Source organism: Diplotaxodon limnothrissa, linkage group LG23, assembly GCF_057381915.1.
Source record: "Diplotaxodon limnothrissa isolate DT_005_m linkage group LG23, D_limnothrissa_male_GT1.1, whole genome shotgun sequence".
Taxonomy (NCBI): Eukaryota; Metazoa; Chordata; class Actinopteri; order Cichliformes; family Cichlidae; genus Diplotaxodon; species Diplotaxodon limnothrissa.
Window position 1 is genome coordinate 13627252 of NC_140617.1, and position 103990 is coordinate 13731241.

The 103990-nt window shown below is 42.4% G+C and overlaps 6 protein-coding genes and 2 non-coding genes across 8 annotated transcripts; 3 read left to right on the forward strand and 5 right to left on the reverse strand.

Annotated features, from left to right (window-relative positions):
- Nucleotides 1-1224: 1224 nt before the first annotated feature.
- Nucleotides 1225-5085, reverse strand: gpr17 (G protein-coupled receptor 17). Its single transcript, XM_085348416.1, has 2 exons — nt 4986-5085; nt 1225-2526 (listed from the first exon to the last, which is right to left on the reverse strand). Exon 2 carries the CDS (start codon nt 2516-2518, stop codon nt 1508-1510), a length of 1011 nt encoding a protein of 336 aa, XP_085204542.1. The 5' UTR covers nt 2519-2526; nt 4986-5085; the 3' UTR covers nt 1225-1507.
- A 5749-nt stretch (nt 5086-10834) lies between these two features.
- On the reverse strand, nt 10835-34415 carry myo7ba (myosin VIIBa). Its single transcript, XM_085348342.1, has 47 exons — nt 34398-34415; nt 34200-34301; nt 33924-34076; nt 33281-33465; nt 31106-31227; nt 30893-31035; nt 30688-30801; nt 30262-30415; nt 30100-30176; nt 29903-30022; nt 28791-28930; nt 28500-28710; nt 28285-28420; nt 28029-28201; nt 27798-27941; nt 27534-27692; nt 27284-27376; nt 26754-26848; nt 26564-26648; nt 26257-26475; nt 25598-25804; nt 25305-25514; nt 25048-25212; nt 23791-24090; nt 23552-23712; nt 23344-23470; nt 23150-23269; nt 22252-22425; nt 21150-21377; nt 20886-21053; nt 20672-20789; nt 20150-20276; nt 19577-19743; nt 19308-19489; nt 18827-18948; nt 18578-18732; nt 17307-17460; nt 16663-16818; nt 14287-14392; nt 14076-14189; nt 13894-13978; nt 13700-13800; nt 13295-13480; nt 11531-11647; nt 11241-11324; nt 11014-11133; nt 10835-10930 (listed from the first exon to the last, which is right to left on the reverse strand). The coding sequence occupies exons 1-47, from the start codon at nt 34413-34415 to the stop codon at nt 10835-10837; spliced, it is 6693 nt and encodes a 2230-aa protein (XP_085204468.1).
- Nucleotides 34416-36638: 2223 nt separating this feature from the next.
- Nucleotides 36639-48353, reverse strand: sap130a (Sin3A associated protein 130 a). The gene is made up of 21 exons (XM_085347642.1): nt 48290-48353; nt 46791-46918; nt 46439-46713; nt 45826-45993; nt 45645-45741; nt 45344-45456; nt 45116-45240; nt 44838-44985; nt 44664-44754; nt 44474-44578; nt 44124-44265; nt 43629-43744; nt 43226-43513; nt 42959-43133; nt 42382-42477; nt 41938-42299; nt 41608-41853; nt 41392-41517; nt 39219-39322; nt 38882-38995; nt 36639-37723 (listed from the first exon to the last, which is right to left on the reverse strand). Exons 2-21 carry the CDS (start codon nt 46900-46902, stop codon nt 37565-37567), a joined length of 3162 nt encoding a protein of 1053 aa, XP_085203768.1. The 5' UTR covers nt 46903-46918; nt 48290-48353; the 3' UTR covers nt 36639-37564.
- An 8603-nt stretch (nt 48354-56956) lies between these two features.
- On the reverse strand, nt 56957-64835 carry amotl2a (angiomotin like 2a). Its single transcript, XM_085347449.1, has 11 exons — nt 64644-64835; nt 62919-63734; nt 62654-62804; nt 62152-62296; nt 61980-62060; nt 60404-60699; nt 59957-60147; nt 59769-59870; nt 59519-59679; nt 59058-59237; nt 56957-58566 (listed from the first exon to the last, which is right to left on the reverse strand). Exons 2-11 carry the CDS (start codon nt 63644-63646, stop codon nt 58481-58483), a joined length of 2121 nt encoding a protein of 706 aa, XP_085203575.1. The 5' UTR covers nt 63647-63734; nt 64644-64835; the 3' UTR covers nt 56957-58480.
- A 17432-nt stretch (nt 64836-82267) lies between these two features.
- cep63 (centrosomal protein 63) lies at nt 82268-95134 on the reverse strand. Its single transcript, XM_085347881.1, has 14 exons — nt 94917-95134; nt 94651-94828; nt 93326-93421; nt 93112-93201; nt 92909-93022; nt 92680-92829; nt 92264-92397; nt 91525-91668; nt 90965-91067; nt 90660-90857; nt 83359-83445; nt 83019-83221; nt 82560-82872; nt 82268-82468 (listed from the first exon to the last, which is right to left on the reverse strand). The coding sequence occupies exons 1-14, from the start codon at nt 94955-94957 to the stop codon at nt 82268-82270; spliced, it is 2052 nt and encodes a 683-aa protein (XP_085204007.1). The 5' UTR covers nt 94958-95134.
- A 355-nt stretch (nt 95135-95489) lies between these two features.
- Nucleotides 95490-95561, forward strand: trnap-cgg (transfer RNA proline (anticodon CGG)). Its single transcript has one exon. It is a non-coding gene; the product is annotated as a tRNA-Pro (tRNA).
- Nucleotides 95562-96198: 637 nt separating this feature from the next.
- Nucleotides 96199-96270, forward strand: trnap-ugg (transfer RNA proline (anticodon UGG)). The gene has a single exon. It is a non-coding gene; the product is annotated as a tRNA-Pro (tRNA).
- An 810-nt stretch (nt 96271-97080) lies between these two features.
- On the forward strand, nt 97081-97924 carry LOC146607691 (uncharacterized). The gene is made up of 3 exons (XM_085348845.1): nt 97081-97424; nt 97674-97778; nt 97862-97924. The coding sequence occupies exons 1-3, from the start codon at nt 97081-97083 to the stop codon at nt 97905-97907; spliced, it is 495 nt and encodes a 164-aa protein (XP_085204971.1). The 3' UTR covers nt 97908-97924.
- The last annotated feature ends 6066 nt before the right edge of the window (nt 97925-103990 follow it).

Consider the following 103990-nt stretch of genomic DNA (forward strand, 5'->3'; position numbering starts at 1 on the left):
GCAGCAAACCAACTTAGCACTTCAACTTCACCTCACACAACAGCAGCCACAGTGCTAATGGTGAGTCTTCAAAATGTGGAGTCTAGAAGCTGGTGAGTGCCTTAGTGGGTATGTCCACCAGCATGCTAACATACAGTGCTAATATTTGAAAGGTATAATGCTTACCTTACCTGTAATACTTACCCTGTTTAACTTCCTGATTTGGTGCATTAGCATGCTAGCAATGCTAATTAGCATAAACATTTTCCAGATATTTGGCCTGAAACTAAAAATTCAAACAAATGAAAATTTAACTGGATGTTTGTACTTTAGGAGACAACACATGATCACACGAGTTTTTAAAATTCTCACATGGATCGCATCACATTTCACTTATAGTGTTAAACTATGTGCACGCACATTTGATTATCCACAAAGCAAGGACAACCTATGTCACCTTAGATGAAAAAAAAACAACAATATTATCAACTGTGACTGATGCATATTCATCACATTTGGCTTACAGTATAAAAAAACAATAGAAAATATACACTGAAAGTTTACTATGTAAATAATGAATTGCTGTTTTGGATTTCCAACAAGCAGTAGGCGGAACAATTAGTACTCAAGTTTAACCCCCATTAAGTATTATATATGACAGCAGAAGCAATTAAAAACTTTGCATCATTAGTTTTTTGCTTCATCTCCGGAACAAGTGAGTTGTTATGTTGCAACAAACCTTTTCTAAAGATTATTATTAAAACCGTCAGTTGTCAAAAATTATAGCCAAACAAATTCAAATAGCTTAGCTTTTGTACAGAGAGTCCCACATTAGCAGGTATTGGGCACAGTTCTGACTGGTTTGAGAGTTGGTTTCTAACATGGACCCAAAAAACTTTTAATGGAAACGACAAGAAGCTTAAACAGAACATCAAAGGCGTCACTAACCAGTACAAATTGTCTGTCTTATGAAACCAGATCTACTACAGTAAAAAACAGGGGATCTGCTGAGCTGAAAGCAAGCCAACAGTACATTTTGAAAACTCATCAAATGTCATATTTACTTCTAATTGCAGTAATTTTGCTTTTAAACATTCTCCATTGCGTTAAATTGTTAAAGAAGAATGAGATTTACTCGAGTCTTGTGTGTGTGGGAGTTATTTTGAAGCATTATCTTCATCAACTTTAATTCCAGTGGTCACCAAGATAAACAGTCTGTGCAGAATCAGAAGTTATAACTGATTTAAAAAAGTTTGCTGACTTTGCCCCAAATTTAGGTTTTAAAGATCTTTGTTCCTCTCCTGGAAGTTAAACTTCTACCACCGTCTTTGCTGCTGAATTCAGGATTCTTTGAGTGTCAAAGTGATGTCAGTTTAATTCTCTAAGGATTTGGTGGGAATGGTGTGGGGATGACACTAGAATTGGTTCTCAAACAGCCTTTGGAAACAGCATCAATCAAAGTATCATCAACCTGAAGCTGCTTGTGATGGAAAAGTTTGCACAGGTGTCTGAGTCTAGCTGCTTTTCCTCAGAACTCAGATTTGGCACTCACAGAGCTCTCATGTGTTCCCTTTAACTCTCCGCTGGTGGCCCCTGACATCCCGCCATTATCTTTACAAAACAATCGCCGCAGTGTGCCGCGGAATTTCTCCGCCCCAAACAGGTAGACCAGCGGGTCCATAGCACCATTCAGGCAGGTGAGGGAGGAGGTGAGGCGGTTGGCCAGGCTCAGGCCTCTGCGTGTCTGGCATGAGACGTCTGGGTGGCTGTAGCCCAGGATGAAGGTGGCCCTACTCATATGATAAGGCAGAAAACAGACCACGTAGATGAGCATAACCAGGCCAATGGTGCGCAGGGCCCTTAGCTTGAGCGCCGGCTCCAACCTGGAGCCGCGATGCAAGCTGTGAATGATGAGGAGGTAACAGGAAAGAGTGGCGAGGAAAGGCGGCATGAAGGCGACGGCCAGCGAGATCAGAGCGTTGCGTGAGGCCTTCTCCCTGTATAGCTGCAAACACACCGTCATGTTGTCCACCTGTGCAGTCTGATGGGTGACAAGCAGCGGTGCCATGGAGACAGTAACTAGGACCCAAAGAGAGAAGCTGATGATCTGAGCATAGCGAGCGCGACGAATCTTCAGTGACCTCACAGCGTGAACCACAGCCAAGTATCGATCCCCTGCTACACAGGCCAGGAAGTACAGGCTGGCATACATGTTGACATAAAACAAAAAACCCACCACCCGGCAGGGCACCTCGCCCAGGGGCCAGTGGCCTCCTGTAAAGTGGTAGGTGGCCCTGAGCGGGAGGATGATGACGTACGATAAGTCTGCCACAGCCAGATGAATCAGGAAGACGTTAGCTGGAGAAGAAACGCCACGCTGGTGAGAGAAAATCCAGAGAGCCAAACTGTTACCGCTCAGCGCCAGAACAAAAACCACGAGGTAGAACCATCCAAACAGCTGGTTCTCGATCGTGGTCTCCAACACTACACAGCTCTCTGATGACTGATTGGATGGCAGATGCATTGTAGCAGACTCCATTTTGGTGACTGTGGAGACAGAAAATATTATAATTATCATTACCTTTAAACCATTTCTGTAGTATAAGCAGAAGTGCATATATTCAGGACAGTTACGACGGGTCTAATTTTGCGCTGCAGGCTGCAGGGGTGGTCAGATTTCTGACCTGAATTTGAGTACTTTTGATTTTTTTTTTTAAGTTTATACACACACACACACACACACACACAAGACAGCAAAAACAGTCCCAGTAGACTGCATATTCTTTAGATCTTACAATCACCTCTTCCTTAGAAAACCCACCCACTGCTCCATCCAACCCCGCCAAGCTCCAACTGTTCACTCTTTGTATTTTTTGCTCTCTTTTCCCTGTTGCTTTAGCTCACTCTCTACACAGAAACATCACCGGGGCGTGAACAGCAAAGTCTGACTTTAATTAATTTAAGGCAAGGCTTCCTTCACTTTGGTATTTCTATTGGATCCAAAACCAACATTTCTACCGTGTTTAGCTGGGGCTGAACTGTCAACCCACACAAAAGATGTTTCTGTAGCTGATGGAAGGTTCCCAAATGCAAAAAACCCTCCTTAAATTCAGCAAGCCTGTTTGTGAGAGAGTTCACTTTAGAAGCTAAATACATGAAAGGAAGATTTGGAAAGTGAAACAGACTCTGTTTGGTACACCTGTTCAACTGCTCATTAATGCAGTTATCAAATCAACAAATCACATGGCAGGAGCTCAGTGCATTTAGACATGTAGACGTGGTGAAGACAGCCTGTTGAAGTTCAAACTCAGCATCAGAATGGAGGAAGAAAGGTCATTTAAGTGACTTTGATTGGTTGTTGGAGCCTGATGGGATAGACTGAGTATCTCAACTGGTGATCTACTGGGATTTTCCTTCACAAAGGGTTTACAGAGGATGGTCCGAAACACGGAAAATATCCAGTGAGGAGCGTGTTGATGTCAGAGGTCGACATCAACATACAGTTCATACAGACTCACTAAAATCAGACATTAGAAAATTGGAAAACTTTGCTTGGTCTTCCACGTATCAACGGTTCAGGCTGCTGCTGGTGCTGTAACATTGTGGGGAATATTTCCTTGACACACTTTGGGCCTCTTAGTCCCAACTGAGCATCATTTAACCACCACAGCCTGTCTGAGTATTGTTGCTGACCATGCCATACCTTTATGACCACAGTGTGCCATCTTCAGATGGGATAACACAATGTCACAAAGCTCACATCATCTCAAACTGGTTTCTTGAACATGACAGTGATCTCAGTCCAACAGTACAACTTTGGGATGTGATGGAATGGGAGATCATAGAGGCAACTGACAAATCTACAGCAACTGTTTGATGCTGTCATGTCAATATGAACTAAAATCTTTGAGGAGTTTCCAGCACCTTGTTGAATCTATGCCATGAAAAATGAAGGCACTTCTGGAGGCAAAGGGTAGACCTACCTGGTACCATCATGGTGTATCTAATAAAATGATTTCTGCACATGATAGCAAAGAATAAGATATACATTTAAAGATATATGTTTGTTTCCTATTACTTCAAAATAAGAACTTTCTAGACTTGTATATGGAAAAGATCCATATCCAAAGACTATCAATAACATTTCCTGATTGTTTCTGTGTTCTCTTTATGTTTTAGTGCTCATACAGTTATTTTTAGCTCAAAGATATTTTTTAAAAATAGCATAGAATAGAATAGAATTCAACTTTATTGTCATTGCACATGCACAGGTACAGGGCAACGAAATGCAGTTTGCATCCATCCAGAAGTGCTTTAGTGATATAGATATATTACAATATATATTAGCAATAATATAGATATGTGAGCTTATGTGCTTAAACAATGCAGAATAACCACAATGACTCACACACACAAAAAAAACCTGACTGGGCTAAATTTCACTCCCTGACTTTTGGCCCTTTAAGAAGCAGCGTGGCTCTTTTCAGTGGGTGTTGTGGGACCCACATGCCAGGGCATTTCTCAGCCAGGGCTCAGAGTCAGAGCTTTCAGTCCCCCTGAAGAAAGAGAACTGCAGTCCCAGCAGGGATAACAAACCAGAAACGGAGCAGCTGAATGGAAAATCTTCCATAAATGCAGATAATCCTGGAGAGAGACAAAGCTGAAATACGCCTTCATCACGGCGATCTGGATAAGCAGATCTGTGCAGTGAAGAGGAGACTGAGCATCCTGGTATTGGTCCTTTACACACAGCGCTTATGGAAAAGCTGCAGCAGCTGTAATGTGTGAAATCTTCCATTGTCTAATGTGAAACAGGATTAAATGAGCCCACTTCATAGTAAGCAATGATAGAAATTTGTTGAAACAGTGCAATCAGTAAAAGATTGAGCTGTTTGGGTTTGCATGAGCAAAGTGAGAAATTTACAGAAAGGTTTATTTAGTAAATCAACGGCAGAGGCAAGTATTTAGTTTAAGTTATAAAGGAACAAATAATAAAGAGGACTTACTGGACGGGCACTCCTAAAAAGAAAAGTTTTGCTGCTGGAAGACAAAGAGGAGATGATCAGTGCAGGAGCAGGGAGCTGTACGTGAAGACAGCTAGTTCGTCTGCCGCTGTGTGGAAAAACTGGCGCTCTGACATGAGGAATGCTGTCCTATAACCCCCCTATCTCTCTCTCAAGATGTTCTCGGGAATGAGACTGTAGCTCTTTTTGTGTCTCAACAAATTTGATAACAGAAAGGGAGTCCCAATGGGAGCCTTTCGTTTGAACCCTGACCCCACCCTTTCTTTCTCCATCCCCTTCTTTTCAGAGAGCCACTTGTGCGCTTCACAATAGGCTGAGTCAGAATGAGCGGCGCATTTCAGCAGCGGAAAGAAGAATGGCATGCCTCAGTCGCAATGAGTTTTGGGGGTATGGCTCCATGGTAACCAAGGCTAGTTGTGCATTAAGTGCCTTTACCATGAACTCCCAGCCTCCCACTGACAGATAGAAGATGGACTGTGTTGTTAATTGTGTTGTTAAAAGTTTATGACTGAAGTCTCCGAGATGATCTTTTGTACATGGCCTGCTCTGTTTTGGAGGGGGCCCCAAGCCCTCACTATAGGAGAGCCAGAGAAAAACAAGCCTTGAGAGGGGGGTGCTTGGAGGAAACAGAGGCCCTTGTTGCTGTCTTGCCTCCTGGGGGCATCTTGAATTGGAATGCCCAAAATAATCAGTCGCATAGCCATCGGACAGATGTGGAGAGGGGACCCACTGACCAAGGGGAGATAATATTTCTTTCATACATGAACTTCACAGCTGTGTTTCAGACACATTGGCCCTTCTTCTCCTCTATATCATCGATATGCAAATGGTATTCTGTAGACTTGAATGAAACCACTATCTGCAGACTGTGGAGAAGCTTTGACATCACTACTCTGTTAATCTACTGCCAATTGCTAATTGGGACAGCCCCCCGCTTTTGTTCGGCTTCTCCACTTTGTCTGTTATTCGTCTTGTTACCCCGAAGCAAAAACATCCCCTTGTGCAAGAGCACAGCATCATAAATTTATCATTCTTCTTACTGCTGGGAGGGTTTAGTCAATAAAACGTGCTTTTTTCTTGCTGATGAAAGAGTTTAATAAAAACAGAGATGCTTTCATTTTAAAGGATAATTCCGTCATTGTATGTAGCTGTGGACAGCCTCCCACAAGTAAACAAACATCTAAGTTTATCAGTTAGACATGACAAATGAAAACAGAAATACATTCAGGCCGATTTAAAACATTTTAAAAGCATCAGTACCAACTTTTTTCATTTGAAGTTAATCAACTCAAGAACAAAAGTAACCTCAAACTAGAAAAATTTGCATTTCCTGCGAAAATGCTGTGTGGATGCCTTAACGCGTAAGATGTCTGCTGAAAAAAGCTGAAAAAGTTGAAATTTAAAAAAAAAAAAAAACAACAACAACAAAACGTTGCCCTGAGCAGGATTTGAACCTGGCCCTTCTGGTCTCATGGCGGCAACTCATCTCACTGAGCCAAATTGATTCTCACAAAGAAGCAGTGGAGAGACTGACAATTGTGCTGAAATGAGCAGAAGCTGCTGAGAATTGTGCTGATAAGAGGTGAAAAGGCTGAAAATTTTTCAGAAGAGGTGAATAAGCAGGATTTTGGCAGAAAAGAGGTGAAAATTCTGCTGAAAAGAGTTCAATCAGCAGAATTTCTGCTGAAAAGAGTTTTTTCTGAAAACAGCAGAAAAAACTGAAAATTTTGCTGAAAAGAGTTCAATCAGCAGAATTCTGCTGAAAAGAGGTTTCTGCTGAAAACAGCTGAAAAAGCTGGTATTTGTGCTGAAAAGAGTTTAAAAAGTCTAACTGTTAACTGAAAGAAATGTTGACTGGATTTGAACCCGGGCCTCCCAGTCTGAGAACGGATGCTCATCTCACTGACCTAAAACACAGGTCAACCCGGCAATGAAAATCAGTGAGGCCACTGATAATATGGCAGAAATGGGCAAAAAATATTGCAAAAAAAATTCAATATCTCAAAAAGTATAGAAGTTATGAGCACCAAAAGTCATAGCACCCATTAGCAGAAAGAGCAGAATTTTTAAAGATTTGAACGGAGAAAATCGGCTGAAAACTGAGGGCATCCACACAATAATCGAATGTGTATTTGAACTAACTTTAAACCTATATTGAATTCAATTCAATTCAGTTTTATTTATACAACGCCAAATCACAACAACCGTCACCTCAGTGCACTTTATATTGTAAGGTAAAGACGCTGCAATAATACAGTGAACGTATTAGCTTTGCTATTCATCCATCCATTTGCTATTCATCCATCAAACATTTAGCTGCTCCTTTTTTTTTTTTACAGCTATCCAAAGTTCACCATTTGATCCTTTTCACCTTGCAATGGTTAGTTCCAAAATTTTGTTTGTAATGTTGAGTAACAGCTGAGCCTGTTGGTGATGTGTGTAGGAACTGCTGACAACAGACGGTATAAAAGATGGATGCAATTTCCACATCTGAAAAAGTGAAACCAACGTTGAAAGGTCTTAAACCTGGATTCTCCTTAATGACCACCAGGGGGCCAGATCTGTTGTTGCAAAACGCTTTGCAGTCCTATAGAAGTCGATGAAAAAATAGCTCTCTGCTCTGATCTCTTTAAATACCTCCCTGCTGGGTCTATGGTTTCGCTAACTCATTTTTGGTTAAGTTGGATAAAAACAAAAAGTCTATTGTGTAAATTTTGGTTATACTATAATAGAAAGGAAGATTATGTCTGGCTTCACAATTGTTCATCTCAAGGCTTCAGTATGGGCTCAAATTGTATGGCGTTATTTTTGTGCCACTATTCTGAAAAGCTAAATTTGAGTGAACAAAACTCATTGCTGCGTGCAAAAAATGTATTTCAGTGTTTGCTATGATCCATACACACACACAATAGCAGCCCCTCTTGCTCAGTTTTTGCATTTGCGCTCGCTCGCAATGTGTTGCTTGCGCTCTCAACATTTCCGCCCGTGCGCGTTCCACTGTTTCTATACACCGTTATATTTGTGCCACAAAACCAGCCAATCACAGACTTGGATGCAAAAAAATCTGATTGGCTGTTTTGGTCTCCAATCAGCTTGAAATGACGAAATGCACTATCCCAGAATCCATTTCGTCCAAAAAACGAGGCAGTGGCGGAGGAACACAGAGTGGCGGAGTTTGAAATATTACTCTTTCTGGGTCACAAAATAAACTTTTAAGATATTTTCATGCGAGAATGGTGCTGTGTAAACTTCAAATAGCTGCTCGATTTATCAAGACATTACATATTTGCACAAGTGCTCTAAACGTTTTCGGAGATGCCTGTTACCCACCAGCTGACCAGCTAGAATGGAAAAAGACACAAAGCTGGAGTTATTCTGTCTTTACACTGTCAACGTGCTGCTGTTGTTTAGCGCAGTTCAAAAAAGCACCCCTCTGACAGGCAAAGCCATCTGTTCTCTGATTGGATAGTTAAATTTGTGATTGACATGACATTGGCCAATCAGATGAAAGGAAGAAAAATAGGGTCAAAATTCGTACTTGTAACTTGAAACTTGAGTGCAGACTTTCTCACGTATTTTTTGGCTAAGTCCACACACAAATCTTTTTTACACACACACAAATCTTTTTTACGCACACACAAATTCTTTTTACACATACAAATCCTGATTTGCAAGTACAAAACTGATTTACAAGTACAAAATATTTATGACCACAATTTGAGCCCATACTTCAGAGCATGACTTCAGAAACCAGTGAGTGATGTCATGTAGTTGTGCATCTTTTAAAAGAAGTGGAAAATTGAGATTCATCAGGGACAATGCAGGGATTCAACATCTTGCCCAAGGATGCTTTGACATGGTGATTGGAGTATTTAGGAAATCGATCCACCAATCTTCTGATCGGTAGAGCTCCTCAATCTCCTAACCCACAGTTTTCCCAAAGAAAGCTCATATTAGTTGTCCCACGATGAGCTTTATTGTACGACAGTGGACAGTTAGAAATGATCACAGGGTTATAGTTAAAAACAAATCAATCATGATAATCACCTTTTAGGTAGTGTTAAGGTTCAAAAATATTGGGGATGGACACCAGAGGAAAAACCCACAATAACAACACTGGTCCGGTCGGGTTGAGTCAAACGATGATTTAATGATCACACACGTGGGAGATGGACACTGTATGCAGACAGTCTCAGATCTCATCTCAAAAAACACATCACCATAGTTTTATGAAATCAGGGTATTAGAACGCCCCCTCATGCGTAGTGACAGGTGTAATACAATCAATGTTGACAATTTTATTTAACACAAAGAATAACATTGTCTCCTTCGCGAGGGCAGACGCTGACTGCCCCCGTCTCCTGGAACCGTCTGTACCCTGCTAAGACACAACATGGCAGCTACAAGGACTCTTTCATTTGTTAAGACCATCAGTGTGTATTGCTCTAAATCAAGTATATAATATTAAATGAATATTTCTGGATCAGCTACTTCTACTTAAAACATATTAAAACATGACTAAGCACAAAATCACCAAGAATAACATCTTATAAGTGCTGTGTAAGCGCGTGCGGCCTTCCAAGCTCAAAGCCTTTGCCCTCCATAGATCAGCCAGACTCGCGCTGGCTGTAGCTTTTAACCTTTAATTACCTTGAGCACAACTCTAGAATAAGCAACAAACTGCAATGTGTATGGAATGATCATGGTTACATCTGCAATGGAAAATCATGTTATTATTCTGGTACCTGTAAGGAAAAAATCAAACTAAAGTTATCACCATCACTGTAATGCAAAGGATAATGTAAGGTCAAAACTTCAATTTATGTTTAATGCAAAGCTGGTTATATACTTCTGATGAACTAATAATGCCATATTAAAATAATGAATGATAATGAGAAAAACATCCCCTCCTTATTCTACAGTAGTTCAACTCGCCAAGACACATTAACTGGGGGGATGTTTTATTTCACAATTTTAACACAGAGTAAAAAATTTGCATCTGTAAAATTGACATAAAGGGAAAATCATTGTGGAGATTAACTTTCGATATACTTTTTGAAGATGGGCTAATTTAAAGGTTGCGTGTGCAACCTAAACACACAAATTGTGAAGTCGCTTTGACACTTGTCCAGCTTTCACTGTGATTTGAAGATTTTCCAGTGTGAGGAAAATTCAACTTTGTAACATTTTTTTGTTTTTTGAGAAACAAAACACTGAATAGAACTTTGCTTCCAAGAAAATCTTTAATGTTTTTACATCAGGTAAATTAATGTCTAATAATTGTCTGGAATTCAACTTTCTTTTAATCTAAAAAATTGAGTACACGTGCGAAACGATGCGTCCTGTGCACATAAATGACATCTGTGACATTTTGGTGAGCAGAAACAGGTCAAATATTTTGAGCTAAAAAAAAAAAAAATCCACAAATGTAATGAAACTGACATTTACACGAAGTTCAAGAACAAATCTTATTAGACCTAGGTCTTTAACTTTGACTCAGACTCATTCAAATTGGATTTATTTATTCATAATAACACGCTAGAATTATTTAACTTGAGACAGTTTTGGTTTTGTGTCCATCATTAAAAACACCAAAGAGACCAATAACTTCTGATTTTGTTACTCATACACAGACCAGAGCATACATGACTTTAAATAAAAACTGAGAAATCTGCAACTACTTCGTTTCATGTAATAATTCAATGTTTTTTTAAGGAAAGCACAAAAAAGTTGATTGCTAATCCAAAAACAGAGAACTACTGTGAGTACAAGTTTCAGTCTGCAGTTACAGACACACAGCATGCTTTCAGCGAGCTGTCATGCCACAGAGTTTAGATGTCAAAGCGGCGGTTCCTGGTTTGCACAGTCTTCCTGTCGCTGAGGTACATGTTAACGTAGGAGCTTATAAGATCGTCCATCTTGTAGCCCTTTTAACAGAAGAGAGTTATATAAAGAAAAGGAAATGTAGACGAAATATAAACCAAAACTTACAGAGTGTTTCACGTCTTACCAGTGACGTTTCACACAGGAACTTGCTGCCGTTGACTAAATTACCAATAGTCATGTGAAAGTAGGTGCTTCCACTGGACCAGTTAGCAATGCGGTTGAATGGATGAGTTGCCAGAGTTTCCTTCAAAGAAAAAAAAAAAACATGAATAAAAACATGAATAAAATGTTGATATGAGAGAAGGGCACTGAAATTTTTATTGCTCCATAGAGTTTTAGACTTTCTTTAACCTTGGTTTTTGGATGAATGATTGTGAGTCCTTGCTTGCTGATGGCAATTCGCACAATATCTGGAAATTTTTGCTCTGATGTTTGCTGAAAAGAAAGAAAGATAAGCAAATGAGGAAACTGTCAAGCTAGAGTCATGTTGCACTATTTGCAGAAACAGTGCTAAAGACCAGAGGCCCGACAAATAGTGACAGATATCAATAGCGATCAGATAAACACGCTGCCCACGCAGCCAATCTGATAGCTGATACCAAGATAACCATCGTGTGAGCTGCACTCGCTGGAGGCCTCACCTTCACATCAAAGAAAGCACAGCCAAATGTCGGCCAACGGTGAACCGCCTTCAGGAACGCCACCTTAGCTTCATCAGCTGTCATTCCAGTTTGTTTGTTAAATGAGGCGGTAATGTTCTGAAAATGAAAGTACAGATGTATCACAGAGTGAAACAACACCTTCAAGTGACCACTGCCTCTAATGAGGTTAATGGTTTTCTAGCATTAACACTGATGATTAAGAGGGAAGGAAAAAACCAAACCTACATGACCCTGTTTGTAAAAGCGAACCCTAAACCTAATAAGTGGTCGAGCCACCCTTAGCAGCAACAACTGCAACGAAGAGTTTGCGATAACTGGCAGTGAGTCTTTTGGTTCACTCATCTTTGCAGAATTGTTGTAATTCAGCCACATTGGAGGGTTTGCAAGCATGAACCACCTTTGTTTTTTCTTAAGAGACTCAGAGGTGGACTTGCTGGTGTGTTTTGGATCATTGTCCTGCTGCAGAACACAAGCATGCTTCAGTTTGAGTCACGAACAGATGGATGGACATTCTTCTTCAGGATTTTTCGGTAGACGGCAGAATTCATGGATCTGTTTATCACGGCAAGTCTTCCAGGTCCCAGCCCCAGACCGTCACACTACCACGCTACACCACAGAGTATTTTCCCAAAACTCTCAGGGATCATCAAGATGTTTTCTGGCAAAACTCAGACGAGCCTTTGTGTTCCTTTTGCTCAGCAGTGGTTTTGGTCTTGGAACTCAGTCTCTTTCATATGGTGTAGTTATGAACTCTGACATTAACCGAGGCAAATGAGGCCTGCAGTTCTTTGGATGTTGCTCTGGGGTCTTTTGTGGCCTGTTGGATGAGTTGTCAATGCGCTCTTGGAGTACTTTTGGTAGGCTGGTCATTCCTGTTTCAGGTTTTCTCCATGTGCGGATAACGGCTGTCATCGTGGTTCACTGGAGCCCCAAAGCCTCGGCTTTGTAACCCTTTCCAGACTGATAGATGTCAGCGACTTTGTTTCTCAGCTGTTTCGTTGGATTGTGACAGAATTTATGGATCCACGTTGTGCTGCTTTTGGAGATCTTATGTCTTATGTTTGAGATATTATGTTGCTTTTTTTCCCCTGTGTGTCTTGCTTCCAAATTTTATTGTGCAAGCAACTGTACATTGACAATAAAAGTTGTAAGTTCTAAGATCTTTTAGCCTGCTTCAGTTTGTCGCACAGGATCTATTTAAGTGACTAGTTGATTCAGCAGGTGTGGCATTAATAAGACCTGGGTGTGTTCAGTGTAAGTGAACTCAGCTTTGTAAAAAAAATGGTTTGGACATATGCAAAAAAGGGATAGTGGATATACTGGACGAAGATAACATGTCTTTTGTCCTGTTTTCCTTCTCTTGCCACAACCAGCCATAGCAGATGGCCCCGCCCCTCCCTGAGCCTGGTTCTGCCGGAGGTTTCTTCCAGTTGAAAGGGAGTTTTTCCTTCCCACTGTCACCAGAGTACTTGCTCACAGGGGGTCATATGATTGTTGGGTTTTTCTCTGTATGTATTATTGTAGGGCCTACCTTACAATATAAAGCACTTTGAGGCTACTTTTGTTGCGATTTGGCGCTGTAAAAATAAAATTTCATTGAACTGAAGAGAACGTTTAAGATGACGCTGGCTGCAGGAGTTAAAAAGGAAGACAACAGAGATTTATTGTGGATGTAGTAAAAGAGGAAATGCAGACAGAGAAGGATGCCCTGTGATAGGGTGAGATAGAAGCAAGCCGTCCTACCTTCTTCCACTCATTTTCAGACATAGCCTTCAGCTGGTCAGTGGGCACCAGCTCCTTCAGCAATTTGGGAATCATGACTAACTGGTTCTTATCATTGTTGACCTTTATGCAGAAGAGCAGAGCCGCAATTTTGAGCATTTCCTCTTTGGTGCACACATGATAGCCTCTTAGGTATTTGGGTAACTCCTGGAAATTAGAAAGACATTTCGTTAACTTATTTTTTAACAGGTCTTGGCCAAAGTTTCACTTTTTAACCGAGTATTCAAAACGTTTTTCAGTTGCAGGCAACTGTTACTAGATTTTAATCGCCAACTCCATCTTTGTGTGAGGAGGAATTGTGTTAATGGAAACATCTCGCTTCATATCAGCTGGAAAATTGGAAAATGAGACATCATTCAAATGTACCTGAGGGAAATGGAAGATAAGATCTGCTTTTGTGTCTCTGCCAGGGATCACGTTAAACCACAACTTCCTCATGAAGAACACAGTATAGTTGACCAGCCCACCTGCGGAACACACACGAGCACAGAGGTTTGTACAGGTGTATAGTAGACCATTTAAAGTCCCGCCGTCATTCTAATCAGAAGATGATTTATTACCATCAATCCTTTTCACACTCTTGGACCAGTCAGTGATTTGCCTCAGACTGTCAAAGAAGTAGTCTGTCTCATTCAAACTGAGAAACTGAAACAGAATAAAAAAACACAACAACAGGCTGGTTTTTGTTCATCAAAGATGCCAGACCGTCTATTGTATAAATGTATAAAAATACTGAATGAACCTTGTCATTTGTTTTGACAAAAATGCTGAAGCCATCTGCTGAAGACAGTTCGAGCTTCCTGGAAATGTTCAGAATCAGATCCTTGATCCTGGTGTTGGTGGCCACTTCAAATATCTGGAGAAGGATGAGATTAATCTCAGATAACACCAAAATGCAATCTCCACCCAGCAATGGCCTTTTCTGGTTTCATTAAAAGAGTTGGTGTTTTTACCTCATCTGTGTCATTAGGGAAGTGGATTTTGTGGCGGATCTGGGTGCTGTTTTGTTGGATGGCATCTAACTCCACATGGTGAGGTGGGAGCTTCCTGGGCTCCATCCTAGAGCAGAACAACAATTATTAGGTACCTGCCTTTTTGTTCTTTTTCCTAACAGATAAGTCCAAAGGTTCAGTGTTTCTAAAGCAACTGACTTTTCTTCTTAGTACCACCTCAATTTAGGTTAAATGCTAAATATACCACCTGCCTAACAGTCTGTTGGCCCCCCTTTTGCTGCCAAAACAGCCCTGATGCATTGAGGCATGGACTCCACTAAACCCCTGAAGGCCTGCTGTGGTATCTGCACCAAGACATTAGCAATAGATCCTTCAAGTCCTGTAAGCTCTGAGGTGTGGTCTCCATTGCCCATTGCTCTGTGGTTAAGTTCAGATGCTCATGTGCCCATTTTTGGTGCTTTCGGCGGTGGAGAGGAGTCACCATGGCTACCCTGACTGGTCTGTGGAAGCCCCATATGCAACAAACTGTGATGTACTGTGTATTCTTACATTTTTCTATCAGAACCAAATTGCCAACTTTTTTTTTTGGCAATTTGCGCTACAGTGGCTACAAGCTGGGATAGGCCAAGTGGATGGATGGATGGATGAGCCAGCCTTCAGTCTCATACATCAGTGAGCCTTGGCCAGCCATGACCTTGTCGCTGGTTCACCACTGCTCCTTCCTTGGACTTGGACACTTTTACAGATACTGACCACTGCAGACTGGGAACACCCCCAAAATGTTCTGATCCTCATGCCTGCCATTTTTCCTGCTTCTACATCTACTTTGAGGACAAAATGTTTACTTCCTCCGTGATATATCCCACACAGTAACAGGTGCCACGATGAGGAGATAATCTGTGGTATTCGTTTATGCCTGATTGGTGTATATAATTAATGAGCCAAAAATGTAATGTTACTCCAGTACCAAAAAGCATGTGGTCTTGGACTTCTTGGAATATGAGTGTGAGTATATGAGAATATGAGTAATTTAGAGATATGAACATATATTTTAAGGAGGCCACAGACTCAAGTGTACCCCATAATTCCAGTCAGTTGATCTCTTTACCACCTCACATTAGCTGTTCAGCTAATGCATTCAGGACATGCTATTTAAACTGCTTTAGTCTTTCTACAGTTACTTCTCCTTTTGCAATCCTTTTTGTAACCCACCTCCAGCGCAGCTCCTCCTTTTAATGCTTTTTCTGACCTTACCATTTATACCTATAGACGTTCACTTAGACCACACCTCACCTAATAAAGTTTGACACATGCTTGTTGGGAAGGTCACAGAACAAAGAGACAAACACTTCATGGAGCTTGTTGATATTCATCAGCATTGCCTCGAAGTCACATTGACCACACTTAACAGACCTACGTCTAACATTCAAATGATGTAAACAAAGTACTGGCTGCAACACTTTGCATTTCTCCACATTTCTGACCTAGTATCTCTGCTTTGTTGCAATAGGTGACTAAAGGGAGCCCAGTACGGGCATGATTATTCAAATTCACAACTCCATATTTTCATTTTTGGATTCTACTAGAGTAGCTTTACATGACTTTTATTTCCTTTACGCCACAGTTCTTCCGATTCACTGCCCCTTGTAAATAAGACTTGCAAAGCATGTGGGCAGGTCTTCCAAATGCCTGAGATTTCAGTAACATCGTAGAAAAAAACTGTGTGAAACTGAGCATTTAGCAGTCCCCTTGCTTCCTTGTATATACCACATTATGTGAAAAAGTTTAACATGAATGTCCACCACAGCAAAATGAGACATAAGACAGGAAATCGTGTAAATCATCATGGTTGTCTTTTAACTTCACTTTCTTCTTTTGTCCTAAGAAAAAGTAGAATTATTCCCCCCTTTGTTGTGACCAGTATGCTTGTGTTTGAATGATAAATGTTTTCTTTCTGTATTTTCTGATTACTAATAAAAGCTTTAATAACAAATGAGTCTCTGCAAGCCTGTTAGCATTATGGAGGAAAGCCTGGATGCAAATCAGATATATTTATAACTGAGGTCATGCAAATTCTGAATGTGGTCCTTTCACTGTGAAGATGATGCAACACATTTGTACGAAAAGGACTGTGTTCATCACCGCAAGCAGGTTCTGCACAACTTGATCTCAGTGAATCTATAAAAAGAAGTTAAATTATTTGACATTTCCTTTTCACACCTGAGGGAGGGTGATGCAACTTTCAGTCCTTTTTTACTCTTTAAACCAACTTTAAACGAGAAGCAGACTCTATCGACGCATTCTTCCTGTCGCACACTCAAAAGCGTCTCTGTGTTTATGTGTGATACATAATACAGGCCAGCGTGCGGTACAAACCTCAGAGAGCTCTGCATGCGCTGCAAACAGTCAGAGGCAAGTGGCTCTCTGCGTCGCGACTCCAGAAATCGCTGAGCATGTTTCAGAAGAGGCTGACTGGGAGGAAACAGGCCGCAGCTTAGCCACATCAGCTGCCAGCCATGCTCCATGCTTAACCTGGGTGAAGAATAGAAAAAATAATAAAGAAAATTTCTATCCCGGTCGCTCCTGCACTGAAACAAAGAAGGGCTACCTTCAAAACCTCCAATATTTTACCCTTCAAGTGTCTGAGAAGGCACATATATATTATATTTATTTATATCTTGTGATATTTTGAACAGTTTGTCCTTCCATGAGCATCTTATGCAACATCATGGAAAGTTGTGTGGAAATGTGTACATGTATTTTTTAACATTATAGGCTTATATACTGTTTAAATTTTCCACTTCTCACTGTTTTGGAGTGATCCATGACTAACAGACCAAGAAGACTGAGAGAGAACTTAATAACCGGAGCGTGCAGAGCAGACAGGCAGGCTGTGGACAGAAACTACTCTCAGTTCATTCTTGCAACTGTGACTGTGTGATTATCTGTCAGGTGAGTTTCTGCATGCATCGCGTCTTACAAATTTTTGGATGCATGTACACAGGAAATAACATGTTTACCGGTTGTTATTGTTGGTCATCTGCTTCATGATCTGGCAGTAAATCTCATCCCTCAGAGCATCGTGTTTAGTGGCGGGGCTGAAGATTTGGTCAGTGAGTTCGAGGGGATTCTGCTGCTGCTTGGTGGGGTAATCACCCATGTACTTCAGGATTGGTACACAGCAGTCAAGGATGGCTAACAATGGTGGATTTTGAACAGCTGAGGTTACAGAAATACCTTTCTGTAACATCCCATTAGTCAGTATCTGTTTTCCCCCCTCTTATATTTCAAGACCTTGCAGCTGTCTCGTGGTTTCAGTTCTTCTTCTGTGTACTACTTATTACTACTCTGGTTTCCAACTTTCCTTGCTTACTAGGTTCTGGGCTTAAAATAAACAAAAAGAGTTAGAAGAAATATGAATATGTCCAGAGAAAGAAGCAGGTAAATTTTATGACTTCATTTTGTTTCATGTTGAGGTGTTTAGCTAATATCTGTCCACTAAGGTTTACTGCAGGCTTTACGTGACTGAATGCAGGGCCAGATGCCACTGTGAAAATGGCAGCTGAATAGCAGAAGATGATTGCAAATGTTCTATTAGGTTAGCACCACCTAGTGTGTCTGCCTTTTAGTAGCATCGTCGTCATCAAGCGGCAACCTGTGAAACGGAAAAATGAAACCAAAGAGGAAGTGCCAAAAAAACTGCAGTTTCGTGAGGCTGGCGAGTCGCAGTCCCCACAGACCGCTGTGTTAAAATGTCCACTTTACAGCAGAAATGAACATGTTACAGCCTGCCGCTGTTTCAGACTCTGTGGATAGTTTCACCCTTCATAACAAATCTTTATAACTCCACCTGGACACTGGAGTTAGGAGTATGCCCACTTTGATTGACTGGTGTGCTGATGCTGATCGCTGTGTGCTAGGCCTCGCCTGTGACTGAGAAACCTTATGCTGTTAATGACTTGACATGCCCTAAAACACAACGCACTTTAAACTAACTTAAATTAGAATCATGTTCTATAAAATAAGACTTAAATCTAGTGATAGAGACCATAAACTCATAAGGAAAGTGTTTGCTGGGGTCATAAGTCGCGTATAAAGTAAGATCATGCGCTCATAGAGCTCTGCACAATTAGACTTGTTGCCCCCTGCTGGCCATTGCAAAGAATGCAGCTTTGTTTTCCACTTTTTAGACCCAGAGGCTTTGCCCAGCTTCTTTGTTAATGGTTTACCATGTAAAAAAAATTGGTGAAAATTTTTTTAATTATTGCATCTTCTAGTATCCAAAGGATATCAGTGAAAGCTAGACAGGCTTTGTGGGTGAACTCTGGGTGGCCTCCAAGCTTCTTGAGTAGTGGCTGTCTTATTGGCTCTCTGGAGTGGACCCACAACCTTTCGGGTGCAGCATTCCTAGCGATCACCTGACGGTTCACATCCTTAATGGGCTGCCTGGAAAGAGGACAAAGAGTGGTGCTGTCAGTACTGTTTCACTGATCTGCTGGTGAAAAAAGCCAGCAGAAGAATGGACGAAATTTTCAGATACCTGAAATACTCGACAGAGAAATCTTTCAGTGAATAAGGAGCAATTCTCCCCACTGTGCCTGTTTCTTTCATGGTGGCCTGTATGATGTCCTTCCTCTGGTTTGGTGAGAGGTTGATGAGGTTCTGAAAAAAAAGGAAACACCCACCGCATTTAGTCTTCATGCTAGCAAAAAGGTCTATAACTGAAAAAAATGGAGGCAGGTGCTGAACTGACAGCAAGACAGTAATGAAAGTGAAAACAATGAAAAGTTATATATATATATATATATATATATATATATATATATATAGATAGATAGATAGATAGATAGATAGATAGATAGATAGATAGATAGATAGATAGATAGATATGTCTTCATGTGTGTTGTGATATCATAAAAATGTTTCATATCACTAATTTCTCAGGCTTTTTTTTTTTTTCCAAAATTTGGTCAATTGTACGTTGATTCACGTTTATTCTGATTTGATTGGCTGCTCCGTACCATGACCTCGTTGGTGGGTTTGCTGAGCGTTGGCAGGATTGTGATGGCATCGATGGGGACGGCCCCGGTTTGTTTCGTGCGATCGTTTTGGCCCTTAACCCAGCCGTGGTCCTGAGAGAAATCATTGTCTTTAATGAGCATGATGAGCTCTCCTTTCTTGAAGCTGAGGAACGTGGCGTCTTCTGGAGAGGATTGAAAAACAACTGAGAAGTCAGTCAGTTAATAATCAGGAGAAATTAATTCAAAGGAAGAGGAAGTGGGGCACTGACCTTGCTTCTCGACTTCTTTCAGGGCCACGGCGTACTGCGAACGCTCCGTCAGCCCACTGACAAACATGGTAATCAGCTCGGCCATGTCCGCCGCTGAGGGGCCGCTCAGGGTGAAGTCTCCTTTCAGCGTCATCAGAGACACGGCCTGGCCAGATTTTTTAACATTCCTGAGAACCACCACCGAGCCAAAAACACGATTAAAGCATTCCTCTTTTAGCAAATTCAACAAGTTATTAAAAAAACAAATTGTTTATGGAACAATTTTCTGAAAATATCCAATATTTCCTTCACGATTACAGTTGCAAAAAGACAAAATTGTCTTGCCTTATAATAAATATTCAAGACTGTGATTTAAAGCTAAAAAGACTTTAAAATAGGTCAAATGTTTTTATTAAAGATTTGTCCTTTAAGGAGGACAGAAGAACAAAAACAAATCTTGTTTATCTTTTATCTTGTTCATAGTTTTTGGGAGCCAGAATTTCACAGATAGCGCATCCGTGTTAACAAGAGTATACCTTCAGGTAATCTTGTTTCCCTCTTGGATTCTCCTGAACAAAGCCTAAACAGGTTTACCTCACAGCGTTGACAGCCATTACTTCTGGGAAGGAGAGTTCTGCCAGCCTCTTCTCTCGCTCATCCAGGAATGTGATTCCTGTCCAGTTTATGGCCACAATAAACTTGCTCTTTGGCAGTGGAGGGCCTGGGAACATCATGGAGAAACTGATCATTTCCTGTTCCTGAGAGTTTAATCTAAGCTGTTTAAGATATTAAAATAATGCAGAAAATATGAAATATATCAGTGAAAAGCAGCAGTAGTGGCCGAGTTTAACGACAATAAGGGAACTGCAACAATGAGTCAGTTTGGTGCCATTTTAAAGCAGAAAGGCTGATTGTTGCTTGCTCACAAATTTGACAATTTGCTGCTGACAATCTGAACACTCGTAAGTGTTGAGCCTCAAACAGAGCATAAAAAAATTAAAATAAACAAGAATTAAATGATAACTACCCCCCCAGCCTCAAGCAACGGTTCTTTTTTACGGTTTGATTTTAACTTAAAGGTTTACACTTTTATGTACAAGGAACAAAGACGCCTACCTGAAAGTTTGGCAACCTCAAAGAACCTGGAGAAGAAGATGGGCCACTTCTGTCGAGCGTAATCGACTATCTCCGCCTTCAGCGAATCCGTCTTTTGTTTGGAACTCACATACGAGCCCTGTGACCGGATTACAAAGACAAAAGAAATGATTCTACCCACAACATTTTTTTAACCCTCTATGTGTTACAGCATGTGATCCAGGATGCGACTGACCTGAGCATAGGCAGTGCTGACCATCTGCACCCAGTTACTCTCTGTCTTGGTCTCCAGCAGAGAGTTACTGATGCAGTCCTGCACAACATCCTTCACGTTTTCTGGGCGGCTGTCCGATCCGTGTTGGATGTACAAATGTTTTGCAGCGAGGTCGACATAGTCGTCCTCCTGGGGAAGTGAAATGTGGGAAAAACTCACGTTAGAGGTGTACGGCAGGAATGCTTAGTTGAATCCTTGGTTACAATACAAGCAATAGGAGCGCACCTTTTGACACTGGTACTCTCCAGACTTCAAGCCATGGATGATCTGCTTGTAGATGAGGTCTGTGCTGAGCTTGTCGTCACTGCAGTTATGCCAGGGGGTGAAGATCTCTTTACGGAAGATGAGACGCCAGGGGGCGTGCTGCTCCTGGCCTCCCCTCCTCTTTGTGTCCTGCTCACACCGGGAGATGGCGTCCATCACGTGCTCCCGGCCGCTGCCCAGAGCCCACACCTTCAACGCAGCTTACCGTGTTAATATCTATCCATTTATTGACATACTTGTATTCATATTTAACTCGTACAATTATCAGGGAGGCATGTAACCAGTATGACCATCACTTGAAAATAACTACACTGCAAGCATCCCATCATGATTTTTTGTTTTTACTGTGTATTCTGGGTCACCTCTGTGCTTCTTTCCCTTAGAGCCTCTTTTTTTTTTGCACGTGCTTGTATTTTTTGTGACTTCCTGCTCGCATTAGTGTTTGCACAATACGGAAATAATCAGAGCTTGGTTGAATTCTCCAAATCTAAAGAAAGATGCTTCTTTTATTACCTCCTTTACCAGAGCATGCTCTGGAGCATTGTTTATGAAAGGAAGGTAGATAAGACTGGTCCCCAATTCAGAGCATTTACAAACAGGAATAATATAAATCAATAAAAAGCTGTTTAAGTCACACCGTAAGTCGGGTTTGACTGAGTGGAAAACTAGGAAGGTTTCAGATATTCCTTTCATGTAAAAAAAACCAAAACAACAAATTTTAACTGGCTTTATTTACATTTTTTCTGTTTTTCTTTTGCTTCTTCTCGTTCCTTTCTGCCACGGAAATCAAAGGCTTAGGTCTGAGCGTTCGGCTCTGTCAACAAGTTATTTCTGGTAATGAGCGTTTTTGCACTGCAAAGTGAAAAAAATCCTCACTCACTAACGCTTTTGGGCCCTGCATCTTCACAGCTCATAGGGTTTATATTTATGAGCTGTTTATAACAAATTGAGATGAGCGGCTGATAGATGTCTATTCTGGACGCTCTGATTGCCACAGGATGCTTTCCGCATATCAGCTTCCCATTTCAGATGAAAGAATTTGGATCCGTCTGTAAACATGTACCTTTGCATACAAGGCGACGTAGATGGAAAAGCCAAAGCTGTCTTTGAGGTTGATTTTGTTGGAGATAAGCTGGCAGATCTCTTTAGACGTAGATGCTGAGTCGACGGGGAGGTTAATGGAGCGGTTGTCCATAAGCATCACAGTCACAACTATGGGCTTTTTTGTCTTGGTGGCCTGTCACGGTGCAGGAAATAAACATGTTAGTTAAGTGGAAATCACAGTTTGTGCATATTTTCTGCACCTTAAGTTAGTAGCTTACTCAACTTACACAAAAACATTTTTCAACTGTAAAGGAATATATCTAGAAACATGTGCGGTTTAATTTTTCAATGAGATTTCAGATGCCGCATAATTCCAACTGAGCCCAAACCAACACTGTAAATGTGGACTGTGACGTCTCCTGGCAGCATTTTTTGAAATTCTTTTAAAAAGATGTGAGCATGTTACAGGATGTTTGTATAGCTAGTGTCAGCTGCTAATGTAGCATCTCATCAAATTTCAGCACAGAATTTCTTTTCTTTTATAACGATAATGACAGAGTCAGAGAAGTCTGCAGTCATATGCAGTTCTCTGAAAAAGTGCAGCCCTCTAACGTGATGTTTTCTGTGTGTCTTCCACGTGGTTGTGGAGTAATTTTAGCCCTTTAGCTGTTAGACAGATGGCCTCACATTTGACTTTAGAGTACTTTGGCCTAAAGAGGAGACAAAACGCTACGTCCAGATGAACAGAATCAACCTTTGGAGAGGTGCTGTGTATTATTTTTCTGGGAAGGCACCCATCAGGCTAAGGTGTAGATTTAATGCATAAAGTATTGTTGTCATTTAGAGTTACTGAGCATAGATTGAAGGAATTTTGAAAATGCTGCATTTTTCATATGAAGCTGTATAAATCTCAGCACCTGCAGCTCCAGATAGGAGGGAGGCTCCTCTCGTGTGCCGTTCATCACGGTGCGCCGCAGCCTGTCAGCGCAGTAGGACGAGTAGCCGCTCGGAGCCAAGCGGATGAAACTTTGGAGGTACTGCAAAGACAAGAGTAAAAGGTAAAACATCACAGCATTGAAATGCGCACAGCTGTTACGGCTGCTGTACTCACCTTTATAAATCGCTCACTGGGAGGAAAAACGCCCAAACAAAGCGACAGCAGGATCCAACCACGGAAGAAGCCCGTACGATTGTTGTTGTCATGAAGCTGTTTGCAGATCTGACAGTAAATCTCATCTCTGTTGCAGAAAACTGTGTATTAGCAGAAGCTCGGAAAGAGATATCAACAGCGGAGCTATGCGATTTCAAACTTCTGTAACCTGAGGTCAGGCCTGACGATGGCGTATCCAACGATGTAGTGAAGCTTTTCCAGAGAAGTCAGGGGTCTGTCCAGTGTGTCCGACTCTCCAGTCAAGACTTCGGGATCCTCCTTCACAGTCTGCAGAGTGGCAGGCTTGGAAACTTCCGTCTGATCATCTGACTGTTGGAGAAAAATGTAAATGTCCATTAGCTTGGTTAAAAAGTGAACGGCAACAAAATATTCTGGCTTCTGCCTCACCTCCTCCATGATGATCGAGGTTTTTCTGAAGTTTAAACCAGATTTGGGGATTCCATTTTCTTGAACATTTGATACTTTTCTGTTTTTGGACAGTAGGTCAGTGAATGTGGAGCCCTTTCGTCCTCGAGCGCTTGCATCTGGTACAGTGTACACCTTCTGGTTTTGAGGGGTCTGGTTGGGCACAGCAGAAGCCTTCCTGGTTCTTGTCAGGATGTCTATAAAGATGGAGCCCCTTTTGTTTTGTCCTGGTGGCTCAGGGACTGTAGAAGCTTCTGTTTCTTTTCTATTTCTCAGCACCCTCTAAAAAAATGAAAAAGTAAATGGTCAAACATCTCTGGAAACTGGCCCATGATTATCAAAATGAACACTGATTAAATTTGTCAAGTCTCTCCTGCAAGATCATCCTCTAGTGCCATTTTGGACTGCGTCTTGTGCAACAGTGTCTTAGTCCAGTTGGTTTGATGGTCTTACTTGTAATGCATTCTACCTCGCAGTTGTGTGTACTCTTTGATGATGAAAGATTCATGAGAGTGTGAGTGTGGTTAAAAAGAATTTCAAGCGAATCAAGTGTTATAATGTCACATTTAGCCAAAAAGTGCTTTGAGCAGAAAAGCATAAGTCAGACACACAGTGAAACTCACGGCCTTTCATTTATTCCTGCATGCACGCCAATATCCACGTGTAATAGAAGAACAAAAAGCCACAAATAACAGGCGAAAGATTAAGGAAAAGATTATCTACAAAAATGAGTCTACAGCAGTCTTTGAAACAAACCACAGATTAGCCGAGGAAGGCTATTGCAAAGTTTAGAAACTATAACCTCAAAAGCATGATCAGCTCTGATTTTTAATTAGGTGACTGGAACAATTAGGAGACCCTGATCAGGTGATCAGAGAGGCCGGCTGCAGCTATAAGGTATCAGTAGCAGTTTTTATGTGAAAGTTTATGTAAAGAGAAAGTTACAAGAATTGAGATGGGAGAAAATTTAAGTGCTGTCTAGTCATTCTGTACTATTATGTGTCAACGAAGGTTTTACTTTTTTGTTTTTTTTAATAAAAGAGAAAAGACTGAATGAGCTTTTAGATGTAAGACTCTGAATTCAGTTCTCAGTCAAAATAACAGCAAGACTCTTAGCAGTCTTAATTTGATGTTGCTGGGAATGACTGACCCCAGACTGAAAACGAGAACCTCCGTTTTGCCAGGATTAAGATGGAGCAAACTTAAAGACATTCCGTTTTTTGAGGTTTTGATTCCTACCTGATCCAGGCCCACCATGTTGCTGAGACGTCTGTCCTTTCTGGACATCAGCTCCTGTGGCATAAAGCGATCCTGTGAGGAGGGTACCCTAACCTGGGCCCGTTTCTTTGGCTCAGGGAGGTCTCCCATAAACCTCAGGATGATCCACCACACTGTGAGCGAAGCCTGGTGAAAGCACAAAAGAGACATGATTAAACTTTATTAAAAACAGACAGAAACACGTGGAATTATGATGTGTGGTGAACTAAGAGAAGCACCAGAACATCATCTTCATCCTCATGGTAGAGCAGGGGCTGATGAAGCCTCTGTCGGATATGGGTGTGGGTGGCTGCACCCTGGAAGTACATGGAGGCAAACTTGGCGAAGGAGTACTCATCCAGGTCATCATAGTCTTCGTTGGGAAGATCCTCCTCCATCTGGATTTCGTCAATGTCTATCTCTTCAATTATCCGTTTCCCACCAAAATTCTGCAAACACATACAAGCACGTGTGACTCATCGGCTTATATCTAAAAATCATTCAACACCTGCCAAAACATCTGGTTCCAAACCTCATATCCCATGGGTGCCTGCCCCTCCTGCCCTCCTACAGTGTTGGGCATTAAAGTAAGGAAGTCAAACATGTCATCCACCATCTCCTGGTCTGACTGCCGCTTGGCCTCCATCTCTCTCTTCTGTCTCAACACCTCCTCCAAGCGCCTCTGTTTCTCCAGAATGAGCCGCTGTTCCTCTTCTTTCTCTTTAGCAGAGAGGTACATCTGAAAGAGCAAAAACAGTGCTCTAAGCAGGGGGCATCTAACCTTGTTGCAAAAATAAGTCAGACTACATAGAAGCCTATCAGGAAATGAATCAACTGCTCATCCGTAAACACTAAGGTCACAGATCAACTAAAGTTTTGGTCTCAGTCATCAGTTTAAATTGTTCCCTACTACAGCTTGATGTGCATTGTGTAAATTCTGCCCTCACACTGAGTAAACAGATGATAAAGCAGGGTATGTGGCCACTCCTCGCTGGTGACAACAACAGACAAATTACCAAACTTCACAAAGCCATAAAGATAAATGCTTTTATGGATGGAGTAAACTAAAGCAAGGAATAAATACTTGAAATTATGCTCTAACATTATAAAATAAATGTGAAATAAAAACTAAAATAACTGATAGATAGCAGCACAGTGGAAATAAGATGAAACATCGGTGGTGGTACTTACGTCTCTCTTCATCTTTTCGAGAGCTTTTTTCGCCAGTATGCCCCTGGTGTGTGCCTGTAGCAGGATTACAGCCTTCCTCTTGCGCTTCCATTCCTTCCTGGCCAGGTGTCCTCGAACATGGGTCTGTAGCACGAGGGTCGCCTGCCTTCTCTTTTTATATTGGAAGTGGAGCTGGCGAGAGCGAACCTGTGCCTGCAGCCTTGCAAAGCCCAGCTGCACCTGGAATCGGAAGATGAGCGAAGGTTTAAAGCAAGCGACGCCTCCATTTTCACTCGAGTCAATGCTGATTTTTGAAAACGCGACTTGCCACTTTGTACAGCTTCCTGCCTTTGTGTCCTCGCCAGTATTTCTGAATCACGATCGCGGCTGACCTTTTCCTCAGGAATTCTTTCCTTTAGATGGCATGAATCATGCAAATTTGAAGCAGTAATTCACATGTAAGAATACTAAATAAATAAATAAATAAATAAAGCGTAATGCAGATCTAATCCTCCTACCTGTATTTGTAGCCTCTCAGGACTTTCTGGATCAAAAGGGCTTTCACATTTAGTTGTTTTATTCGCTCTACTTCAAGCATTGTGTCATGATGGTCCTGAAAGAAAACAGCAGAAATTACCATTTTATTTCCTTTTCATTTCCTGCGCTGGTTCTTGACTGCTGACGTTCAGACAGTAGTGAGATTCTTTTATGTACTTATGTATTTCTATGCTGGCAAAGCAGAGTGCTCCAATAGATTTTAGTTCTCCTCATCTGTATTGAATTTCTGCGGCACAGTTGATAAGAACAGGCCCTTCTCTGTAAAGGCCGCTTCCTATCAGCAGTGCATGTTTTCAGATTGCCGTACGTTTAAGAAAAATGTGTAGGCAACTGTGTATGTAGGGATAAATACAGACCGCAGAGGTGCACTATGAGACAACCTTGAAGGGCATGTTAGGTTTTTGGAAGTCTATGACTGCTTAGTGCACACATATTTCAGTATTTCAAACCATATACATTCAGCTAAGATTGTTCTTATAAGCTTCCAAACCTTTAGGAATATCTTTGTCTTTCCAGTCTTCCAGTCACCTTCTCCGGTAAGCAGGTTTTCACAAATACTTTCACAGCATTTCTCTTCGCTTTCCTGTTAAACCAGCATTTAAAAAAAAAAAGGAAAAAAAAAGACAACAACATAAATAACATTATATGGAAGACTTTCATTTGGATTTATGCTTACATATGAGTTGGTCATAGAAAGAATTTTGCTGATCAAAACACAGATTTTGTCAAAAACAACTCACGGTATTTGGATCACAGATGGAAGTTCTCAGAAGGACACGATATCGAGTTAGAAACTCATCAAATGTGTAGCGTACAGGATACCCAGCTTTCCGGATCCTGATGGTCTCCATCATACCGGAGTAACGGAGCTGCCGCATGCACAGCTCTCTGTCAAACAGCTGAGACAAAGAGGTACTAAATGAGATTTGAAGCAATTTCTTCTTTTTTTTCCAGTTTTCAAGCATGTTTTATTCTGTTTGAGAGGACCAAGACTGTCTCCTCACCATGGGCTTCTTGAAGTCATTGGGTTTGATGCAGCGGATGAAATACGGCTGGCATGCAGTCAACGTTTTCATCAGGGAATCCAGGGACTGGCGGAACTGACCGCTCAGTGTTGGCACACGCTTCTTGCCATCTGGTACTTGTTGCTAATACAAATAAAGTGCAAATATGTGTAAAAAATTCTATACAGTGATGGTGATGTGAATGGTCAAGTGATAAAAGGCTGCACTAACCCCGGTGTTTCCCTTGGCTGATGTTATGGTCATTTTGGCGTTGGCAATCTTGATGCTACCGGAGGTGGATTTGAGGTCATTACGAAACACCTGTTTCAGGAGTTTGTTGGTGGACTTTTCCAACATCTTAATGAGGTCTGAGCTCAGGGTGTCACGGTTTTTTTCAAGAAAACCTTAAACAAAAACAAAACATTGAGAACATCAGAGGAACATTACCAAAAGAGCAACAGGTTGGCTTTAAATGACTTAAGTGTACCTTGTGAGTCATAGAAGACCTTTCCAGCAAAATGCTCGATTCCAAACTGTGTTTCGTAGTTGTTCTTTGGGGGAAGATAGATGCCACCTTTCTCGTGATACTGGTTCATCTTTTGGAGCAGGGTGGCATCTGTGGCCTGAAAATTAAATTACACTTTTAAAACCCTTCCTTGCTTTGGTCCGTTAGAGAATTTAAAGTACGACGAGGACAAAGACCTTGGGGAAATTGCTTTCCTCGTCAATAAGCGACAGCAAGTTCATGGATTTGCTGGCCAGTACGTCCAGGGTTCGCTGGTTATCTTGGTAGTCAATGTGCTTCCAAACAATGTTTTCACGGGCGTACTCTTCCTGCTCAAGCTTGAAGACGTGCTTGACGAAGAACTGCTGCAGCTGCTCATTGGCGAAGTTGATGCACAGCTGCTCAAAGCTGCAGAAAAAGAAGAAACAAAGACAGAGGCTTAGTAAGAGTACCCACGCAGGCCTGGCCTGAGAACGGAGGACACCAACCTGTTTTTACTAAAGTTCTCAAAACCAAAGATGTCCAGAAGGCCGATGGATTGTTTGGCCTCGTTCTCCTCATCAGGCGGCTTGTAAATGGCACTGTTGATTTTCTCCACAATCCAAATGAAAAGTCTTCCGTATATACCCTGGAACAAATACACGGACACCAGCAATAAAGCTTTTTTTTAACGTGGAAACTGATCTGTGACCAGTTGCTACTGATGATGACTAAATTAACCTATCAGTATGCTGATGGCTAATCTGTAATCGTATCGGCTGGACTCTGTCTCAGAATGGAATTTCTGTGGTGAGAGGTGGCGGGCTGGGGTGGGTATTTTAGTATCCCCTCGGCTTGCTGCCTGTGCTTTAGAGTTTTCCTGGTGGACAAGAGGGTTTGTTCCCTGCACCTTTAGCCCATCGTCTGGGCTTATTCGGGAATGAGAATCTCCGAGTCTGAGGCCATGGTCCTCACCTTGGAAAAGGGTAACAACTCTGGGTCAGGGACGAGTTACTGTCCCAATTGGAGGAGTTTAAGTATCTTAAGCTCTTGTTCACGAGTGATGGGAAAGAGGAGTGGGAAATCGCTGGACTGATTGGTCCATTGCAGTGATGCTGCCACTGTACTGGTCTGTCTTGGTGAAGAAAGAGCTGAGTGTAAAAGTGAAGCTCTCGATTTACCGGTCGATCTACGTCCCTACCCTCACCTATGGTCACAAGCTTTGGTTAGTGACTGAAAGAATGAGATCACAGATTAAAAAGTGGTTGCTCCTCCACATCAAAATGAGCCGATTGAGGTGGTTCAGGCATCTCACAAGGATGCCTCGTAGGCACCTCCTAGATGAGGTGTTTCAGGCATGTCCCATCGGGAGGAGGCCCCAGGTCAGATCCCGGACATGCTGGAGAGATTATATCTCTCAGTGGATAGGGAGAGCGAGGTCTGGGATTCTCAGCTTAAGGTGCCCCCGCGACCTGGCCCAGATAAGCAGAAGAAAATGGACTGGTGGATGGATAAAATTACAATCTACACAGGAAAGTAGTATCTGATTACCTACTTTAAACCATCTAGGCCTATCTTCCTGACTGCTAAAATGAGCTGCAGCGTCACACATTCATTTTACTTTGACAAATGCGTCCCTGCCGTCCATGGCTTGAGCAGAGGTCAGACATTTGGTCACGTGTTCCCTGGCAGTCTGGAAGGAGCGCTGAGTCAGACCTTTCCCCAGTGCTTTGGGATCCACCTGAGGCAACAAGGTAGCACAATCAGACAAGATGATCTCTTAACTCTAGCTGTATCTTCAGAGAAAACGGCACATGCCTCCAAGAGCTCGCTCGCCATTTTGAAATTGGTCGACGTGTGGACGTTGCAGGCTTCCAGATTATCTACGATGGTGGCTGGAATTCCACAGGAAATCAATGTCAGTTACTTGAATGATTGCACCTGTTTCAAAATAATCTTCATTTTTAATGACTGCTTTACCCTCAAAGTCCACATTGCCCAGGTGAAGAATGGCTGCGAGCAGTTTGGAAATTTCCCACAAGTCATTTTCTGTGAATGTGAGAATCTTCAGAGCTGACTGGAAGTGAGCGTACTCCTTCACGTCGTCACGGCCCTCACAGCTGGTGCAGTTACCCTGGTGTGGTCACATGAGTTAAAACTGAATAAGCAGTGAGTTATCAGATCAAACATCCAGGGCACCAGTAATTGTTTCTGTTCAGTTTTGCTATTGAAACTATGACAAATCCCATGAAACTGATATACTGATATTATGGTTACAGAAACCATGACTATAAAGATTTTTAATTTGGTAAAATTAAAAATTAATTTGGTTGATTTTTCCCACCTGCTCCATGTATTTTCAGAAAACATAAATAAATCCAATCTTTAATCTAAACATCACAGTACCATGGTCAGATACTTGTACTCAGCGGCGTTTCCAAGGGAAAGAATCTTCTTCTTTTCTGCCGACATGCCCATCAGCATGTAGTAAAAGATGTGGTAGTTTCTTTCGTCTGGTGCCTGCACATTGATGCATGTGTTCTTTACTACAGGAAAGTTTGGCTTTAACACAATGCTGTTTCCGAAAAGTTCAGCAGACTGAAATTCCCACCTGACGACACACCCTGGACTTCTCCAGCAGGTACTGCTCAATGCGGGCACCTTCAATAGCCCCGCCCTTGGTGAAGCTGATGTCGATGTACTTCCCAAATCGACTGGAGTTGTCATTTCGAATGGTTTTGGCGTTACCGAAGGCTGAGAGGATAAGCTACAGTTAATAAAAGGCAAGTCAAATGACAAAAAGGTGCTGGATAAGACAGCGTACCCTCTAAGATGGGATTTGCTTCTAGGACCTGCTGCTCAATCCAGGAGCGCTGACCGCTCACTGCAGCCAGAAACTGCAGCATCAGCTTGGTGCTCTCGGTTTTCCCAGCTCCCGACTCTCCGCTGATAAAACACACGAGGGGGGTGTAGATGTGATGGATTTCCTGAATATTTTCATAAAGATCTCAAAAGGATTTGGCTCAAAATTAAACTTCAATACATTGATAAAGCAGTTCTGCTTGGATCAGTTCAGATCTTCTCTATTACTCAAGCAGCAAACTCAGGAATAAAATAACAAGGCATTCTAATAAGGAAGCGCATTTTATCTCCAGAAAGACCAGGACACTTAATGAGTCCTGGTCTTTCCTGTTAGAGCATACTTAAAGGATCTTTTTCATTTAGTCACCCAGACTGAATAACAAAGATTTCTGAACTGAAACTTTAGAGAAACTCCAAAACCGAATGCTAGTTTTGGTTATTTCCATTATAATAATAGAAACTGGGCCCTTTTTTGCTGTTTTAGTCTTATGTATATGATGTATTAACGCACCAGTGTCTTTTTTCTTTACATATAGTGCTTCATTTTTTTGAATTCCTAAAGCTTCCAGCATCGGGAAATATTTTCTTGTTAGGTGAATTAGACAAGGATCATGAACAGTCGGCTGAGTATAAAGGTAACAAAAGGCACCCACTATGTTCACTAATTAATATTCAATTAGGTGACAAATGTAAAGTCTGGAGAGACTGAGGACAAATTTTTAACTGGTTCTAGGTTGTAGTTTCTATTAACTGTAACAAGGTAACTGCCTGAAAGAACGCAAATTGTAGGTTATGTCCAAATATTAGTGAATATTTTTACCTTACCTTTAACCTTAGTGGTGATAATGGTGTTACCTTGTTAATACTTCACATTTATTACTTATTGGGCACTTAGGCGCTCCTGTAAAGGTAGCTCTCTCTTTTTCCCATAAACAAAAGCTCCAATTAATCATTTTACTCAGTCCAGCAATCATTTGTTATCTTTTAAAACAGACTTGATAGTAAAAAAAAAGAAAAGAAAAAAGAATGATGTGCAATAAGATGTAATAAATGTATATAATATTTGGAGTACTTAAAATTTCAGCACTAACATGATTTTTAAAGGATTTTATACCATCTCAAACAGATGCTCACTAAAGAAATTGTCAGAATTTAGCCCAGCTAGCTCACGCATGCACCACCTCCATAAAGATTGCAGTCTTAAATAATCTGAATATGTGACACAAATCTTTTCACCTTTAGCGCCTTTATCAAATACTTAGAGGTATTAATGTGAACAACACACAGATAAACACAGAAATATGTGCTGGGGCAACATTTCATAACTCCAATAAATGGGCGAAATTTAAATGCTGAGATGTTTCAATGATCAAAGGAGGAAATGTGGTGGACCTACTGGTGACCATATCCATATATTTGGTCATCTTCTGAAATTAGAGGAATTTGGGGGGGGGGGGAAGGGTTTAAGGTACTTAAACAGGTATTCTACCAAACTTTCATAGAAGAATATCAGAGGGCATTGATGGAAAAACTAAAGAACAGAATTCAATTTAAACCATTCTCCTGACATATAAACACCCCATCATATCTTATAGACCCCAGAGTACCATATCACCCCAACAGAGAACGGTGCTCTCAGACTGCAGGCTTACTGAGACATTTAAAAGTGTAGTCTCTGTTTTTTCCCTGTTTCCCTATAATTTTATATTCCTTGTTCCTATTAAGAAATTTCTACAGTGTATTTGGGATGATTTCACTTAAGCCAAATAGTCTTAAATAACATCCATCAAAACATAATATAATTTAAATCTAGATGTACACGTAGTATAAACCAGTTTTATATGTTTAAACAATCTTTTTATGTGAAGTGTATGTATCTATGTATGATCACAATCTAATAATAAAATTCCAATCAAATGCTTTGATAAAGAATAAACATATTAAAGTGAATACTCTGATTTAAAGTCATCCACTTTACCTTCTCATGCTTTTTTCCTTTGCTGCTGCTGTATCATTTTTTCCTAGTCTCTACATTTATTCATTATAATTCATATAGATGCAGCTTAAAATCGAAAAACCAAGAGTCTGAACTGCATCTGTGACTATATGAGTGGTAAAACTGACATAAAAACCCAACCTGATGACACAGCACTGGTTCTTTCGGTTGCGGCGCATGTTGAAAAAGCAGCTGTCTGCGATGGAGAAGACATGAGGCGGCATTTCACCCAGCCGCCGGTCTGTGTACATGTGCACATGCTCAATAGTGTAGATGGGCAGCAGCTGGTAAGGGTTCACTGCGACCAGAATGGAGCCCGTGTATGTCTTTAAAACAGAGAGCAGCGAGTAAACACGTCGTTATCATGGTGGAAACTCAGCATGTGATACATAACTCTCACAGATTAGTCACAGTAAAAAAAAAAGCAGAGATAAATGCTGAATGATTGCTCGATAAAATAACTGAGAAGTATAAGATAGAGGATATTACACTCAGTATAATTTGCCCCCAGCCTTTCACAGCAGTGTTTTTACACCACAAAAAAGGTCCAATTCATAATTAAACACACGCTCCGTTGAGTTTTGGCGTTGGGACTCATAAACACTGGGTTACTCTCTTTAAACAGAGGCTCATTGGTCTCTATGGAGACAAACAACACAGTGATAAACTGCAGGGCAAAGTCTGAGCCTGAAAGCTGTTCGCATCAAGTAAGCATTTCCATGGATGGTTATGGATGTCATAAAACTAGGCGGCTCTGCAGTGAATCCAGGGAACATAAACTTACATAGATGATTCCTTCCTTGTGTCGTACCAGGAGGTTCCTGAGCAGTCCGGCCTCGTTCAGGTCACCCAGCCTGATCATATCGTCTACGCCGTTCACAGAGGTCGGATGCATGGGCCGGATGCTTTTCTCATTTAACTTCTTGAGCTTGTGTTCCTGTGTGTTTGTTATTAAAGATCTCAAATTACACAGAAGGCAAATACAGCTCTTTTAAAGGCAGATTTCACATTATTGTAAAGAATCTGGCAGGAGCGCAGAGTATCGGTCGGGTTTTTGTACCTTTCCTTCGTCATCGAGCAGCTGAATCTGCCCGGTGTCTGTGACCTTAACCTCCGCCCCAATCGGCACCCCGGTGCCCGTGTCCACCCATACAAAATCTCCCTGTTTGGGTGAATTGGGAGTTATCATGAATAAAAAGGCCTTGTAATGATTTAGGATCATGAATCTTAATTATAGAAACAGAGAACTCATTCCTACCTTGCTCAGGTGCAGCATCGCTGAAATGTGAATTAAATCTGCAACGAAAACATTTTCTTTTCTACTTCTTATGAAGGAAAAGTTACAGCAATCGAACTTAAAACACAATCAATACAGATTTCCTTAGCCATGCTATAAAAATCAGTTTCCACAGTTTTGCACTTGCTCAAGGGTGTTTCAGCCACCCTCCTATTCCACCCCAAAATATTTTTTGTAACCAGTTTTCCAAACATGACAAGCATTATTGTTGATATAATGATCAGAAGTAACAGGAAAATACATCAGTATCCTTAAAACAAGCTAAAAGGCTCAACAGCCTTTACTGGACTTGGACTAATCATTCTTATCTGTGGCAGTTAACCCCTAAAGACCACCTCTCAGTCAGGACAAACCCTGACTGAGAGTTGGTTTCATATCACTGCTGGAGATTTATACAACAGCCACATATTTTAGATATGTTAAAAAGCAGTCTTCTGCTACATTTACACAAACTTTAAAGGCAACTAAAATAAAGCATGGGTTTCACTTTGAAGACACGTTTGTTCAAAAGTATACACTGAATTTTATAACCTTGCTACTAAAGACCAAAAAAATACACAAAAAACATATAAATATTTTAAAAATCCATCTTTTCTAGCTACATTTTTAGAGAAATCAGCGCTTACCTGAGAACAGGTATGTGTTGCGTGGAAGCCCCTGCTACTGATGAGGGACTAGTTTCTTGAGTGGCTCTAAACCAGGAAGTTTTCCTGGCAAAGCCCCACTTTATGGTACTTTGACTTTGCTCCTGCAAACGCAGAACCAAGAGAGTAACTATTATAATGCCACATCCCAAACATTTACTTAATAGAAGCGCAAAACCCCCCCCTAAATTTATTTGTTTTTAAACACCTACTGCTGCTATTTATAAAGTGTTATTTTCACATAGTAAAAGTCAGGTTTCATGGTGGTTGATAAGGTACACAGTAGCACACAAATAGTCATCATATTTTCATTTTTTTGGTCTTTCTGAACTTAAATGGTTCAAAAAACAAGTTAGAGTCCGAGTCAAAAGTGGAATGATGATTATATAAATGCCAGTGACAATAACTTTTCCTGATTGATAAACACGCTGTTGTCATGGGTCAAATACGTGCCAACACGTTGTGATGTATCACAGGCAATTATGTTGTAAAACAGCATGCAGTAAAAGGGAATGACTGGGCTCAGCCTGAAGATAAAAGAAGGCGAATAAAAACAGACAGGTCAGATTATTCCAGAAGCAAAAACCAAAATAAAGGAAGAAATTCAGCTGCATCAACATGTGGCCAAATTAAGTGACACGTGGGACTGAATCAGATTTTTCATGTAGTACTTGGTGACGGTGGGAAGAAAAACCCCCTGTTAACAGGAAGAAACCTCTGGCAGAAGCAGGCTCAGGGAGGGGCGGCCATCGGCTGTAATAGGCTGGGGGTGAGGTGAGGAAGGAGGTTAATAATAACTAATTACCACCTGATCCAGCCCCAACTATAAGCTTTATAAAAAAAAATATATATATATATATATATTTTTATATATATATATATATATATTTTTATGCCTAATGTTAAAAGTAAAGAGGGTGTCTGTCTCCCAAATCCAAACTGATAATCTGAAGGTTTATCAGGAAGTCTTTTAGGACAACCTGATAATATTGAATTACAGCATCCAGCCTACAAATAATAAATGGATGAACTAGTTTTTCAATAATATTCTGATGCAGGATGTTTCTAATTTTAGAGATTTGCAAAAATGCAAGAACATAGTCATACATATTTCTATAATGCTGCACTGAATGCTGAACATATGCTAATTAATTAATTGCATATGAATTAGTACAAGAAGTATCAGTTCCTGGTTTGTAGTACAGTTTGAAGCGCAACGTTCAAACACTGGCGTACAGGCAGGGAGGGTGAGTTTCAGTTACAAACTGAAACTACATCTGTTTTACACCCACTGCAAGTCTCACTGTGTAAAGAGATCAAAATGTTCTACCTGCTTAAAACCAGGTAGAACATTTTGCTACCAGGCTCATCCTCAACCTGTGACTCCATCTGAGTCAGAATAATTTCCTAATCCACTCATATTTATATAAAGCTGTGAAATGTTTTTATATACACGAACACAATTAGCAGGATGAAAACTCAAAAATAAGAGCAGAACTTGTATTGTTTTCAGTATCTTTACTATAATTACACAGACAAAAACAATGTACAAGGTCTGGATGTTTCAGGCTCACTTCAGCTCGTACACTCTGCAGCACAAAGCGGCACGTCACACAGCACACAAAACGTTTCATCAAGTACAAAACTGGAAAAGAACGAGGTCGATGGAAAAACAGAAGCACATTTACAGTGATTTACATGAATTCAGTCCGCTGTTCAAACGAGCACAGCCGCTCTCTTTATTCCAGATTAAGTGAAAGATTTGATGGCAGTTTGAAATATTTTCTCATATCCGGATTTTTAGATTACGCCTAAATTATGGCTGATAAAATATCTTTTTTTGTTTTCTCTTTAAACAAATTAAGCTGCTGGATTTTTTTTTTTTAAAAAGGAAGCAGTAGAAGTAACCTGAAACTTTTCTTTAAATGACATTTTAACAGCATCTGGAGAGCGTGTGGAGCAGCTCGGCCCGGTCCATCTCATGTACACTGACAAAATAAAGGCACAGACTGATGAAAAGAGCACGACTGAGATTAGTCCGTTTACAGTTTGCTAAAGGAGTCCTTTTGAATGATTCTGACCGGCTCCGTTGGATAACTCACCTTGCACCTCTTTTTAGAGCCGAATATCACAGATACACAATGTGCCAAAAGTCTTACAAGAGGCAGAAACTAAGTTAGTAACAAGGATCTTTCGGGGGGGGGGTTCATACATTAAAAGAAAGGGGAAGGGGGCAAAACAAAACACGGTGGCCATCAAGTGGCCACTCTAACAACCTACAATGTTCCTGTGTTTTGAACGAGAACCAGTTCCTGTTCCTCGAAGCCGTCCTGTTGCTCTTCTCTGTGCCCACAGATATGGAGGGTGCGTGTGATTGTATGCAGCAAATCATAGCACCAAAACTCTGAGCAGCTCCTTCACCCCTACACGGAGAGAGAGGCGGTGGGAACGGCAGCGGTTTCTTGGCAGATGGGGAGGTCGCTCTTACGCCCGTTCTTTGCGCTTCAGTTTGGAGGACTTCTTGACTGTGCCGTTCTTGTTGAGCAGCTTCAGGACCTTCTCCTTGTGGTCGAGCACTTTCATCATGGTGTCTCTGGCCTCGGTCACCTGGTCCATCACCAGTTTACAGCGCTGCATGTTACCCTGAGGAGAAATGTACTGATTGAGTTTGCTAAACTCATTACTAACATTACATGTACCTGAAAGAGAGAAGTTGTGGGCCTTTTTCCAGCCTGCCTAACAAGAACAAAAAGGAACTACATGAACAAACTACAGAAGAAGAAAAAAAGCAGCAGTTTACAAAACTCAGAAGCCCAATCTGTGTTAAAGAGGATCTGCTATACTCATTTCCAGCCAATACTTCTATTCTTGGACTCCAGAGCAGCTTTGCATGATTACAGCTAAAAATAATCCTTATTTATCTTACACTGGGCCTGGTCCCGCCCCTCAGTTCATCCTCTGTCTCCTCCCCCTTAAAGCGAAGCTTAATTTGATTGGCTGGCCATTGAACAGCTGTGTTACACATCACTAGGATCATAGAGAGCCAAGTCTGTGTTTATAATGAAGGTGTCAAACATAAGGCGCGGGGGCCAGAAATGGCCTGCCAAAAACTCCAGTTTGCCCCACTGTGTGATTTTAGAAGATGTCCAGGGTTTAAATTTTTGGACTTTGAAATCAATTTTACTTTAGTTTTAAACATGTTTTTGCTGCTGATGACACAGAGAGAAAAGCAGAGAGAACATTGGTTTGTTTTTAGTATAAACTTCATTTTTCAGATGCTTTACATTGTGGGTTCATAAGCTGTGCTGTTCGAAACTTTAAGGAGAAATTCAGACAAGTTGACAAAACCAAATCGCCTCTAAAAAGTGAACTGGATTCAGAGAGACACAATATTCTTCTATAACCAACTCAGCATCATCACTGGACCAGGGCAGGCGGACTCACCCAATAAGCAATAAAATTTGTATCCACATGGTTTATAACCAAATGAGTGTATTTTGGAGGGTGAAGCACTGAACTTTGCTTTGTCATTAACTTTGCTAATCACAGTGAGAGTCTGGCATTAAACACATCACAGGTATGCTGTTTTTATTCGCACCGTTCTTCATGTTTTCATTCCTGTTTAGTCTTTTTTTCTCCGCTGAGGTTTTAATTATCTATTTACTAAATATCTTAAAAGAAGTCCTGAAGTTCTTAACTCCGGCCCACCCCACATGTATAACTTAGGAAATACTGATTTTTTAAAATTTGCATAACCTGAGCAGTGAAACCTTTATTTTTAATGTGCAGCAACAACCTCACCTGTATTAGTTCGTTAATTCGGTGAAGGTCGTCATCTGCGCCGGCCCTCTTCTTTGGAATCAGACCCTCCTGAAGGGTGGAGAGGCGGCTGTACACATCATGCTCCAAACTCGACTGCAGAACAAGCGATAAAAATAAAAAAAATCTGCTTGTTAAAGAGCGTAAAAGTCTCTGAACTGAAATGCAAAGTCACACTGAAATATTGTAACAATTTTTTTAATTGATTACATTTCTTTTTAAAAACAGAAGCTCACTTTAAGCACTATTTCCCCCCAATTTAAAGACAAAACTATATTAACTGGGCCAATATAATAAAGGTCAGGAGGTCAGCACCCACCAGCTGCCTGAGCTGTGCCGCACACAGGTGAATCTTCCAGCCTTGTGCTCTGCATGCCACTCCTCTCTGATTGGCCATATCCTGCAAGGAGCCCTTCTTCTCTTCTGAAACATTAACAAAAAGCAGAATTAAACTGAGGAAAATGACAAAGAAGATTCAACATAAGCCTTTCAAACACTTCACTGATCGCTCCTCTCTGTTTTTTAATTTTAACCTCAATTACGGTTATAACATTTTATTTGAGTTTGGCTTTTTTTTTTAAATGATAAAATCAAGATTATAATACAAACAAAAGGAATTTGTTTACTCTTATTGCATATTTGGTATTATTGTAGGATCTGCCTTACAATATAAAGCGCCTTGAGGTGACTGTTGTTGTGATTTGGCGCAGTATAAATAAAACTGAATTGAACTGAATTGATTTTGTCTTGCATGATTCAGAAGCATAACAGTGCATTTTTGCTCAACCCCTCAAACTCTAAACTCACTCGATGTTTAGTTCAACTTGTGTCAAGATAAACAAATGGTTATGACTTACCTGCAATTTAAATCAGTGTCTTTTACGTGTAATGATTTATCTTTATTTATAACAGTGTTTTCACATTAATGAGCTTTTCAGGGTTTGCACGCATTTTTCAGGGTCAAATTCAAGCACTTTTTAAGCACTTTCAAGGTCAATTTTCAAGCTTTTCCAGCACATTACCAAAAAAAAAAAAAGGAAAAAAAATGCACGTTTCCCTTAGCATCACCTCTGTAAGGCCATGTAAAAAACATTTGTTAAAACATAGAAAAATGCCCCACAGACAAATACTGAAAAATGAAACTATATGCATGTTGCACAAACTCAAAAAATATATACATTTCTCTTACAAATTAAGATTTGCAAATGTGAACAAATCAACTTGTTAGAGATATTCATCTCCACTTGAAAAAAAAACACAACAACAACCCCACAAAACAAGAAAACTGCACCAAACACCACAATGATACACAGCAAGGCCAAACTAATAAGTCTTTTCATTAGATATTGATGCTTCTTTCCTATGTGACACAAAAAATAGGAGACAGATGTTTGTTTGTGTTTTTTAACTAGTTAAGCACCCAGCACCCCCAAATATGGGGGAAAAAGGGAGGAGATCACGTTTACTCAGTTACAACACGAGGTCAGAAATATAAGTGCCGACATGAGTGGTTTCCACAGAAACCTCTGAATCTCAGCTAAAATCTCATATAAACCATTTCTGGAAACACCAAACAAAGCAAAGACACCAAACAGTTAAAAGAGCAGTTACGTCACCATGAACCTGTGGACAGGTAATATCCATATTTTGATTTATGATTTTCTGGAGTTAAATGTGAACTGAAGCATATTTTCAAAGGTGTTATATGCTATAAAATACTTAGACGAGGGATATAAAAAAAATCAAATTTTTCTATGTTTGAGTCACAGCAACTTTGCCATAGTAACATCTGCAGTAATATTTACACGTCTGATGACATCTCACAAGTGTTAGCTTTATTTTGATACCAAGACTGTTTACACAGAGTTTGTAATTGCAGAGAAATACTCCATTTATTTTGGTCATTTCATTTTCGAGCAGAAAGCTCAGAAAACCCCTGGGGCCTAATAGCTTAAAGTTAATTTCCAATAAAACCAACTGTAAGTTGTTTAACTACATTGTTGTCTGTATTATTGTTAAAGTTGTTAAAATGCACAAGCATCTACCTAAAATCTATTTATTTAGTCTATCATCAGTGATTTTATTAAGTACAATTATAATGTATTGTTCATCTCTGGGTGGCCTTTAGGGTCAAAAACAGTCCCTGATCATGGCCTAACTCTCCACCGGGTGACTGTGTCACCCATCACCCTTACCTCTGTTTTTCTTTTTTTGGTTCTCATTTGAATTATAATAGTAATTAAAGTAAATACCTTTAATAGCCATGTTTTCAACTCTGTTTTTGAGTTCAGGATCTGCATGTTTGATGCATTAATGGATAATTAATTAATCATACAGCTGCACAAAAGTTTACAAAAATATCCATCAATATTTACCACACATATAGGAATCTACAGTGAAATTAAAAAGCAACCCCCCTTTGCAGTTACTGAAAAAGCTGCTGCTGGTATGAAATATTAAATATTTTTGTTTGCAGCCAGTAAGACACTCACCTTTGACCCGGATGTCGCTGTACCTCTGGAAATGGTGATAAGCAGCTTTCCAGGGGTTACGATAGTGCCGCAAAAGTGTAATAGGTGGGCGAGGCTTCACCGGCACGTAGCGCACTCCTTCTTCATCTTCAACATAGAAACAGGTGTTACAAAACTAATAGTGCAGACAGGAAACATCACCATCATCATCCGCACCGCCATGATCAGTTTACATACCGACATACTCCCTTGGTGGAGATTCCCGTCTCTCGGCCCTGCCGGTGATGGGCCTGCCTGGGGTCTTCTCCTCATCCGTGCTGTTAGTCTCGACCATCTCGCTCTCCTCTGTGGAAATGACATGCTGCTGCTTGCGGGGCTTCTTTCTCGGGGAGGCTCCAGGGATAAGATCGCCTGTGGCTGGGGTGCTCAGGGTGGACGTCTGTGTGGTGAGGGCTGGGGCCGCTGACATACTCGTGTTGGGATCTAAGGGGAAGCCTGCATGTTAGTTTTTATTTATATTTTCTATAAAGATGACTTTAACATTTGGAGCACAAACACGTTTGTCACCTGGCTGAGAGGTGTCCATCGCCTCCACTTCCTGCTTGATTTTCACATCTGGGCAGACAGAGCTCGCGGCACATGCTGGAGTGCTGCTGGCAGCCGGCTGGGTGGGGGAAGCCACAGTGTTGGCCATCGAGGCTGGGACAGGGGGAGTCACAGCCATGGCAGCCGGCAAGGAGGACAGGACAGTGGAGGGCTGTGAGGGAGGCACGGGGCCGGGTGTAGCCAGCATGGTGGGGATGGCTTGAGCGAGGTGCTGGGTGTTCGAGGACACCGCCTGCTGCTCTCCACCCTGAGAAGGCAATGCTTCTACTGTAGCTATGACAGGAGGGGCCACTGCCATGTGCACCTCAGCTTTGGGCTTCACTCTGATGGATGAACAAAACCCGTTACATCACTGACACAGAACAGGAAATGAACACGCATGTAACAAATGAGACACAAGCTCACCCAGCGGGTCGAGGCGATCCCGCTCCTCTCACGCCGCTGTCAATTCTCCCAGTACTGGCTTCAGACTGGGCGGGGATCAGGTTCTTACGAACACACCTGAGAAAGGGGAAGTGTAGAAAAGAAAACATTAAACTATTTTACTGGAATTGGAAGTTTGATATGGTTTGACATGGATATTTTGACACTGTGGATTCAGAGCTGTTGATCAGCGTGTGAAAGTAATCCTCCGTTTAGAGCGAGTACTGAAAATCTCCAACAACGATGCTTCTGTGTTTCTCCCTCACTCCTTTACTCTCACCATGTTTGGTTAAAGAGATTTTATATATAAGCTTGAAAATATTCAGTTCAGTGCTGTTTCAAACCTTTAGTTTGTTTACTCTGGTTAGAATAAGTTGGTGAGTTTACGACTTTTCCTGTTTTGGTTTCAAAACTAGCCATCTCTCTAGTAGGGAATCATCTGTGTATTCATCTCAGTTTTATTTCTACCCTGCAAAATGTCTCAGCATTCTCCATATTTATTTTAGAAAAACAAGATGTAAGGTTTACTGCAAAACCCTGCTTCATGTGTTATACTCACGTTTCATTGGCGGGCTTCTTGCGGAGAATACTCGGTCTTGGGGAGGAGACCAGTGTGGGAGCTCCTCCCACTCCTCCCCCCTGGGTGTGTGCCTGCACCATGGTGGCTACCGGCTGGGTCGTGCTGAAGGTGCTGCTAATGGGGCTTGCTACAAAGCCATCAGCCAAAACAACCCCTGAATTTAAAAAAACAAACAAACATTAATTACAAACAAATTTCAGTAAAAGACTCAGAGACCATGCTATTTGGTATGATCTAAGTAACTACCAGGCTTTGCTTCAGACTGCGGTTGCTGCTGCTGTTGAGTGACCGGCGCCTGCTGCATTCCCTGTGTGGTGATTGACGCAGACGTGTGCAAACCCTGAACGCCTATCGATGCAGGCTGAATGCCCTGCGCTGCGATCGGTGCTTGCTGGATCCCCTGGGTGCTGATCTGTGCAGACGGCAGACCGATGCGGTCCACTGCCATCAGCTGCATGCGGTTCAATTGCACAGTGGTCGCCACGCCCACTCCAGCTTGAGCTGGCAACGCTGAAGTCGGAGCTTGAGGAGTAACTTAGAGAGCACAAAAGGGTAAAAGATTTTTCAAATCCCAGGCTCTACATTACACTAAACTAGACTTAAGTCCTTCCAATAATGAGCAGACACTCGGACTATAGCAAGTGCTTACCGGGGTACGGGCGGATGGTGGACACAGAGCTGCTAATAGGGGTGTAGGTATGTGGCAGAGGGTATGACGAAGTGTAGGCAGGCAGGAAATACTGGAACTGCACTGGTACAGAAGGTCTTAACAAGAAAGAAACAAGAATTAAAACAAGATCGGATTGGTTGTCTTCATTGTCTGTGATGTTTTATACTTTAAACTCTTGTGATCTGGATCATTGCCACATGCTGGTCCAGACTTAAAGAGATATTTAATATATTTAATACTTTTGAATTGGAAGTTTTATGGAGGGAGAACAACAAAGAGGATATGCTGAAAGGTAAAATGGAAAACACAATGTGACAACTTGTTTTCTAATTGGACAAAAATTTCAACTGAAATTAAACTTGGATTAATTCCACAACTTTAGAGGAAATAAGAGGAAAGCGCACAGATTTTTGATACAACTGTGTAATACCCCATCATATGATCAGACTAAATTCCCCAGCACAGTGAGCTCACCTATTGTCGCTGCGGGCTTCCATGGTGACAGGGTTGGGAGAAGACCTGTGGCCAGGGATGGGGATGAGGTTGGCTCTCTCTCCTGGGTAGTCAGGCTGAACACGGGGTGAAGAATGGGCGATAGGCTGAGGGACCACTTTAGCTGTGAACAACACCCCAGAAGACTGTTAAGAAAAGCTACATGCTAATAATGAAAGGTGAGATAGCATATGTAGGGATGTGCATGCACTAGAAATAATATTTCATTACTTCCAAGTTGTAAAAACGCAGCTCGTTCTGTTCCATGTCATTTAAAAAGGCAGCAGCACAAAAATGAATGTTGCATGAACGAGGCCAAAGAGTCAACATACCAACAGGGATGGTGGAGGTGGTCACTGCTGTAGCATGAGAAGAGTGTGAGGCCATTGTCATGGTGACAATCGTGCTACTCGTCATTTGGGTGTGTGTCACAGCGCCTAAACAGAAATGAAACAAGATTTCAGCTTCTTCTTTAGTAACATTACAAAGATTTGACATGCTAATCAAGATAAAAGCTGATACCTATTGTAGTTGTTGATGGCACAGTGTTCGTGGCAACTATTGGTGCCACAGTTGCTGCAGCTACTGGTGTCACATTACTGAATATGGATTTCTGTATGGAAAAAAGGCAAGATTTTAGTTATTATGCAAAATAAATATTGCATATTTTTGCAGTGCATCATCAAGAGTAGTAACCTGTGTCATTGTGTGCGGAGGCTGGGACTTCTGAGCTCCGACTGCAGGGTGTGATGGCAAAGTGATCCGTGTGGCTGTGTCACGGGTCCCCTGAGGCCTCTGGATGCTGACAGCGGGTGGAGGGGGGTGAATGGTCATTGCTGGACGCCTGAAATAGTAAAATAAATAAATAGATAAATATGACCTCTTCAAAAATGCAAAGTAAACAAGTAGCACTAAACTGCAAACAAACTTGGCTAAGAACATACTGAACGATCTCAGACTTTATCTTTTCTTACCCATGTATCACCTCTGGAGAGTGTGAGACTGTCTGGCTGATAACTGGAGATTGAGTTCTAGTCACTGAGATGGGAGCCACCACGGTTGGGAGGACAGCTGTAGAGGTTGTTGCAGGAGATCGGGACTGTGGACAGTATGGAAAAACAAAAAACAGCAGCAGCCTTATACTCTGTGCTTCTACATAACTAACATGAATATTCTTATTTCTTTAAAGTTCTGCAGGGCACCTGAATCTGGTGAATGATGTGTGGCACTGTCGGCTGGGCAGTTCCTGCACTTGCTCCAGTGGCTGGCCGCAAGACAGTTTTGGAGCTGGACATAACAGCTGCTGCAGCAGCCCCTGCAGGACAGAAAATACAGCAATCCATCAAAATGCAAGCCTGACATACTGTCGACAACATTTAGGAGATGACTGTCCAAATCAGTTTGCATCTAACTTTTACTTTCTCTTTGACAGATCATTTACAAGTACTCGTTTCCCAAAGCTGCACTAAAGGTACTCCCACAGGAGTCTTCCTCGCTATATACCTCGAGGCAAGTGTGGTGGGAAGGACTGTTGAGGAACTGCAGCAGGGGTCCTGATGATCTGAAAGTTCGGCATCAGGTGCACGTTGCTTGAGTGACCCTTAAACACCAAGAAAGCAGTACAGGTCTTTAGTTGTCAGCAGGAAAAAGACAAACATTAAAAGCAAATGTAGAAAAGACTCACCTGCTGACCACTGATGGTTGCCACAGGGATAGACGGGGTGGTAGCGATGCTGCTCTCGATGGTGACTGTTATGTGACCAGGCACCTTGGGGGGTATGGGCATATGAGCCTGGTTGGAAGCTGGTGCTGGAGCAATAAGACGACTTGGCATTGGTGACTTCAAGACCGCCTGAAAAAGACATCAATTTAAAAAAATTAACATCTGTTTGTTTTAACAAATAATACAAGCTAGATGATCAGATTCAGACAGCCCAGGTGAAAGGTTCAAGCTCAAGTAAAAAAAGAAATATCCTATGATGAGATTCCTGTCTACAGCATTACATTTTCCCCCCACAGATCAGAGTTTTACTGAACCTTTTGGTACTTCAGAGCTAATTTTAACTTTAAGTTATTGTTGGGTAGCTTAGTCTACAATAACATACTTTTTAAAATATAAGGAAAATTGGCGTCTTATTATTTTCAGGAATTGCAAAAACTGAGACCAGGGGGGAAAATGTTACGTTGAACACTGTCTACACTCAGAAAACTTTGCCAATATAAGAGAGCAAATTATGTTCCTTTTACTTTGGAGATGGTTAAGTTTATAGAAACTCAAACAGAGACTTAAAGGTCACCTTCATCTGGCTTTCAGTAAGCACTGCAGGCTGGCCCTGTGGGAGCTGGACAGAGGGGGTCGGTAAGGTCGCAGGTGTGCCGGGCTGAATGGCCACATTTTGGGTGGCAGCTGGAGGCTGGCCGAGCTGCGTCTGTACTTGTGGGTATGGTCTGACCACCATGGTCTCTTGCTTTTCATCTCTGAAAGTTGAGGTTCCCCCGCCACCGGCAGGTGGATGATCATGCTGACCGTGGTCACCATCCCGACTGCTGTCTGCATCTCCACCACCTCCACCTGAGGAAAAACAACTTGATTAGACATCAACTACACACTTACATCTTCTCTGCCATTTTTGTGTGATTAAATGTTACCTGAAGCGCTTGACGGTTGATTGACAGGCACCAGGTTTCCAGGTGCTGGGATCTGAGGTGCTCCCCCACTGGAAGCAGGCAGCCCATGTCGGGGGAATTGCTGGGAGCTCATTTTAACTATTTATGATCTAAAACAGGATGCAAAGCAGATGCACACAGGATATGACAAAGTTAAAAACACCATCATAGGCATCATGGGAAACAGGGAGAAAAGGCTGAGGAATGCCAGATTTGCCAAATTACACAAGAAACTGACTGAGAATCTGTGACAACTGGTCTAATGGAGTTATTAATCCAAAAGTGAGATTTTTGGGGTGAAATTGTTGTGGATATAACGAGAGGTGAGGAAAGAGGTTCAAAAATGAGTTTCCACCGCCATCTGTAAAACACAATGGAGGCTCAATCATGGAGGATATTTTGAAAATTAATGTAAATATGAATACAAAACGTTACGAATGTAAGCTCGTTAGAACTGCACAAACTCCGTTTTGGCCTTATGTACTGTATTTCCATGTATGTTTGCATGTTTCAAATAATTTCTGCACCCATTTCCCAATGTGTCAAGACTTTTTGCACAGTACAGTTCAGTTTCTAATAGGCTTTTTTCCATACAGCCGCTGTATGCCTACTACGATTTAAAAATTAAATATATTTATGACACAAATATCTTTTACGGCATAACTGTTCATTATGGACGTGCTTTGCATAGTTATGGATACAGACTATCTTCACTCTTACTGAAAATACTAAAACATCCAATTATTAAAGTTAATTATTGTAGCTACGTACAGACAACGTGAGACTGTAAGCCCCGAATACCACACAGGGTTAGCTTAAGTATCCCGGGATGGGGTTAAATTCCCGACCTGAATAGAGATTATTTTCCACTGGTATAAATACAAGTGTGCCGTGAAATTTTAGCTCACCCTTTGGTCACAAAATATTTGAAAACCTCTGCTCTTGACGATCCAGTCCGAGGACCTCAACAACAACAAAAGCCATGTAGATTAACCCTTCACATGCAGCGCGGGAACGTAAAACGGACAGACGGAGGGCAGAGAACGTGTCCATGAAATTAAGAGCTGTTTAACATCACAGGAAAAAGCTGTATTTGAGTGTCTGAAAAGGATCGAACGTCTTCAGTACCTTTGTTTGACATTATGTAGTCGGTATCGTATGACAGGCAGCAAACTGAGTCGATGCGCACCAAATATGACGTTAACAAGCATGCACAGAAAAGGCCTTTCAACTAGAATCACACCCGTTTTCAGCTCAGTCAGATACTATCCACCGTGGTGGCTGTTTTAGCCTCTGTAACCCTAAAACCGAAAAGCTGCCTCATTAGGCAGCTATCCCACCTAGCAGCATGCTAACACTGGAAGCGCTAGCCCCGCTAACCTGCTTTTCATGCCAAATCCTGAACTTTATACAGAGTACAGCGGCACAAACTTCCTACAGCTAAAAGGACAAAAAGGCTGTTGTGTGTGCGCAGACTTTACCGTATCGATGAGTTGCTGGGCAATGCTCGTTTTGTGGATTACAATTTTTCCATTCGTCTTTTCTTTTTTTCACTCTCAAAATGCAAGCCGGAAGACCGCTGAGAAAGGACTGCACCTACTTTCTACATTCAACCAACCAGAGAAGGGACTGCTCGATCGCTAGCCAATAGAAATGTTTTTAGCGCCATAAAGCGGTACAACGGGCTGAAGGAGGTAGGCGGTTGTTAGGGGGACGCTAAGACACTCTAGTCACGTGATCGACGGACGCAATCGAGCTCACTTTGGAGCCAAGTGGGAACCTCCGAAAAAAGGAAGCCAAGGCGGAAGTGCAAAAAACTGCAGTTCCTCTAAAGGCCACTTGATGCTGCCTATGCTTCAACAGCAATGAAATATCCGCACAGAAAGTAATTAATTCAAAGAAATAAGCGACCAGACACACAATTCAAGAATTAAATGACAAAAAACACCCCAATATTTTTAAAGTAAAGGATTTCAGGCACCCCTCATAATGTACAATAGTCAAAAATCCCAGAGGTGTGGACTCGAGTCACATGACTTGGACTCGAGTCAGACTCGAGTCATTAATTTTATGACTTTAGACTTGACTTGAAAAAATGTTGTAAGACTTGTGACTTGACTTGGACTTTTACACCAATGACTTGGGACTTGAATTGGACTTGAACCGGTTTACTTGAAAAGACGTGATATTTTACCCCAAATATAAAATTTAACATGCATATTATATAGAGATTGAAAATGTGACGTCATTCACGGGTAGAACCGCAAAGGATTCTGGGAACTCGTGGCAAGAGGTACTAGCGCACGCAGGCTTTCAATTAAAATCAGTTACACAGCGATAAAAAGAAACACAAAAATGTCAAGAAGCTGTTGTATTATTAACTGCAATAGCCGGTCGCATGACAGCCACGGGAAGCCGACGGGTAAAGAGATCGGTTGTTATCGGATTACGTCGTTGAAGAGAAATTGTTCGAGCCATGTTTCCGAAGTGACAAAGACACGACGGGTGGCCTGGATTGCAGCCATTCAAAGATCAAATATAACGTCCCAGAACACTCCAGCTCACAGGTTAGTCTGCTCCAAGCATTTACACAAAGGTCAGTCTGCTGTTGTAGTTAACATAATTGGTGATATAGGTTACAAGCAAGTCTGGCGCTGAACAGAAATGGTCGCGCTATGCTCCTTTATTTATTGTGCATAAATAGTGAATTGTCCTGACACAATATTGCGTTTCGCTTCTGTTATTATGGTACACTGACAAAAACATATACTTTTATTCACAGGATAAAACAGGGTTTTTGTATCACTAATTGTCCAGTACGATTACAGCATACAGTATTATTGTCACTGCTACATTTCTGTGATGCTACCAGAAATTATTTCCACTACTAATTAATTACCGTTGAGCTCAAAGGTCCTATTAATAAACGGTTAAGGAATGTGTATTTATGACAACAATTTGTGAGACTCGTAAACTTATGAATCGTACGATGGTCTTTCGTTCTACACGGTGCATTTCAAGGTCCTGCACCCATCCGTCGGTAAACTGTACCTGGGCTTGTTGCAGTGACCGGAAGTTACTAAACTTCATGAGTGTATGCACTCACTCCAAGAAGCGTATAATTATAAATATGCATATAAATGTGCTACAATGAGATAGCTGACTTCATCTAACTAGCAAATGTTTTCAAGGCTACGTTGGTGATGCAGTTTTTTTTTTAAATGATATTTAAAAAAAAAAAATCATTTATTTATGTATGATATTTTTGTCATGCGATTTCAAAGCCGGTCCTACAACCGCATCCAAGAATAACATGCAGCTTATCTCAGAACTGTCGGTGAAAATTATTCTTGGAGCTAGGTTTAATTGAGCTGCATTTTAAAGAGGTGCAATTTCACAATTTGTGTATATTTTCTAAGTTCACTATTTTGTCATGTGTTGAGAAAAACACAGATTAAAAAATTACATGGTCTAATATTTACATTTAGCATAACTGCAACATGCTTTTTTTTCGTTTTTTTTTTAAAGACTCGAAAGGACTTGAAATTCAAAGTTTCAGACTTGTGACTTGACTCGGACTTTTACACCAGTGACTTGAGACTCGACTCTGACTTGCCTGACATTACTTGAGACTTGACTTGAGACTTGAGGATAAAGACTTGAGACTTACTTGAGACTTGCAAAACAATGACTTGGTCCCACCTCTGAAAAATCCTGTTAAAGTGTTAAGCTGTCTTTAACATGTAAATTTCCTGATTTACGGGAGAAATAAACACTGTTAATATGATCTCCACTGCCTGATTTTTGTTTTTTAATAAACAGGAGCTCAGTCTCCCTTTGCAAATCAAATAAAACATATCCCTAGGGTTTTTTTTATGTTTTCATTTTCGCTTAGATGCAAAACAAACAAAGAAAGCTTCTAAATCTTCCCTTTCACTCATGTTGCTATCCTTTTGTCACCAATCACAAGGACAGGAACAAAACTTAAAGTAAAGCTTCAAAACATTAAGATCCAAGCCCTTATTAAAGACATTTTGTTATCTTACACTTTATGCTTTCCCCACTACTGAAAAAGCTCTGGCATGAAGTTCAGTCCCAGCACACCAGGTGTCAGTTTGAGAGGAGGAGCAACTGTAATACCTTCACATAAACACTAGAGAGCAGCAGCAGGTCATCAAAACATCTTTACATTCTCTACATGTTTCCATTCCCCCCCTTTTCCCTTTTTAGTCACACTAAGTTTTTCATCTTATAGCCATTTTGGTTAGCAACTTTTTTGGTTCCTCATCAGAGCAAATCACAGTGTTGGATATTAAACCCCCCCTCAGAAAAAAAAACTTACTTAGCTAATTTTTCTACTTAATATTTTTTCTACTGAATCTGCATAATGAGTATTTTTAATTTGCGTTCTAAAGTATATTTCAGTGAAAATTTGCATTAGTAGGTGGGGTTATGTTTTAAATAAAACAGCTTTTAAATATAGAATTATGCTCAAAGTCTTCTCTAGCCCCTTTTCATGTAAAACATCTGTATCACCCCAAAAGTCCAGATGTTTACTTTCCCCCCATGTATATTGCCGATCATATATCTTTTGGTTTCATGTGGGCCCCGACATGATAACCAATTTTTTAAAACATCCTCGAAGCTCCCCTGGTATATGTCAAAGTTATTAACTTCATGTAGAAGTACATGTAAAAAATATTTTAGCCAACTGACATAAAAATAAGAACTAAACTTAACGGAAAAAATGAGAACAATATTTTCTGTGATTTTCTGCTTTGGTCAAAATTATTGCTTTAGTTTATCTTTGTTTACTGAGACTAAAATTACAGTGAAACTACACAATTAATCATAACCACAAACACCATCTGGAAAAAATGTATACAACAAAGTAAAAACCATTGGAAAGATATAAAACTATGCACAACTCTGGGTCATATTGTTAGGCTATTCAGCTGCTGGATTACAAACAACATCTCATACCATCAGTGTGATCAAATAGATATATACATATTTTTTGTGGGAAACATGTGAAAAAGTTCTGTAGAAACAGCAACAGGATTAGGATATATGAAACTATACTTTAGTTTTTAAGGGATTTATGATGCTGTTTTTGGGACTGGCTGATTTTTAGCTAACAGGTGGAAATGTCTGTTTAAAGGTCGGTTCAACAACTGTTGGATGAATTTGGCATAGATATTTCTGTTGCCCAGCGACTTTGCTGATGCCATGGCTTTTTCTTTTGCCCTGTTTTGGAAATATGCTGCCCTCCATTAGCACAATCAAAAATTGCTCTTTTATTATAAGTAAATATGTTGTAATGTATTTCAGCATTAGCGCACATCTACTTCAGTCAGTTTGCACTATTTTTTAAAGCTAAAAACTAATTGCCCCTTGGGGATAAATAAAGTCTTTCTGATTCTGACTATCAAATTTATGGCACCTTTTCTGTTTTTTTCATGTTTTATAATTTAGGATATTAATATTAAATTGTATTAATATTAAGTTTCATAAGATTATATACTGTTGCGTGACCGGGATTATACAAAAGAGTTAAAAGAGATGCAGGACATAGTAATTAACAACGTGTAAAAACAGTCAAGACAACCAGACCAACAGAAAGATTGAAAAAGCAGTCACAGGAAAATAAAAACTCTTTCAAAGTAAAACAGGAAATGCTAAATGCTGCTAAATATGGAAGTAGGAAAACTCCTAGTAAACACAAAGCAGAGGAACACAGGGAGGTACGAGTAATAACAAAAGTGGAACCCAAAACTAAAGAAAAATCAAAACGATAAACTTCATACACCAATGATTAATTATATAAAGGAAAAGAGTATTGGTACGATAAACTAAAAGAGAACATTTTAAAAGAGTATATCTGAAGATAAAGTATAACAGTTATTTAAGTCACTACAGTATTTTCCCACTTAAGTGTTAAAACAGTATCAAGTTCTTCTTAATTTCTACATTAACATGAGTGAAAATTCACAAACGATCTTTCATCAGCGATTAGCTCTCTCCACATAGTCATCATTTATATCCACCTGGATCATAAAGGGTTATTCAACCACTGCTGCATGCTGAGGCATGCCATGGAATTCCCCAGCTGTGCCTATTCAGTTGCATACACCTGCTGGTATGTTTCTTTAAGTTGTGAAACACTCGTAAATTCTTGGGATATTATTTGTGACTGGTTTTATTTGGAACGATTAAATGAGTCCAAGGAAGTAAGCAGTAAGTTAGTAAGATCAGTGATTAAAAATCAAGGAAATGTTAACATGAGTACAAGCAAAAGAAAGAAACACTGTTTTTCTGTGACATACCAGTTTGACTCTTACTCATTTGTCTGCATTGTTAATTACTCATAACCATTTCAGACTTCAGTTAAGTGACTTTTCACAGCTGTGAAATGTCTGATCTTAACGTTGACTCATTTTTTATTTTGGTTTTTTGGTTTTTCTCTGGCATGAAGGTTGTCCTCTGCAGCACGTCTCTCCGTGTTGCTACAGACACAGTGTGTTTTGACTCATCTAATAATTCCTTCCCTACAATGAATCGGCCTTTCTGGATTGTGCAGCACAGTTGATTCACTGGAAACCACTAGCAGACCCAGACAGCAACCAGCTAAAGCACCAAAGAGAGGTTCTCCGTGGTTAATGAAGTATACTCTCCCCAAGAACCCCTTTAAACATGGCAGCTTCATTATCTCACAACTCAATTAATTAAACAAGTCATTATGTCTGAACTCAATCAAACACTGAGGCACCACAGAGAGCTCACAAAGCTCCAGATTCTTTCAACTCAGTTTGGCTGTTCTCCCAGATGTTACAGTAAAGTTTCATGTCCAGGCATCCATGAAAAAAAAGGATTTGTAAGGTTTAGCAGAAAGTTACTTACATTAGCCAGATGTTAACATATAATGATGTGGTAGCTGGTGGCTAGCTACAGAGATATAGTTAGGCTAATATATACACATCAACATAGAGCAGATGAAGGATCATGTTCAGATGTTCATGTTGAGGGTCCCCGATGGGCAAAGTGGAGTTGAAGTTTGAACTGGATTCAAAGTCACCATCTGGCCAGAGAGTTTGCACGTTCTCCCGTGTCTGCATGGGTTCTCTACAGGTGCTCCAGCTTCCTCCCACTATCCAAGGATATACATAGGCTTAGGTTAATTGGAGATTATAAAATGATTAATGGCACAAATGTAAGTGTGAATGGTTGTCTGTCTCTCTATGTTGGTCCTACCATCGACTGGTGGCCTGTCTAGGGTGTACCCCCCTCTCACTCTAGGCCCCAGCCCATTGGGTAAGAAGAAGAAAATAGATGGATGGAGCTTAAAGACATGCTGCACATGAACAGTGCTGATAAAACGCTGCAGAAGCTGATAATGATGACTTGGACTTTTGTCTTAAAAAAAACCCAAGACAAAACACTTTAGCAAGATAAAAAGACATCATCCTCATGAGAACGTGACAGAGAGTGACATGTCACCCAAACAATGCTCCGCTGAAATCGACAGAGCTTTGCTGTGACGTTGGGTTGAAGTAGGAGAGCAGAGTAAGCTCCTTTTCTCTAAGATGTCAGCTCCTCCCTGCTGGATGCGTCTTCTGCTGGAGTTCTTCGTCTCCACCATCACCAAGTGGTGCTCATTTGATCTAATGTTGTTGAGTCTTTACCGTACTACATAGAGGTGACTGTTATTGTAAACGGACTTTTTATAAATAAAGCTTAATTGAATTAAGTCGAGCAGTTCAGCAAATAATGTTGCAGTGGACTCAGGCCGAAAAATTTGCTTCCAGTGGCCTCCTCTGAGAGATTTGCATCGTCTCTCTAACATCCCTAAAATTAGAAGTCAGTGCCCTGATTTATGTGGAAACGCTGAGGGGGCGGGGGCACATTCCATGGCTGCTGTAGGCAGGAAGTTTTGGAATCTCCATGGAAATCAAGGCAAAACACAGAGCCCCACAGTTATTTTTCCAAATATTTCACACATGCCTTTAGTACAAAATGTGCTCAAAAGGAAAGGAGGACAAATGATTTGTTACCAACTGTCCCCTTCATTCCTCACACACACTTCGATTGTATCTCGCATTGCTTCAAATGGCGCTTGACTTTAACATTTTTCTGACTGTAGATGAAGCGTGAATTATGTGGAGTCTGCACTTTCATACCATGAAAAACAAACAAAGTCGAAATTCAGAACATTGACATCTGTTCTTGATCCACTCTGATTGAATCACGCGCACAGTTGGCAGGAGTCACAGTGGTGAAATCACGGCGATAACCTGACAACAGTCTTTGTAAGTTATGCTCCAGTCCGCATGTATGTGGAATGCATACATGAAGGTTTAACCTTTCTCCATGCAGACTGGATGAGGATGACTTTTCAGCTAAATTTCCCACTATGATGCTGTTCAAACTTAGTGCTCACGTAATCCTAACCTTTCCCCTCAGCTGAGCCTCCCCTCACTCACAGTTACTGACATACGAGTCAGGAAATGTGATCTGCATTTGCACAGATAGGACCAAAATAATGGGAAATCACAGACCGCATGGTGCCAAAGCTGAAAATGGTACTCAACACATGGCGATTTATTACTGCAGCTTTTCCCCGCCTGAGAAAAGTGGCACTCGCCTATGACAAGTAAAGGCAGCGAGAGGAAAATGTCTGGCATCCGAGGAATGAAATTCCAACCTCAGCAAGGGGGAACAAGGAAGACAAAAATATTTACATTAAAATTAAAAGTTTACCGAGGAATTCCTACATGTCCCTGCACATCTTGAGAATATATAAGAAAGCACATCCACATCAAAATACAATCAATTACTTGGCATTTGATCTGATTATTTGAGGTTAAATTTGTATTTCCATTTAACTTGAGTAACATTACAGGTTCTCTTATTTTCTGAGAATTCGTGTGGATTAGTTCCTGCTGGGCAGGTTTGGAGAATCACTTTGTGTGAGATGAAATCTAAAATCCTCAAGAACTTAATTTTCTTAGGATTTGAGGTACAGCTTCTGGTATTTGTCATGCAAGATGCCTTTATCTTAACAGCAAGATAGAAAAAGATTGCTGTGAAACTAATACGGTACATTTTGTTACTTGCAGAGTTTTTGTACATCATATTGTGTCTCTGCTTGAAGAAGACCAACCACAGCTGAGCAGTCATAGAAGTCACAGAAGAATAGAGAAAATCTTGGCTCAGTTGGTGTAGTAGATTTATTGGAAGGATGACTGATGACTGAGGAGAGACATTTTAAAGAAAACTTGGAGTCAAACAGTAAGTACAAATGTTTAACCCCAACAGCCTGGTCATCCCCTAAATCCAGTATATCTAAAGAGACCAAAACTACAAAACTAGTAGATTTTTGTCACTTTGGGGATCAGCCTCAAGTGGACAGAGGATAGAGGATTTTGGCTGAATTTTTCAAACTCGAAGATTTCTGAGGTCACTGAGATGTTTGGAAAGGGTCACAGCGACAAAAAGAAATGAGGCCACTCTGGAAGTGTCTGAGCTGAAGATGTTAAGATTTTCACTGGGAGTGACTAGAAATGAGTATGTCAGAGGAGCAGTTCAAGTGTGGATATGAAGTTAGAGAGGCTAAGATGGTTTGGACTTCTGCAGAGGAGAGATATTGGATATACTGGACAAAGGACGCTGAAGATGGAGATGCCAGGCATGAAGAAAATAGAGGAGACTCATGGACGTAGTGAAGGAGGACAGGCAGACGGTTGGTGTGACAAAGGGGGTTGCTAGGGATGGAGGCAGATGATCCACTGTTGCGATCCTAAAGGGGGCAGCTAAAAGAAGAAGGCGAGGTCACCGTCTTTACAGCCTGATATAAATGGTTGCTTCTATAGCTGATATCTGCCTTCATAACAACTGCAAGAGGTGATTTTTAAACTTTTTATCTTTGAACTAATGAGGAACCGTTGGTGCACCCTATTTGGATTCAGTAAACCTAGCTAGCTGATGTTAGCGGGTGAAGTAAATCCTTCTAATTGTCCAAATATGGTCACTTGTGGTTCCAAAAAAGCTGGCAAAAGCACCAAAATTTCAGATTTAAAATGTTTACAAACCAGCGGGTGACATCTACGGCTTTACTTCGGTGAAGAGAACAGAGAGCCTTTTATCAGGAATATATTAAAACTTTATTATTGTGAAATGTTAAGGCATACATACAAATGTTTCCTTTACAAAAGTTCACAGCAACATCACGTTGGGTCAACCAGCTGAAGCGAGGCAACTTAACACAACCTTTTGTATTCATCATCAACTATAACTTAAAGATAGAGTCCATCTTTGGCACCAGGAAACAAGACCATTTAAAGTAGATATGAAAAAAATAATAATTACAAAATATATTAACTTCTCTCACTTCAAACAGCCATTTGTGTAAACATGTTGCAGAATAAGCAAAGGGCAGTAACTCTGACACACTGCACTGACCAGCAAATGCACTGTGATGGAGGATGAAGGAGAATATCGGGTAAACGTGAGGTTTCACACGCTAATATTTAAAAACTGGATAAGCTTATTGGCTTCTTCAGAAATCCACTGATGATGAGTTTTAATGTCCTTTCCCCATGGAGTGTGGCACATTCCAGTTAAATAGAAAACACATTCATTGAAAACAGAAGTGTACATTCATCAGTGTTCAGTGATCCTACATCACGCAGGGAGAAATAAATAGAAGAGTCCATATTAGGCTTACAGTATAGTCTACCCAGAAATGTGAGATACTTGAAAAACAGCTGAATATAACAGCGATGGAGTAGCAAATGTGGGCCAATTATAGTTGACCGTTTCGACGTTCGTGGTAGATCCAGCTACCACGACTCAGAAGAAATAACCACCCCAGAAAAGGAGTCATGTGGAGAATGCCTGCCATTTTAACAAGGGCGAAGGGTCAGACTTTAGATAGCCTTTTTCTTTAACGGGAGCATTCCCTCAGCGAGGAATGTGAGAAGATTAGCTCCGCTGTGGCATGGGAGGGGAGCGAAACGCTGGGTAGCCACCTTCTGAGGCCCCAAACATTAGCCGGGGATCTGGAAAACCGGACCCCAGAGAAACGGCGTCAATCCTCACAGGCTTTTTAAAGAGAGAACCGAGCAGGCATTTTGCAGGCTTCGCATTCAAAAAAATGTTTCCAAATCCCCCTCTGAGCTGCGAGCAAGGCCTCCGAATGTATTTTAAAGAGGAGGGCAACTGTTAATTTAGCTCTGTTAAATTCTGAGTCATTTTATAAATATTCCCATTACTTTCAGAGGGCATGGTAACAGGGATGCTACTGGAAAACAAAACCAAGAAGTGAGTCATGTGTATATAATTAGAAAAAGAAAGTGGTGCACATTTAGGACAAACAAAAATCACATCAATTATGAGCAGCATTTACATGTATAAATACAATACATAATTAAAAAATAAAAAGAGAAACATGCACAATATATGCACAGTCAGCAGCCCAGTTCCTGTCACGCTGAAATACTGTCCAGGTACCGTGAACGAATCCCAACTGCCCGTTTATGAGTTGTGCAGAAACAGCAGAAGGAAATCTCAGCACACACATGTTGATTTAAGCCAGACGTCGAGGAAGCCCTTTAAAGTCTCAGCCAAGAGTCTGTGTCAGAGCTGCTGTCAGTCATACGAGCCGCAGCGAGCGCTCAAATGAGGATTTCCACCACGTCTGCGCCCAAGCTGTTGAGGCTCCTTAGCATCTTCGGCGGAAGCTTTGGCTCCTCCGAGGTTTCTACAGGCAGGACAGAATTTATAGATTAGAAAAAACAACACTGGAAGGCAAACTGCCGATGCACGTGTCATTCGTTTAGATAAATATTTGTTATTTATACGTCCAGATTGTTTTGGAGTTGCTCGTTTTTGGAAATATCCTCTGTGAAGAGGTCTGCACTTGCCCTGCGGTGCTGAAAGCACCAAAAACCTGATGTGAAAACTAAGTAGCAACATCTTTTTTTTCTAGAAATCATGACCCAGTTACCACGTGGTTCCTGGAGGAACTATTTTCTCTCAACCATATTATGGTAGAAACGCAGCGTGGCCAGAGGCCTCTGTGGATCTTTTTTGATCCGAGTGTTTCAGCTGTAATATTCATGTTTGCTGATTTGACTGGAGGAAACAATGTAAAGCTACTTGTCGGAGTGATTTTTCTATTTAATTCAATGACACATTCTTAAAATGAGCTGTGAGGAGCTGACTGGGCCTTAAGCACTTCGAAAAACCCACCAGGTGTAGCCGCTGAGCTTGCTTCACACATCTTGAGCTTGCCGTGCTCTGCTGTGGCCTCAGGCTCCTGTGAGGCCTCGTCGCTCTGCGTGCTGCAGTCTCGGCTCAGGACCTTAGCAGCAGCAAGCAGCTTGGGCTGCAGCACAGCTGAACCTGTCTGGTCATCTGAGCGGCTCTTTCCTGCAGACAAAGAGAAGAAACTGCTTAATTACCCGCCTACATCCACATTTACGCGCTCCTGAACATCTGCCGCGCAGAGCTCTTCCCATGACTATTCTGGATGGGGCTATTCTGGAGTGAGAGATGATATGCATTCCAGTTTAAAAACAGGGCTGTGTCCTACTTGTTTTTGTCTTTTTCAGGGTGTGCGCATTCTGTCTGGCAGTTGTCACAGGATAGCGTGTGTAATTAAAGATTCCAGATTCCTCAGCTCGGCACGAATAGTAAGGGAAGAAGCTCACCTTTGTTCTCCATGCCGCCGGTCGCTATGTTGATGGAGGGGACGGATCTGGCCGAACGAAGCCCCTGTTTCTCAGGCTTGCTCTGCTCCAACCTGGAGCGCTGCTGGAGGACTTTGATCACCGCGTCCTTCTCCAAGAGCTGAGCGTGAAGAGCGCGGATCCTGAACGCACGGAGAACATCGTGAGTTTAGAAAAAACACCACAGAGCAGGCAGAAGGAAACAATGAAGTATGGATGAAAAGATGATCACCTGTTCTCCATCTCCTGACGTCTGTGATGGGACAACGGCAGGTCTTCATTAAAACTACTGTCCGGAGAGTGCCGCGGGGAGTGATTGATGATAGTTGTATCTCTGAAAATAAAATATACGGTTTTCTAAATAATCCCGCAATTTTTACGTTTTGAATCTTCACTCCATTTTGACAGATTTGTTTGTACCTCTGTGCTGCAGCTGTGGCTGCTGCATCCATTGCAAACTGCCTCATGGTGCTCTCCTCCAGGTACTTTTGCTCCCACTTGGTGATATCTGCCTCCAGGGCAAGGATACGCTCCTCCTTCTCCCTCAGATGCTGCTGCAACCTGGACGAGCTCGGCTCTGAAGCTGTGGAATCAGTGCTCTGGTTCTGGGACTGAAACGGTAGACAGAATAGATCGTTTAACACCCAAGGAAACAAAATGCTCTAAATCTGACTCTCTGAAAATGTGTTTATCCCTCAATCCACTTTTACTACTTTAACTACGCAGGAATCCTCTAGCAGACTAATGCTGGTCCCTTTCACCCTGTGAGCCAGCCAAGTGTTTCTATAGGATAAGCCGCTTGGACATGTTCACATTGTTAAAATCTGCTAACTGAACCATTGGGGGGGGGGGGCTTGTTTTCCTCACCTGTTGTGCCCTGAGGCTTTTTAGCTCCTGCTCCAACCTCGTGCGTAGCCGGAGCTCCAGCTCTTCCCGCTTCTCACAGGCGGCCTGCAGCTGGGCCAGCGCACTCTGCAGCCTCTCCACTTTCTTCACGTACGCCCTCTTCCTCTGAAGTTCTTCTTCCAGCTGACGGTTGCGAGTCTGCGCCGAGGCCAGAGCCTGCTCCATCAGCTCCCGTTTCCGCTGGCACTCCTCCCTGGACACTCGCAGGTGCTGAATCTGCTTCTCCAGACATTCGCGCTCCCGCTGCTGCTCTTCATCTGCAATACAGGAAACAGCAGGTTAATGAAGGTGACGAGGCTCTTAACAACTTAAAAATAAATCTTTTGAGATTCTTCCTGGCTTTTGTTTGATTTTTTAAGCCTATAAAACTATATCACTGGAAAAAAAAAAAGAGTAAAATTGGTCTCCTCTAAAGAGAAGCTCCCATGGCCTTCGCTGGGGTCAGTGAAGCCTTCAGTCCGGGAGCATTTCAGTGCATTTTCTAAGGAATGTGACCCAACAACAGACATAAAGGCATGTGGTTCAACATCAAAACATTTGACACCTCATTTTTTGCTAAGTTTATTGCCCTCGTAAACATGGGATCAGTAAAAACAATATTTCTCATTGAATCTTTGAAAGCTAGTCTGCATTTCAATGAGCCCTTTTAGAAAGTTTAACTGATGTGCCTCTTTAAAAGGGGGCTGATTACACAACATGAGTGCATGCCTGTGGAGGGAATGCAGACTTCCTCTTATCCACTTACGCACACAGGCATAGCCTTGTACTGGTAAAAGCTCTGGAATGCCTCTGAGGACGTGAAGTAAACAAGCAGCTCAAAATATATTTCATGTGGTTCTCATAACACAAACATATAAACTACACATCCCACTATTGTACTGCTTTTCTCTGCTATGCTGAGATAACCGTTTGGGAAAGATAATCATAGACACTGACACGACTGCATTTACTGCCCAAATGTTCCAACATAAGTGTTATTCCACCTAATCCTCGCTGTAGGGATTTCTCTACAGCTCAGTTCTGCACAGAGCTAAAAGGGAGCAAAGAAATATTCACAACTGGCCGATCATCATTAAGCTATGGCATGAAAAAGAAATGCCCAAATAAGGAGAATGAGCAAGTCATGGGTCATGTAGAGTTAGGCCAGGACACCCAGACGTATTAGTTCCCCTTGAGAAGGGAGGTCATTAGTAGCGATGCAAAACTGAGCACATCAGTAAAAAAAAAAAAAAAAAGGGAGGGGGGGCATTCCTAGTGGCAAACACCCTGAGAGCCCTAAAAACATCTCAGGAATCCAGGCCACATTTACTGCAGCATAAAAAAAGGTCTGGAGTCTAGGTGCCAAAAGTAACTTACAGGGGAGATACACCCATTTGTGTGACAACATGTAGACAGCACCACATCACTAAAGAAGGAAACCAATCCCTGCTCAGCTATGTTCCTGCTATTGTTCAGTGTTTCACAGGGAATTGTGATTGAATCTGTGATGAACTGCAGCGTGAGAGGAGTTTGTAACAAAAGACTGATGCAGACTCACTTTGCTCCAAGAGTTTGACAAAGACGTGCTGCTTCGGGTCGGCGCAGTCCGCTCTGTGCTTGTTAGCCACGTCGAGTTGCTCTGCACAGAGATGACCAGCATACCACAATGAGCACATACGCATAAAGTAGGTTTAAAGCCAGGAGACAGACAAATAAAAATGGAAACTTACCTCGCAGGTCTCTGTTGAAGTCATGCATTCTCTTAACCTCTGCCTCTAGTTTATTCCTCATCGTTTTCTCCAGAGTTTCTCGCTTTCCAGAGCCTTTCATGAGGGTCTCATAAGCCTCAGATATCCTCTGAATCTCCAACTCCAACTGGGAAGAAAGAGAGAAAATGAGTCTCTGGGGGAGGAATTCCTGCATATTGTCTGGTTTATGTTGCAAATGTTAATATCAATGAGGCTAATTAGTCTACTGAATGCCACCCGCTGTGAAATGTCTCTTTAACACTACGTGAATGAATAATGGAATTAACATTCCAGACTGAACACTCGTGATCCCAGGTGCCAGCCATTTATCTCCTCACATGCCGACATGTTTTTAAAGACAAAAGGAGATGCGTTGTAGAGATTCCATGCTCTGAATTAGTGAGAAAACCCGTCACCTCCTGCCCCAGCTAAAAACTTTTGTTTTCTCACGACCTCAACGAACCATTCACTACCATCCTCTCACCTTCTGAAGCCTGGTGGCCTTTTCCGTGTACACCTCCAGTTCCTTCCTGAGCCGCTCGTTCTCCCGCATTAATGTGTCGCTCTGAGGGGAGTTGCAGTCTGAAGCTGCTGTGATGCTGTTGTGAGTCTCCTGCGACTGAGCAGACACAAACCTGCAGACAGGAGATAGCAACAGTGCTGAAAAGACCGCCAAAATAAAAGAACAGCCCCAGAGAAGTCTGCTGTTCTTTTATTTTTTTGATAGCGCATGTGTTTGTGGATGTTACCTGTGCTGTTGTGTGTAGAGGGGAGGATGGGGGTCTTGGTTGTATTGCACATATTCCTGTGAGTGGCTGAGCATGTATCCAGGAAGTCTGACACAGAAAGGATAGTCTGGGGGTGGTCCTCGCTGCTCTGCACACGGCTGAGCCCTTTGTCTGTCAGGTGTCGCAGCATTTAAAACATTATTGTGATGATTATAGAGCTGTGGGTAGCTGTGTGAGGAACTCATAGGCAGACTGTTCCTAGACCGGTTTCTCTCCAGAGAAAGCTGCATGAGTCTCTCACTGAGAGAGCGAGCGTGCTCTCTCTTCAGATCCCACTGTGCCTCACTTCCACTTCCCTCTACATCCATGCTGGGTCCATTGTGCTCCGCCTGCCCCTTCTGAGAGTTCAGGAACTGGGAGTGGGCTTTGGCTTCCTCGTAAGTAGGCAGTTCCTCCTTGTGGAGATGGTACAGGTGGCACACGGGGCTCTCAGAGTGCAAGCTGTCTCCTTGGTGCTCCTGACCTTGAGGCTCCTGCCTTGTTGACATCTGGATGTATTGAGTGTCCTCCTGAGTGAGGCTCTCCAGAGAGGAGCGGGGACTGCCGGTGCCGCCGCCGCTGCTGCCTCCACGCAGTGCCTGCTGCTGGATGGCTAGAAGCGTGCGCGTGTCCGTCAGGTTTCCGTAGCGGAGCTGTTCCTGGATGAGACGGTGCAGGACCGTTCCAGAGGACTCCTCGGCAGTTCTCATGTCAGCCAATGAAAAGACAGTTTAAAAAAAAAAACGAAACAAAAACAAGCCTCGATGTGGCAGCGTGGGCGCTTCACAAATCACACATCTGAAAGGAAAAGAACTGTGGTCAGACTCAACACTGCACAAACTTATCCACACTTCTGTTACACAATGCTGTGTGTGCACGAGCTGTAGCTGGAAATACCCCTGATAGTGATGTCACTGGAGATCCAGTTTTTATGGCCCACATGCTGCAATGCATAACTTTCTCCAGTCACACAAGCATAATACTCAACGGTCGCACAGACTCAAAAGATTCCAGTGATTCAGGATCAGATAATGCCCAAAACATGATGAAGACATATAAAGTCTTCAGAATATGAATGATGGATGCTTTAAAATGCACTGGTTACTTTATACAATTAACTCATTTTAACTTTCAACGTGAAAATCTGGATAGAGAGTAAAATTAATGCCTTATTAAACCACCACAATGTGTCCTGACCGCACAAAATAGCTACACAGCTACATGAGATCAAGAGTGAATTACGCAAAACATCATCAAGTCTAATCCTCCAAGCTGAAAAAGCAGCAGTAAAGATTATTTAAAAATCAGTTTAAAGACATTAATGTCAGGGGTGTGAAACATAGGGCCTGGTGACCAGAACCGGCCGCCACAGGGTCAATTTGGCCAAAGTAAATGTTCTTGTTTTGTTTTTACAAAGTGTGAAAAGTCTTTAAATTCTTTACTATTTGAGTTTGAATTATAAACACATAAAACACAAAATGCAAAAGCTTTATGGGTAACTCTACATTTGAATGGTTTGTGCCTTTATAGCTCCTGCATGAATGAGACTGTTTTGTAAATGGATGGATCTGTGTGTGGCTCATGAATTAAAACGGGACTCAGATGTAATCTGTTAAGTAAGTAACTCCATCCGGAGTGGACTCCGTCCACACACAAACCGACAGAAAACGTTCAGATAAACCTATTCAGATAAAATGCTAAACTCACCAATTTTTTTGTCTCATCGCACAGTGAGCGGTGCCGTCGTATCTCAAATCAATGATCTGCGCTTATTGTTCAAAATAAACGTCCACAAGTGTGCGGAGCTCCTTTCCTCCGTGCGCATGTGTGCGCGCTGACGGGTAGCAGGCAGCAGACTGAGCGGAGCGGAGCTGCGAGGCGCACTAATAAATAACTGAGAGCTGATTGTTCGCTGCGGCTGGAATGACAGGAATGCAAAGGCTCCGAGTCCCTGTGGGATCAAAAGCAGAGCAGAGGGGAGGAGGGAGAGGATGAGGAGGAGGAAGAGGAAGAGAGAGGGGCGGTGTGTTTAAAAAAATGGATTCAGAGCAGCAGAAGCAGCAGCCCCTCAGCTGGCTGCTTGTGTCATGTAAAAGAGCTCGTTGTTGTTTTTTGTTGTGCGGCTTCAGGACATTTGAATGCACAGTTTCTATAGCTGAGGAAGATTTAAGTCCCTGCATTCTCATGTTTGAACGTTTCTGTGGCACTGCCGCACAAAAAAGATAAAAAGCAGTAAAATAGCCGTTCAAATACTTTAAGAATGCAATGTTAAAAAATTTTTATATTTTGAAGAATTTTTGCGTCAAAATAAAAAAAATGTCACAAAACGCTATTTAGTTTTATTATATTATCATTATATTTTATTTTTAGACATTAACTTAGATGTGCCAAATTAAGCCAGTCTGTCTCCGTTTCTCATCACAAACTGAATCCTTGATTTTATTACTAATTTCTTTTACTTCAGTAACTTTGTTTTCATGTCAGAAAATCAAGAAAAATCCGCCAGTTTCCACAGTGAGGCTTTTAAACACTGCTTTATCTAAAGCAGCAGAACCAAGCTCAGACAACAGCAGCAACTTTACGTGATTCCAAGCTTATTGGCGAGTTTTATTATAGACTGTATATGAAAGATGGCCAATGACATATCAGTGCATACATCAGAGGTATGAAAAGAGCTGCATGCATCGCTGGCAGCACAATACAAACTATTTTAACTAGCTTCATTAGCAAGCAGCCCTACGTTCCATAGAAGTGTTATCCTTGTGCTAATGAGCAAACTGCATTTATGCCACATGTACGTACCACAATTTGTTTGTACATGTACAGTGACAATAAAGGCCTATTTTATTCAGTTCGACCAACCAGACCTATCACGGCTGCTGAGGTCTCATTCACAAAGACGTCTCATTACATATTTGGGAAAGTGTACATCAAGTTATGCTATACATTTAACACACTATGAAGCTAGGCAAAGTCTTGTTTGTTTTTTTTTAAGCCTCAGGCTAAACATTTCTGTGGTTGTTATCTTTATGAAAAGGATGGACCCAACAGAAACTTGCAGATCACAAGGTAGGCCTGCCCATCACAATCTCCAGCTTTCTCCTGATTTATGAAGATCATAATCTCCATACTGAACATCGTGTTGTATTAAATGCGACTTTTAACCAGCAACAAACCAGAATATCACATCAAGGGAGTTTTTACTGAGCTCATAGATCATGTAAACTGTAGCCTCTTTTTCCTCATAGTTTTTTATACAATGTTATACAGTTGTTATTTATAACTATAGACTCGCCCCCTGCTTTTCATAAAAAAGAATGCATGCTTAAGGCACTTCCATACTGGCTTCGCTTTCTAGCCCCAGAACCCATGTCCACCTTTTATGGCTATCTAACTATAGACGATCACAGTCAAACATTCCAGCTATTTTCCCTGTTCAAAGTTCTTCTCTTCTTGAATTTTTGTTTCCTTGTACATTTGTACCTGTTTTATTGACCTTTCATTTGCCTGCTCATCCTCACCTGGTTTGTTGTCTGCCCACCCCTGAATGACCTCAGACCCGATAAAAGATTTGGATTTGGAGCTTTTACTCTGTCCTGTGTTTTGGTCCTCTTGCTCTGTGATCCTTATACACAAACTTGACATTTGACACAAACTCGGTAACAGATTATATACCTGCTACACTGAGCTGCAGATGAAAAATGATGTCATATCACTGAGACCTGGACTAATCTTTTTTTCTTTTGTTTGCATGGACCTGGTAAATATTTAAGCCGCAGCCCGTGCCAGTTAATTGCAGTGTGTATGTGTGGACATGGAGGGGAGAGGGGCGACGTGAGGCATGCTGCCTGCCAGCTGTCCGCGGACTGAAACCCCCCTTCCCCTCCTTTAATAAGAGCTCTGAGAGATGCATTGTTCTCCCAAGAAAGCAGACATGATGGGGGCAGCCCTGCCATCTGCTGTTCTCCCCTCCACCTCAAGCACCGGCTGCATGTGGATGTAGACCCTGGGATCAGCTGGCAGTGGGGGCTGTGCAGCAGTAATGTTATTGAGTGCATGAACACCATCAAACTGATTCAGTGATTTGAGGTTGTAGTGAGTGTAAACAAGTCTTCTCTTTTTAATGTGATGCTCGCAGCCGACAGGGCAGGTTGCTTTATCTTAAACAGTCGCAGGTATCGATTTGCATGGCAGTTGAAGTCCAAGAGCTGCTAAAGAATGCTGAAGAACTGATAAAAAGGTTTCACCATTTAATGATCCTCTGGATAAGCTTAGGTTTATGACACCTCACACATTTGTCTATATGTAATGAGACAGAATGATGCCGGTTTCTGTACATTCAGTCTTTGGTTCAGCGTAGGTTCTTCTGGCTCCAAAACTGCCCTTTTGCCCTCACTATGCACATAAGCATAACTGACCCACATACAGTTGGGGCAAAGAATCAGTTTGGCTTTGCAGAAGCCTGTGAATTCCCCTGGTATTTTTTAGCCATCTGATAAGCAAAAAAATGCATTTTAAGCTTGAGTGAAGGAAAGCAGTGAGTCTGATCATTTTAATATAATATCAAAGCCTATTCAGAGGGTGCTAATATTTTTATTAGCAGGTAAAACCCTAATATATAAAAGATTAACATAGACGAGGTAATGTCACCCATTGGGTAGTGTAGCACTGATATTTTGAAACCAAACGTAACAAAGTGAAGAACACTACACGCTCATGGGTTAAACAATTACATGATACAACAGCCCCCTTTTTGACTCCATTTGGGATCATACTTAATAAAACAGAATTTAAGATTTGAAATGGCAGTTGAAACTATAAAGTCATTATGAAAGTGATCAAAGATCATGTGAGGAGTGATGCTTTTGATAGTCTCCTTTTATACAAATTTGAACCTGAATTTCAGTTTTATAAAGCTTAGGATCTCTGTGATAATAAGTCATCTCTATCCATAGAGGACAGCTAAACAAACACACACCAATTATATGTGGAAAGACTGTGCTGGTAACATGAAGCGTATGAGTGACTGTGCGTTCCTGTTGCCTGGAAATTAGATTATGCAACCTTTCCCACGCCACAAACAATAGTAATTTCCAGGTACTTCTTTCTCAGCATTATACCGCAGGCTACATGAGAAGTCAAACACCTAATAATCAGACCATAAATCATTAAAACAAAGCAAACAGAAATGCCAGTCACTTGGTAGAATAAACCCACGATAGAAAAAAAACCTTTTTTGTTTAATAAAGTTTTTATTCTTTTAAAGACATATTTATAGAAATATTTTTGGGAAAAACAGAATATACAGGTGAGTCATTACCAAAGACTGAGAGTTTTGCCAAGCTAAGTAATTGCTGGGTAGCCCTGTCTCCTAGCATCCTGTCTTTAAGCTAGGCTAATTAGCTGCAGCATTTTTTAAATCGCCTTTAAAGTTTGACAGTAGACACATTTACAATATTTCATCCATATACAGGTATAAAGGGTAAATGCATCTGGAAGTGTTGCTTTGTGTGCTTATGTTTGCCATTTTAGTTTCTCTTTGCTACTTTTTGCCATTTAGCTTCTGGTTGCAGCTTCTTTTTAGCATTTCATCACATTTACACTGTAGTAAAACAGTCATTTTAAGTGTGTTATCAGTTTTATTTGCTCTAAAGTAAAAACCCACTCAGCTATTTCTGTTTTTTAGAAGCAAATCTCAAACCTTTAGCTGGAGGGTTATTTTTAGCGTATGCCTAAACATCGAGTGGTGGCCATCAAAAGACCTCATCTCCTAAAAAAATACAGTTGCGTACAACCAAACTCAATTCCGGTATAATCACAAAGTCATTTCACTTCATTGAGATTTGGTATCGCTGTCACTGTTGGTAGAATAAGCAGCCCTTTCAGATGTCTGGTTCCTTCAAGATCTTCTCCAAGAAGGTTTGTCATGTCTCCCAGCACAGTGTCAAGAATGTGGTCACTGATATATCCTGAGCTGACAGGCATGTAGAAGGGCATCAACCCACCAGGAGGACTGGTATAAGGTCTTTTGTGTAAGGAGGAACAGGAGGAGCACTGCCAGAGCCCTACAGAATGATCTCCAGTGGGGTACTCCTGCATGTTTCTAGAGATGCTCTGCTGAATGTTATGCTGCCTGCAACATCGTATAGCTTGACCAGTTTGGAGCTAGGTCAGTGATGGTCTGGGAAGGTGGTTTGCCGATTGCTGTTAGATACTAGGATAAAATCCTCATACCCTTGTCAGATCATATGGGGCGATCGTGGCTCAAGAGTTAGGAGTTCGCCTTGTAATCGGAAGGTTGCCGGTTCGAGCCCCGGCTTGGACAGTCTCGGTCGTTGTGTCCTTGGGCAAGACACTTCACCTGTTGCCTACTGGTGGTGGTCAGAGGGCCTGGTGGTGCCAGTGTCCGGCAGCCTCGCCTCTGTCATTGCGCCCCAGGTTGGCTGTGGCTACAATGTGTGTGCGAATGTGTGTGTGAATGGGTGGATGACTGGATATGTAAAGCACTTTGGGGTCCTTAGGGACTAGTAAAGCGCTATATAAATACAGGCCATTTACCATTTACCATATGTTGTATTGGGCCCTAGGTTCCTCCTGGTGGAAGAATACCCATCCCCATGTCTAAATGTTACTAAGAGTGCCTAAAGGGACGTAAACGTTTAGGGCAACCAAGTCACATTGTGACATAAGCAGTGACTTCGATTTTTCACTTTAATCAACATAATTTTGTTTTCAATGAATTCAACAATGTAAAGTTTTTCTAACTAAAATATTTCTCTCAAGCATTTCTTTAATTTCTTTGTATATATTCCAGGTTTACATGTGTCTCATACTTGTTTCTTACAGGTGGCAGGTGTTATGGCTGTGTACTCCTCGGGTAAGAAAGGTAGAAAGTCTAATTTACGCCATATTTTCAAGGACGATTGCCATCAGAAGTGATACCTAAGATCAGTCACTGGGACCTGTTGATGGGCTGACTGGGCCAACACAAAGCAGACTGCGATCTGGGAGCGCTGCCCTTGGTATGTGAGGTGGGACAAGCCTGGTGCTTCAGCAGCTCCTTTTGTTTTCCAGAAAGGAGGAAATGGCCGCATTCCTCACATTACCATGTGCATAGGGTCTAACTGAGCCTCCAGTCTGCTGTTCTACAGGGAACAACTGGAGGTTAACCGGCAGCCACTGACAGTTTCTTTTAATGGGGGGGGGGGGGGCTCTTCAGTGAATAACACTGCTGCATGGCTGTCCCAATTCATGACTTCAAACCTTTTCTTAGCTGACAGTGGCTGTGAATCACTTACAGGATCGGACTAAGATAAGCGTAAAAAAGCATGCCAACTCCTACACCCCGAATACACCCCTTCTACATGAAGTGGATTTTTTCATTGTATGTGTGAGTATTTACCAATTCTGAAAGCAGCAGATAGTGGAGACACCCCGTGTGTGTCCTCACACTCCAAACACATGAGCAGCCATGTTTGGTTTGGAGGTGAAAAACATTTACAAATGTCTGACTTACAGCAGGTCTAACATGAAACGGCCTCTTGCACCTGATGACATCAGAAATTCCTCACCTCACCATGAAGGTAAACAAGTGACACTGAACCAGCGAGGGACAGTAAACAGGACTGTGCCTGTGGGTGATGCTTTTTACAGATAAGACAAGGACACATATTTCCACGAGTGCCCTGTGGGCTTCTTTACAGCAACGGCATTCACCTGATTCAGCTCCAGACTCAGTTTAGGGTGATTCAGGTCAACAGTTAAAGTTTTGTTTCACTGGAAAACCATTGAGATACAAGCGCGGCATTCTAGCCGCAAGCGCTGATGACTGGGCCGTTACGCAGGTTGAGGTGTTACTTGCAAGCATGTGCACGTCTTAGGCGGCAGTTATACTCTGTTCCAAACACAGCTAAAGACTCTGCTGTTGAAGAGTCATTTCTGTTATAGAAATCGGCCCAAGGCGTGCATGGGTAGTTTTTGCATTGCATCATGTCACAAAGAGTAGCAGGCATGTGGACACCCGCTTGGAGCCCCGAGATCACCATTCAAGGACAAAATTGACATCACTCTGAACCAAGAAGACTGAAGAATACTATAACTATTAAATTCTGAATAAAAGAATGATGTCATGGGGATAAAGTCCATCTTATTATACCGTCTGTGGCTGAGGTTAACATCTTTCCTTGAAAAAAACCCAGGATGTGCTTGTAAATAAATATTACAGTTTGAAATTAAGCATACTGGAGTTGAATGCTGCTGACCATCTGCTTTATGGGACGATATCTAAGAGCGACCGCTGTGGCAATATGCCTACAGGTTCACCTACACGTCATCTCATTTACCAGAACAGATCAATTCTTCTTCTTCTCACACTAATAAAAGTGAAACCAGCCAGAGCAACGCGCTTTATGAATAACTCCTGGTTCTAGGTGCTTAAAGAATGAGATGAGGATGGCAGTTGTAATTCGCGCCTCCTCGCCTCAGAGACCGTAGCCCAAGTGTTTCGAAGGCCACCTTCAAAGGCAGGTTAGGGCAGACTCTTTCTCTGCTGCGTTAAGCACAGTGAAAGCTTTCAAGTCAACCGCTTCTCAAGTTCACACAAAGAACACGGTGTGAAAGGCTTTTCTATTATCACTGTGCCTTTGTATTTTTTGAGTAATGGTAATTTTATTTTTAAAGCCTTCCAAGTCTAAAAATATCGCTGAGGTAATGATGTCTCTGATATAAAATGAGAAGGTGCCGATGTGACATCCGAGCTGTGTAAACACCAGAACAGCTGATCCACAGACATTCCTCGTGGGTACTGTTGCAGAAACCTTTGGAAGATGTTGAGCTCATTTCAGCCGTTTCGGGAGAAACAAGCAACGTTTGTTTGGCTCACAACACACAACTTGTGTCGACAGACAACACAAGCTTTCTTCTGAAGCCGTCCCTTTGAATGTTGCCCAATGTTGGAAAAATTATATCTAAAGAATTTGGGAAACAGGAGGTTATCAAATGAACTCTGCAGATTTTTATCAAACATGTAAAATTAAATAAACTTCATCTCAAAAGCTGGCAAATTCCTGTATCACAGTGGCCAAGACATTTAGCAATACCCCTTAAAACAGCTAAAATTGACTTAGAATTGGATTTTTAAAAATAAAGACAAAGAAAGGATTTGTGAAATGCAATAAAACAGATTGGCTTATAATAACAACACTTAATAATATGCAGGCCTGCATGTGCATCTCCATTAACTCTGCTGCTGCTGAGCCAGCGTCAACATAAAAAGTTGACTTTTGTGAGAATCTTAATGAATGGCTGACTTTTGAAACCACACTGGGGTTTAGCTGGGTTTCACAGGGCTTCAGGCCAAGAGGCAGATGTTTTGTGGAAACAAAGCGCTGCTCAGTATCTACTGCCCTGCAGCTCAGAGGCAGATGCACCTGTCAGGCCCCCACCATATGGACTCCTGCAACAAGAATGCAGTGTATACAAAACAGAAAGCAGGCTGCACGTACATTACAGCCACTCCAAAATACAAAGAGAAACACCTGGAGTATGTTGCTGCGGTCTGTAAAAAAAGAAAGAAAATCAACCTGTTACCATCTCTTTGCCTGATCCAAACTCTTGGATCCAACAAAGTGCCACAAGCCTGAGCAATCAGCCTCGTGTCAATGCTGTTGCTGTATGTGTTTGCACATATAAGTTCGCCTGCCCCCTCCCCAATCCATGCAGACTCTTTGTGAGCAGATGGCTGGGATAAAGCTTCCAGGCCAGATAAAGACGCCTCCTAAAGCCACGGTGAGGGCAAAACCTCTCAGTCTGAACCATCTGCCAAGCACTAGAGATGGATGTCTCGGTGCTGGAAGCCTGGAAATGGCAGCGTGTCAGACGGAGAGCAGGTGGTCGACCTCCGGACACCAAATATCTTTGATACTGGAACTGCTGAACACAGATATCCATTGTGAAGCCAGTAATAAAAGGGTTAATCACTACATTTATAATCCCCTTACCCCCCAAAACAAAAGCAAATCTCTGAATCTGAAAATGATTAAACACACTAACACCACATAGTTAACAATACATTATCAGTCATCAAAAGCTGTAACGACCCACTATTAAAATTTATGAGGTTCTGAAAAGTGTTATGTCTTTCAACATAACAAGGACATTTAAATAAATGTCATTTATAAAACTATAAAGATTAATATTTGAAGTAGGACTATATTTTTTACTACACTTTGTTATTCAATTTGCCAAATAATCACGAATAACAATATGATGTCTAAGCTCTTGTTTTTCACATAATAACAGGACACACGGCTGCATATGAGCCTGAAGAATCATGGTTTTAGTCAGTGCTTATAACCAGCAGCATTTTGAGCTAATTTAGTGACCAGTGCATCAAATACAGCAGATAAGTGCTGAAAACACAGCGAGCACCTGGTGGATGTTGTCTTCATACACGTTTTTAGGACTAATGCCACTTTTCACATTCTACATCCAGCTTACGTAAAGTAGTCTTTTTAGGTCACGTATTAAACACTGAAGACTTTAAACAACGCAAATACTTGACATGTTTTTAACAGCGTGCTTTAGCAGGACAGACATTAAGAGCATCTGAAACCCCGTAAGTTTGAAAAATATAAATAAATGCATCAGAAAATATGAATGAGAACATTTGCTGTAGGCGTGCTGTGTGTGTGTTTTCTCTGTATCTTGTCATTGCCTGAATTAAAGTTTGAAAAACCTTTGCTTAGTTTGAATCAGATCAGAATCGTCCCTTTTGTCAAAGAGGAGTAACTCATCACTTTGGCTGTAAAGCTTCTGAGTTTATTCTTAATCAATGTCTCTCCCCAGAGGATCCGACTTTGGCTCATGTTTGGATATATTTATTATTGAATCCGAGTGTGGCAGCAAAGGTTATTGTATGAGGGCTGACACGGTTTCCTCTGTCTGCCCCCACCTTTGCCCCAAATGTCTGACTTTGTGTTTCTGGCAATTTGCTCCCATTGTGCAGCACTTCCTGATAGGAGGCACTCTGAAAGACTGGGCTCAGTCAACTGCAAAGGAATGTGACATTCCTTTCTAAAATTACGGATGTTTCGCTGGATTTTGAGGGCCGATTTCTGCCAGTTTTCCACCGTAGTGTTTGGAGAAAGTGTTTCTGGGGCAGACTGCGTATATCCTAAACTTCAACCATGATTGGCTGCGACAGACTGGACGCCAGCAAAGATTTACATTGGTACCAGCCATATTTATAGTTATTTGTTCTATGGTGGACAATTCAAAATATTAATATCTACCATTATTACACAGATAACAATGAAAGATGAAAATGTTACTGCATATTTACTGACATGCAACATGTTTGTACTTCTGAGCTGTTAAAATGGTCTTTAATATTCAGCATCAGTTATATTGTTATGTCTTTGCTTTATTATTCATACATTTAAGTTTGATATTTTCTTGTATTAAAGAACCTAGTGAATATCAGTCTGTGTGGCTAAATCTGACTTGTCTCCATGATGGATCTGTGTTAATTCAGGTCCCTTTTTAAATGAAAAACACAAACCCTACAGTAACTTTAGCATATTGTAGGTGTGCAAAATGTCAACTTTATGCTGCAAAAACTGTTCAACTTATAGACCTTCAAAGTATACAAGGTTCGGTTGATACTTTTTTAAGATCTCATAACTTCAAAAGAACTATATTAAACTGTCTCACAGACATAAGCTACATTCACGAGTGTTAAAAAATTACTTGGAAATGTGTTTATTTGTTTACACAGAAGGAATTCCGGCTAGAAGATGAGCCTGATATCAAATGTAGGTTAAAACAACAAAAAATAGACATTTCATCTGCTCCAACTTGCTCTGAGCAGCCACCTATCTCACATGGTGATAAAAGCCTTGAATGTTTATCCTAAATGCACTTTTTGAAGTTTTCTCTAGTGAATTATGAGAACCTGATCAAACATCTAAGGTACCTGTTTCTGTTCCTCAAGATCACAGACCTTAAACTGGTGCAGTTTATTCAAACCACGATATATCTCCACACCAGTGCTAATCGTGTTGAACAAAAAACATATTGTGGCTTCAAATTCTGTCATGTGGTGCACAAAGCATTAAAAATGCTCTAAATGACTTAACTTCCAGATACTTAATGATGATAAAAGAAACTATACTTTTATCAGAGTTCCACTATTAACTAACCACAGCATTCAGATGATCGAGGTGAGTCTTTATTTGACATTTGTAGCAGATTTCCCCTAATGATCTCTTTAAAGGCGCGCACATGAGGATTTCTACACCAACAGACATAACCTGTTCATATTCTCAAGAACTACGTCAGCACAAAGGTTTGGTAAATAAATGTCTTAAGTAAACAAATGTAAAGAGGCCACAGGTCTGCTGTGATAACCTCCATCTCCAGATGGCAGACTGCCGTTAAAGGGAAGGGAAACGTGAGACAGATGAGTGGAAGGGTCAGACGTCAGGAATGAGGAAATCCCACCCTTTGCCCAAGCAGATAGAGAACAGGAAGCAAAGCCATTTGCATACAAATTCACTCTCTTTGGAGCAACGTGTAGCTCAGGGAGAGCATGTTAAGAGCGTGGGAGGAGACCTGCAACCCGCTAATAGTGCAGTGACAGGTGGTTATTACGTGCCCGATGGCATTCTTAGACGGCAGGGGGGCAATGATAAATAGGAAGCATTCAGAACATACTCCTTAGAATTTAATTTTCTGAATGTGGAGCAAGGAGGCGAGAAGGAAAAGAAACACTCAGTTGGATCGACATGTCTAAAGCTCATATTGAGAGTTCCAGGGAGCAGCTACCAAATGCAAGTTTGCTTAATTTCACGTAGTTGAATGCAAAAGGCCATAAAACTGTTAACCACTTTTCCAGTTACCTTTAATCCTCTGAAAATGGTGAGCTGTGTTGTAATGTTAAACCCCTTAAATTATGACTGAAATCAAATTTAAAACCTGCTGTGGCGAATTGTATCAGTCCAAATACTTGGCTCTGATAATAAAAGTTGAACATAAACAGAGCCTGATGAACAAGAGTGTTTAAATTAAAATGTCTCCGATTACTTTGAATGTCTGTAATACGTTAATTATTCCAATACTTTTGTGCAACCGTTTAGTTTATGCTGAAAATTGGTGGTATTGTCCAAATACTCACATACTTCAATGTATTATTAACATACATATAGTGCAGTTCAATTTCCTCTACGGCCCAAATGAAAAAAAACCCTCTTTACTTCATTTTCTGCTACATTAAGCAAACATTTCCACTTTAAATTTCTACCTTACTGATGCTGTGACCTGTCCCAACAAGGGAATAAATAAATACCTAACAACTACCAACTGACATTAAACACTTGCAACACTCACATACCTCAGATAATGTTTGTGTAGCAAACAGATGCCGCTCATTCTTGGCCTGTGTTTGCATTTTTTAAAGCTTTGTCACTTCTTCCCAAACATTTCAAACACATTTAAAGCCGCAGATGAGTTTAAACCACAGCACACCTGATTAAAAATGAAACGTCAGATCTGAATCCTCAACAGGAGGAGCGGCCGTTAGACCCCGCTGATTTATGACCCGGACCGCCTGCAGAGTGATCACCACAGGTGATGACGATTTTCTCTCTGATCTCCCACAACACTGACGACTTTATGGCCTGTGTAATTAAAGACTTAAATACACAGTGGCCTCAGAGTTGACCCAAGCATGAAAGGGGGGGAAACTGATGAGGGTCAATCATTTCTGTAGAGCAAATGAGAAGGTACCTGCCACAGCACATAGGTGCAAATCTAAGACATAAAAGAAGTATTGACTGGTGCAGGGTTGGATGTTTCAGCCTCCTGCATACTTCAGGGAAAACTGGGAGAAAAGGGTGTTGTTGGAGTAGAGAGATTCAGTTTTGATAACGCTGCTGTTATCTGCCCCCACCTCTTTGTCAAGTGACAACAGCTGCCTGAAAGTAATGGACCATGAAGTCTTCCCTCTTGAGAACCGCGTGTATACACATTTGTACACAATCCACTAAGCTATCAGATTTCTTTTCAATTTGTTTGGTTGATATGAAAACAGACATGTTTTTGATGGCATGTTTGACCAGTGAAGGAAGCACTTTGTGTGTTTTTCCCACACAGGCATTTTTGGCTCACGATCATTTATTCACAGTAAACCCAAGCATTCTCCGCAATTGTCCCTGAAATAACTCATGAAACAAACACTAACGTCCACCATATTTTCGACATAGTTTACTTATAAACTGGTGACATCTACCTTTTATTTACAATCCGACAACAGCCTCTGGTTCTAGATTTATTTCAAAGGGTCATCGTTTGCGTTTTTGCCATTCCGATGCTTCACAATAAGTTGCCATGCAAGTTTTCCGAACCCAAACATTACCATATTTGGACAAGAGAGTGGAGTGCTAACTTAGCTGGTTAAATTAATAAACATGGGTCAGAACATCTGGGCCAGAAGATTATGCACGAGTGCCTAAAACCTGCATTCTGTCTGAATGCCACCAGATGGCGATAGCTGCAGCTGCAAAGAGGTCTATAAATGTCAAAAAGAAAACAGTTTTCTGACCTCTGTAAATACATTCCTGTTGAGTTCATAGGCTCAGTCACTCATTGGGGTTTATATTGAATAAAAGAAGTCTATTTTTATCATTTTTGTCACACACACAGCAAAATGAAGGATCACCTGTGGTATTAATCATTGGCTAGCAAGCTGTTAATCATAATCAGTTTCACAAACCTGCCCACCTCGTCACATCCGGTTTTTTTATAACCAAGATGGCGACGGAGGAAAGGTTCGTTTTGAATCTTCAACAAACAAACATGTGATGTCATGGTAGCTACGGTTATCTTTTGTATTAACTTTGTATTAAGAGCGAGAGAAGCTAATTAACCACAAACTAGCCAGTTCATCTGTGCAAAATCCAAGTGACAGTGAAAGAGCTAAAATAGTTTCACAAAGCAGAAAACTTCCTTTGGTTTACATCTCCACAGTGTCATGGAAAGACGAGAAGGGGTTTTTTTTTACTCTAAATGAGGAAGGACGTCACGTCTTCAGGCTCTTCTCTCGGAAAGATGTACAAATCAAAACATGTTCGGCTGTTTATGTCACTGCGACTGAAAGAATGTAAACTGACTTTTCCCCTTACCAATTCATCAGCGTATCCCAGGATGCTTTTAGGGCGTAGATTATAATCACTTGCTGTCTATTGTTTTGTTTTCTCTCTACTTTCTCTTCAGGCTTTACCATATCAAGCAAATCACCCCATGTTTAATCTCAAACAATCGCTTTATTCAGTGTTTTAACAAGTCGTGCATATTAGGTTGTAGGAAAATACTACATATGTAACTAAAAATCCAACATAAAAGTGATCGCATCATCATCATGATCGCTTGCACCTAAATGCACAAGGAGAAAATACGGCATCGAGGTCGCACTCAACCTGTGCATGTCATTGCATAAGACAGAAAGAATGAGGGTAGCCCGGGGGTGTTTGCAAGGGGAGATCTGCAAATTAATTGCAGGAGGCGATCCAAACGGATGACCTCATTAGCCATCGGTGGACAAGGAATGCTCTAAATAGCTTTTATATAAGACAACATCAAATAATTCCCGTTCTCAGCAGGAGAAGAGTCACATACTGAAGTCTATGACAAAGCTGGTACCGTGAATTACAACAGACAGCAGTCACACCCGGACCAGTGTTAACTTGTAGCACCGCTGGTATGTTTGAAGTAATATTGGCAATCCTGACAATGTTTGTGGTTTCTTTGCCAGACAGCCTGCAGATTTGCAGCTGGCTTTGATTAACTGGAGCAAAGCCGTACTGGCTGGGGGTTTCTTTGACTGTCTTACCAGGTTTGAAATGTTGTACCTACTTTAGCATCAACATCACTGCCTGCAAAGTAGAACTGAGTGATCCAGGAGATGTGTGGGTTACACCATTCAAGGGTTTGCTGTGTGAATGATTAGAAAACTGATCCAACATCCAGTCTCTAATCATCGGCATCATTCAGACTAAACTGGTGCAGTTTACTGAAACTCTATCCCATGATAGTGATACTCCCAAGAAAAAAAAACAGTTTCTTCTAAGCCGACCTTAGATGTTTTGTTAGCGCTGGAAATTTCTTGTGGACATCACCATTACTTAAGAGATTATGAGATGCAAAAATAAATGAATTAAAAGTCCCAAATTCAAACCCACTTTCATGCACTTTCAGGGCCTTTACGTCATACAATGTTTAGGGTATGAAGACAAAATTTTGCATGCTACTGTACAGAAAAAGTTGTGATCCCAGCACTTATTCCACCTCTGTTTACATACTACAGTACAAACACACACTGTAACTGGGACACTTGTTAACATGCTCATTGTGTGTTAGAGGAATGAGCCTTTTCCTCGTCGCCTCTCTGACTCTGTTGCCGCGCCGATAAGAGCGCGCCCCTCTGTCTCTGCAGCATTCCAAGCATCCTGCAGCAAACGTCCGCCGCCATATTGCTGCACGAGAAGAGTCCAGCAGCAACCTGCACCCACTCCCTTTGACCCCCATCTCCCAACACTGTCCACACACACACACACACACACACACTCTTAAGAACAATGGGACGTTCCTGTCATATGAGGGATATGGCTGGAAGTAGAGGTGGAACACACGCGAAGCACGTCTGGCATGTTCAGAGAGGAATGTGCAACAAAGAGTACATGCAGGCAGCAACAATTCTGGGAAAAGTTATTATCTTGTGAAAGAAGTTCAGCAACTCATAAAAATACATATTAAATATGACATCCATCAAGGTACAACAATGTGTGAGAAGCGATTAACCGTCTGAGTCACGCTAAACCCACATTTGAGGCCTTTTTGGTAACATTTCTAAAGCAATCTCTGACCTCCGATAAGTTCAAACATTGAAAGGGTTGAAAATCTCTTTCAATGCTACAAGCTTGCAACCACTTAATGCTGAGAAATCTCAAAATCTGCTGGCAAATCAACCCAGTCTGCTCTGAGAAATCCCCACGAACCTGCACTGCCTCAGCCATTCAGAGATAAGTCAGCCTTTACACAAACAATCAAGCTTCATTCTTTATTCCCGTGACAAGATCTTACAGATAGCAGAAATTCCTCAAACAAATACCCTGAATATCTCAATCCATCAAGATCAGTTGATAACTGTGAGCCGATATTCCCACAGAGGATTCACTAATTTGCATGTGTATTTGATGTCTGGTATTTCGAAGGACGTTCGGTGAGGTGTTAGACCCTCTTGTGAGCCCACACAGCTCTCTCCGAATTACAGCATATCACCAGATAACAGTAGAATTAAACTTGGCAGCTGCGCTGCCATTGACTTGTGCAGATCTGTAACCACCTGTGATGTCTCCCTCTGCTGGTTCTCTGAGGTAAAGGATGGGAAACAAGGTCAACGCACTTCATCTCTCTTTTGTCTGAAACGAATCGCGGAAGTAATGAAGGACGGAGAAAGGGCCGACTCTGATGACTTCATTATAATTTCTTGCACAGTCATCAATATTCTCATCACTTTGCAGCCATCTTGAAATCCATCCACTTTGAGGGAGGATGTATTTTGAACAGTTAACGATAAAAACGAGTCAAATTTGATCAAACGTGCTTTAAAAGTTTGCTTGGCACCATTTTAGCAAAATGACAAAGTCATGCCGAGCGGTGCTGACTTCACCAGTCCAGATAGCTTTTGCAGTAATTTCTCAAAGACTTGCCTCAAAGCAAGTCCTCGAGGTGGTAGGTGTCCTCTCGTGCTGCATCAAGCTACCAGCATCAACCCCGAGAAGGTGAAAAGACTTCAGTTCGTTAAACTAATCATCTTACAGCCTGAATTTATTTTCTGTGAATTATTACATAAGTAAATCAATTCCTCCTCCCTTTTACTTAGGCCCCTTCAAGGAATCTCAGCACATATAAAAACCTTTTCACCTCCCTCTGCAGAGAGCCAGAGGATTGCCTGCCTTGCCAAATTCCTGAGCGCTGTTTGTTGGAGCTTTAAGCGCTCATAAAGCAGGCTCACGAATACCAAAGTGAGAAGTCAGCGAGCTCAGCTGAACATCACTTCTCTTTTGTTATTGTAACATTATGAAGGCAAAAATGAAAGACACATACTTCTCGAGATTTGTTTCCCACTTTATTTCCATTCGATCAGAGCGTCCTTCACTGGGAGAGCAGTAAATTGTCCCCACGCCCCCCTTCGGCTTTTTCACCGGTGCACATGGAAGAAATTAACATTCCATCAGCTTTCTAATGATGAGGACGAAGCACGCCGCAGGGGATGAAGGTCCATGCCAGTATTGGCACGGTGCACGCATTCCTGCGCTCGACGGGCTGGAGGGCCTCTGCAGACGGGTGTTGATGATGGGTTGTGTTTGTGTGTGTGTGTGTGTGTGTGTGTGTGTGTGTGTGTGTGTGTGTGTTTGACTCTCCCTCCATCATGGACGCAGTGTAAACGATGTGGTATTTTCTAAGTTATGACAGACGTATGGGGAGGATGGACCCTCCTTTGGCTCGCTGCACCGTCAGTCTGTCTGGATGGAAATGCAAATGTCCCATCGATGCTGCATTCCAGACAAAATAAAATATGCAGGTCAAGAAAAACAAAAAAACAAAAACAGCAGTTTGGACCAACCGAGTTCTCCTACTCAAACTTCATCATCTTGTCCTTCTACCTGGACATTTGACTTACGTGGTGTTCGAACACATTCCTCCTGCTTCCTGAATCTTGCAGTGCAGGATTTAGGGCAGCATCTTGTCAATCACAAGGGAGGCATGCCTTAAAGCATATAAGTTTAACTGCCTTCTGGACACTAAAGGGGATGACCATTTGCGAAGTAGACATCACGTTGTTCTCATTATGACCTCAAGCAACAGACTGAGCCCATAGATTTATCAGGAAAGTGTTACACAAAGCCACAGGCAAAGGGAGACACTGGCCATTTTTCCCAGACTTCAAATTAAATGGATTTGTTTTGCTACTGTGGGAGTCGCCCCCTGCTGGCCATTAGAAAAAAAAAAATACAGCTTCAAGGCACTTGTGCTTTCTGGCTTCACTTTTCAGACCTGTAATCTACATTCAGCTTCTTCTAGCACACAGATAAACACACATTCAAGTGTAACAGCCTACAACCTTTACTACAGACGGTTGTTAAGGAACACTTGGTTTAACTCGAGGCATAAATATGAAAAAACACTCAATCAAGGGACGCACTAACCCATCTGCGATCATTCATGATGATATAATAAAGCCCAAGAACACAGCTGGCACTGTTGTGACTCCATCACTGACCATCCTGCACTGACATCTGGGCAGACTCCAGCTCCGAGCTGCTGTGCAGGAACGTGGAGAACGTCTTGTTGTTCTTCTCCTTCATCCCGAAGATGTGGCTGTCCAAACTCTGCAGCAGCTCCTCAGTCCGTAGGTTCTCTTCCTCCAGGAAACGAGTGACCACTGTGTCTGTCAGCGATGCAGACAAAAGGTCCTAAAGAGGGGGAAAAAAATGCAACTTTAGGATTCATCACCCCAAAAAACTAAACTAAATGTTACAGGACATCAATTTTGATGAGGCTCACCTCGGAAGAGGGAGAAGAAATCTCTTTATAGCTGCTGGTCAGAGAGTCTCCCGGGCTCGAGTTTTGTCCATCAGCTGCAGATTTGCTGGAGCTTAGCACAGAGTTTCTCGTGGACAGTCTTGTTGTGGTGCTGCTGCTGGAGGACGAGGAGGCAGATGAATGAGGCCTGCTACCTTGGGACTGGCTGCGGGACAGACCTGTGGACGTCTTGGACGAGGTTTGAAGTTCTTTAAAGAGCATCTGGATCTCTCCTTCATAGCGAGTGGTGTTCTCTAGAGCCTGAGCTTTTCTGACTTGCATGTTCTCCTGTGGCCTGTGACAAAACAACACCCCAAACTATTTAAATCTAATATGGAAAAAACACTTTATATCTTAGTTTTTACAAAATACTGAAAATTTTCCTCTTTTACAGGCGACCGCTGATGGAAAGTAGCCTGTCTGTGTACATATACTCGCTACCTGTTATACGTAGGTTGCTCTTGGTCAGTCGCAGCATGGCTGAGCACAGCGTGTTCATATTTATCCTGACTGTTCTGATTGGAGGCCTCAAGTTGTGACTGCATCTCAGCGAGTGTCTGCCTTAACTGCCGATTCTCCTGCTCCAGGCTGCTCAGAGAAGACACATAACTCTCCCTCAGGGAGGCAAGCGGGGAGCCTCCCCTCTGTGGAGCGATGAGTGATTCAGGGGGTTAAAAGCGACAGAGGAGTGATTCGGACTTAGTAAAAAAGCACAGAAGAGGCACAAAGAAAAGGCTCCTGTCTGTAACATGAGTGATGACTGATATCGAAGCAGACAAACCTTTGGTGACTGAGGCTGCAGTCTCTGCAGCAGACCTTTCAGGTGCTGGTTCTCAGCCTGTACCATCTCCAGCTGTGCATGAGTCATCTGTGAAAGAATGAGAAAAATGTGATGAACCTCAAAGAATACAACATAATTTCACATTTAGCATAAAACAGGCTGCATTAATCTGCCAGAGATACAGAATAAATGCTAAGAAATAGCAAACCAGCCGTCAGGAAATCGAGATTTGTGAGTAAGTGTCTTATTTATCAAAGCGCCTGTAAAAACAAATTTATACTAAATGCAAAGTGAAAGCAAGTGTATGTGAACACAGATGAATCCATTCGCATGAGTTAAAGATTTTTCAGCCTTTGTGATTGATTATACTCCTCATGTTGAATATAAATGTACCAATATTTCTTAGGTGGGAAACAAACAGGCTCTAGAGAAGGGGTGTCGAAATCCAGGCCTCGAGAGCTGGTGTCGGTTAGTTATGTCTATAACTTCTGTTCCCTGAAGGAGAGGAACGAGGTACAACACATAAGTATGGGATATCACGCCCTCGCGTGTCCTGGCTGAAGAAACCTTTATTCACGCCTTTACGGCAGATGACGTGTGATGACACGCGCAAGGCCCCACCCGCACATATAGCCGCTGCCATCACCATCATCCCTCAGTTCGATAGCCGCTCTTCACCGAGCCAACTGCTCAGTGGGGCCACCCTGTGTTGTACCTCGTTCCTCTCCTTCAGGGAACAGAAGTTATAGACATAACTAACCGTTCCCTTTCAGTCGATTCACTCGGTACAACACATAAGTATGGGACCTATATACACGCCCCGCAGAGCAGCCACCGAACCGGAACGGGACCACCACATCCTTAGTGAGTGGTAGACCCAGCAGAAAGGACAGCATGAGCCACCGAAGGGGCTGTAACGTCCAACCGATAAAACCGCACAAAAGTGTGCGGCGACGCCCAATTAGCCGCTGCACAAATATCAGCCACAGGCACCCCTCTAAAAAGAGCCCATGAGGTCGCCATCCCCCTGGTGGAATGAGCTCCCACCCCGTGGGGCAACGCAAAACCTCCGGTGCTGTATGCCAGCGAGATAGCTTCTACAATCCAGTGGGACAGCCTCTGTCTGGACAGAGCTCTACCTCTATTCGGATTAGCGAAGCAGACAAACAACTGGTCACACAAACGCACATCCCGAGTGCGCTCAATGTAGGTGCGTAGCGCACGCACCGGACAAAGAGAATGCACCCTCCTCTGCTCCTCAGATTCAAAAGGAGGGGAGCAAAAGCTCAGCAACTCAAACTCCATTGAACTATAAGATGCAGGCATGACCTTGGGAAGATAGGCGGCATTCGGACGCAATACGACCTTGCGGCCATCAGGAGAAAACTGTGTGCAGGCAGGATGCACAGACAGCGCATGAAGGTCCCCCACTCGCTTCGCCGAGGCCAAAGCGAGAAGTAATGCGGTCTTATACGAAAGAAGTTTCATATCTACCGACTCAACGGGTTCAAACGGAGGGCCACAAAGGGCCTCCAGCACCAAAGACAAGTCCCAAGCCGGGACACTGGACTTAAGCACGGGCCTCAGCCGGCGAACCCCTTTCAGAAAACGCACGGCGAGGGGATGCGCACCTGGTGTCACCCCGTCAAAACCGATATGACAAGCAGATATAGCCGCTAAATAAACCTTGATCGTCGAAAACGAAAGGCCTTTATCCAACAGCTCCTGCAGGAATGTCAAAACATCCACAATAGAGCACTGAAATGGGAGAGTGTGGCGGTCCTGGCACCATCGCTCGAAGGCTCGCCATTTGTAAGCGTACAAGCCTCTAGTAGACGAGGCCCTGGCGCTCTGAATCGTCGCTACCACACTAGGTGGCAGACCCTTAGCAACCAAGTTTAACCTCTCAGCAGGTAAGCATGAAGGTGCCACAGATCCGGGCGCGGATGAAACACTTCCCCCCCCGCCTGAGAGAGGAGATCCCTGCGGAGAGGAAGCTGCCAAGGACTTGCTGCAAGCAGGCTGATTATTTCTGCATACCACGACTTCGCGGGCCACCAAGGGGCCACCAGGATCAGAGAGAGGGAATGCCGACGCACCCTCTCCAGAATTGGAGATATCATTTCCACTGGGGGAAATGCATACAGGAGCACGTCTGGCCATTGGTGCGCTAGCGCGTCCAAGCCCAAGGGTGCATCGTGGTCGATTATGGAGAAGTACAGGGGGCAGTGAGCATTCACCCTGGAAGCAAAAAGATCTATTTGCGCCTTGCCAAATAGATCCCAAATCTGAGCCACTATTGAAGGGTGTAACCTCCATTCTCTCACCAGAGGACCCCCCCTGGAGAGAAGGTCCGGCCCCAGGTTCAGGTGGCCCGGGACATGGGTGGCTCTTAGAGTCAGAAAATGAACACTGCACCATAACAGCAGAGAGCGAGACAGCTGCAACAGGGGAAGAGAGCGTGTTCCTCCCTGCCTGTTTATATAAGACACCACTGTTGAATTGTCCGTCCTGACTAAGACATGCTGGCCCTGCAGGACTGGACGGAAACGCTTTAGAGCTAAGAACACTGCTAACAGCTCTAAGTGGTTGATGTGCAGCTGGCGCTGAGCCGCGGACCAGATCCCTCTCACTGACGCACCCTCGCACAGCGCTCCCCACCCACTTAGGGAAGCATCTGTGGACACCACCTTGCGAAACAACACCCTCCCAATCCGAGAGCCCTGGTGCAGTAGCCCGGGCTCCCTCCAAGGACGGAGAGCTAGCATGCAAGACGCAGTTACCGGCAGCCTCCTCCGGAGGTGACGCGAAGCACACAAACGGTGAGAGAGAGTCCAGCGTTGAAACGCTCTCATTTTCAACAGCCCAAGCGGCACTACGGCGATCATAGATGCCATCATGCCCAACAAGCGCAATATCGTCTGGAAACGCAGTCTGCGTCCCAGCTGAAATTGAGCGAGGCAGCGATGAAACGCGGCCACTCTGTGCTCTGACAACCGTGCGCGGCTGGAAAGAGAGCATATTTCCAGACCGAGAAAAGCGATCTGTTGACCTGGGATTAGCGAGCTCTTCTGAAAGTTCACAGAGAACCCCAGTGTCTGAATGTGTGACAGAACCCGCGACAGCTGCGTCTCCGCCTGTTCTCTGGAGCAAGCCACGAGAGCCCAGTCGTCCAGGTAGGCCAAGATGCGGATGCCCCTCTTCCTGAGGGGCGCTAGCGCTGCCTCGGCACATTTCGTAAAGGTGCGGGGAGCGAGCGACAGCCCGAACGGCAGCACTAGGTATTCGTAGGCTACGCCCTCGAATGCAAACCTCAGAAACTGCCTGTGTTTCGGGTGTATAGCGACATGAAAATAAGCATCTGTTAGATCGATTGTCGCAAACCAATCTCCCGGGCCGACTGCACTCAGGAGCTGTCTGAGTGTTAGCATCTTGAACCTGTACGTTCGCAGGTACGTGTTCAAGACTCGCAGGTCGAGGATGGGACGAAGCCCTCCCCCTTTCTTCGGAATGACAAAATAACGGCTGTACCAACCTTTGTCCGTCTCCGAAGCGGGGACCACCCGTATTGCTCTCTTCTGTAATAGCGCCTGTATTTCCTCTCTGAGTACCAAGGCTGCCTCGGGGTTGACAATCGTGTTCACGACTCTTTGGAAACGAGGCGACTTGACCCGGAACTGCAACCGGTAACCCATGGCAACGGTTTGCAGCACCCACGGAGAGGGGGCGCAAGCGCGCCACTGAGGGAAGTGAGCAGCCAGCCGGCTGGCCTGCAGCACTGACGGCGGGGCGCCGTCGCCCCCCAGTGTGTCTGCAGGGGACTGCATCCCCTGCCTGACCTGGCTCATTTCGCCTGCAGGTTGAGCATTTGAGATTGTTTGAGAGTAAACAACACTCTTTATTGATTGCAACATGGGAACATGTACATTTATACATTTTGTTGGGTGCACCCTTTCCGGGGCATAACAATGAAAAACAGCGGGAACACTCGATGTGGTCGCTTGAACATTCAACACATCTGAACCGTGTGCAGGGGTTATGTGCTTGGGAGACCGCGATAGGGAAGTGCAGCGCCTTCTGGGGCTGACAACCTGAACAGAACTTAAGCGGCACCTCTTGTGCGGCAACAGAGGGGTAAGAGCAGCGTCTCCCTGCTGCCGGATCCCTTCCCCACTCGCAATCACAGCTAGGAGGGCTGAGGCTTCTTCCTCCTGGGCGTCGGGTCCCGTCGGGGGCCCGGGGGAGGGCCTTTGCCCCAGGCCGACTGGCGTGGAGCTCGGGCCGGAGTACGTGCTCTCGCCGGCGGCCCTCCCACTCCAGCAGTGGGCGCCGGTCTCTTGCCAGCTGTCAGAGGAGCGGCGGGCCTGTGAGAGCTAGCAGTGGGCTTGGGCTGGGGCTGGCGTCTGGGGATGATGTCGCGCAGAGCTTCCGTCTGCTTCTTCCTCAGATCGAATCTAGCCTGAATGGCTTCAAGTGAATGTCCGAATAACCCAGCCGCAGACACTGGTGCGTCCAGATACACAGCTCTGTCTCTATCAGGGACGTCGGAGAGGGTCAGCCACAGGTGCCTCTGCGCCACCACTGTCGAAGCCATCCCTCTGCCCAGGGAGAGCGCTGCACAGCGAGACGCACGGAGGATGTAATCCGTGGTGACTCTAACCTCGTTAAGAAGAGGTGACAGCGGGCTGTCCTCCGGAACCAGCGATCCAAGCTCCGCCAGGCACATTGCTTGGTACGTCTGGAGCATGGTGACGGAGCTCATGGCTCGAGCGGTGCCGGCCTGAGCCCGATAAATCTTCTCCAGCTGCGAGGCCGAGAATCTGCAGTGCTTGGACGGCAGAGTTGCGGGGCCACCGACACCATGGTTATGGGACGGGGCCAGATAAGCAGCCAGAGACGGCTCCATAGGGGGTGGGTTAGCTAAACCAGCTCCCTCGGCGCCGTCCAATTCCATGTACTGTCCATAGCCGGGCACAGTGACGCGGGTAGACAGAGGTTTGTCCCATGACGCTGTTAGCTCGCAGAGAAAGTCTGGGAACATGGGGAGGCAGTTTTTGGCCGTTGCGGGCTCCGGTGGAAGGAAAAAACCCGCAAACCGCGACGGCTTCCGAGCTGGTGGAGGAGAGGGCCAGTCCACCTGCAGCTTCTCAGCGGCACGGCGAAACAGGGAGAAAAGAGAGGTGTCATCGTGGCCGACCGGCGCAGCAGCGGCGGCATATTGGGTCGACAATGAGCTCTCCTGCTCATCCTCCGACAAACCACGGATGTCCAGGCCGATGTCCAGCACGTCATCGTCTTCCTGGGGAGCGCTGGCGGGCTTCAACCCAGGCTGAAGCCCGTCAGCGCTCCTGCATGGTTCCGGTCCGTCATCGGCTAACCCGTCAACGTATTCCATGTGGTCAGCCCAGCTAATCGCGGGGACATCGACCTGAAAATTTTCGTCTTCGGACTCGGACGAAGCCGGGGCTCCAGACTCGGAAAGAAGAGGGTCATGCCGTGCGACAGCCGAGCGTCCCAGCACTCTTTCCACAAACGTCACCCGTCTTTCCAGGGTCGAGCGTCGGAGCTGGCGACAAAACGCACAAGCTTCGGGCTCCGTCAACGCTCTCCTAGCGTGGACGATCCCCAGGCAGACAGGGCAGGCATCGTGCTGGTCGCTGTCGTGCAAAGAGAAACCACATCCCTGAGGACAGGGGCGAACAGAAGATTTCTGCTTTGCTCGCTTCGGTTTGGAGTCCATTCCCAAAACGCAAAGCGAAACGCTGCACAAGAAAAACTTGAAAATAGCGCTCCGCGGGCAGCCTACGCACCAGCTGGGCGGTGGAGGCTAACACCAACAGGGGCAGTTAAGCTAGGTTCAAGTTGGCAGACAACGGAGCTAACTAGCAGTAGCTAGCTAGCCCAACTCAGCAGAGGTGTTCTCAGCGAGGTGAAGAGCGTAAGAACTGAGGGATGACGGTGATGGCAGCGGCTATATGTGCGGGCGGGGCCTTGCGCGTGTCATCACACGTCATCTGCCGTAAAGGCGTGAATAAAGGTTTCTTCAGCCAGGACACGCGAGGGCGTGATATCCCATACTTATGTGTTGTACCGAGTGAATCGACTGAAAGGGAACCTGCAGGTTTTAGATCTCACCCTGGGTCAACACATCTGAATCACATGATTAGTTCATTGCCAGGCCTCTGGAGAACTTCAAGATAGGGCTGTTCGATATCGGTTGTTTCGTGGTGTCGCAAAATAAACTGTTTACGGCAATATTTTTTCATCGTTTTGATGGACACTGTAGTGGCTATATTAATTTCTTAAAGTTCTCTATATCTCTTATATTTAATATAACAACACTACAGACGGACAAGCACCTGTTTTTATGCGTTATGGTTAGCAACAACGACGGTAACACCATCGCATGTCCACTTGTTTATGTTCCACATAAACCTTTCACAATAAAGCTCAAGATCCTGTTCAGACTTTTCAAAATAAACTGAATCACGTGAAAGAGCAGATTGTTTACGGATGAGAAGTAAAAAAAGAGCCGCCAGGTGCTAAAAAATAAACCTTAGACTCAAACGTTAGAACAGGCTTTTCCCCGCAGCACGCCGTGTAATAAATACTCACAAAGAAAACGGCGGCCGTTACAACTTATGTCTAAAAATGTATAGTTTCATGCATCGGTTAAAACACTCGACTCCAGCTACATGACGCGCAGCTGGAAACACTTCCCGCAAGTCGAGCTGCCCGAGATTCACAGAATTTACAGAAAATGTAAAATTTTTGTGATTTATATCGTTATCGGGAAGATAGAATTCTTATAGGGGGATATGAGATTTTGGTCATATCGCACAGATCTACTTCAAGACATGTTGAGGAGGTAATTAAGCCATTTGTATGAGCTGTGTTGGATCAAGGACACATCTAAAACCTGCAGGACACTGGCCCTCAAGGCCTGGAGTTCGACACCTGTGCTCTAGAGAGCCGATTACACAAACGGAGAGCAGCAAAGGACAGGACGTTACACCATCAGCTTGTTAAGGGTCTACCATTTTTCTGGTTAAAAGCTTCAAGTTTCACTGTCCAGTCCCTGCCCAGTACAGCATTCATGCAGTCCATTAATCTAGATCATTTATAAACTTGCTGTTATTAGCAGAAGATGCTTTAAGGGGCCTTGGAAAATCTCCATTTTTAAAGGGATTGCTGCTCACAGAGGCTCGTCTGATCATTCTAGTTTTCTCTCTAGAAGAAGTCTTTACCTACATAATCACTGTTTTTGTGAACTGGCACTGCATTCAACTGAATTAACTCACTTTGAGCTCAGCAGACTTCTTCTCTGATCGCTCCTCCTCATCACGAAGCTGCTGCTTGATGCTGGACGAGGAGGCGCTCAGACTGGCGACGGCGAGGTCGCGCTCGTGCAGCTCGCTGGTCAGCTTTGACACCTCCTTTCTCATTCCCTCAACTTCGCCGCTGTGAGTCTGCCTGGCCCGCTCAAGGTCCTCTCTAAGCTGTAGATCAAACGTAGGCAGGACATGAGGTAGTGACGCAGAGCTGATGTTAAACAACAAGAACAAGAATGAAAAAAAAAAAAATGAACAAAAACAAAAACACAGACCCTTTTCGCTTCAGCCATAGAAGAGTCACATTCCGCTTTCAGGCTTCGCAGTTCTTGCTCCGTCTTCAAGTTGTCATCTCTCTGTTTACTCACCACCTGCAGCCTGAGTCCAGAGAAATAAAAGCAATGACTCGCACAGAAAAAAGATCTGAATGAAATCCACTGACAACTCTGTGTGCTCTGCATTTTTTTTTCTTAATTTACTTCAGGTCGATTTCAGTGCATATGCACATTTAAAAAGGATCACCGAGGTCCAAAGACATTCAAAAGCTACATTGCATAAATATTCAATATTCCCACACAAGGACTAAAAAATATTAGCATCACTCTGCAACTTTTTGCTCCCACGGTTCCTTTTCTCCTGATAGCTACATCCTAAAATACGTCTGATTTGGAGAAAAGTGATTCGGTCTGTAATTTTTCTTCTTGTGATATAAATCAGGCGCACCCCATTCCCACTCACTCACTATTTGCTTCAGCACAAGACAGGACTAAAAGGAGTAAAAGACTAAAAAACAAACTTGGGTTTTGGACTACAGGAAGGGGCGGACTAACATTACCTCTCTTTGAGACATGCCAGTTCAGCCTTGAGATGACCCTGATATGCTTGGGCACCTTGGAGCTTGGCTGCAGTCTTCTCCAGCTCTCGTCTGAGGATTTCCACACCGGTGCAGCCCTGAGCTACCAGACAGTCTTCCAGAGAGCTGCACAAGAACATCACGCAAACATTCACAGGATGGCAACCTTTATGATGGACAATAGCTAATTGTTTTTCCCAACAGAAAACATCAGAAGATGAAGAAAAGATGTTAGGGAGGATGTGTTGATTCATGCAGGCTGGATAAAAGTATCACTTCATTACTGATGTTGTAATTTTAAATAAACAGGTTTGTTCACTAGGGACGGGAGAACCATGAAACAATCATTAAAGATTAGAAAAACTACAGTATGAAAAGTACAGACCGTGGCTGCAGTGGACACTTGTTGTGGTTTTCAACACTCGGGTCGTATTTAACAGTCGCTGACAGACCAACAACAGCACAAGCAGGAGTAGCCCACAGACCAGTTATACCACATTTTTCACACTCCCTACATCTACAACTGACACAGTCTGCAGGTAGATGGCCAGTTTGCTTAGCATTTAAAGAATTTGATCAGCTCTCGTTTTGGCTGCAGATACTTCAGAGTCAGTCACTTGGAAAGCTACAGTGCTACAAAGCAATATCCTGCCTACAGTGTGGACGCAGTACGCCCCCTTCTGTATAAGTTGCTGAACTACATCACTAGACATACACCCACCGAATGACTTGATCTTTAGCTTGCAGTGCTTGGTTGAATCTGGCTGTTTCGTTACGAAGTCTTTGGCGCTCAAGACTGGTTTGCCGCACAAAAGCATCCTGGGAGTCCAGCTCCTCCCATTTCTCAGAAAGCACCTGCAAAACAGCGGATCATCAGCTGATTAAAAGATATTTTAACCTGGCACCTATGAGGAACTTTGAGCTTGTAAATGCTTAACTGAAAAATCAACATTAAGAGGTTTATGGGCACTGGATTAAATGTTGAAGCTCAGTTTCTCGACACTGATAAAGTTGATCGGTAGACTAAAGTCTTTTTCATTTTCTTTCAGGCTTAATACATGTCGGAGAAACTTGTTGTGAGTGTTGTGTAATTGAAAATCTTCAGTCCTATCACCTTCCCCAGGTTTCTGAACCTACCTTCCAACTCTCAAGTGGTCGGAGACGCTCCAGTTCCAGCTCCTGCGTGTGCAGACTTCTCTGAGCTTTTTCCAGCTGAGAGCGCAGGCGCTGCACCTCCAGACAGCAATCCCTGTGCTCCCTCTCCACTTGGTGCGCTGCCCACTGGGACTGGAAACAACAGAAAACACGTGGTGAATAAAACAAACAAGCCTTTGCTTTCTTTACATGCTGAAGTCACTGAACTTACTTTTATGTGTGAGAGCTCATCTTTCAAGCTCTTATTCTCGGTCTCCAGGATTGTGAGCTCCTGCCGGCTCTGGGTGCGCTGTTGCTCCCACTCCAGAGAGCGCTGATGATATTCCTGCAGAGAGAGGGGAGCTTCATTATACCTCACATACCCAGAAGACGGCAGCAATCCAATGGCATGACTGGGGTGATGTCAGGGTTCACCTTCTGGAGGTCTGTCTCTTTCACTCCTGCGTTAGCGTCCTTGAGGTGTTTGCGCTGAAGCTTATGGTAACTTCTCTTTAACTTATCCAACTGCAGGAATAGAAACGCACTTACTATATTTGAAATCATGCAGGAGAGTGAGTACAAACAGAAAAACTGTAAACTTCTGCCCAAGCAAAAGCAGAAAAGATTTGTAACAGACAAGTTTTCGCACCTCTTCACGGAGTTTGCGCAGTTGCTGCTCGTACTTGGCGGCTAACTCTTGTGGACCCGTCTTGACATCTTCAAGCTGCTTGCGGAGTAATCCAATCTACAGTCATGGGTGAGGACAGTAATGGTGTTGGAAAGAGTTAATATGAGCACTCAATTTATGAGCTGTGTTAGCAACTATCTTATATTGAGGCTATGCTCATTACCAGCTGCATATTTTTATTTTTGGTCTCTACTCAAAATGCTCTTTATTTATTCACACTGAGCCTTGACGCACCACCCCACTTCATCGTTGGTGCCCCACAAAAATTCCAGGTTCACAATCTACAAATTTTATCATCATCAACAAAAATAAAGGATCCAAATCTAGTTTTACTTAAATAAAGGCTAATTTAATCATATCAACAACATCCATTTTTCTTTTCCTCATCTGACGTTGCTTTGTGGCGGCAGCAGACAAAGCAACGCCGCTGGGAAACCTTCAAAAGGGAGCAAGTGTCCTGATTAGAGGCCATCTCAACTTGCTCTTTTTAACAGCGAGGAGCAGTGCCTCGACTCTGAGCTCCCTCCAGATGTCCTGGCTCCTAATCCTACCGCTACGCCCAGACTCACTTCAGCTGCTTGTATCTACCACCACACTCGTTAGGTCATTCTCCAGATTTCAGCACGCACTTTAGGAGTTTGCAGGCACATCACACTCCATGTTCCCATCACTTGTGACTAAGATCATAGCCTCAGACTTGTAGGTGCATGCCCTCATCCTGGCTGCAAACTGCTCCACTGCATGCTGATGGTCATGCTGTGATGAAGAACAATATCTGATGGATGCAAACTGACTGAATAACCTCATCAGGAATGCCGAATCTGTAGTCGGCGTGAAGCTCATCAGCCTGGAGATTCTTTTAACCTCACTGTCTGAGAGTCTGCTGCTATCAGACTCTTTAATTCATCTACTTGAGTCAGACCCACACATACTGATCAAGACTAAACACACCTCACTGCACTCTGCCACAAAGTATATGTGCACACCTAGCAGCACCTTTGACCTGTTAATGTCCCAGAAACATTAATGTTAATACGTATGTCCTTTTATATTTATATCTTGAAGTTTCGCTGATCTGATCATTTGCACAACACAGGGATGTGATTTTGAGGTTCCCACAATGGACACCACCTCACACCGGCTACACTTTGACATCCTGTCCACAAACATCACTAACAGGATCGAGGGAGGAGTACCAACACTGGATCAACACGTGTACACATCATCATTTATCTTTTAGAACTTTGCTCCTGTTTAGTATAAACTCTTAGGCTCTTCTATTTCACCTCCAGGTCCCTCCGTTCAATTGTGCTCCTTGAGTTTAAAAGTTCCTCTTCTCTACTTTTCAGCCTGAGCTCCAAGGCGCGGTTCTCATCTTCCCACTTCTTCTTCTGATCGTTGATCATGATGTCAATTTGTCGCATCAGTTCCTGAAGCTCCGGCTCACACGATGAAAGGACTGAGCTGAAAGACAAAGCCAAATAATGAAAAGGGTGTAATTTCTGTAAATGCTCATGGCCCAAGTTAGTTCTTTAAGCGCAGTGCAACTTACCTCAGATCAGGGCTGTGCATCGACCCCAGAAAAGCCTCCATCTGGTTCAAAGTAACGTCAGCCCTGTTAGTAACTTAAAGCGGACTTGCTTTACGGGTGCTTCACGTGCCCTTTCCCCACGCAAGAAGTTTACTATAACTTAGCAACCATACACGTTACTAGCAACCCATAATACACAGCGAGCTAAACCATGGCTGACCTCACTGCTACACGGAGGTGGTTTCTGCTTACAGCATTGTTAGCTGCTGGCTGTGGCTGGTCCGTGTCAACTCATCCAACTTTATTTGTTTACATCACTAGCTGGACTGCCGAACAGCGCGCTTCCTGAGGTATGGCGGTAACTCCACCACTGCATGTGATGTCAACACGCTGTACGTAACTTCAGAGCACAGGAAGCAGCTTGTTTAAAATACTCAAAACAGACCTGTTATCCACACGCCTAGCTATGAAAGTTCGTATTTGGAAATTCCCTGTTGCCTGTAACGATTTTTTAACAAATATTATCATAATATAGGTCATCTTGTTGGCTTCTTAGAAGATTAAAGGATATTGTCAGACATTCTATGAACACGTGGCTCGTTGGTCTAGGGGTATGATTCTCGCTTCGGGTGCGAGAGGTCCCGGGTTCAAATCCCGGACGAGCCCAATTTTTGTACCGTTAAGGACTGTTGACATATTTACTTCAAACATCTGCAGTGAATTTTTGTGGAGTCTACGTAAGTGGTCAGCACTGCTACCAGTTTTCAAGCTAATGCGCGTTTTCACTTCTGAATTGGCTTGTGGTTGTGTTCTGGTGTTCTGGGAATCCGTCCCACCACACTAAAAACTCTACCCGTTGTTTCTGCGCATGCGCCACGCGTGCGCAAAAACACAAACCCCAAATTGACTTCATTTTTTTAGGCCAATGTGAATATTTGTTATGGTTATGATTAGGGTTATGGTTACGGTTTGTCAGAAGTCACTTTCAAATTATCGTACGTATAGGACGATTTGCCAAAGTAGGACGGTCTCAGAACCGGTGATTTATATGCTGTGCCAGTCACGGTAGAAACCAAGAAAATAGTGTAGGGTCCCTACTCTTTGTGGTCAGTTGTATTTTTGGAAGGAAAAATATTTCTTACGTCGATTCCGTCCAAACAGTTTTCAGGAATTTGCTGACATCGGTTAGTCCTTATATTGAGGTTGCGATTATATTCTCTTATAGCGATGCGATGATTGTTGATTAAGTACATTCATGGATGTGTTAACATATAAAAACGCTACCACGGGATTCCCTGCAACTGGCTCGTTGGTCTAGGGGTATGATTCTCGCTTTGGGTGCGAGAGGTCCCGGGTTCAAATCCCGGACGAGCCCTCCTTTTCTATTTTTCCTAAAGGATATCAACCCTTTTCAATTTATCTTGAAACATAAGGATGTTTTTAATGTTAAAGCTAACTAGATTACTTTTTCTGTTTGACTACACCCGCCTTCCATTGCGTCATTTCCCCGTTTCTCCACCTGCCTGTTGTCAAACACTGAACAAAGAGCGTCCCAGCCGCTCTGCTTCCCCAGCTGTTATGCTGGGTGGGTATGGGGCCGTGAGAAAGAGAAAGAGCTAGAGACGTTTCTGTTCCGCCCCCACAAACCCAACAGACACTCCTAACAGGAGGCAAACGAGCCGGCTTTCTGACACCATTTACTGCAGAGAGGCTGAGCTGTGCAGCCAAAGACGGACAATAAATTACACGCAAAGGCCAGCTGTAAGTACACTCTTTATTATTATTATTGAAACATTTTTCTTTCAAATCAGCATAAGATATTAGATGGTAGTGTATTTTGGTATATTGCTGTCCTTTCTAATCAGCTCCATTGTCTGGAATAGAACATCAATAATCCTACAATAATCCAGATTAACCTTTATTTAAATATTAAATTATTAGATCTTAATTGGACATCTTAACTACAAATGTAACTTAAATTTGATGCAGCAATGCTTCTAATAGCTAATAAAAATGTTTTTTTTTTAATGTATTAGAGAGTCACTTTGGTGAGCTTGGGACCTGCAGGAGCCATCATCTTCACCATTGTTTCTAAACACCGGACTTGCAGAAAGCCTTTTCACACCCATTAAAAATTTTGATTTTGTAGAAAAATCATTCATTCCACAAGTTGTCGGGGTTGACCATGGTTCTCTGTGAGGATGGCGAATGTAGCGTCTGCCTGTTGCCCTACTCCCGGGTGGAGAGGATCCCCCGGGTGCTCCACTGCAGGCACACCTTCTGCGATTCGTGTCTGGAGAGGATGTCAACGGAGAGGAACGGTCTGCTCACCGTGGGCTGCCCTTTGTGTCGCCGGGTGACCTGCATAGGCCGAGGTCGAGGTCTTCGAGAAGCTCTGTGGGTCAACAGCAAGCTGTGGGACCAGATACCGGAGGATGTGGACGTAAGAGAAGAAGAGGAAGAGGAGGACGGAGAGAAGCAAACAGCTGCACAGGAGAGGATAGAAGATAAACAGTTACAAGGAGAATGGTGGGTTTATCATTTTGAGTCTTTAAACATTACAACGTGGAAGTTGAGGACTGTAAATGTTTTAAATGGCAGAAAATGAGAACAAAACCTCTTTGGAGGGAGTGCTGAATATAAAATTCCTGTCATACTGAGTCATTTACACATTAGTGCCGAGCAGTCCATTTGTCCACACAGCTTCTCATTAGCGCCTCGGCTCTACAGCATTCTTCCCAAAGCCCAGTCTGACACGAGAGTCTTTTCTCTTTTCAGCATTTCCTCGAGATCCGCCAGAGCGAAGCTCAAACTGCCCACGTTCTTCAGGAGGTTCAGCCTGACGAAGCAACACCAGGAGAGAATCGTGTCTGGCAGCAATGTGTACGTCCTGAGTTTGTAGCTTTTATTTACAGATTATTAGTAAAAATGATCACTTAAATTTTTCTGTTTGTTTAATCTTAAAGGGAAATGAAATCCTGGCGCAGACTTTCAACAGAAGAGACTTTTTAAAAATACGAAAACTGACAAGTGGCCGCTCTCAGGAAGAGAAGACACAACTTTGAAGGGAAGCTGTGGTCGCTGGGGGAGGAGGATTCATTTGTGATCCTGTCAGGACACGGTTTTGTCCTCAGCCAAAGGTGCTCCGTCTCCCCATTATTTATTCTAGGATTAATTCTCCCAGCCGTTGCTGTGGGATTTAGTTCAGCTGTCCCAGAGCGGCTAACACCCGTAGACCTAGACCCCCTCAGAACAGATGGTCCCCTCTCCATTTCAGCTCCTGAATAGCCATCATAACTTATTGTTTTCTGTATTTATGATAGCTAGGACATGAAGTATTTAATAAAACTATTTTTGAAACAAGTTTCCATTGGGTTTTATTGACATCTGAAAGAATCATGAGCTTTCCTCCTTTACCGCATGCACCATTTATGACACATGAAGTATTTAAGTGAGTGAAGAAAGTGAAGCCAGGAGGGGATTTCTGAATATAATTTCTGTGGAGAAGACGCACAACAAAAACCTGCCACAAAAGACTCATTCAACCACGAAAGTGGATTATAAAACTCCATTCACCGAGCATCTGGCACATATTCCACGTTCAATGATATCTGCAAACTGGATCATCACTTTCTTTTTGTTCCACCTTATGTGCACGTTAAACCCGCCCGACATATTTTAAAGAAGATACGTTGAGAGGACTATGATGTGTTTGTTGTCTCAGTCACATTAAGGTTAGTGCTGTTTGGATGGAGCTGAAAATCTGTTAGTTGTCACACTGGTTTGGACTCAACTGTTAGCCTGCACACTCTTAGTCATGTATTGGCAGGCGGTGTGTTATTCTGCCTTTAGATACCATATTCCCACGTTTAAGTGTTAAATGACTGCCAAACAGGAAGCTGCTTCCAAGTTCAAAACAAGCTGGCAGCCACGGGGGCGGGCTGGACGGGAATGTATCAGGAAGGCAGCAACAAACAAACACGCACACGCATGATTGTGTATATGGGAAAGAACCAGTTTCAGTTTTGCAATGTATTTACTGGCTCTCAGTGCAGGCCTGATGGTGGTAATACCCAAGATTAAAGCTGAACAGAACAGGAAACAACTCCCAGATTGTCTCAGCAGTGGTGGGATAATGTAGATAACTGACTTCAGTTAGATTTGGAATGCTAAAATATAAAATTACACTTTTCCTGGAGGATAATTTAGGCCTAGCATCAGAATTAAATACTGTGGTAAATTACACCAACCTAAAAACTGAAGGCCCGCGTAAGCACCTGCAGGTTTCTTTGGTCAGACTGATTAATGAGGCAGTTATTTACCCCGGAGCCGCAAAAATATTTTCAGCTCCAGCGGGGAAACTTTGCAACAACGTCATGGTGTAAGATCATTTCCTCAGTACTGCATTGCAAACAATAGTACATTCCTGTTTGAGTATCTGAATTCACACAAACACTCGCAGTACAGAATAATACGTCTGGGATTAATTAAACAAATTAAAGATCAACTTTCATTCTTGTGATTGAAACACTACGTTATTACCTGCACAGGTGGCCTAGAAAGAGTCACCATTTAGTTTCTGTTTTACAGCTGGAAACAGCAATGAAATCAGCAAACCGTCATGAGTAGAAACTGGAGATAATCGTTATTGAGTCAAAGTAGAAACCATGCATGCCACGACACGTGTGATAACTTGACACAATAATTCCTTATTGTGACCTACACAATGAGAGAGTGCACATAACAGCAAGCTTAAAGTCATGACAGTACAGCAGTTTTAGCATTATCCAATCATCTCAGGGTTTTTATTGCGTCCCATATTTTTTTGTGTTGTAGTTTTCAAAAGGTTAAAATTTAAGACAGACACCTTTTGAAAGTCTGGCTTTTATCCAGTGTGTATAAAGGAAACCTTTGATATTTTGTGTTAGTAATACAAAAAGAAGTTTTTAATTTACTGTATCATTGCTTTTTTAGGCTGCCAACAAAGACTTAAACTAAGATTTTTTATTTTTTTTTATTTTTTTTAGGTAGGTGGGACTGGATCTGGGTTGGAAATGCTCTGACCGTTTACAGATTGTTTTACAGCAGCTCTACGTCCTTGTTTCAAGAACGATGACAGCCATGTCCATCTTTTATATAGTCTTTGTTTTTTCTCTGGCTAAGTACAAATGGCCAAAACTGTCAAATTAAAATTATATAAAGAAATACATAAATGACCTATTAAAAATATAAAATTAAAATAACGAAATATAGTATAAAGATACAATCAGGTAGCAATTATTTAAAATATATATAAATACATTGTATTTGCAATTATATTTTTTAATTAATCTTATTTTCAGCCGTTTATAAAGTTCATGAGCGCAGTGATTCAAGTAGAGAGGCTCAGATCTCCTTCTCCCCGACCACTTCCTTCAGCTCCTCTGGGATATTATCTCCAGTGTAGGCCTACCTGGGGCCTCTTCCAGTAAGACATACCTGAAAGCCCCCACCTGGGAGGCACCCCCACACAAATCTTATTAAAATGTTTTATTTATTTCATTTATTTTGGATTTTTACAGCTTTGGTCCTCCAAAGCTAAGGAAGAAAGAAACGAAGAAGTAAAGTTTATTTAAGAAAAGTCCCGTGCATGACTTTGGTAATAAGACATCTTTATTAATCATTTGGAGAGACATGCTAGATTTCTGTACAGTGTGAATGGAAAGCCAGAGCACAGGGCTTCCCCCCCCACATCCTCAAACACACAACGCCTCCCCCAACAAGACATCTGCTGCATCACTTGGTCCATTTCAGGAGAAATGTTAACAGGAAACAACGAAACAAAGGTGGACTTTTATATCGAAGGGGAATAAATACGAGTGTGTGAGTGTGTAATGATCAATCATTTTGCTGTGATTTGAAACATAAATACCTCCCTCCTCACGAGGCAGCAACACAAAGAGAGTAAACATTACAAGACTTTCATTTTGAGGGATTCAAACTTAAAATCCAACCTGCAAAACAGTATGTTCCAGTCCAGATCTCCCATCATATTTGACCAATCCCGTCTCTCACTAGTCTTATTATTTGGCTCATTATGTGGGTTAGAAAGGTTCACTAGCTTTCACCAGAGTGCTCCCCCATTTATTTTTTTGTGTGGTTTTTTTTTGTGTGAACGTGAACAATTCCTACATGTTTGATTCTACTCTAAGACACAGTAAATATTATTATTTTTTAACCATGTTTCTAAAACATCAACATCGTCACTCTAAATCTAAAACATGTTCTTAAAAAGTGCAGGAAAGATTTCACCTCAAAGACAAGTCAAAGTAGTGTTCTGACTGACTTCACAACCGCCACGTAATCCTACGACTCTGGACATTTTTAAGAGCCGTTTGCAACCTTGCATCATACAAACGGCAGCAGTCAGTTTAGGTGCTAGTATGAGGATCCACTGGTGTCAAAATTACATTTGTACGGCTGCTGTCTATGTGGCCAAAACATGCCCGAAAAGTCGCCCTGCTCGTTTTACCGGATTTGAAAAAACTGGCCGCGTTTTTTAAACTTTCATGTCTGTTCACAAAAACGAGAGACAAGCAGAGCAGCACTTAAAAAAGACGAGAGCCTCATCCAATATAGGATTTATACTTATTACAAGGGATAAAATAAATAGAAAGACACATGACGTCATGGCATCATCTGGAGCAGAGTCAGTCCCAGACTAGTGGGTGTTTTTGCCCAACAGCAGCAGATCTCTGCTGACCCACCTCGGCTGCAGGGTGGGCATCAGACACGTGTGCCTCTAAGTACAGGGCATTCATTGCTGGTTATGATTTTTCCATTCCTTTATATGACGATAAAACTCGAAACTTGAAACCTGCACTGCAGCCACAGGCGTGTAAAGGAGCACCAACTGTTGGGTGCTTTCAAAGCAGAAAAATTAAAAGAGATCTCCAGACAAAAGCTAGGGATCCTTCATCCAGGGAAAACTTGTGACTTTTTCTTCGTCTGCACAGACACCTAGTTGACCGAAGGGCTCTCGCTCAGTCGGCTGTGCCTGAACTGAATTAAATACTAAGTGAGTCTGAGCTTTTAGGGAAGAGCATTTTGACATGTAACACAGTAAAATCTTTTAAAAAGCCAGCTCTGTAGCATAAATGATGGAAAAATAATGATCAGGTGAGGTTATAGAACTTCAGCAGACTTTTGGCACTGAATAATCATCAGTTGACTTTGCTCTAGACTTTGATCAAAAAAACAAATGAAAGAGACGCAACCTCACCTCATCACTGGACTATGGATTATCTTATATTAGTTTAAGAGACAGTCTGACTGCATCTTTATTTTACGAGAAGCCAGAGTCAACGTCTGTCCATGGTTGGTTTTTCACCATCATACCGACAGCAGTTTTTACGTCGCTTCACAGTCACAGAATCACTGCAATCATTTGCCTCAAGATTCTGTTGGAAGCCTGTTTGCACTGCATGCATTGCAAACACAGCTGACAAATGCTTAGTGTGTCTTTGTGTGAACATAATTATGGCACAAATGGATCCTCATACTACAAACATAAAAAACAACAACAACAACAAAAAAAACTCATCTCAGTGGGAACACGAAACGACAGTTTCTATGACAATCAGAAATGTCTTTGAATTAAGTGACTGTACATTTACCATGAAGCTTCTCATAACTTCATATTAACCTGAAAGGTCTACATGTGCAAATTAGTCTATTGTCAGGAATGAAACTGATTTACAATGTTAAAGGTCGGTTTGAACACAGAACCGGTCATCAGGGAACTTTAGCCTGTCCTCTGTGACCCAAGGCGAGGGCTTTGATCCTCCGTTGCTCGCTTACAGTAAGTACACTGTATGTGCATCATAATCACAAACACCAAGATACCACACAATGCAACAGCAGCTGACAGGTGAAAACAGTGACCCCGAAGTTGCCGTAATGTGGCGAGGATGATGCGACTTGTCAGTGGCCCTCTATGTGACTGCATTCTAACGTTGCCGATGCAGAAAGCACACGTTTACACCCACACACACGCACGCACGCACACACACACGACAAAAACATATCCTCTAGTCAAGTATACAAATCCAGTTCGCAAACAAACAGACAGAAAAAAAAAAGACTTGGACTAGTCGTCATCCGAGTGCATTGAGTCACGGGTGTAATGTTACCATTTACATATTCAAACTTGTGTACACGGGTAAACAGTACCTATGCTTAAAAACTAGGCATGCATTAGATACTCGAGAACTTAACTTTGTCCTGTAATGACTCAAACACCAAGTTATGGATCCCACCTGAGTTATGGGCAGAAGGGAAGTTGGAAAAAAAAGGTCTATTAGGAGTTACACAAGTTTTCAGTGGTTACAGTTTGGGGGATTTCTGCATTTGCCCATAACAGCAGTGGCATCCATAAAAATATATCCAAGCCTACCGTCTCTTGTCCAGCTCTCACACACAGAGCTTGTTGGGTCATTCCATAAAAAACAAAAAAGAAAACAAAGAAAAAGAAAAACAACAAAAAAATAAATCAACAAAATCTTAAAAAGTTCCCACCTGGCTCCCTCAGAGTCAGCACGTTGTGTATGTACAGTAACTTCAAGATATTTACTGAAGTCATGCAGAGTTCTACCTTCAGACTATGAATATTTTCAGGCTTACATAGGCTGACATGTTTAACCCATTTCACAGAACATAACAACACCAATGTTGTTTCATAAGCCACATTCAAGCGTGTTATCACAGGAGGACTCACAACAAGAAGATCAAAATGTAAGTCACATTTCAGATGCTATAACCTATTTGGATCAGCCACATATCTCACTTTTTTTTTTTTTTAATTTCTCCACTGAATTACTAGAAATACCAATGATATTTATGTCACTCTACAGATCCTATCATGTTGACAGCCTAACACTGATTTGCTTTTTTTCATCTCCTGAACTTTTATAACAGACAGAAATCAGTAAGGTGAAATAAAAAATGTACTTTAGGGGTCTGTAACTCAGAAAATATTCATAGTATGTGTTAAACACTAATGCTATTGTAACACTTAACTAACACTTAAACACTAATGTTATTCTACACTTAAAAGA

What these genes read in the sequence shown, in the direction of transcription:
- cep63 (XM_085347881.1), bottom strand. Translation starts at nt 94,957, where the DNA reads ATGGAGGCTTTTCTGGGGTCGATGCACAGCCCTGATCTGAG. An exon ending in CTATGGCTGAAGCGAAAAGG is followed by an intron (nt 90,858 to 90,964) that starts GTCTGTGTTTTT and finishes TTTGATCTACAG; the next exon opens with CTTAGAGAGGACCTTGAGCG. An exon ending in AGAAGTCTGCTGAGCTCAAA is followed by an intron (nt 83,446 to 90,659) that starts GTGAGTTAATTC and finishes ATTCTTTCACAG; the next exon opens with ATGACTCATGCACAGCTGGA.
- sap130a (XM_085347642.1), bottom strand. Translation starts at nt 46,902, where the DNA reads ATGAGCTCCCAGCAATTCCCCCGACATGGGCTGCCTGCTTCCAGTGGG. An exon ending in TTACTGAAAGCCAGATGAAG is followed by an intron (nt 45,994 to 46,438) that starts GTGACCTTTAAG and finishes TGTCTTTTTCAG; the next exon opens with GCGGTCTTGAAGTCACCAAT. An exon ending in TCCACCAAGGGAGTATGTCG is followed by an intron (nt 41,518 to 41,607) that starts GTATGTAAACTG and finishes TCTATGTTGAAG; the next exon opens with ATGAAGAAGGAGTGCGCTAC.
- gpr17 (XM_085348416.1), bottom strand. Translation starts at nt 2,518, where the DNA reads ATGGAGTCTGCTACAATGCATCTGCCATCCAATCAGTCATCAGAGAGC.
- myo7ba (XM_085348342.1), bottom strand. An exon ending in CAGCCAAGGGAAACACCGGG is followed by an intron (nt 27,942 to 28,028) that starts GTTAGTGCAGCC and finishes TATTTGTATTAG; the next exon opens with CAACAAGTACCAGATGGCAA. An exon ending in AGGCACCCATGGGATATGAG is followed by an intron (nt 25,515 to 25,597) that starts GTTTGGAACCAG and finishes ATGTGTTTGCAG; the next exon opens with AATTTTGGTGGGAAACGGAT.
- LOC146607691 (XM_085348845.1), top strand. Translation starts at nt 97,081, where the DNA reads ATGGTTCTCTGTGAGGATGGCGAATGTAGCGTCTGCCTGTTGCCCTAC. An exon ending in AAACAGTTACAAGGAGAATG is followed by an intron (nt 97,425 to 97,673) that starts GTGGGTTTATCA and finishes TTCTCTTTTCAG; the next exon opens with CATTTCCTCGAGATCCGCCA. An exon ending in ATCGTGTCTGGCAGCAATGT is followed by an intron (nt 97,779 to 97,861) that starts GTACGTCCTGAG and finishes TTAATCTTAAAG; the next exon opens with GGAAATGAAATCCTGGCGCA.
- amotl2a (XM_085347449.1), bottom strand. Translation starts at nt 63,646, where the DNA reads ATGAGAACTGCCGAGGAGTCCTCTGGAACGGTCCTGCACCGTCTCATC. An exon ending in CTCTACACACAACAGCACAG is followed by an intron (nt 62,805 to 62,918) that starts GTAACATCCACA and finishes TCCTGTCTGCAG; the next exon opens with GTTTGTGTCTGCTCAGTCGC. An exon ending in AGGCCACCAGGCTTCAGAAG is followed by an intron (nt 62,297 to 62,653) that starts GTGAGAGGATGG and finishes CTTTCTTCCCAG; the next exon opens with TTGGAGTTGGAGATTCAGAG.